At 39.7% G+C, this 144,179-nt stretch overlaps 1 protein-coding gene and 1 long non-coding RNA gene across 2 annotated transcripts; both read right to left on the reverse strand.

The window, feature by feature from the left end:
• Positions 1 to 17,338: 17,338 nt before the first annotated feature.
• SNX7 (sorting nexin 7) lies at positions 17,339 to 74,339 on the reverse strand. Its single transcript, XM_074961281.1, has 9 exons — positions 74,145 to 74,339; positions 59,390 to 59,572; positions 55,857 to 55,967; positions 55,283 to 55,447; positions 54,045 to 54,246; positions 50,359 to 50,558; positions 47,998 to 48,084; positions 25,032 to 25,184; positions 17,339 to 17,541 (listed from the first exon to the last, which is right to left on the reverse strand). Exons 1-9 carry the CDS (start codon positions 74,337 to 74,339, stop codon positions 17,461 to 17,463), a joined length of 1,377 nt encoding a protein of 458 aa, XP_074817382.1. The 3' UTR covers positions 17,339 to 17,460.
• Positions 74,340 to 120,886: 46,547 nt separating this feature from the next.
• LOC141992889 (uncharacterized) lies at positions 120,887 to 123,630 on the reverse strand. Its single transcript, XR_012640684.1, has 3 exons — positions 123,515 to 123,630; positions 122,264 to 122,390; positions 120,887 to 120,959 (listed from the first exon to the last, which is right to left on the reverse strand). It is a non-coding gene; the product is annotated as an uncharacterized LOC141992889 (long non-coding RNA).
• Positions 123,631 to 144,179: the final 20,549 nt, after the last annotated feature.

Raw genomic sequence — 144,179 nt, forward strand, 5'->3', positions numbered from 1 at the left:
AAGCAACCATCAGATGTATGGGAGAAATGTTACTGAGACCTAAGCCTACATCAGACAGTGTTTTGCAAGCAGATTTAAAAAAATATACAGATCAAAATTTCAGTGGGCCAGCCTTGCATTTGTGAAACCAGTCTGCACCTGATACAATGAACCTGCATTTCTTTTTTGCAAGTACAGTTCATTGCAGAGACAAATCTTCTTGTTGTTTTTTCCGTCCATTTGTCAATCTGCTTTACGTATGAATGAGTCTAAGTCAGTGTTATTGATAAGATGGCCAGTCAGAAGGAAGTGTAACATACACTCCCCTAAGTATTATCTCTGAATTTGGTGTAATGGAATATTTATGAAAAGGGTGACTTAATAATGTTTTGAAATAGTTCCTCTAATCTGAAGAATGATAAATAAAAAACAAAGTTAAATAAGTTTATGATGTTTGTTAGCTCAATAAACGTCTCATTTACAAAAGCTGTCATAGACTCACCCATCTCCTCTTCATTGGACAGTTCCCAGTGTTGGCATGCAAATTCTTCTTTTGCATGTCTGCTCAGAAAAGCAATTAGTTATACCCTTATGTTACAGAAGCACATGCTACATCTAAAGAACCAGAAGAGACTATTAGGCTCAACAAATTTGCCCCTTTCCCCTCTTGCACATTTTGTAGGAGCCACACAACATGGGGAGTGTGTGCCTTCTCATCATCCACGTCTGCTCTAAATTACGTCTTGGTTTGATGGCCTCCAAGGGGCTATTCTTCAACCAGCAATTATTGGTGTGCACCCTTCCCATTGGCCAAGGTCCTCCAGCAGGACCAGGAAGGGCCTGGCATGGGCTAGTTATTCTGATTATACAGTACCTGGATATTTCCCTACACTGGAGGTATGCTCAGTTATGCTAACTTTTAAGGCTGCTTTGTGTTGCTAAAGTGTTGCAAGGAAGCATCATCAAAACTAAAGATCTGACTCTAAGAATTTAGACCCAGTCATTTAAAAGTTAATATTTTACAAAGAGAGAAAGAAGTCTGTATTTCAAAATCCTGTAAGTCAGAATGACTTGCTCAATTTCCCTCAAACTATCCAGTACTTTCTGGGAGCAAGAACATCATGTAGTGCACTGCATGTAAGAATCCATCACTGTCCACAGAGAAAGACTCCGGGAAGGGAATCTGGGACTAAACGACTGAGATTGGCTTTCCAATAGAGTTAGAGTCCCATTAAGCATCTGGGATTTATTTTCATTATGCTCACATTAACTGTTCCTGTCAGCGACATTGTAGTTCTGTGATGAAGGTGTTGGAATAGGTCTGTGCACTGGAGTGATTCCTGGAAGAATTCCAACTTTCCCAAAGGTTGTAGTGTGTTCTCCGCTTAAAGGCAATGGGCAGGAATTTGGAACAACTTTCAATGGGAAAGCTAGCAGAAAACTAGCAAGTGAAGAAGGAGCAGCTAAAACTGGATTTACTAGGGGAATTTGTTCCCAACCTCAACTATAGTCGCAGTCATAGCAGCATAATACACAACCATACAACTGTTACCACCACCACCTCAAAAAAGAACAATTTGAGTCCCCAATTTTGCAACGTGTTGCAACATGTGGCCGTGGAACAAGTGGTAGGACTGGAACCTATACCTCTTGCTATATGGTCTGCAATTTTGTTGCTATGCAGTCAAGTGTTCAGACATGGACAGTGCAAAGCAAAAGATAGTGAATGAATTTGTTTGAAGACATGGCAGACAGCAGACATTTCTGGCCATGTCCACACCATCTACAGCATAACAACAGAAGCATAACATTGTGTGGACTGAGCGGGAGTACCGTGGCCATGGAGTAGCCATTCAACACTTTTAAGAAGTGTGCTGTCCAAAGTGAATTCTGCAAATGCTGAATATGAACTTCATGGGTTTTGTTTTCCTGTTTCCTCATTGAATTCCAAAACAATAAGTGCCAGTGATCACTATCCAAACTAATTACAGGGGGATTCAGTATTAAAGAAACACCATCTCTGACACATTGCATTTAGTTGTTGCTGTTGTTTAATAACTGTATTCTTCTTTTCTAAAAAAAAATTTCAAATTATTAACATTCTCTTCTTTCACTACGGGTTCATAATCAAAGCTGCTGTACCTTCACCCTCCCCCTTTTCCTTTTTAGGGTTAATTTTGAAAAAAAAATCCTCCTAATTATAGGAATTTAGCTTTCTTTATAAAATAGATATTTAAAGATCTGTTTACAAGACCACAATCTGAAACATCATTCAAAAAGAGGGTGAATTGATTACATCCTTCTGGAGAACATCTAGCAGCAGAACATGCATTTGTAGCTGTTGAGCTGCCCTATAATTGAAACTTCTTTGCTTCCCCAATTCAACACATGTTGCTACTGAAGGAAAACAGCTGAGATACAATGGAAAATGCTACACAGAAATCACCTTCCCAAACTTTTAGAAATTAACCCCAGAAATATTCTGATCAATACTGAATTATCTGGAGTCTTGACTCCTTTAATGAACAATTTTCCCTACACAATGCATTAATTAGAATGCATGACCTGTTTAAAACACTGCTTATTAAGAGATATGATACAAATCCAACTGAAGTCAAGGGACTTTTAGAGCCAGATTCAAACAAATACATATTTTATAACCATTTTTTGATGGCCTTTGATGGAAAGTTGAAAATTCAACTTTGGGATTTCCATGCATCCCAAAATGAATGGGTGTGAAAATGAATATCAAAATTCTAGATTAAAAAGAAATTTCGGCAGTTAATATCCCATAAGAAATTGGGACTTTTAGGTGATTGATTGCTGATAGAATGGTCAAAGTTCAAATCTGGAATGTTTCATGCTCTGAGCAGCTCAAAATAGATAGGGGTATCAAATGTCAAGAGTTAGGTGAGTGGGAACACAGAAATGAAATATTCAGATGCCAATTTTACACATACACATGCCACAAATATATGTGCCATACATGCTGAGTTGGAAATCCATGTGATAAATAGCAGAGTCATGCGGTGAACTGCATTTATAAAACACTTTTGACCATCTCGCCTGCACTCTGACCACTAATCCACCCCCAGAGGACTTATTCTAACATTTAAAACCTCTCAGCAGTTTCAGACAACCATTTAACAATTCTAAGATAAATGTGAGCCACAAATATTTCCTCCCCCCCCCACCAACAAATCTGGAATTTCCGCAGAAAAAAATGCCCAGAGCAGCACAATTAACTCTTAGGCCAATGATTGGCTTTGGCTTGGCTATCTTGATTATTGATTATTATTTGTATTACTGTAGGACCTTCAAGCCCTAATCATGGAGCAGGACCCATTGTGCTACGTGCTGTACAAATATGAACAAAAAGATGGTCCCTGTCCCAAGGAGCTTACAATCTAAGTATAAGATAAGGGACAACAGATGGATACAGACAGATGGGGAAGTAATACAAAGAAACAATGAGAAAATATTCCTAGGCAGGGATCTCAGCACTCCATCAGAACTAGCTGTTCTCAAGACACATGCAGGTAGAAATGGAACCAATGAAAAGGGGAAAATCCCAGTTTTCCAGTGGGTTACACAACATTTGTTTCTAACCCTCTGCAAATGTTAGTGTTTTTTTCCTTTGTTTAGTTATAATTTTCCCTCTCCTCTTGAGTTCTCAAAGTTGGTGTTAATATAGATATGGGATACTTGTTTATATGTGGAGGGATCCAAATCCAATTTTTGAAAATGCTTGGAGATTGTTTATGTACTATATTGTGCTATACACAGAATACATTATAGAGTGATTTAAAAATCTTTATTGATACTCATTTGTGGTGACCTACAAAACTCATTCATGATTTTGCCACTCATGACTAAGGCAGCCGTTTCAGAGAAGCGTCTATAAAGACTTTATTCTATACTACCTCATATTTATTCATACACAACACAAGAGGAGAGTGCACATTCTTTTACTTTCCCACGCCTACCTGTATACTCAGAACTATATTATTTATTTAAAACTGCACCCATCTGAAGCTCTGGGCACCAAGTAAATGACACAATAATACCACATCCAAATACAATATCCTCCCAAACAAGCCTATCTTAGAACTCTCTTATTACAACATACAGCCAATTCAGCTCACATTCTCAAAAATAGCTTGAGAGAAAAGATGAGCTTTTATATGACCTATATTCAGGCTCTGGAAAACCTACAGGGTAAGATAAGATCCACAGTTGAGGGCCCATCTCTGAAAACCTCTCCTCTCCCTATTAAACCTCGGGATGGTTAGGACAAATGTTTTGTGTGTTCTCAACTACTAAAGTAGCACATTGGGAGAGAGTCAATTTCTGAGTAGCCAGAACTTAATTTAAATATTAAATACTCACTGCTCCCTGAAATATAGGTAGAGTTTGTACATAGAGATAATGCAAATGAAACACACTGGATAAAAGTTCCCACCAAAAAAGCTAGCACAGCTCTTCATAGCTTAGCTAGAGGGAATCTTTGTTTTTCTTCTCCTATTGGAGTTGCTTGCTATCCAACACTAATTTTTCATGAAACAATACAACTGTGCAGTGCTAATTATTTATATTATTTTGGTCTATTTTGCTGTAGAGAGATTTACAAGGAAAATATGCACAATCTCGCAATGTACACATTCTAAATAAACAGTATAACTAAATCAAAATGCAAATACATATTTCAAGGGCTTGACATAAAATAAGGAAAACACTTCTTCTGATTTCTGTGCCCTTGTTTTCCAAAAAGGTCAGCATAGTAAATAAATGCTACTAAGGGCGAATGAATATATATACAGCAATCATTTTGATCATCCTTGCCAACTTGCAAAATATGGCTGAGTAATGGAAAGAGGAATTCCCATAGCAACCCTTACATTATATGACCCAAATGCAACCTCTGAGATACAAACTTGTGAAGTAATGTTAATGTTCAGTTTCTCCATTTTGAATTATATGATATATATGCAATTAATGCTGAAAAATTATGGCATGCCTTTTGGTGGGTGGTGTAGCTTCTAAAACAAGTCCATTATTTTTATAACATTGTGTGTTCTATTGTTTATCAACTAGATTGGAATTATTTCTTTAAAATAGTTTAAAAAGTCAATTAAAGTTTAAACATTATAAATACAACTACATGTTTAAATGTTTATTTTTTTCCAACTTAAAAATTGTCTCAAAAATCCAAAGAAGAATACAAACATTAAATGTTAAATTATATACCAGAAAAAATTCCCCAGAGGTCATCAGCTGAATATGTACTGATCTGTGAGTAGACATATTCTGGACGATGTGGTTTTGGAGAACATTAAGGGTCAGCTGTATTTAGACAGGTTTCAGAGTGGTAGCCGTGTTAGTCTGTATCAGCAAAAACAACAAGGAGTCCTTGTGGCACCTTAGAGACTATTCAAGAGACACCATCATAGTACCTAACCATATCAGCCAAACCATCAGAGGCTCGTTCACCTGCACATCTACCAATGTGATATATACCATCATGTGCCAGCAATGTCCCTCTGCCATGTACATTGGCCAAACTGGACAGTCTCTACGCAAAAGAATAAATGGACACAAATCTGATATCAGGAATTAACATTCAAAAACCAGTAGAACAACACTTCAGTCTCTCTGGTCAATCAATAACAGACTTAAAAGTGGCAATTCTTCAACAACAAAAAACTTCAAAAACAGACTCCAATGAGAAACTGCAGAACTGGAATTAATTTGCAAACTGGGCACCATCAAATTACGCCTGAATAAAGACTGGGAGTGGATTGGTCACTACAAAAACTAATTTCCCCCTACTGATACTCATACCTTCTTGTCAATTGTTTGAAATGGGACACCTTGTTTACATTGGCCTCATTAGCACTACAAAAGTGATTTCCACCCCTTCTTGTCAACTGTTGAGAATAGCCTACTTCCACCTTAACTGAATAGGCTCGTTAGCACTGACCCTCACTTGGTAAGGCAACTCCCATCTTTTCATATTCTGTGTATTTATACCTCCCTACTGTATGTTCCACTCAATGCATCTGATGAAGTGGGTTTTAGCCCATGAAAGCTTATGCCTAAATAAATTTGTTAGTCTCTAAGGTGCCACAAGGACTCCTCCTTTGTATTTAAACAATGACACTCACCCAGCCAATTTCATGGATTCTTCCTTGCTCTTCTCAGAAGTAGATCAGAGATGCATACACTCCCAGATATCTAGTAATACCTACAGCCATGTATGCTGATATATTTCATACAGATGCATATATTTTCCTGTGGATAATTTCCATCTCTGCATCAAGCTACAGACATCCCTTGCCCCCTCAGCCCATACAAAGATATATGCACTGCCACAATGAAGAGATTCAGGATGGCTGGACATTCCAATTTAATCTCAGGACTATACCCGCCACTTTTCACAATGCTATAGCACTTCTGATCATAACTCCCATCTCACACTGTATCTGCATCTGTCTTCAGCACCCTCCTAAAGATGCTAGGAACTTCTGCTAATACAGTGCATGGTCCTTGCGTCTACGTCTCCAGAACCTGCTGGCTTAGAGTCATTACTAAAGCTGGGTCCCTTTTGTAGTAATATAAGGCCCACCCAACACATTCCTTTGTCATCCATAGTTGCCTACTCTGGGCAGGGATAGACAACATGGGTGTTTAAAACACCAGTTGCTGCACCAAGGGTAGTGCAACAGTGCAGTGGAGAAAAATGCTAGTGAAGAGACCTTAGTGGTCACCTTTGGTATAAGTGTAATTCTGTATCTTGTTGTGCTCTTATGTAACAAAATACATTGTTACAGATAGGTTTCTGTATTGTATTTTTTTAATCTTCTAGCAACTGTGTTGTCAGATATCGTTGAGCACACCAACCCACACATAAGATTGTATGTTGGTTGCTTTACCTATTTTTATTAAAGATTTAGGATGCTAAACAGGAACATATTTAGTACATCAAATTTATAATAATGGTTATGCTACTATCTGATTGCTACTGATATCCTGGTTGGATTATACAGTGAATTTTTTGACAGGGGAGAGGGAACCCCCATTTTCTATAAGAGAAGAAAACAAGGGAGATACAGTATATTATTTCTGAAGGGCATAAAAAAAATCTTAGCAAAACTGAGACACAAAAATATGCAAGCCAGCAGATTGCCAATAAATAGCCTTAAGTTAAACACTGTAGTAATACAAAATTTCCTATATACCTGTATGAGGGACATCTTAGAAACTCCCATCAATTTTTATTCATTTCATCTTTCACATTTCATCTTTCAGCCTTCCTTCTCAAGAAGTGCCTCAGAAGTTTCTTTGTTCTCTTCTCATTCAATGTTAAGGTACTGACTGTTAACTAAGGACTCAAGGTGAATGCTTTCTTCTTTGAAAATAGGCAATTAAAATATGTAAACAGCATCACGTATACACGTTCTGCAATAACAGCCTCCTGGTTCAGAAGGAATCAGCCATGTACCTGTCCTACCTAGAGTCCACATACACTATAAGTGGTGGTAAACACCATAGCATCAATTGAGGGCATTTGCCCTCGGACTGCAAACACAAGAAAAAAAGGTTTCAGAGTAGCAGCCATGTTAGTCTATATTCGCAAAAAGAAAAGGAGGACCAATTGGTTAGTCTCTAAGGTGCCACAAGTCCTCCTTTTCTTTTTACAAGAAAAAAAAGGGTTCATGAGCAGGCTGGACTACTTGCTGCTGATAGAAGCCCAAATAGCAACAGCTCTTAGGAAAGCTTTTTCCTTCCATGACTGGCCAGATGGCGATAGTGAATCCTGTGGAGCACATATTTAGCACATACTTCAAACACTAATGCCCTCCAGGCTCAAATCCCACCTTGGGAACCAAAAAAGGGCCCTTTGACAGGATACAAGGACATTCGCTAGCCCAGGCCCTAAAGGCTTAATGCAGCAGCCGATTACCCTCACCTACCAGAGGGAGCAGGGGAAATATAAAGGGCTACTTGGGAGACAGGGAGAGGGGAAACAGCTGGGTGTAAACTGGAACCCTGCCCACAGGTCTGTATGATTATGGTTACTGACTGCGTTTGCTGTCTGTGTTTTGCTACTGATGTTTTTGTTCTGTTCGGACTCTTTATAAGTTCCCATAAAGGCATCCCTGGAAAAAAGGAACCACAACTGACTGACAGTTATCTGACTGGTTATTGGGGGGCTAGGAAATCAGTATACCAGCCCACATGCCCATTACAGATTTTATCCTGTTCTCATTGAAGTCAATGGCAAAAACACTCAGACTACAATGGTGCAGGATCAAGCCCCAAATTCCAGAGACCTTTGGGAATAAAAACAAGAGCTTTCTGGGTGCCTAGAAAAACAGCAAATATACTAACAAATATTGTTGGAGGAGAAGACTAGGAAGAGAAAATGAGGCAAGGAGGAGTAGAGAAAAAAGGTGAAAGAGGAAGATGAAAGGAAGATGAAAAATAACCTTTACAAGACAAATCTCACCAGCACAAAATATGACTGCAGAAATGAGGCCTACACATCTTCCTAACAGATGAGTCTGCTACAGAATGCCTAGGGCAGTAGAAAAGATGTATAGGAATTTACAAAAAAACCCTTGGGATATTGTACTATTTAACATTAGTGAGTCACAGTGTAGTCTATTAAAAGGTACTGTATTATGATATTAAACATATCTATTTGCAACATATGTGTTTGAAAAAGGTCCCTGTTCACTGGAAGCAGTAAAGTGGTTGCCTTGTAAAATCCCTGACTGAGATGCCAGTTAAAGCCTTTTGATCCTCTATGACAATCATGAAGAACACACACCTACCAAGCAACATAGAGATCTCATTCTCTGCAGAAACAGGGGACAAAGGTGGATACTGTGAATTTAAAACATCAGGATAGGGTAGCAGATATCAGCAGCAAAGAAAACTCTACAATGAAATAGTAAAGAGAACATGAACCAAAAAATACCTCAAAGCTTCAATGTTAATCTAATAAACATGAGCCTTTCTGTAACTGCCCCATTATATTTCTTTTCTGAAGTTTTTTTTTTATTCTTCCACTCCATGAGATGGTAACAAAACATCTGCAGCTCAAGGCAATAAACTAACATTCTGGGAGTCACCAATATATATTGAACAGCTTACTTTAATAGGACAAGCTGCCACAATTAATTTGGCTTATAAAGTTGAGTTTTCTCCCAGTGGGCTGTCACTGAACCTAACCCATAGTCTGTTAAGAGCTATTCCCAATTAACTATTTCCTTTCAGCCCCAGTTTGCTATCGCTTTACAAGTTAACCCCCTTTTAATCTTTCTTTAGCCCCCCTCAAAATAAAGGAAAAAAAAGATTTCCTTACGCTCTCAAATAGAATATCTATTTCAAATACACTGATGATGTTTTTCCTTTTATGCAAATGAGAATTCTATCACCCATGCGAAAGGTATGACATTCATCAGAGATTTTTAAGACCATGTTAGACAAATGCCTGGCAGGAATGATCTAGATAATACTTAGTCCTGCCATGAGTGCAGGGGACTGGTCTAGATGACCTCTTGAGGTCCCTTACAGTCCTATGATTCTATGACCTGTGGACAAAACTTGGAGAGGGATAGGTGGTGAAACACAGCAAGTTTTTATATAAATTTTTCATCTTCAAAGATTAACTAATTAGCCCACAGCTCACCCCTTAGATTTGTATTGTTCCATTTTGCAAATGGAGAAACTGAACTGGAAGATGTAGGCCCAAATTAATCAAAAGTAATTTCCAATTTTAGGTACCCAAATTTAGAGCACCATTCTAAACAAGCTGGTTCCAATTTACTCTTTCTTTGCATTCCTGTAGTTGTCTGCCCTTGTCATTTTCATAGGGACTTCCAGAAATAAAGAGAGATGATTTCTGTTTAAAAAAAAACTGAATGCTTTATCTGATGTAAAGTTGATTTAAGATTTGTTCTCCTTTGTTTCTCTAATAGAATTATGTATGTCAAGGCTGCTTCCAGAGATGCTGAGACCCAATCTACAGAATCTGGGTGCATAATTTTTCTTATTAAGAAAGAAAGTATGACAAAGTGGATTTTCTGTTTAGATCCTGATTTACAAATTTCCTCCTTCACTTAACACTTTGAAAAATAGACTTACTGAAGCTTGCAGACTTATAATTTCTACTGCAATGGCTCCTTAAGCTGATTGAGTTGGAAGCACAGCGTAGCACTAGAAAAAAAAATTAAGAAATAAAAGGAGCTGAAAAAAATTGCATCTGTGAATGTTAAGAGCATAATACGCTTTCAAAATGGAAAATTCTGGGAGTATCTCTAACAAATGTCCCTTAACGTCCCTTGTCCTTTTTAAGGGTCATATCCAAAGGTGTGCTAGGCACATGCAACTTCTGTGGGCTTTTGTGCAAGATCAGATGCTCAGCACTTGTCAGGATGTGGCTGGATTTCAACTTTCTGACCCAGCCTCCAAATAATGTAAAACATTAATTTAATATACAATTTTCCTTGCAAGAGTAACATGCTCTGTGGTAGTTCAGTGCATATGGAGCTCCTGCTCAGGTATAGATGGTTATTCTCACTATTAAAAAATCTTAATTTACAATTTAAATAAACATGCTCTCAGAGACTAAAAAATAAGTAATCAAGTCATTTCTTTCCAATTACAAAAGTAATATGCGTATTATTTTACTGATATTAAAATTGACCTTAGGACTCAAACATACATTACACTTAGAAAACATAGCAGTTTCAATATGTTTAACTTTTAATTCAATAAGCTTACCTATATTCCCTACAAAACTATTATATCTGCCTAAAAATGGTTTGCTGGTTGAACAGTGAACATGATATATTGCATAATCAGAATGACGACTGTTTTTGTTGAATGCAAACAATAGATTCAAGGTTCTAAGCCTGGAATCTGACACGTGGTAGTTTACTTGACACTCTTTGTTTAAGAATTAAGCTTTACTATGTTTGCATTAATATTTAACCATCTACTAGAGGTGATAGAATTATTAAAGAAAATGACTCCGGTCAAAGATTTAATACCTGAGTTTAACACACTGTGGACGAGATCAAAACTTTTAAAATAGAATCATATCTTTTTGCCTGAGCACAGAATAAGAGAAAGTGGAGAAAGTTATTTCCATTCATTTTTAAATAAAGGTGGTTTTTCAGTTGTGCATTTCCTTAGCTGTACATATTCTATCACCCTGCATTTGAAACAGAATACAGTTGCAAGACTTTCCAGTCTTCTAAGATTTTGGTACCTCCTGACTAGTGAATTGAAGGAGAAATAAAGTAAGAATGGCTATACTGGGACAGGTCCATCTAGCCCAGTATCCTTTCCTCTGACCAGATGCTTCAGAGAAAATAAATAGAACAGGACAATTTTGAGTGATCCATCCGTCCAGTCTCACCATCTGATGATTGGAGATTAGGGATACCTGAAGCATGGGGTTCCGTCCCTGACCATCTTGGCTAATAGCCATTGATGGACCTACCCTCCATGAACTTCTCTAATTCTTTTTTGAACCCAGGTATACACTTGGCCTTCACAACATCCCCGGGCAATGAGGTCCACAGGTTGACTGTGCATCGTGTGAAGAAATACTTTCCTAAATTGACTCACTGAAAGTTTGTGGCCATCTCTCTTTCAGGTTCAGGTGATGTGTTGTATATCTTTTGGTGATGTAAAAGCACTGCCACCATACCTTTGTTCCCTCGAACGGACAACAAGGCTCAGCCAAGGGAGTGTGATGCTCTGTTTGGAAAAGCATTCTAGCAGGCTGCCAGGGCTGAGTTTAAACTTAGGCCAGAATTTCTACGACTGAAACAATAATAAATCATTAATACCTATTTGTCACTTTCTCCTGCACTCCCTGAACTACCTCTGTGGCTCCTGCACTGATAAGGCCTCCCTTCCAGGGATATAATGCTACAGTTAAAGTCTAGGCAAATGTGGTCAAATGGACAGTTCATAACTTGTTCACACAATCAAAACTAGAAAGCTGAGCAGTGCTTTATATACGCTTGGCTTACTAGTTGCTTCCCACCACCAGTGCTGCACATGCTCTATTACAGCTATTAGAGCATCACCCTTGCCAGTTATAGGCACTCTGCTGTTTGACAGGAAAGTTTGTGTTTTGTTTAAAGATAAGGATCCTCAAACATGACCTTAAGTTATTACATTGAATTTTACTCTCATCAGTCCTTCAATAATCATCAACGTGCTGATACTACACAGTAGAATATAATTTTTTAAAATACAAGTGAGGGGTATTAACGATAAAAATTAGTAATCCACTGGCCAGAACATGCAATGATAAATGTTACTTTTATGCTTAGATATGCTGTACTAGCTATGCTGTACTATCTTTATTTAGTGATATTCTTTCTGAAATTCTGCCACTAAAATCAGGTAATAACATTTATAATAAATTGTCTTCTCCAATAATGCCATGGGTAGTTTGGAAAAAAAGGCGGGGGGGACCTGATTTTGATGTTATATTTCACAATTTCTAAACTGGCTAGGCTGCATTTTAGCCCATTATCCTGCTGATTCACAACCCACTTTGAACTAAGGCAAGATGAATGTGCTGATTATTAAGGCAGAGATACATCTGGATTCTCAGATAGCAGCAGTGGTCAAAAGCCCGATAAACATATTTTTTTCTCTAGACATGCATCTCACCATAGGCATCCATGTCTTTGTCACCTCTAAGATTGGACTGTTGCAACACACTCTGCCCTGGGCTATTGTTAAAGACCAATCAGTAACTACAGCTACTACTGACATACTTAGTGTTGCCTTATACAGGGAGCATGTTATATCTGTTCCCTGAAAACTACGTTTTGATAGAGTGGAAGCATCAGTGGGAAAGGGAGAATCTAACACACTAGGAAAATTCAGGTGTCCATTGCTGCTCCTGCATTTGTCCATGTGATTGTACATACTGGACCAGGCTCAACAGACTACTGCTCATCCAGAATTGATGCAACTAAGCACCCGTTTGGGCTTGTTTCCTCTCCTTTTTGTGATTGTGGAGCAGCATTACAGACGATAACTCAGGTGGTGGAAGAGTCCTCAACTTGACATTTGCAGAGAGTGGTTTACAATCCTAGTCTCCCTTCAGAGACTGTCCTCTGATTACAGAACCGGGATATTGAGCTCTGATGTCTGCATAGAAGAGGATAATTGTTCCCTAAAATCTGCCATGGCTATGATTTTTTTGGGGGTGGGAGTGGGAGAATTAGCTACCTGAGAAACAGCTGGTTTCCATATGGACTTTCAGAACAGCTCAGAGCACAGGACAGTGCTTTTGTTTATAGGTCCTAGATATAAACCACGAAGGAATGGAGGCAGGGCACTGTTGACAAAGGACCATTGGCTTTTGGCTTTGGCTTTGGTATTCCCCTGTTGGTCTAAAAGTCTGTCTGTTGATCTCCCATCCTGTAAAGCTCCTCTATTTAATCAGAATATTGCCCGAGGGGATTGAAGATAGTTAAGATTTCCAAGCTGACCTCTCGGAAGTGGAAGGCTTTTGCTGTCATATGGACTTGTGTTTTTGAAGCATTTGTCCATATACTCACAGTGGCTTAATGGGCACTATTTATTAGTGAATAACTGGTCTGGCACTCACATGCTAACACCATGTCAAAGATCACTTATTCCCCATTCTTAGGTTGGCAGGAAATGGCATTGCTGTGATGAAAGCAACTCCTGTGCTGAGAGGAGCCAATCCTAAAAATGTAGCTGGCACATCTTGGATGGATGACCGACCTACATTTTACATAGTATACTCTCTTTTACGTGCCAACATAGAGAAAAGAAAATCACAAAAGGCAAAATGATCCCGGCAAAAATGAATAGGAACCATTTGTCTTGATCCATACCCAAATCATCAATTTACGTAGATGGCAGAAGACACAATGATGAAAAAGTATGAAACCGGAAGTTTTTAACATAGTTGTCAGAAATATCACTGGCACTATAGTCAGATGTCAGGCGAAGCTCACTATTGTGGAAGCGAGGTAGGGGATAGCTGAGATTTGGTACCAGGAAGATTGTGCTATGAACACATTAGCTGGTTATTTATGTTAAAAATCAGCAATAAAATAGTTAATATTGATATAAACTTCTCATTTAACTTTCAGAGTTGAACTCTCAGAGATGAGAGCTTTATACCACTCAGAGCTATCATTTAAGGTTCTTCTCAGACTCAGTTATACAAAATTGCATCTGTCTGTTCTCTGTTCATGAAGTGTAGTTGTATCCTCAGACTGACACAGCTACTAGAGAGAGACAAGGAAGGTGAGGTAATATCTTTTACTGAACCAATTTCTGTTGGTGAGAGACAGAGACTTACCAACGAAGTTGGTCCAATAAAAAGCTACCACCTCACTCACCTTGTCTCTCTAGACTCTGTTTAGATTTTCAGGGTTATGATAAGGCTAGAAACCAATTTTTGTTTAAAATGACCACTTAGATTCTGCAATACAATTCTATGGCAAGGAGTGCAGAATCCCCCAAAATAGAGGGTGCTAGCTATAAGCATCTACAAGTTTGGGGTTTTGCTCAGGCACACCCTGTGTACCTTAGAAAGATGACCACACACTAAATTGTTGGACTCTATGCAAAGCCAGCAGACAGCAAGGAAAATCTGAAAATATAAGGGAATAAGCCAGCGTGTTAATAGAGTAGTTGAAACACTTTGTATGTTATAGACTAAGAAAAACAAGAGAGAGCTAAAAGTGTCCAGAAATAGGGCCAAACACCCAATAAGTTGTCTGAAAAGTCACTTGAGAAGGATTTCAAATTGTATTCAAAATAGTGTTACATCCTACAACAATGGTAGTGATATTTTAATAATGAATAGATCTTGTCTACTTTACAATAATGCTATTAACAAATCATAAAAACCAATTCTGCTATAAATTATTCAACTGTTAAAAAAAACTTTTAGAATAAGCAATATATTGCTATGAAGATGCATCATGTAACTGATGACTTTCCTATCACAATTCACAGCTTTGTTAAATATCAATAATAAAGTGAAAAGTAAATTATGAAAATATACCAAAGCCAAAAATCTGTTAACGTACTAAGTGTCTCTGATGTCTTTCTTGATGTACAGCTGCCAATGTCCTCTCTGTATTATGAAGGCAGAGACACAAATAGCTACAGATCTTCACGTTTCAGATGTAGTGATCTTCATCCTTCATCTGGGCTTGTGGCTGTGCAATGCCCAATAAAGAAGCTTCCTGAATGTTATTCTAACAGAACTTGCAGAATTCATTGCTGAAAACACAAAAAGGTTCTGTACCTTCATCCACTTCTGTCAATCAGAGATCACACATCTTACCTCTTTCGAGCTTAAATTACTGACATTCTATTTAATTGTTTGCTTACATGTTCATTTATTTGAATCTTTCATCGGTGTTATATAGGGCCAAGATGTGTTAAAGACCTCTTTCTTGAGCTGTGCTCTGACTGGCATATTGAGCACTGATATAGTTTATCTTTTAGGAATCCCACTATTGTGTGTGTGTTTGAGGTCAGACAATGCTCATGCCTTTCCCAAAAGATGCCTAAAAACAACACCACTGTTGGTCCTCATAATATTTTATAAAGCACTTAAATCAACAGCTTAAGCAGTTGACTAGCAATAATTAGCCTAATGTGGGCTGCTCCACGAGGCATACCTTGAGTCAGTCCAGAAACTGAAGCTAGTGCAGAATGCAGTTGACCTTTTATTAGTGCGACAGCACATACCAGTGCTCCTTCGACTTCTGGAAACTCACTGCTTGTCTGCAAGTTTTCAGCTGAACTCAAGGGACTTAAGAACAGGCATCCTGACAGTGGTAATCAGAGAGCTGTTTGCCCTAGAAATCCCTTAGTTGGGGCTGGGGGGAAGGGGCAAGAGGAAAGAGGAGAGGAAGACAGTCTGCTGGCATTTTATTCTCCATTAGGAGCCCTCATTTGTAGTGCTCACTGTCTACCTCTTGATCACCAGAGCCTGGTATTTGTTAATCTTTCATGTTTCCCCTCAGGTGTTCTTGGAGGGAGTGGGTTAAGGACTACAGGATGGGCAAATATGGGATTATAAATATACATCATGATGGGCCCTGATCCTGCAGTCTCACCAAGTTCATTATGTCTGCAGGATTGGGTAACGTGGTGAGCAAGTGCTATAATATTGTATGGTTAGTTCATTACATATGCAGTGAGTTTTTCATTTTGTATTATATTTTTTAATCTTGTAAAATCACCTAGGGCCACAGAGAGGTGCTTAACAAACACGTAAATACTGAGAATGACAGACAGTAAGTAAAATTGTTATGCAGGTTTATAAACTCATCAAGTTTACTCCTTAGTAAATTTCAAGTGCATCTAAATTCTTTAAATGTTGTATTCATTTAATAGAGCATCTGTTTAACTTTTCACACTACATGTTGATGTGAATTGCTCCTCTGTCCCACACAAAGCATTGTGGAATGCAATTGCACTGGGTCATGTACTATTTCATTGCCCTCAGATCTTATTTTTGGTGGACATCAGACAATAGGTCTCAAATTAATCTGGAGTGTCAAAAGATGATATTTGACAAGCCATTCACACCTCTCTACTTACTGAAAGGTCTACGCAGATTTTAATGTCAAGACAGATCCAACTTATACTTTAAGAAGTTCACATCCAGCTGGTATAGACTAAATTCTGTATACACCAAAATCCCTAACATATGCATAAACTGCTCTTAATAACCAAATTCACTACTTTCACCTCTAAAAATGGTCAGTCACCAGTTTTTTGAGGCTACCAGAAATCACCACCACTCCATATTAAAATAAAAAATATTTCTAAATCAAGTAGTTTTTGATGTACTGTCAACTTGGCTCAAAACTTCCATAAAAATTCTACCCCAGCATAAGATCATAATGGAAAATTTCAGGGAGACTGATCTACATTTTGTAGAGAATTAGGGAAGTCAAAACCAGACTTGTGGTAAAAGTTAGCTACCACTTCACCATCGACTGACACCAGCATAATCAATTTAAAAAATTAATGATCAACTACCTGAAAATTGTTATGTAGTTTTACAAAATGTGGGAAATTTATCTTACAAATAAAATGTAACAAAGCAAGCTAAAATGGAAAATTTAATTCTTAATGACTAGGAAAGAGGATTAAAACCAATTTTGTATTAAACTTTTTATTAAAATTGAGTTTTTACATATTTAAAATATTTTTATCCAAATTACACAATATTTAAGAAAACAATTATATGGAAGCACTTGCATAAAATCTGTAAAATCATAACTGAGCAATATATAGCAATATATACCATGATCCAAAAATGTAGGTCAGGATTCTTACAGTTTTATTTCATAATGTATCTGATCTCATATAAAGAACACTTCTTTGGTTGGCAGAAACTGCACTGAAGAGGAAGATCAATCAGAAATATATTCAAGGTTTATCTTCAGAATCTTCTCCCAAATGAAGATCCACTGTTTGAGATGTCAGGAAGGACTCCCAGGTAGCAAGGCACTTAAAGAAAACAGATACTTATGAATAAGGAATATGGGATTTTGGTAAAACTGGTAGCTAAGGAGAAAACAAGAAAAGCCCTATATCTATCTATAGCTACCACAAACTGCTTCTTGACGAGTTACAGTGAGTAATAAATATGGTTTCTTAGATAGATCAAGGATGTACTGTTAGCCAACATGCTGAGCTACAAATAAATATCACTCTTAGATAATGTGATAATGACAAACATACACTGCAAGCATCATAAGCGTACATATTAGCATAAGGGATAACACGGTAAGGAGTCTACCATTAATTATGCTCTTCTTTAATCTCTCCCTTTACATACAGGCAAAGATATCTTCCAAATAGACTGCATCAAATTAAAAGGAATGCAACATCAAACTGTAAGTTATAGTTCCTTATCAATCTCTAAGGATTCATACTTGGAGATCTAATATCCTTTCTCAGTTAAATTAAATCAAATCCATTTGTTTCTAAACACTCGAAGTCACAGATTTTTCTGTGTACTAAGGAATAGAATCAAAGGGAGGAGGGAAAATGTAGCTTTTCTAGGACAAACATATATTCCTCATGATGGCAAAACATATTTTTAATGTTGCAAACAGTTTTTCATTTTAGGAACCAATGTTATACATATTCGTATCAAACTACTTTGATAAACCTTTTTTGGCTCAAGTTGATTTGTATGAATGTCTGTAGCTCAGAACACAAAGTTGCTTGGCAAACCATTTGAAACTACAGGTGAATGTTAAGATGTCAGTTCTCAGAGAAAACCCATGATTAATGATTGTTGTGTGCACCGTCAGTTACTTCCCAAAGCTTTCAAACTTTTCAAGTTTCTGTCACCTGGAGTGAGCCATTACAAAGGTGCAAAACATTCAGTGCTGCCACTATATTGTGGTAGCTTTACCACTTTTGATGCTACAGGAAAACATGAAATTGTGAGTGCTTTAATGAAATGTAGTTTTCTTACTCTTCTGTATTAACAGATATTTGGGTAACACACCTTAATTACTACTTCCTGTACACAATCTTTTCAAGAAGAATCTGCAAAACTGATATTAAATAAGTCTTCTGAACATCTATAGGGAAAAGCACTTATATTAAATACCGGAGCATGCTCCATTTATTCAAACTTTGTGTTAATTCCAATTGCCCTGAAAATGACATTGTTCCTTGTGTGAAAAACTTTTGGAATAAGCTATTTAAGCTACAGTAGTTTACTATACCTGAATAAAATAAAATACATAGCATTCATCATTGCTTGGCAGAAGTAAAAAGATCAACAATAAGCTTTTGTCTTATCTGACATATGTATCGGAAAAAACTTAAAAATTCAGCCATGAAATCTCTATTTATTAATAGTGATAGATGTGTCTTTGTCACAAAAGCCCTGGATTCCATGATTTTCAGGGTTGTTTTTTTTTTTCTTTTAAAGTGACCAAATCTTGGTATTCCTCGACAGACGCTCCCGGACTTACGCAATCGTTCCAGTCTGGAACGCCTTGCGTAACTCGAATTTTGCGTAAGTTGGAAACATATACCCGACCATTATGCAACCCCCCTTCCCCTCCCCACTGTTTCTAGCTTACGGAACTTTTTCCGTAAGTGCAGATTTGCCTAACTCGGGTCTTGCATAACCCGGGGAGCGTCTGTAGGTGGGAGGGTGAAAAGATCACAAGTAATCTTGATAGAAGATCCCAAAGGTCAGGACAAAGGGAAGCACAGGAGGACAAAGAGCAGGAGATGAATGACAACACAAGGGACCAGAACCATGGATTCAAGAAAAATGAAGGAAAGCTTGGCTCAAAAGAATGACACTGTAAGATATAAAGGCTTAGTATCGAAATGCCCAAGAGAGCAACAAAAGAAAACATTTAGAAGCCTTATTCTGTATGGATCCTTGGTTACTACAGAACATGTCAGTGACTCTATGGTTTGTATTTATTCACAAGGTGGCTTAGATCATCCCTTGTGCTAAAGAACCCCTGTGTTCAGAGACCCTCTGACCCTTTCTTGGTCATTCCCTGCTGACAAAATCCCTTACTGATTCCCATTTTCTCTGCTGCAAGCGGTAACCCTGTATCTCCATTCAGGAGATAGGCACCTCAGTTTCAAAGGAGGGAGGGGAATGAAACCATAAAATAGGATCCATGTGAAGAGCTGCATTTCTGTACTGAATGACTAGATTGGGGAAAAGGTTACTTTGAGATGGCGAAAGAGTGCTGAATACGAGGAGAGAAGCAGCAGCACTGTGCTAAAGGGAAGCAGAGGGTGCCAGTTGGTTTATGGGTGGAAATTAAGGTTGGTTTTGACATTCTGTATAGAGTCCCAAATAAACAGAGTTTTTATTGATTTTCTCTCTCCCCTATATATAATATCACAGCAGCTGAGAATATTTGAGATAAAACTTGAGTTGGAGGCTTCCTCTTGGTGTAAAGTGACCAAGGGGTGGCTACTTGCCGGGTGCTTTCCAATGATGATCCTAGATTCTGGGATTTGTTTCCCCACCTTGGTTCACCAGTGCCAAGACTGGCTTATCTTCATGGAATGTTGCAAGGCACATCTATTTTCCTAAACTTTTTCTGGGGATTGAGAAGGGTGCTCAGTCAGGATGTGTGCTGAATGCTGTTTGCTGAAGAGTTTTTTTTTTTTTAATACTAGATAACTGCTTTTTGAATTGTTTTAGATTTTGTCCATGTGACTAAAGACTTCACAGTTCATACATTTGAATAATTTAAATAAAAATAGCAGCGCTGGTTGGAAGATGAGTGACATCGTATTACCACTGCAAACTGAGACAAAACAGGTTTTTAAACTAATTCACACTACATTTGCTCATCATTTTTACAGAACCAGTTCACTGAAGTCTTTTCAAGCAAAGATATAAAGATCTTTTGTATGTTGTTCAATTTTTAATTTATTCTCATTTATATAACAAATTCATTTCCCAAAATATAGGAATTACTGAGGCTCATTTTGTTGTCAGACATCACTGTGGTGCTACAGCTGACAAGATTTATAATTAACCAACACAAAGCTAGGTCTCTGTGCCTTAGGCTCGTGCTTTTTATACTGTGAAACATGAACTACATAAAATCACATTACTTTAAAAATATGTACTTTAATCATTCTTCTAGACTTATTTAGTTCTTCTGGTAGAGAGAAAAAGGAGATTCTAAATAAAGGATCATCAACAGGCTTCAACCAGTAAGACAGAAAAAAATGTTAATAGGAAATTTAATTTGTACATATAGGCTTGTCATTTCGAGTGCAATTATTCATAAAACTACTGTAGATCACAGCAAAAAGCTAAATATGCAAAAATGAAGCAACAAGATCTTAAGTAATGCTACTTTATCTAAAGCTAAAATGAATGTGTATTTCATTAGAGCACTGCCGAGTTACATATTTATATTGAATTATTTTTAGCAATAACACTGAAAAGGTCTCCACACTGCACAGTTGCATGTCTAATTCACGATAAAATATAAAAAACAGATTGCACAATAATAATGGCAGAAGCAGCATGAAGTATTTAAAGATGCATAATTGTTTCCATTCCCATCCCCTCTATTTTCAGTGTCTAATGATGTTCTTAAAAAATCATTTTTGGGAAGTGATGTTCTCTAGGCGGAGTTTCTATTTCTTTATATAGAGGATTGAGCGTGTACAGTTCAGCAGTTCTTGAGCACAAAAAAAAACAGTGAGGGAGACAGAGGGGTAGGAAAAAGCCACTTCCCATTATAAACAAAAGAGATTTGCTTTTAATTCCTATAGCTGAAATGACTGGAGGTTGGAAGGTGAAATCTGGCATCCAAATTGCCCTCTTAGAGGAGAGTACCCTGTCTTCTGGAGGAAAACAGATTTTGATTTAACCAACTTTGGAAATTAAAAAAAAAACCCACCACACACAATGCATTTGTTACGCTTATAAAGTGGAGCTCCTAAGGTAGGATGTGAAGCACGTGCGTGTGCCGCTAACATAGCTGTGCAAGGATATGACTAGCCAAATGTGTCACTATGAAGACATTCAGGGTGCACTACAAATCAATCCATTTTTCAAAGGTTTTTCCTAGGAAGAGGAGGTTGAATAAAGTTTTGGAGCTGGAGAGAAGAAGTTATTTTGTTAGGTATGTGGCTTTTTTGGCCCATTTTTGCACGTGTTTGACTGTACAGCACCTTGGGTTGTGGACAGGAACTTTTTTATAAATTTGAATCAATAAATAAGACGCTAGCTTAGAAAACTACTTAAATTCTCTGAGAACAGCAAGCAATGTTTGCACTGGTAAGGATCTCACTATCCTATCAAGGATAAACTAGCTCTCCTTCTGACTAATCTGCAAAGGCTGAACAGGACTACAGTAGTCTGACACATGAAAAAGGTGAAATTAGAAGCTATTTTTTAAAAGAGAGGCTCATTCGTGCAGAAGAAAAAATATTTTTTGCTTAGTGCCAAAAATTAATTAAATATCACTTGTCACTGTACATTATGAACGGAATTCTACCTCTACTCAATGGAGTGTTTAACACACACTGGAAAACACAAGCTCTAGGACGTACAGTCATTTGGCTCCACAAAGCCCAAATTTTTCTGGCCTTCAGGTTTTATTGCAAAGCCCAGCCATTTTACTCAGGCTTTTCTAGAAGGAATGGGTTACCAAGGCTCTTTTTCTTTTGATGGTGGCAGTTTTGTTAATGTGTTTTTAATTTTGTTGGTACTAGCAGAGATTGTGAGAAAAAGCATGTGAGGAAAACAAATAGGAGCAATCACAGTAGTTCTCTGAAGCCAGCGTTCAGTACTTCCAGTTATCTGCTTTGCTTTCACTAAATTGTATCATGTGATCTTTGAATTTTAGATGTACTAGTAACATAAAATAAAATGTTGTGTAGTGACTTTTTGTATCTTGTTTTATTTTACTAAATATTAGTTTTTTTCGAGCATGGCTATGAAGAACTTTACACGCCAGAATGAGAAAATATTTAACTGACACTTCAATTGGCCATAATCAGTTCTAAGCTATAGGTGACTTGCCGAGCTGTAAACTCAACCTTTTGGACACGTTCGTTAACAACTTTATGTTTCCAGTATTTTGCAACTAGTCTGCAATCTAATACATGATACCTAGGTGGATCCTGTGCCCAAGTCAATGGAGATACATATCGGTGCAACAAGTCTGCCTACATTGCTCCAAATGCAGGATCAGGGCTCTGTCCACTGATCCCACCTATATAATTTCTTAAAAGAAAAACAGTGATTTGTTACAATTCAGGAATAAAACTACTGTAACAAAAGATTTTTTTAAAATATCTGTTATAGTTTCAGTATCTCCATCAAATGGAGAAAAATCTCTCTACATTAGACCTGCCATTTTAGTGATGAAAATTTGTAAGTAGTTTACATTTTGTAATTAGATAGAATGATCTGAGTATTTCATTGCACCACACTTTTCCACAACTAGTAACATCAAAAAACTCAGGCACTTCTGCTTTGCAACTATAAACGTGCTTAAAAATTAAAGTTTTGCACTCTTCACTTCTCTTTAATGATATACTAGGCGGCTGTACGGGTAATTTTATTTTTAAGTTCTTTGTTGGTTTATGACATTAGAAAATACCCGGCTCTGACTTTCCTGTTTTTGATGAAAGAACTAGGTTCAATATTTTGAGGACCTGGATGCTGATTGGATTTGGACTTGCTATAAATGTTGTATATAACCCTCACCCCCCCTCATCCATCTCTCTAAATAAATTCTTTCAGGCATTATAATGAGGCAGAAAAGGGTACACAAACCATTTCAAAAAAATAATTTGCAGGTCACCAACAGTGGTGCATTCCTAGGACATCTTCACAGGAGAGGAAAAGTGGCTTACAGATTCCTGTATGCTTCAGATAGCCACATGCTCCTCATCCCACCCAAACTTCTCAAACAAATCAGAAAATTTCTGTATAAAAAGAGCTTTGTGAGAAATTACCTAAAAAAGCCCTATTTGTTCAGTTGTAGCAGTTTGATAGTACTTGATAGAGGCCTTTACAAAAACTGTCTGTGATACTTAAATATTTAAATTAAAGTCCTAACTAAACCGAGACCATTTCTTTTCATAAGAGAGACTCCAGGGACTGTACCTGTGTCTCAATTTATCCAGAAGTTAACCAGATATTCATTTATGGTTAACATTTGAACATATTCTTGATGTAGTCAGAAGTCACAAGATGACTGAAAAAGAAGAGGATACCAAAAAACTTTAATGTCTGATTTCAGCAAATACTTTGGTCTTAATATATAATGGCAGATCGTCAATGTCCAGGCCTCCCACGGACAATATGTTAATTAAGTGGACCTGATTATCATGAGTTCTGTCTTTTCAATTACATTCTATTGCGACGATTTGTAAAATCAGGACACAGCCATCCATTCAGAGTAAGCCACAAAAAGGAGACGGCAAAGTATCAAAATTGTATTAATAAAGGATACAAATGATTTCTTTCCCAATTAACAAATGGTTTATTGGACTGCACTACATTTTTCAAAGTAAAGAGACGCTTTTAAACAAAAACCAAAAACCAAAAGATGAAAAAAAGCACTCAAATTTCTAGCCTACCAGGATTCTTACAAAATGTATACTAACAATACCATTTTTGATCATGAAGAAGCTTCACAGAACACGCTGCAAACCCTGTCAAATATTTTCTAGTTCCCCTTATAAATAAGTATATACACTCTGTTTAATCAGGAAGTGTATACACTTGTCAAAGGCATCATATTACAAAGACTATTAGAAACCATACATTTGCTGATAAAAGTCTTGGGATGACACTGTTTGCTCTCTTTCTAGATTAAGGGAGACTTCAGTTATGCGAAGTCCCAAAGTATCTATTTGTTGTACACCATTATATAAAAGGACACAGCTTTAGTAGACTTTAAAAAAAATTAAGTGTATAATACATTCTCCCTGTAATTTTCCCAAAACTTTATCATCACTATTTTGTGTTGATTTTGTTACTTGTTTGCAATTTGAAGGATATAAGAGATCTTTCCTAGTTCATCAAGTACTGGGAATACAGTTTTAATTTTAAAAGATAAAAGAAAAAAATTAATAGTTTTCTTTTATACAAAATCATTTACATGAGTGAGTTTTCAGGGAAGCATCCTCATGCAGCCCCAGTAAAAGGTTTTCCCAACTGAAACACTATAGCTCACATTGAACAGAAAAAAATATATGTTCAAATTTTTGTGCTTAGTAAAACAAGACTGCCCTCTGTTGATGATGAATTTAGGATCAGCATGCCTGGGCTCAGGTAAAATACAGACCGTGTATACTGGCCAATTAAAGACCAATTTGACAAAAATAAATATTGAATCTGAACTTGACACGTTCAAATGAGGATACAGACAATTATTTTTAAAAACAATGCACTGACTTCTAAGAGGAATTGAAATAAATAAAAAGTAATAAAAATAAAACAAAAAGGTGTGTTTTACCTGTTCATAATAGTGGATATTATTTTCGGTCACATTAAGAAATGCTGTTTTCATATCATGTTGCATGTTTTGTTTCCATCTATCCCAGTCAGCTTTCAGAGCGTTATTGGCACATTCCACTTTATCTTCAAGATTTCCAATCTCTTCTGTAAGCTAAGTAAGTTATTTAGAGACAGTCATTATTTAAAACGTGCTTGAAACCTACTGGTCACAGTATAGTAAGATGAACAGAATAGAAGAACATAGCATAATATTAAACTCAGGGTGAAGAAAGTCCTGTGCTTTGTTGTTAATCTTAGATTTTATACAAATTTAGTACCTCAATACAATTTCTAAACTACTACTATGACACAAAATCCAGAAAAGAATTAAACGCTACCAAAAATAATCTTGTCAATTGTAAAGTTAGTCTTTGGTACCACATTATTTGCATGTAAGAACAGAAATGCATTTCCTCCTTGCCAAAAAATAAAAAACACAAAACCACACCCACCACCACACCTCTGCGGGATGCAGAATGCAATTATCCAAACTGGAGTTTTGGCCAGGCCATCTGAGAAAATTGTGCTGGGGTCTTTAATGATCTATATTTTCTGAAAGACCATTCAGAGGGAAGGCAATGGAACTTTTATGCAGGAACTTCCCCTTTCCTGTATTGCACTTTACAATCTGACCGAGGAACTAATCAGTGTGGGAGAAAAAAAAAATTAAAACAAGGGTCTTTGCTGCAGGCTAACTTTTCATTTCTGCAGAAGTCTTCTCAGGGAGCCTGGATCTGCAGCCTTCAGGCTGGCGAGCCGATAGTTTTGGCATCTATAGTAATTAGAAGAAAACTGAGTGTTGAGCCTGGTGAAATATGAGACATTTAATGGGGTAAAGTCCTCTACCTAATGAGCCATCTAGCCCTTCCAATAACTGCTCTTACCTTTGTACCTATTGCAATTTCTGAATCAAGCATGATAAATCTGGCTGGCAGCAAATATGGAAACTGATAAATCTTCTACAGTCATGGAGCAAATTACTGTTCTGGGATTGCACAATGACCATTGGTAATATAGACTCTTTTCTGAAGAAAGGATTTGTTGTTGTTGGTTTGTTTTTGTCTAAGAGATTAGGTGCAAGTTCTTATCTTGATAGAATTTTTTTCTGCCAATTCTTCAATGCGCGAAGTGACAAGAATGAGAAAACTGAACACAGTAACCGGAACTTACTGAAGGAAAACAAATATACAAGTTACCTCAGTAGACCCCAATGAGCTAATGTTCTGTATTTAGCAGGAGCACAGATGAAGAGCAGCTCTATAGTGACTTAGCTGCAATTCTGCAAGACTGAAACTCAGCTGTGCCCTATGGACCTGGGAAAGTCAGGCTGAAATATTGCCAGTAATGCAGCTGGTAGTTTCACCAGTACTGGGGGAAACTCCACCTCCTTCTGTTCCCTTTACAAGGGCCTAGACGCCATTTATCAGGCATCCTGCGTCTCAAACACTCTGCTCTGTTCTCAGGTCAAGAGCGCCATTGGTGTAAAGTTGAATAATTCCCCTGAAGCTAAACAGCTCAAAGGGCATAAGCTCTTGTTAATCTGAACCTCCAAAAGTTTGCAATAACCAGTGAGGCCTTTAGATAATTAGGGTTCAACTGTAATTTAACATGCAAAGAATGCGTATGAATCAAAATTCAGACCACACCACAGAGTATGGAGAGCTTAAGGTGTGCACCCACTGCTCTAAACAAGCCATGAAGGACACTGTTCCGATATAAGTGATGCCTGCAGCACAACATACTTCTTTAGAACCTCAGAAAGCGTCCCTGTTTAATACCCTCACAGACCAAGAGACTGCATCTGCCATCCTAAGACTCTGTGCTGTGTCCATTGGTGCAAGTAGCACATGAAAATCCTTTGCTATAAGAAAAATACTGCCTCTGTAACCAAGCGGAGACAACCTGAATTAGTCAAGCAGCCCACTACCTGGAACATTTCCATTACAAAAGACTATGTGGAAATTTCTCTTTGCTTCCCATGTATTTTCAGCATGCACTTCACCAGTCCTTTATGATACAAATGGTTGGGCACATTATGAGACTGCTACCATCAATGCTCTCATGATTTCGCCGCTTGCTTCAACCACCTCAAATAAATCAGTAAAACCAAGATGACCTATGAGGCAATGCCATAAAGAGGACATTTAGAGCTGTTGTATCAATAGTCATGGACATGATTCTAAAGCCAATCAATCCATCATTTTGCTGGGAAGACAGCACACTCCCTAACATTATCTGGAATCTATCAAGTTCTGTCTCGGAGACCAGACCATCAAAACAGGTCCTTCTTCCTGATGGATAAGAGCCCCCCAGGACCAAACTGTAGAACATAAAGGTTGATGTGTATTAAAGTATAATCCTCACCTTTCTGACCTTCAATCTCAACTCAAAAGTAGATCCACAGTGGGGCAAGCTATAGGAGTAGAACCATATCACCGCTCATAGCAGCCATAAACACCTGGAAGGAACATCTTCCGAGAGGACATTGACATCACTAAGCCTTACCAGCCATTTCCCCTTGCATATCACCTTTAAGCCTATCCTTTCCCCATTCCAAGATTTATACCTGGGATGAATGTACTTAATTATATCCAATTTCCTATGCTGGAGATTGGATCCTTCTCCCCAGGCTCCTCTTGGTTCATGACTCACTAAATACCCAGCCAACACCAAGTACATAAATAATAGTTTTACAGGACTGAACATCCACCCTGTTCAAATAATGAACAGCAGTAAGAATGAACAGTAATTCTATAGACCACCAGCCTTGTATTCAGCAGCATGAAGCAAAACAAGACCACAGTCAGTTAATAGCCTAGCTTCCAAAACTTCAATATGTGGTGAAGCTCAAGGAACCAAAATTACTCTTTTAGCCATATCCTGTATGATCCAATTGTGTTTTTCAAAAACACTAAAGTAGACTGTCTTAGAAATTAAAATATAGGTAGAAGGCCAAAAGCCCTTGGGGTTTTTTTTCTTCAAAATACCACACATTTTTAATTGGTGGTTGTGTTACAGGAAGACAGTTTAATGAACTGGGCAACATACCTGCAAAATGAATTTTCTATCTCATAAGTAGGCTGGGCAGAATTCAGTTAATTTTATTTGTTTGTTTGTAATTTCAAGAGTTAAATATCTATTTTTATTTTTAAGCTTTTTTATTTTTATCTTTTAAATTTTCTCAGTTGTATGATATTATGGGTTTTAGGCATTTTTTTTATTTTTATCAGTCTGAATTTTCACAGTTGAAAGAGGAGGTGTCAGATAGTAACTGTTTAATGACAGCAGAAGCTGTATGCAGCGATCTCAAAACGTAAAGCCACAAAGCAGGGAATGCAGAACTGCGGCTTCATCTCCAGTCCTAGGCATCACAGAACAGACTGGTCCAAACTCATTGTCCCACAGACATCAGCTGGAGTTTTGTTGATGGAAGGAGCAACTAACTGCTGCAAGATAGAGGCTGTTTATCACACATTGTTCTGAGACATCCTGGTTTCACCGCGGCTGCACTGGGACTGGTAGCACGAATCAGCAAATCTTTACAATCAGGATTGGTAATAGGAGTATGCTGGGGGATGTGACTCTAGGATACAAAATAGGGTGCTAAGAGGCCACCCCACCACTGAGTGGCTCTGGCCCGGCATGGCAGATGGCCCCCTGCACTCCCAAGCCAGTGAATGAGTGGGGCTCTGACCACAGGGCAGCGTGAGACTCCTTGGGTGGCCAAGGGGCCTGAGGTACCACATCCCTGTGGGAGGCTGCAGTTCTGGCTGGGTAGAGTAGAGACCCTAGCCACAGGGAGGCCAATCCACTGCTGAATGGTTCCAGCCCAGGGGTGGTGGATGGCCCCTGCAACTCCCAGCTGGAGCATGAGTGAGGGGGGCCATGACAGGAGCATTGCAGGGGGCTTCCCGCCCAGCCTAGGCTCCAGGATACCACATCCCTGCAGGCACTGGGTGATGGGGGGAACTGCACTCGCCAACTCTATTGATGAGTATTTTTTTTCTTCAACTTGTGTGTCAGTTGAAAAACATGGTTTACTGACAACTAACAATTTAAACAGAATCCTTCCAAAACTAGAAGTTTTAGGTGCAGCAGCTTAGGCTGTCCTGGCTATCTGTGGCTGATGATATACCTTCACTTGTGTGGCACTTTCTAGGAAAGCATGTTGAATATTCTTGCAGTAATACATTTGCATTCTTCACTGCAAATAAAAGTTGTGTTCTTAAATCAGGTTTGCTAACTTGCATTAGCTAACTTGGGTTAAATCAACAGTGAAAACACAGAAATTCAGCTTTTAACTCAGGGTTAGTACCTCAAGTTCGACCCCAGGCCTCCACTAGGCTTTAACTTGAGCTGCTAACCCAAGTTAAAAGCAGAGTTGCCATATCTTCACTTTAACCTGAGCCAGCTGAACACTGGTTAAGAACACACCCTTTTTTTGCAGCGAGGACATACCCTTAGACCTATATTCTGCCTCCAGATATGCAGTATACCCATCTTCCAGTGACGTCCATGGAAGAGACGGAGCTGCAAGTGTGTCGAGGCCAGAATTTAGACCTTAAGGCAGTATGTTCCATTTTATCATTTTGCTTACGAAGCTTAGAATCTATTTGAAACATACCAGAAAGTAAACCAAGAACACCACTCACTTTAGCAGACAAATTCTGAAGCCAAACAAGCCAGCCATTACAGTAGAAATCAGGGAATAAAGGCCTGGTCTCTAAACAGTAACATGCACATAGTATGGTGCTGATCTACAGGTTACTTTCTTGCTGTTACAATTTATCCCCACAATAAAACTTGCCTATGAACATATTTCGTTTTGCCAGCCTTACTGAAGCAAGTAGTTTGATAGCTTAAGTCTCTTACAGAGTGATCCCAGCAGAAAAACAGAGTTAAACAGACGTTGCATTATTCACCAAGAACTCATATTCCAGACTATGGCCAGGGGAGAAAGCAATGGTTACTCCCAACAACAAAGCAATGGTTACTCCCAACAACAAAAAGTCTTTATTTGAACTACAAGTTTCCACAGCAAAACCACAACACACTGAAGAATACATTATGCACACTCAGCTAACCCAATTATAAACACACAATATAGCTTTCTTCTGACCCAGCATTTCTCAATAAAATTCATTTATTTCATTCAAGAGTTACATGAATTTCTATTTAGCTTTAAGGGTAGCATGTAAATTAGAGAAAATGGTTTATATTGCATACTAATATTAAACCCTTCCAGCCTGGTATTAAAGTAAAACATACAGCCCAAATACAAAAAAAAGGAATGTCAGGGAGCTATAAAGCCTCACTTCTGTGTTACTAGTTCAAATCCAGACCTGAACAGTAGAACCACAAAGCTATCATTTAATGGTTATTTGATGGTCTAGGTTAAGTAAATTTCTGGTGTCAGTTCAGGCCAAACTAACTCCTCACGAAGTAACAAGGTATACTAATTAGCACATTTGTTGGCAATTCCAGGAAAGAGGCCAGGAATTACATAGGTATGAAGACTGAGGTCATCTCTCCAGAACAAGGCTGAGTTACGTTAGAGGGCATGACAGGGACAACTGCCAACATCTGTAAATTCTACAAATAAACTTGGATTCTGGAGGACACCAAGTTCCCAACCAACAGTGGGGTTACATGCCCTCTCTTGTGAATTAGAGGTTTTTTAAAATAATGCAAGTCTTTAGCTTCCAGGGCCTAAAATCTTAACATATTTTTCAGACTGTTCCTAAAGCTCTGTTCTCCTATCAGAACAGTACCCCCCTGAATCCTATATTTTGTTGCAATGCAATGTTGCATCAATGTGTTTTTTCATCATGCAATAAAAAAATTCAAAACACCAACGAAGGTACATGTGGTGCAACTGAGCACAGAATGGGACCCAGTCATATTATGCTATTCCTGTAGGGTTCCTCGTTCCCTTTGCCCAATATTGTCCCAACAGGTTTCACATTTTTCTATCCCTACTTCCTCATTTGGTCAGGCGCGGTGGTGCACGCCTGTAATCCGAGCTACCTGGGAGGCTCAGGCTGGCGGATCGCTCAGGGGTTCTGGGCTGCCATGCCCTATGCCAATCAGGTGTCTGGTGCCACTGACATTCTGGCCAGCGGGTGGCTGAAGGACTGGCTAAAACACCACAAATGACGTGTTGGGATCGGCGCTCTCTCCGTGAGGGCTGATGAGCAAGGTGATCAAGGTGACTTCCGCATCTAGTGCCTCAGTTCCACCTCTTAGTGAAAGAGAGAACTAAACCTGTTGTGGCTGGTAACTGCCTACTTGCCAGTGCAACACAGTTGCCAACTTTCACGCAGTAAATAAGCACCCTGGCTTTCACAATAAGCCAAAAATCAAGCTAATCCCATTTCAAAAGAAGGCCAAAACAAGCCAATCCCTAAGAACCACAACACTATGTGACGAGATCCCCCCGGCATCCAATCTGGGACTGTGGTGGGCCTGGTGTGCACCCCTGACTCTCTCTCCTGCTTGCTTTCACAACCATGTAAAAGAAGCAGTGAGAGATTAAAAAGGCATCTTTTAAAAAGTGGAAGTCAAATCCTAGTGAGGTAAATAGAAAGAAGCATAAACACTGCCAAATTAAATGTAAAAATGTAATTGGAAAAGCCAAAAAGGAGTTTGAAGAACAGCTAGCCAAAAACTCAAAAGGTAACAACAAAATGTTTAAGTACATCAGAAGCAGGAAGCCTACTAAACAACAAGTGGGGCCCCCAGATGATCGAGATACAAAAAGGAGCACTTAAAGATGATAAAGTCATTGCAGAGAAACTAAATGAATTCTTTGCTTCAGTCTTCACGGCTAAGGATGTTAGGGAGATTCCCAAACCTGAGCCGGCTTTTGTAGGTGACAAATCTGAGGAATTGTCACAGATTGAAGCGTCACTAGAGGAGGTTTTGGAATTCATTGAGAAACTTAACAGTAACAAGTCACCGGGACGAGATGATATTCACCCAAGGGTTCTGAAAGAACTCAAATGTGAAATTGCAGAACTATTAACTATGGTTTGTAACCTGTCCTTTAAAATCAGCTACTGTACCCAGTGACTGGAAGATAGCTAATGTAACGCCAATATTTAAGAAGGGCTCTAGAGGTGATCCTGGCAATTACAGACTGGTAAGTCTAACGTCAGTACCGGACAAATTAGTTGAAACAAGAGTAAAGAATAAAATTGTCAGACACATAGAAGAATATAAATTGTTGCGCAAAAGTCAACATGGTTTCTGTACAGGGAGCTCATGTCTCACTAATCTATTAGAGTTCTTTGAGGGGGTCAACAAACATGTGGACAAGGGGGATCCAGTGGACATAATGTACTTAGATTTCCAGAAAGCCTTTGACAAGTTCCCTCACCAAAGGTTCTTATGTAAATCAAGTGGTCATGGGATAAGAGGGAAGATCCTTTCATGGATTGAGAACTGGTTAAAAGACAGGGAACAAAGAGTAGGAATAAATGGTAAATTTTCAGAATGGAGAGGGGTGTTCCCCAAGGGTCAGTCCTAGGACCAATCCTATTCACCTTATTCATAAATGATCTGGAGAAAGGGGTAAACAGTGAAGTGGCAAAGTTTGCAGATGATACTAAACTGCTCAAGATAGTTAAGACCAAAGCAGACTGTGAAGAACTTCAAAAAGATCTTACAAAACTAAGTGACTGGGCAACAAAATGGCAAATGAAATTTAATGTGGATAAATGTAAAGTAATGCACGATGGAAAAAAACAACCCCAACTATACATACAATATGATGGGGGCTAATTTAGCTACGACTAATCAGGAGAAAGATCTTGGAGTCATCATGGATAGTTCTCTGAAGACGTCCACGCAGTGTGCAGTGGCAGTCAGAAAAGCAAACGGGATGTTAGGAATCATTAAAAAAGGGATAGAGAATAAGATGGACAATATCTTATTGCCCTTATATAAATCCATGGTATGGATCTTGAATACTGCGTACAGATGTGGTCCCCTCATCTCAAAAAAGATATACTGGCATTAGAAAAGGTTCAGAAAAGGGCAACTAAAATGAGTAGGGGTCTGGAACGGGTCCCATATGAGGAAAGATTGAAGAGGCTAGGACTTTTCAGCTTGGAAAAGAGGAAACTAAGGGGGGATATGCTCGAGGTATGGAGAAAGTGAGTAAGGAAAAGTTATTTACTTGTTCCCATAATATTAAGAACTAGGGGCCACCAAATGAAATTAATGGGTAGCAGGTTTAAAATTAATAAAAGGAAGTTCTTCTTCACTCAGCTCACAGTCAACCTGTGGAACTCCTTGCCTGAGTCCTTGTGAAGGCTAGTACTATAACAGGGTTTAAAAAGAGAACTAGATAAATTCATGGATGTTAAGTCCATTAATGGCTATTAGCCAGGATGGGCAAGGAATGGTGGCCCTAGCCTCTGTTTGTCAGCGAGTGGAGATGGATGGCAAGAGAGAGATCATTTGATCATTACCTGTTAGGTTCACTCCCTCTGGGGCACCTGGCTTTGGCCACTGTCGGTAGACAGGATACTGGGCTGGATGGACCTTTGGTCTGACCCAGTATGGCCATTCTTATGTTCTTATGTATAGCTGACTCAAATACCACAGTAGTAAACTGAAACAAATACAGACATTATACAACAAAGTGAAAAAGTGAAGTGAGAGAATGATGGAACACTTAAAACAATTCACTTACCACAATTAAAATTATAAAAGACTTATGTACTTCCTAAAAATGGTTCTCTGTAAAGCTGAATGTAAAAATTACATCCACAAAAAGAAAAAAGAACAGACACGTCAGGAGTTCTCTAAACATACACATAAGACCCAAAAGCCTACCAATATTTAGGCACTGAAGTAGTAGACCTGTCAGGGTTCCCTCCCCACTCTGAACTCTAGGGTACAGATGTGGGGACCCACATGAAAGACCCCCTAAGCTTATTTCTAGCAGCTTAGGTTAAAACTTCTCCAAGGCACAAATTCTTTGCCCTTGGAGGGTACGCTGCCACCACCAAGTGATTTAACAAAGAATCAGGGAAAAGACCATTTGGAGTTCCTATTCCCCCAAAATATCCCCCCCAAGCCCTTACACCCCCTTTCCTGAGGAGGCTTGAGAATATCATCCTAACCAGTTGGTTACAAAGTGATCACAGATCCAAACCCTTGGGTCTTAGGACAATAGAAAAATCAGTCAGGTTCTTAAAAGAAGGATTTTATTTTTAAAAAAAGGTAAAAATCACCTCTGTAAAATCAGGATGGAAAATAACTTTACAGGGTAACAAAAGATTCAAAAACACAGCAGAACTTCCTCTAGGCTTAGTTTCAAACTTACAAAAAACAGGAATAAACCTCCCTCCAGCAAAGGAAAATTCACAAGCAAAACAAAAGAACCTAACACGCCTTGCCTGGCTTTTACCTACATTTTTTGTCATATGAGACACTTTTAGGATGGTTTATAGGAGAAGGAGTTTTCTGACCTGATGCTTCTCTGCTTCCCAAGAGAACACACCAAAACAAAGCCTCCCCCCCTTGCAAGATTTGAAAGTATCTTTTTTCCCCGATTGGTCCTTTTGGTCAGGTGCCAACCAGGTTATTTGAGCTTCTTAACACGTGACAGGTAAAGAGGAATTCTAGGCTACCCTTAGCTGTATGGTTATGACAAGACTTAACAGTGGTACTCATGTACTCAAGGACTTGATCCTGTAAACACTTACACACATGAGCAATCAATGAGACTCAGAATGAGATTGCTTTAACACATCCATAAGAATCAGGGCTTTAAACAAGACATAACGTATAGCTATAGCACTCTTTTCCCCCTTCAGTGACTACTGCAAGAGATTTCTGGGGAGGGGTGCAGGGTGAGAGAGGAGAGTACTATAGCATTTGTCATATTGCAATATTAGAAAGATGTGAGAGTATAAACTGAAACTCTACTCATAATTTATCAAATTAAAAACAAAACCTACATTAATGCAAACAGAAAGACAGCACAATTACATTTACAAAAAACAAACCGAAATACTCGGTGCTAGAAGTGCTAAAATTAGCGTTGCTACAGCAAGGTTCACAGGCACACTGCACATATGAAACAATTTTCTCCCCATTTTTGTAAGCACATGATTATATTATTGTTTGTATATTTAACTATATGGCTGCCAAATAAGTAAGATGTATCGTGCAATTTGGGGAACATTGTAGGAACCTTAGCTTTCACATGTCATGGGTGAAATCCTGGACCCATGACTTAATTTGAACTGTGCATCCTTAAATGTTGTATTCATAGTTTTGCTTTCAAATTTTTTTTTTAAAGGTATACCCCTACAATATTGTCTGTGGTTAACATTAGCATTTAAATGGTCCAAATTAATTACCTCAGTGGAACTGAACAGGGTGGAGGTATGTTCATGACTTTGCCACTGCTATTTGGCTGAAGACAATTTTTTGTAAAGCTATGTTTGGAAAACAGCAGCACAGGATCACGTTGTGATACCTGAATCTCTGTAGCAGAATGGCAGAAAATTAATACTTTTAAAATGAAAGCTGAGAATCTGCAAAATATTGTAAAATACAGCAAAGGTTAGAAGAGGCATACTACTGAAGGATTTCTGATTTCCCCCTTATTTCCCACCTCAAAACTAAGCATGCAGAGTTAACTACTAAATAACTTAAACCTGGGATAGGTGATGTATTGCTATGTTCTCTACAAAGTACAATTCACTAATTATGAACTGAAATATAAGGAAGTATACCAGAGCAATACCTTTTTTCTACCTTATGAAACTTTGATTTCAGTAAATTGTATCATGTTTGGTAATGTGTGACACTAAAATCTAGTTTGTGAGGGAGGAATAATCCACTTGACAAAAGCATTGCAAGAGACGGGACTGTCCTTCAAAAAATAAATAAATAATGCAATGTTTCTGGTTTTAAAAAATACAGTATTTTGAAGGTGCTGAATCAGTTGCTAAGCAAAAGGGATGAGGACAAGACAAAGCTGGTCTAAAACTACAGACTATCATGAAGATACCACAGAACCAATCAACCAATGAACAAATAAAAGGGGAGCTGGAGTGCAAAAATCTGAATCTCACACATTACAGAGGAAAAGAAATGGACAATAAAATCCAAATAGCTCCTGTTGAAAGATATAAAAAGTTGAGTCTAGAAACCCTGTAGGGCCCAGCTACCTTTAGTATATTACTGTTAATGGGAAACAAAATATTCTACTGTAACTCTGAATTCTAAGCTAAGAAACACAAAGTTAAAAGTAGCCGCCACCAGAATATTTCTGCTTTAAAACAATTGTCTTTTAAATGAGTTACCTTAAGGGTTACATGCATTCTTAGCTTTAAAATGTATTCATTTAAAGAAGTTTAATATGTTTAGAAAAGATTACAGATAAAGAGATCTTTATTCGGTGTATTGAACGAAATATAGATGCTTGAAAATTAGGCCTTAGAAATCTAGAACATTTACTGGCTAATTAAAAAAAAATATAATAAATACTATACTTTACCTGCAGTACTTTTAATAAGCATATTTACATAACATACTAAACTCAAATAGCGAAGACTCCATAACATAAAAGTGATAAAATTAAGAAATTATGATTATTTAAGTGGAACTGTCAAAAACATCTGATGCACTTCCTCAGCTGGCTTCATAACATCACTGAGAGGTCTGTCATCTGACTTAACTCTTTCTAGCCTCTTTAGATTTCAGGCCATGTCTTTTTGGCATCAGTCCATCAGTGGATATAAACCACAGAATAGTGGCAGCAAAAGCTAATTCATTTGTTCCAACAAGATTTATAACCGCAATTTCAGCATTTTAGATTTATTTTCCAGATTTTTTTAAACAGTTATCTCACAATAAACCTTGTGTTAAATCCCACACTTAAGCTGAATTCAGTTCTCTCTTGTATGAAAACACAGCTGGGGCAGCAATAGTCTACACTATTGGCTTTCTTTAGCTATATGTCAAATCCCATATTGTTATGCAGAGAGACAGGGTTAAATACAATGAGTTTGTGTTCTTGATTTACTCAGAGAACCTTAATGTCATGAAGTTCACTTTGTCACTCAACCCTATTTGAATGAAATCAGAAAGCCTCAGCAGTAACAGCTGTATTGACCTCAAAATATTTTGTACCCTTTATAACCTCTTATTTTTTAAATCATTCAGTGACAAAGAACAATTTAACAACTCATATAAAGATTTTGCACTAGCCTTTTATCAGCACTAACGGCAGTTTGTGATTCAACATGTATGGCAGAAATGCTTTTCTAATTGGATTAGAGTTCATGCCACTCATTGTCAGCAGAATTTTTGACCACTAGATTGCACTGACAAATTCAATCTGACATCCGAGTTGAGATCATCAAAAGCTATATAATATCTGCTTAAAAATAAATTTTAAAAACCATACAAAATGGAGCCAAGCTCAGTGGTGAATATTAATTATAATGAAAGCAGCAGGGTAAGGTGCCTTCTCAATCATAAGCTTCTGCTTTCAGGCACTTCTTTTTAACAAAACAAACAAACTATTTTATGCTGAAGTCCCTGTTAAAAACTTCAACATATTTTTAAACATAGTAAAAGTCTTAACCATTTAAAATTCATCTGCATATGAAAAATGTTTCATATATTTTACAAAAAGAAAACCGTTCCAAAAAGTGTTATGCCTCAAGTATGCTAAATCAGTTTAATTTTAAAACTTCAAACTTGTCATTGACTTAGTTTTCATTGACAGGCTGAATGATTTATGTTTGTTTTATTTATAAGTAAGGCAAAGAGTTAATCATGGGTATTTTTAGTAAAAGTCATGGACAGGTCACGGGCTGTGAATTTTTGTTTATTGCCCGTGACCTGATCTTGACTTTTATTATATAAATACGCCTGACTAAAACTTAGCAGCTCCTAGGGCCTGGGGTGCTGCTGCTCTGGGGGGCCCCAGGACACCACTGCTGTGGGGGGCCGGAGGCTGATTGCTTCCAGTCATCCCTGCTCCGAGGCCCTGGGGACTGCTGCTCGGGTGCTTCTCCCACGCCAGCCGCCTGAGCAGCGGCTGGTGCGGCTGACCCTCAGCCTGCTGCTTGAGCGTTCCCTGGGGTTGCCCCCGGGCTAGCTGCCCCAGACTGCCCAAGCAGCGGTCAGTGTGGCTGCTGTGGGGCGCCAGAGCAGCTGGCCCCGGGATCAGCTGCACTGGCCCTTGCACCTGTGAAAGTCATGGAGGTCGCGGAAGTGACTTCCACGACCTCCATGACAGAATTGCAGCCTTATTTATAAGGGTCCAGCTCAAGTCCAAACGCCTGTACCACAATTTCACAGCCCAAGCCTTGTGAGCCCGAGGCAGCTGAAACAGGCCAGAGCGGGTGTTTTATTGCAGTGTAGACAAACCCATACTGTACCACTGAAGTCAGTGAGAATATTACTGTTGACTTCACGGAGAACAAAATCAAGCCCTGTGTGTGTTTAATTTTCCTGTGAAAGGAAATTTAGTGGAAAACACATTTATACAGACCCTGAAACGTGGTAGGTGCTCAACAGATAAATAAGATTAGGTCCCTGACCCAAGGGATGGGAGAAAAGGGATGCAACTAAAAGCAAAACTGGTGGAGTAGTGAAGGTTAGCACACATCTTGTTCGTTTTACTACTATGCTTATTTATTACAGAATGGTTGGGCACAGAACATATATACACCTTATCAGAAAGTACGAAGTTGTGGTTCTCACAGTAGTCATAACTTGGTAAAGTTGCATGTATATTACAGTAGAACCTCAGAGTTACGAACAGCTCAGGAATGATGGTTGTTTGTAACTCTGAACTGTTCGTAACTGAACAAAAAACTTTATGGTTTTTGTTCAAAAGTTTGCAGCTGAACATTGACTTAATACAGCTTTGAAACTTTACTACGCAGAAGAAAAATGCTGCTTTCCCTTTATTTTTTTAGTAGTTTATGTTTAACACAATACTGTACTTGCTCTTTTTTGGGGAGGGTGGGGGGGTCCTCTGCTACTGCCTAATTGTGTATTTCCGGTTCCAGATGAGGTGTGTGGTCAGTTCATAACTCTGAGGTTCTACTGTATATGTCCTAAATTTAAATAGCATAAGCCATATTGTAAGTTATTACACATAATCTTAGCTGAGGAAAAGAACCTATTTATGACTGTTTCAAGAATCATAATATTGAATATTTTGATTTGTACATAGAAATTCAACAATAATGTTCTAATACTACCTCTGCTAATGGCATGTTGCTGCTATTATTTTACGTTTGACTCTAGGGTCAACAAAACAACAGTGCACCAATTTTTGTATCCAAAGACTACCTTCAAGAAAAAGGCGTTTAAGTTCTAATTAAGAAAAGTTCTTGAAAATACAATTGCCACTCAATTAAATAACATGGAATTTCAAGATCAGATTAGATCTGAAGGACATCTGTGCTAAAGCTATAATGAAACTGCAAAGCAGAAATAAGAGCTCAGCAACATGATCTTCTAAAATGTGTGAGAAATAAGAGGATTCAAAGAAAGAATCAGAGGCCTGAACGCTGATTATCACACTGCTCGAGGCATTTATCCGAATTAAAATTAGGAAACAGAAATAGAGGAAAACAACAGACTGTACGCAGGATTATCTTGAAAAATTTATTTTAAGCAGCATAGAAATGATCACCGCTATGATGCAACATTTTAACTACAAAAAATTACCCCAGTATAATCAATATTGTGATACAGAAAAATCTTTCCTTTTTATTTATAAATAGCTCTAATGCTCACAAATTCAACAAAATTGAGTTTGTTCGGCTACACGTACCATTTTAGTATGTTAGAATACTTAATCAGGCTTTAAGAAAAATGCAATCTTGAAAGAAAAAACTGCATGCATGGTTAGCCAAAGCAGCATGAATTTATGTATGGCTATACAGGGAGTTGTTCTTAAACACAGAAAATACAATAAGCATTTGAGCATAATTCTGAGTAATATGACAATCATGAAGCTGACAGGTATGTCTACACTATAAAATCGACCTAATTTCATAGAAGTCGATTTTTAGAAGTCGATTTTACAATTGATTGCATATGTCCACACTAAGCACATTAAGTCAGCGGAGTGCATCCTCACTACCGTGGCTAGCATCGACTTACAGAGTGGTGCACTGTGGGTAGCTATCCCACAGTTCTCGCAGTCTCTGCCACCCATTGGAATTCTGGGTTAAGCTCCCAATGCCTGATGGGGCAAAAACATTGTCATGGGTGGTTTTGGGTACATGTCATCAGTCACCCCTCCCTCCATGAAAGCAACAGCAGACAATTGTTTCGTGCCTTTTTTCCTGGGTTACCCATGCAGACACCATACCACGGCAAGCATGGAGCCTGCTCAGCTCACTGTAACTGCTGCTGTTGTGGGCAAGTCTACTGTGGGGGCTGCTGTGATCCAAGTAGCCAATGCAATCATTGATGTTATGTTATCAAGGGTAGTGACTCTGGGAAATGCGCGGGGCCCCTTTAGATTTTAGGTGCATCATATTCCTGTCCTTTGTCGCTGGTGAAGAAGTCTTGCAGCCGTACATTCCAGTCCTGTCGGCACTGTAACACCCCGTAGCACTTCTGTGGTTGACACATGTAACAGCTCCAGGGCTCTTGCTCTTTTGCCTTGGCCGAGGTACCTTGCTCTACCAGGACCTCCAAGCATTCGACACAGAAGCACCTGCAGCAGCTGGCATTGCTGCACAGCAGCAGCTCCTGGGTGCCTTCGCAGCAGACGGTGCAGTAGGACTGCTAGCCGTCCTCATCCATGGTGTACAGCTCCACTGCTTCCGCTGCAACTCTGCTCTCCTGCAACTCTGCAGCAGACAGTGCAGGAGGACTGGTAGATGTCCTCATCAGACATGTAGCTTGGCCGGGGGTTCTGGGAACATCTTCCCTGCCCGGCTCCTAGCAACCTCCAGGCTGCTCTCCCAGGCGGCAGCACCATGCAGTCGCGCCTACCCCAGCTTACCCCTTGCTCCCATGGCTCATGAAGCCTGGATAGTAGTAAGGAGCAGTTCAACTATAGGCTGAGCAAGTGCAGAATGGTGGTAGAATGTGCCTTTGGACGTTTAAAAGCTCGCTGGCGCTGTTGGTCAGACCCCAGCACAACCAACGTTCCCACTGTTATTGCTGCTTGCTCTGTGCTCCATAATATCTGTGAGAGTAAAGGGGAGACATTTATGGCAGGGTGGGAGGTTGAGGCAAATGGCCTGGCGTCCAGTTTTGAGCAGCCAGACACCAGGGTGATCAGAAGAGCACAGCAAGGCACGCTGTGCATCAGAGGCTTTGAAAACCAGTTTCATGACTGACCAGGCTTCGGTGTGACAGCTGGTGTGTGTTTCTCTTTGATGCGAACCCACCCCCTTTGTTCATTTTAATTCCCTGTAAGCCAATCATCCGCCCCCCTTCAAAATAAAGTAATTATTGTTTTGAAACTATGCATTCTTTCTTTATTAATGAAAAAGAAAATGAGATAACGGACAAGGTAGCCCGGGTGGGGGAGGAGGGAAGGACAAGGCCACATTGCTTATTGTGGCCACACTAAAAATCAAACTGTTTGAATGACAGCCTTCTGTTGCTTGGGCCATCCTCTGGAGCGGAGTGGCTGGGTGCCCAGAGCCTCCCTCCTCGCATTCTTGGGCACCTGGGCAAGGAGGCTATGGAACATGGGGAGGAGGGCAGGCAGTTATACAGTAGATGCAGCAGGGGTCTGTGCTCTTGTTGGCTTTCCTGCAGCTCCAACAGATGCTTCATCATGTCCGTTTGCTCCCCCATCAGTCTCAGCATCGCGTCCTGCCTCCGCTCTTTGCTCACTTAATTCTCTCCTGGCCTCTGCCACTGAATGCCTCCATGCATTAAGCTGTGCCCTATCAGTGCAGGACGACTGCATGAGCTCGGAAAACAGGTCATTGCGAGTGCATTTTTTTTGCCTTCTAATCTGCGATAACCTCAGGGATGGAGATGATAGGGAGAGCGTAGAAACATCCTACGCTCTACGATTCCGGGGGGACTGCATGGTCACCTGTGCTGCCCAGTTCACCAAGCTGACCAAACAGGAAATGAAATTCAAAAAGTTCCTACGACTTTTCCTGTGTACCTGGCTAGTGCATCAGAGTTCAAAGTGCTGTCCAGAGCGGTCACAATGGAGCACTCTGGGATAGCTCCCGGAGGCCAATACCATCAATTTGTGTCCGCACTACCCCAAATTCGACCCAGCAAGGTCGATTTTAGCGCTACTCCCCTCATCGGGGAGGAGTATAGAAATAGATTAAGAGCCCTTTAGGTCGACGGAACGGGGTTGGTTGTGTGGATACAGTCATTTTTAAATCGACCTAATGCGGCTAAATTTGACCTAACCCCATAGTGTAGACCAGAGTGAAGTGAGAAACCAGTTTCTAACCAGCTTTAGTTACTCATCAGTGTTAAAAAAAAAAAAAAAAGTGGCATTTAAACTTTACATTTTAAATATTCTATTTTAGGATTTTGCACAGTTGTCCATCAAATTTTAATCATCATCGGTTTCTCCTGACTGTTAGAGCAAGTTAGCAACTGGCTTGTGACCCTCTGAATGGGCATGCACATTGCTAACATCACAAATGGCATCCATTTGGCTGAAAATCAATGCATTTGTTCAGAAATACAATTTTAATTAAAAACTTTTTTAAAAAATTCCATCAGGGAATTTATTTGCATAACAGCTAATTATATAAGCTCCTACAACAGGGTTGAGGGAAAAAAAGGTGCAGTTTTCCTTTATTTTTTCCTCTTTTGAATATGGCTCTTTCCTCACTCTTCCCTTTTGCATACTATTTTTCTCTATACTTCCTACTGGCAATTCCACTATAGCACAGAGCAACTCGGGAAGGAATTGAAATTTCATACAACTTATAAAGGAGAGGCAGACAATATTTCTGTGCAAGAAGGTTATATGTATTTAGGCCCCAATTCAGGACTTCAGTAGTCTCACTGATTTCAAGATGTGCATTGACTTCAAAGGCACAATTCATATACGTGAATAGCTTTAAATACGTAAGTACCAGACAGCGGCGTATGAACCCCTAGGCCGACAAATTTGCAGGGGTGGCAAATTTATAATAGCAGCCAGAGGCTGCTTCCCCCAGTGCCAGTTCGCGTCCTCTGCCCGCCCCCACCCCAACTCCACCCTGCCCCCCCGCCCCTATTGGTCTCCTTCCCCAAATCCCCACCCCCCTCTCCTGAGCTTGCCACATTCCCCCCCCTTCGCAAAGCTGTTTTGTGCACAAGCACTGGCAGGGAGCCGGGAGAAGCAGGACCTGGCAGCGCGCTCAGGGGAGGAGGTGGAGTTGAAGCAGAGGTGGGCTGGGGCAGGGGTGTGTGTGTGTGTGTGTGTGTGCGCGCGCGCGCGCCAGCGCTGTCCCATGACTACACGCCCTCAGGCAGGTTTCGGTTAGATCACCTGCCCAGCTCCTCAGCAGCCTGGGCTTTCAGGCTCCCACCTCCTCAGACTAACAGGGAACCAAGAACCTGGAAGCCCTGGCTCCCAAGTTCCCATTTCGGCAGCCCAGGCTCACAGGGCTTCCAAGATCCATGGCTCTGAAGCAGCCTGCTAGGTGGACTGCTTAGAGTCTGGGCACCCAGGGCTTCCCACCATTCATTTTCGCAAATAATTTCTAAAGGTGGGGGGTTTGCTGCAAATCAGAATGAAACCAAATTTCAAAATAGTGAAGTCTTCCACAAAATGAACTTAGCTTTCGCCATACAGCTCTAATAAACAGCTTCCTAAAACTTAGGCCTTAAGGCCTGATCCAAAGTTCACTAAACCAGCAAGTCTTTCCATTTACTTTAATGATCCTGGACTAGGTTCTTAATCAGCAGCGCCTCTAGTTTCGAAGTAGTTTTCATCCGGGTTTGTTTGTTCAAATGTAGTAAGGATCATGTAACAGTCTAGAAATTGTAGACTTTGCTGTGTCCAAGCAATTGCAGTAAGCTGAAGTTCATGCAACTACTCCAGTCACTGAGCATGCTAGGATCTTTTTTTGTTTACATTCATCTATATTTTTAATGGCATACAAATTTGCTATGTATACTAAGGAGAGAAGACAAGAGAAAGGAAGTACAGAGCAGATCAAAGACAGATGAATAGACACAGTGGCAGCAAAAGGAGGACAGGAAAAGATACAAGTAAAATAAATTCTTCATGAAAACCAAATATATGTGTTGTCTCAAAAGCCTCCAGAGAGACTAGAGTTCAATTACAAACTCCATAATAAAAAACATATGTACCTCATTTCAGAATATAGATATCGTAGGTATCAAACGACACCAGATAGCAATATTTCATTATGTTTAGTTCACTGACAAGAAATCAAATGGGGAATACAAAAAATACACATTTCAAATGTCAGAATAGTTTGAACATGAGACTTCTCCCAGTTCGTCTTTACATTAAACATATTATGAGACCTCTAACAGAAACAACTTGTGTCAAATCTTTGCTGTGTAGACACAAATGTTGTAACTTTTTAGTATTTTTTATATACTGTTTATACTGTACAGTATTTCACGCAAAAAACTACATGAAAACATTATTTAGGTTGCAAAGTCAAGCACTCAAAAGGTTAGGAAATGCCAGAATTACAGTTTCCAGTGCAACCTTAATTTTGCCCCCTTGCATGTCCATCCTGTGCACTGATTGAGGCATGGGTCCTGTAGGAAAAATCATGTAAGCAAACAGTATCATAATGCAGCCATACACTGGGGCAGAATTAAAGTAGCACTGGCAACTATAAATCTGGCATCTCCTCACTTTCAATTGCTTTCACATGTCCCCAGTGGCCCATGTCCCCTCTCAGGGCACCACAAGGGGTAGGGGCTGGCCCCCCCAACCATGCTTCTGCCTCCAGAAGCCTAACTCCCCTGCATTGCATCACATGGGGCTGAAGATCCCTCAACTCTGAGGTGAGGGGTGGGTGAGACACACCGTACCAGAGGTAGGCTTTTTCTTTTCCAGCAACCATCCCCACATTCAGCATCCAGCCCTCCAGTTTGGAATAACAGCCTTGTCCTGCTGCCAGTTACTGCGCTTAGCCATGTAGCCCAACTAGTACCAGTCTGATATAGGTCCTAGGTAAGGAACCCAGTTCAGCTCTCTTCCTCCACCTGCTTCAGGTGCTCTGGCAGCTCCCAAGTCTTCCCAGTGCCGTGTCTGCTGATGCTCCACTTAGGTGCACTTGCAGAACAAGCTCCACTTGGAGAAGGGGAGCTTAAAAAGATGGAAGAGGAAGTTTGCCCAGGTGCCGGAGACGCTGCTAGGGACTGCTAATGTAATCCAGTAGCAAGGGGAGCCCTGCCTGGGATTGTAGCTAGCTTCCCCTTTTCCTTCTGTCATGTTTTTTTTTTTTTTTTTTTTGGGGGGGGGGGGCAAGGGCAAACAGACACTGGAAGCCTCATATAGGCAAGAGGCTAGGGAGCACCACCAGGGACTACACTAGAGGGAATTGAACTCAAAAGTGACCCTGTGAGTTAGCTGAACTCCTGCTGGGAACAGTGAGATTGCTCAGGAGTCGGGGCCTCCTGTTGGGGACCCAGGCAGAGCTGGCTAGCAGGATAATTTTCTAGGCCCCACACCACAGGAGGCCCTCTGAAGCTATGTTGCTTGGGCTTTGGCTTCAGCCTTGGGCAGTGGGGCTCGGGCTTCAGCCCGAGTCACTTAGTCTCACTGTGCCTTGGTTCCCCATATGTCAAACTGGAAAGGGCACCATATAAGTACTTCAGATAGGCGTCTGTTTATCACATCATTCTTCCTTTCAGTAAGACATAATAAGCTCCAGTACATCCCCCTTCTGCACTAGCTTGTTTTTGCTAGTCACCCTTCATTGCAAAGAACAAACTGTGCTACCCTTTTATTGCAATCCTTCAACCTTTTCTACCTACTATTTGCTCATATAAATTAGCAATACTTATATCTTTTACACAACAGTAATTTCTATCAGGATCACTGGTTGATCATTTGGACATTAAAAATAGTTTGGCTTGCCTGCTAATTTCCTGGCAACTCTAAAAACCTGGGTTATGTAGAGGGAGGCGGCACAGAGCTGTCAGTCAATAAGCAATTTAACACTTACTCCCCCATCTTCTTGACTGCACATAGCCTAAGCAAGGTCTCCGTAGCTGCAGAGTCTACTAGAAAAGCAACTACCAAAACAAACAGAGCCATAACAAGAACCATTTAGAAAACCCATGGAGACAGATTGCTAGACGTGTCCTCAGTGAAGAAATAAGCTAAATCTGTGTCAGCCATCTTGTCTGCCCGGCAATGCAGCTGCTCACATATTCTGAGGCAATGCAGCAAAAGGAGCAAGATCTCAAAGTACACCAGAAATTAGATTAAAAATATAAAACCTGAAGTTCATTGCTGGAACCAAAATTAAGTTATTTATATTAAAGAACAAGCCTGAGAAGTGGCAAAACAGTAGCAGGAGCTTGGACATTGTTCTTCCCCTTGTTTGACAGCTATCTACTACCCACTGTCACTACCCTGCAGGAGGAGCAACCCAATCATTCAGTCTTGATACTCATAGAAGAAATGCTCATGTCATCTGACTGACTGTTTTGAAACCAAATATTAGGATTTTATGCAGAATACAAGAGTGGCTTGAAAATAAAATTTCTAGACTAACTTGTACTTTTTGCACTACAATTAAATAGCTGTCTGGGTTGGTAAATGATTCTTGAATTGAAAGTAATTAAGTTTTCAATCACAATTCTCTCTCGAAGCATAAATCTATCAGCTGATTTTTACATTATAGGATTGTTCTTGTTTGCAATATGCAAAATGGCACTGCATCAGTTTAGTATATGACACAGTGGGCCTGGTTTTCAGTCTAGGCCTTAAACAGGCCTCTGGTTTGCACCTACAATTTTGCACAAGCTGTTATTTACACACCTAGGTATTTGACTGTCTCCCCAAATCAGGTACTTAAGATTTCCAAGTAACATCAATTGCACCCTCAAATTTATTACCAACTGCAAACATAAGAAAGCTGATCAAGCTTTCACAATCTTATGCAGCGTCAAAGGAGGAGATCTTACAGTCATTTTGTTAGAAACTATTTAAGACAGACATTTTCCCATTAAAGTCATAGGATGGGCTTTTCAAAAGCACTCAGTATTGGCCTAACTCTGCTCCCACTGAAGTCAACAGGGACTCTTACCAATTATTTCAATGGGAGCAGTTAGGCTGATGTCAAGTGCTTTTGAAATGCCCACAAATATTGTCTAAAACAAAATGAAAACCTATCAAGGAAATAAGACCAAAAGTACATTTTTAAGGTCATTCCTTAAAAGTGATAAACACGAACTATTGTAACACTGATGCTGCTGCAAACAAAGGTAGCTAGAAGCTGCTGGGTGACACTTGGCCAGGCTCACAAGGTAAACAGATGGACACTAAAATATGGATGTCTAAAGGAATAAATGGCAGTCTTACAATGATAAAGTCACTAACTTACAGCTTTATTGCCAAATGTCAAACTCTGGCTCCTTGTTAGGGAGAAGCAACAAGCATGGAGATGCCCCACCAGTTCTGGTGACAAGAGCTCAATTAGCTTCACCAGAAGGGCACGATCCCTCCAAAACAAAAACAAACAATGCACATTTTAAAAAAAATGCATAAACAAGGACAAGTTTGGCCATCCTAACTACCTCTTCTAGGGCACTTCCACAGCTGTATCAATTCTTATTTCCTGTGCAGTGCATGAACAAACTTTTTTAGAATCGGTCAGGAAGTGTGCAGCCCCAAACCATGGCTTTTCAGGGCTTATTTTTGTCAGGGGAACTCCTAATTTTTAGTCAGAATAGGGTCCTTAGTGATATAATTTAACATTCAGGAAGATTTACATACTTACCAGATCCTTTTCTGCCTTTTTATTGGATAAAGCATCAACTTTGGAATCAAGCTCTGCCTGAATTTGGTCTCTTCTTTTCAAGACACCCTTTAAAACATTAGGATGAAATAGATTGTATTTAATTGTAATAATCTGTTTACAAAGACATCTTGCAATCAAGAGTACTTAACACTTTAGAGATTATGCCTTCAATAGAATTCTCAGATTTAAAAGGTTTTACTTAGATAACTTTAAAGCATCTATTGTAGATGTTTTTATTACCTCCATTTTTTTTTTTTACTGAAAAATTTTAGGAATCCTACGAAACCCAATGCTACGATAATCTGTCAGGCTATGTAGCTATAGATTATAAAGAATTATACAGTAAGTCAGTCTATGAAATAGTCATATTATTTTAATCCATTACAAGAATCATGATTTAGAGAAGTCCCAATACTGGAAGTATTTTATTTGAATAAAAGCAATAGCATAAGAGATAGGACTCAACTAAAATTATATACCAGATACTATAGGAAATATCAATGTAGTGTGCTATTTATGTATGTATGTACCACAGTTTGGTGGCAAAGGAAGAGGAAGATTATTTTCAGATAAAAAATTTTGATAATCAACTAAGTCTATCAATGTTAGCAAGCCCACTTTTATTTACAGTTAAGGCTAATTCAATAGATTTGATTCTTAGTAGAATGGCAAAAACTAACATAAAAAAGGCAGGGAACATTGTCAGACTACAGGACCAGTAATTATGACAAGTTATATTCCAAACTGCTGTGGATTTGCTGTGTGACATCAAGTCAGTCAGTGAAAAGGTCTGTGTCTGAGTTTCCCCATCTGTAAAACTGAAATTAAACTTCTCTCACAGAACTATTGTGAAGCTTATGTCTTTTTAAGACGACTCAGAAAAAAAGAAAGATAGTATGTAAATATAAATTCAAAAAACTCTCTCTTTGATAATCTTGTATTTTACCTTGTCCCAACAACTTCTACTCTTTAATTTAGGTATGCTTAGAGATTTACAGTATTCATATTTAGTACAGTTCATGTTGAACAGTATAGGGCATAACCAGTCCTAGTTAGAAGTTTATTTTACATTATGCTAGTTGCCAAAACGTTAATATTGAAGAGGAAATACACTTCCACCCTGACTGGTACACATTGATAAATCATTTTCAATAAGATACCTTTTTAAAGACTATCTTTTCAAACAGACATTACACAGAATTTTTAGTAATAGTTTTTGGTCAATTATAAGTAATACACCTATAGTACATACTTATAACAAAACTTACCATTCGGTACCTTAAAGTATGTCCTGTCTGATTACAAATATAAAATATAAGGTTATAAGAGTAAAATTGAAACAAGAAATGGGTTAATATTCTTTTGTGTATTTTTTTTCCCTTTTACTTCCTCTTTTATCCTATATAGAACTACAGGAGAAACTATTAGAAATTCTCTGTTTGTCCGCCATTATAACAAATATCTATTCTAATTCCAAGGTAAAACTAATAATTTCAGTACTAATATGTGTATGTGTTCTTATTCACCAAGACAAAGTAAAGGTTTTCCTAGTTGTCTCCCACCAATGGGAGAATCTGTAAGAGAAACTCTTAGAAGGGCCTTGAATGGAACAGAATGCACAGTACTAGGCCCTGGCATAACATCTGCATGTCCATATGGCAGATGTGCATCTATTAAAGAGGTTCATTGCTATTCTGGAAAAGTGAAGTCAGGATCTTAAGGTTTAGAAAGATCTCAAAGGAGGGAAAAACCTTGCCTTACTTTGTGTATCAGTCTCCTTTCCTAGATGAGTCAATATTTTGACAGAGTGAAGACAGTTCTTCTGTATTAATCTGCATCATGAGTTGTAGTTCCTTGAACCCTTCTACAGTAAGGACAACTATTCTCTCCACTAGCATGTAAACCTTTCCTAAGGTGCGACAATTTCCAGGGAAAGGGACACACAACCCCTCAACCATTAATGTTGCTGTTATGGGGAGCTAGCTGCAGGAGGAAACTAGAGAGGAGTCGCCACAGCAAAAGAAATCATCTTTTTGAGACTGGACACATCTTACCTGATTAATAGGGGAGCCAGGAAGGGGGGGGGGGAGGGGAGATTTGTTGCAAGAGGGCAACCATCCTAAGGAAAATTATTCTTGCTTTTTAAAAAAAAAAATAAAAAAATAAAATGCTTTTTTCACTCTAACTAACTCATTTGTTATGTTCTCAATTAGCAGCAGAAAGACAAACTGTAGCCCTCAAAGAGTTAATGCAGTGACTGCAAAATCAATTACATATAAAGCAGATTCTCTCTTCAAAGGTCACTCAATACACTGGTGTAAGCAACCTTTATGGTCTTACCGTTAATATTTCACTGTAGAGAACATATTCATGTAGAACAGGCAGCAAGTTTTCTGATAGTCCTGCCATCCGATTCTCAGTAGCTTTGCAGCACTTGTCAATGCAGCTGGCAACACCTTTTAATGAATCTACTAGATCTTCTTCTGATGCACACCAAAGAGTATGGATTGGACCATATTCCTTCATTTCACAATAATACCCTTAATAAGAAGATTAGTGCATATTAGTACTCAAGTCAATGATAGATGCAAAGCACAGAAACTGAGGCTAGTTTCAAAATCTGGCCAAATGATCCTCAAAAAGAAGATGTTACAGGAAAAAAGTTCTCTTTTTTGTTGTTGTTATTTTTGGTCAATGGAAACATCTCAAACTTGTACTCGTTAAGCTATTACCAACATATTGCTAAAAAAAAAAATCAATCAGTGAAAAATGATCTTTTTGAAATAACTGTATATGCACAATAGGTTCAGTGTGTGCGCTTAAGTTCATTCCAGTTCTGGAATACTGCTTTATTACTACCACTCTGGAAATATTTCTTTTTTTAAGTACAGGAAATCTCTTCAGAAAACAATCATTAGCTCTGTAGCTCAATAAAACTTTGTAATTGTGGCCACGGTATTCTCTCAGAAAAAGTAAGGTCCAGATACTGCCACTTTTATAGACCTTTACTCTGGAGTAGTCTCATTAATTTCACTAAGGCCCTAAAGATGAGCGAGGCAGAATATGGCCCTATACTGTGTGTTCACATTAGCAATGTTCATGTGTTATAGGCCAAGGTAAATTGAAGTGGCTATGATGTTGGATCAAGTCCACACTGCTCTAATGTGTCTTTCTAATTTAATTCTGACTGTTGAGGTTTTCACAGTCCCTCTGCTTTTTCTGCCCTCTACAGCTTGGTCACAGTTGACTTTATACTGAAGAAACATCCAACAAAAAGACACATGAAGTAGTGTATGCAGAGAGAGATGCTTGTTTTGAGTTTAGTTGGTCTAAAAAGCCTCTGGAAACTTAATGGAAAATCCCAGATTGGGTTACAACTAGCAGGAAGCATCACTGCTTGACAAATGGTTCACTGCTGAGACAAAATCAACTTTGCACATGACAAGTGTTCTGCAGGTTACTGTTGGGATAGGCTAGATGTAAACAACATCTGGCAGCACTTGAGAGTGAATAAAACTCTATGAGGCTTTACCACCAGTATTTTGGTGCTGGTGCTTTAAGTGTACACCCAGGAACTTCTCCTCACTATATACCAACTACTCCTAGTGGAATGAACTGCTAAGACAAAAAAAAAATCCCTTTGATCAATATGTATTTCTTTTATGCAAGGAATACCCAATTTAGTCAGGACATGCAGAGATCTGGACTGACAGAGTAAGCTAAAGGAAACAAAGCCTTGGTTATTAGGGAACACAGTGCAGCATTTCAAAGTATTTTTACATGCAAGAGAAAACCCTAAAGTACTGACCAGTGGGATTTTTAAAACACAGGATCAGCGTCAGATCAGATTCAAGCTCAGAAAAAAGTAAGTATATAATTTAAAGATTCAAGTAAGTACGTTCCATTCGGAACAAACTTTTTTTCTTGAAAATCAAGGAAAATTCTAACAAGAGCATGAAGTTCAAACAAACCCATCTGACAGATGTTATGACCAACAAGAAAGGTAATATTTTTTTAAAATTCTCTTTCATGTGACACCGAATAAAGATGTACAATCAACCAAAAGAACGGATGTGATAGTGTTACATGTTCAGATTTAAGAAGACATGTCAAATAAATAAAACTTCAACTGGGTTGGCTAAGACAGACAATCAATCAGTACTTACAACAACACTTCACAGAATACAGAAAGAAAAGTATACTTTACCAAACCTTCTAACTGGTGAAGAGTTGGCAGCTTGTTCACTTCCAATTAACTTCCCAATATTCATTACTTACATACTGGTTTAGGGCAAACAAAATTCCTTTGTGGGGGGAAGGAAAAGCAACTTTCCCACAACTTATTCCACTGTGTTCAGTTTTTGATATTTTTATTTGCCTAATTATTTACTACTATGTCACGTTACATGACTAATAAGCTAAAGGAATTTCTAACCCAATCATATTACTAACACCTGGTGACAATAACCAATTCCTAATGAGTTACAAAATATACTTCAATGGATCATTCATAAATCACATAAAAATCTGCAGCAAATATTCCTTATTAATCACAGAACATATTTAGATTGTAAGCACCCTTCATCAATTACACCATATTGTTAATCACAACACATATCTACAGTAACAGACATCCTTCGATAGCCATCAGGGATCCCTTCCTTAACATCTCAACATTTCTTTGTTGATTCTATACCGGGGTCGGCAACCTTTCAGAAGTGGTGTGCCGAGTCTTCATTTATTCACTTTAATTTAAGGTTTTGCGTGCCAGTAATACATTTTAACATTTTTTAGAAGGTCTCTCTCTATAAGTCTATATATTATGTAACTAAACTATTGTCGTATGTAAAGTAAACAAGGTTTTCAAAATGTTTAAGACGCTTCATTTAAAATTAAATTAAAATGCTGATCTTACACCACCGGCCCGCTCAGCCCACTGCCAGCCTGGGGTTCCGTTCACCTAGGCCGGCAGCAGGCTGAGCGGGGCCTGCAGCCGGGACCCCAGCTGGGAAGGGGCCAGCAGCCAGAACCCCAGATCGGCAGCGGGGGGTAGGGCGGAGAAGAGAAGGCTGGGGCGGGTAGGATTTTTAATGGCACACTGCTACCTCCTGGGGTCCCGGCCACCGGCCCCACTCAGCCCGCTGCCGGCCTGGGTTTGGCAGCGGGCTGAGCAGCGCCGGCATCTGCGACCTGGCAGGCAGCAGGGGGCCATTAAAGATCGGCTCCCGTGCCGTCTTTGGCACAGGTGCCATTGGTTGCCGACCGCTGTTCTATACTCTCCAGTATTTGGCTACACACACACAGACTGAGGTTCAAAATAAGTACAAAGAACTTCTCAGTTTGACAGGTACAGAACACTATATTTGTAGATACAAAAAACTTTATATACAAAAGGGATTCTGGTTAACAGATATAAGAATTTGTAGGGGTTTGAATATCTACAAACAACTGGAATTCATATTGTGATTGTCATTAGGAAATAAGTGTTTATATTTCCCTTTAAGTAGTAGTCATCTGTACACAACAAAAAGCATTCACAGTGTTCTTCTAATTAGTATGGTGAAAAACCAGCCAAACTTCTAGGTTTTCTTAGTTTTCAGTTTCTTGTCAGCATAGTTAAACTACCGTCCCTATTAATACATTATTTATGCTGATTCTGTCCGAGGAAGTTCCAGGTATGACTCAGTAACAAGGAAGAGAAAGGTGAGGTTATCAGCAAATTATTTTCCTTCTCTCGAGAGATAAGCATGCTACCTCTGCAGTCACCCTAACTTCAAACCAATGAAGAAGGCTGCCAGATGTGGATCTCTAATCCCCACATAGTTGCACACTGATCTGCCAATACGCCGAGGATTAGCCGTTGAAGGAAAAGAAGTAAAAGTTTCTTGTTCTCCATTTCTCTTGCTAGAAAGCAGCATTTTGTGCAGAACAGTGAAAGCAAACTAACTTTTCACAGTAATTTACTTGTTCAATATATTACTTTCTGAAGTCAATAAAACAAGCTTGTGTTCATTATTTCTACTTACCCCTTTCTTCCTTGTAAATTCTTTGGGATATTCTGTCTATCAAGTTTATTTTCTGATTAAATGTTTCCATATAGTCATTTATATCTGTAAACGTATGAGGACGATTTTTAACTCCTCCTCTTACTGAGGATGCTACAGCTCTTACAGTTTGTCCCATTCTGCTAAACAAGCCAGGGCCCTGCTTCTTGTGAGATGAAAGTTCCTGCAAGAAGAACATACCCTTGTAAATATTTTAATGTTTTCTACCCATGGTTTAGAATTAAAGCAAAACAAGTAAACAATAAAACTACACAGGCATTTATAAAACAAACTACTTTAGGTTTTCACTTGCTGCCTAGATCTTATTGTAAAGTTATTAAATATGTAGCAATTAGACTCTCTTTCCCCACCATCCCTTTACTAATTTTCCTTTTTATATTTTGATTGAGGGCTGTATGGTCAAGGACAACCATTCTGTGTCATAGGCTAGGCATGCTCTACTGAAGCAGGGAGCATGCAGGGGGATTAGGAAGGGAAGGATTAAGACAGTACAAACCTCTTCCCCTTTCAGTCTTAAAGCAGAGTCAGCCAGTATGCAGACTTTTGGGAAAGAAAACAGAGGGAAGCATGTGCAGAGAGAAGTCATCCATTGGGGAAAATTATGTTCTTACTGTGGAAAGCAGCCTCTCCCCTCCCCGCCTCCGTTTCCTTTCCCTCCACTTCTATAAACTGCTAGTGAAACATTTGGTTAAGTTCAGAACTATGCTCTTTGGAAGACAAAATTCTTGCTTTCTTTTCCAGTGAATACATTCTGCACAGCTACAGTGGGAAATTAAATGGTGGTTTATTGGCTGCATTGTCAATGAACAGATTATTACTATTATTTTTAAAGAATAAGGGCAAAAAGAGAAATATCAAAACAAAATAATTTAAAAATCACATGCATTATATAATCTTGGGCATTTACATGGATAGCAAGAACAGCCAGGATTAGAAGAGTGAGAATAGGAGTTTTGGAAGGGATACTAACCCTCATGCTTCAGAGCATAAGACAAACTCTGATGGGTATCAGAAAGAAATTTTTCCTATGGGCAAGTTATTCAATAGCTGCCTACTGCAGGATTCCTTGCACCTTCCTATGGTGCTTCTATAACTAGCCATGGTTGGTAGGAAGATATTGAACTATGCAGGCCCCTAGTAAGGCAGTTCATAATTTCTTATAACTATAAATCAGGAGTTTTTTTTTTTTTTTTTTTTACCCAGGCTTGTGCAGTAAGAAATATTTTGAAGTCTTCATTAAAAGTCAAAGTTGGATGCTCAGCAATTCGGTTCAAAAATTTATGCAATGCTTTCCTTCGAGTCTCAATGAATTCATCACTAAATCGTTCCACCATTCCTTTCATTATAAATTTTTCAGGCAATGGCTGAGGGGGAAAATAAATAAAACATTGTATAACTTTGCATATTACATATATTACAAATAGTCCTACTACCCAGGAGACGGTAGACACATTCTTGTACAATTCACTACACAGAAAAACTATAAAATTAACACAGTATACACAGTGTTTCAATCTGATTCTAGCAATAGATAATGCATCAGAATAGATATAAAATCAAGAGAAAGGAAATGAATGGAGAATAGGTTAAGAAAAAGCGAAATGCCCTTATTTTTCTCTGAATTTTGCACATACACATAAAAGATTAATCAAACTACATTAGCTTCTTAATGGTTGGTAGAACCCAGAACCCTGAAAGAGACTTCACCAAAGCTCAGTACAAATAAATTTAAAACAAAAAACCAAATGCAACACAAAAATCTAGCAAGCCTACAGGAATAATCAGTGTTGGATGTGCTTCCTCAAGTCTGCTCTTCAACCAAAGGAAATCTTGATATCGTCTTCGAACTTCATATTCACTGGAGTCAAACTCACCACGAGATGTCTGAAAATCATAACCACAAAATTAAGATGGAAAAATCTAAAAGTATGTCTGCACTGCAGGTGGAAGGTGAGATTCCCAGCTTAGGTAGACAGATATACACTGACGCTGCTCGAGCCAGCATGCCAAAAACAGCAGTGTAGTGGGGATAGCACAGGAGCTGGAGCTAGCCTGAGTACCAACCCACCCAGGCTCCCTAGATACATACTTTGGGAGCTAGCTTGAGCCACCACTTGTGCTACCCCAACTACCTGGCTATTTTTAGCACACTTGCTCAAGCAGCACTATGCATGACTGTCTACCTCCCAGCTGCAACAGACATATACCCTAAGAGGAGTACTAAACATATATAATAGTGTAGATTGACCATTTTGGAATAAAAATGAGATCTGAGGGAAAACATTTAATGTCATTCAGAACTTACCAATTACAATTTTTAGTAAAGTGATCTAACCTAGTAAGAGATGAAACAAAGTGAACTTCTACTGTGAGAAAAAAAGCAAGTGCCCAACTGTGCATAAGAAGTGTCTTATAAGAATCGATCTAGTACAATTTTTTCCAAAGGGTTCCAATCATGACTTTAATGTGAGATTTTCCTTCCAGTTAAGATGGACGTGTTCTAAATTTAGGCTGGTCTCTTTAAAGCGATGACAAATCTGAGTTTAAGGAATGCCCATGTTGTAGTATTTGAATAAACTGAAAATAATTGAAACGTGTCCCTGATATCAGCTGCTATCAATCACCTAGCCACATATTTCAGCCATGAAAACCCTGTCATTTCATACAGGCCATGGGTGCCCTGCCATTTCATATAGACTATGGCCCGCAGTCAGCCCACCAGAGCATTTCATATATACCACAATATACTAACGGCCGATGATAAAACACTAATGAATCATGTTTACACCATTTGAGTTTACACAGGTGTGTAAACAGACAATACTGTACATACGAAACAAGCTGAACTTAAAATATAAATCAATACAGGTGACTTTAAATCTTATTAAAATATGTAGAATCTGTTTGGTCCACACAAGGTTGTTCTTAGATTTATGTGGCCCTCCTGCGTAATAAGTTTCGGCAGCACTGAAACTACATATACATCAGGATTTAATGGTTTACACTACCAGTCACCAACTTTAGTTTTGTACCCACCAGTAGAACCTTAAACTTTAGCAAACGACAGTGCTGCCAACTCTAATGATTTAATCCAGTCTCATGATATTGGTAAAAAGAAAAGGAGGACTTGTGGCACCTTAGAGACTAACAAATTTATTTGAGCATAAGCTTTCGTGAGCTACAGCTCACTTCTCACGAAAGCTTATGCTCAAATAAATTTGTTAGTCTCTAAGGTGCCACAAGTACTCCTTTTCTTTTTGTGAATACAGACTAACATGGCTGCTACTCTGAAACACAATATTGGTGTGGTTTTTGTTTGTTTGGGTTTTTAGTGGGAGGAGACTAAAACAAGCCCCAGCTCCTGGAGCCAAGTAATTACAAGCATATATGAGTTTCCATTAAAAAAAAGTTCCTAGTCATTGTGGTTGCAAAGAAAAGCTTTAGAACATGATTCAACTGAATTTTAAAGGCTCAGAAACTAGAATGCAATTAAAAAGAACCTCCCCACCCAATTTTACTTAATCTTGTAATTTTTGAGCAAACCTCTGATTAATTGAGACCTGATTCATGATTTCTGAATGCTTAGGGTTGACAGAGCTGTTGTATCATCATGAATTTATACTTCAAATTAATCATGGATAGGAGAGAAGGCAGAAAACATCCCTCCCCTTCCCCACCATTCTCCCCTCTTCCTACAAAAACCCTATCCCTCCTGCATAAACAAAGGGAACATTTGCATTTGAAAATTTGTTGTAAGTGAACCTTCAGCAAAAAAAAGTCAGAGTAAAATAAATGAATATAGCAGGTCTCAAAACGTAGGCTGTGAAGTTAAGGTTGCCAGACGTCTGGTTTTCGACCAGAACGCCCAGTCAGAAAGGGATCCTGGCAGCTCCGGTCAGCACCGCTGACCTGGCTGTTTGAAGTCTGGTCAGCAGCGCAGCAGGGCTAAGGCAGGCTCCCTGTCTGCCCTGGCTCCGCGCGACTCCCAGAAGCGGCCGGCATTTCCCTCCAGCTCCCAGGCAGAGGTTCGGCCACAGGGGCTCTGCACGTTGCCCCTGCCCCTACTGCCGGCTCCACTCATTCCACTGGCCGCGCTTCTGCCTAGGACTCAGAGAAATGATGGCCACATCCGGGAGCCACCTGAGGTAAGTGCCACCCAGAGCCTGCACCCTGAGCCCCCTCCAGCACCCAAACTCCCTCCCAGAGCCTGCAACCCTCTTGTACTCCGAACTCTTCATCCCCAGCCCCACACCCTCAGCTGGAGCCCTCACCCCCCCACACACACTCCAACCTCACTGCCTAGCCCAGAGGCCCTCCTGCACCCTGAACCCTCATTTCTGGCCCCATGCAGGAGCCTGCACACCCCACCCAGATACAGTACCCCCTCCCCTAGCCCAGAGCCCCCTCCCACACACTGTAACCCTCATTTCTGGTCCCACCCCAGAGCCCATACCCCCAGCCAGAGCCCTCCTGCACCCCAACCCTCTGCCCAGCCCAGTGAAAATGAGTGAGGGTGGGGGAGAGCAAGTGACGGAGGGAGAGGGGATTGAGTGAGTGGAGGCAGGGCCTCAGGCAAGGGTGTTCGGCTTTCTGCAATCGGAAAGTCGGCAACCCTACGTGCAATACTTGCTGATAATTCCCAGGGAACTGGCTGGTCTCATAATACTGGCTTTCCTCCACTCCAGCTGAGAAACTGAATTCAAAGACAGCTGAAAACACATTAAATAAATACTTTCCTAATATTACCTTTTCATTTAAGAAATTGCTGTAGCCGTAACAAAAATGTTATTAACTGTGAATGGAAGGAGAACTTTTCTTTGTGCTAGCAAACAATCCAATTACAGGAAAGCAGAATTGAGAGGGGGTGTGGTGAGCAAGGTACCACATATTGACAGCCAAGCATAACCCCACTTCTCTATGGCCTACCCATGCTCAACAAATACTTATGCCAATATAGTACTTTCCAACTGCATCAGCCTTCCTCTTGTTTCATGTTCTTGTCAAGGGACACAACAGCAAATGCCAATTTCACACAAAAGACTGCTTTTGCAATCATTAAAATAACTTCAGCTATTCCTTAAATGATCTCTACAGCACTCAATCATGCAAATATACACGAGTAACCTTAAAAGTGTTTTTTAGAATCTAACCCTGAGTTGGAAATAATTTGACTAAGCTGTTAACTCGCTGCAAAATCAGGATATAAAATTTTGAAATGTTAGAAAGGTTATTTGAAATCCTTTAAAACTCTAACACTTGTATAGTTTTACTTTACACTTAAACTATCAGGACTATTAAACACTTACCTTTGTAACAACTCTATAGGTAACAAAAGTCTCAATGGCAGTAATGTGACTTTCAGGATCATCAACAGTAATTAAGAGATCCCTTAATTCTGGCTCATCTTCAAACTTGTACTGGTTTATCATAGAAGAGGGGGATGTTGGTATCAAAGGACTGAATGAATTTGCCTCAGTCAGTGATGTATCCTATAGATAAATAAGACATTTGAAGAAATTCTTATTAACATAAGGGTGCAGGTTTCAGACATCAAAAACAATAGCTCTGAAGCAGTGGTGGGCAACCGGTGGCCCGCACACAGCCCATCAGGGTAATCCGCTGGCGGGCCGTGAGATGGTTTGTTTACTTTGCCCATTAGCAGACACAGCCACCCACAGCTCCCAGTGGCCTCAGTTTGCCGTTCCTGGCCCATGTGGTTGCCCAGCACTGCTCTGAAGTGAACAGTTAAGATGGTAAAAGAGAGAGCTGATAAAACTGCAAAAATATACCACAAACACCCATGTCATCCTCTTCTCCTTTTCAGTGCTCAATTCAATGAGTGGTTAAAAAAGAAAAAAAGAACAAGACCGATGAGAGAAAAGCAGAACACTACACTTGACAACATCATGGATGGCTGAAAACAGAAGTCACCTACAAATGCCCAAACTAGTTAAACCAAGCACCCACTGTACTGTACAGGACACTTACCAACCTAATTAAAGTTGTTAGAGGCCAGTCACCCAGGATTTGAAATCTAAATTCTCTCTTGCAAACTGACCAAGATAGCTACCCTCTTTTCCTTTCAGATGTTTTATGAAATTATATCCCCTTGTAATTTAAAGATGTTTATTATTAAAGACCTTCAGTATAGTTTATAATTGAAGAATCCTTGACGATGAAGAATCAGCAGTATAAGAACTAAGTGTGGTTTTTTTTTAATCCAGTGGTAGTAAGGTTTATGAATTACAATTATATATACACACACCACCAGGACAGAAAAAACAGCTCTCTCTGGAATGATGATAGTAGTTATTAAAAACCAGCATGCAGCTATGCTATGGTAAATAACAGTTTAGGACAAAGATGGAAGGACACTATGCCCTAATAAAAAAAAAATTCTCTCCAATTTTAGTTAGAAAAAGTTTTATTATTCAGAAAGATTTAAGGCAGAAAGTCAGGACTGATTTGTCTTATCCTTGCCAAAAGAAAAAAAAAAGTGCTATGTGTGTTTACAAGGTCACAGGTTGTCCGCTGGGACCTTAGTTTTAAGCCTCATCTGAAAGACAGCACCTCCAGTCACAAAATGACCTCCAACACAATACTAGGGCATCAGTTTAATAACGATTCAGAGAAAGGAGCACATCTACTAAATATCCCTTCCATCAAAATACAAGCCACACATGAGACCACGCTTATGTTAAGAGATCAGACAAGACTGATACAACAAACCTCACATTCATTCAATGCTCAATCAAACCATCAAGGTTTATGAGGTTCTTATAGCAAAAGGGAAGCATCAAGTCCATATTTCTGAAGTTAGATGTACACTGAGCACCTTTCTTCAGGAAGTGAGAAGGGTATAAAAATCACATTTACCACTTCTGTTTGTCTTCCTGCATAGCTGGACAACGGGAGACAAGATGTGGTTTAATTGGGCCACAACTTCATTCCTAAATGCTAGGGAGTAACCAGCAGATAAAAGCACACAGTGCAGGTAATTCTAAAATCAACCTACCTACATCAGGGGGTGGGGATGCGCTGCCAGCCCTCCTCCTTTACTCATCCTAATCCCCAGCCCACCCACTACTGGGACCTCGCCACTCCCACCCCGCAAATGAGGTTAAGGGGGGCTATAAAGAAGGGGATTAGCTCTCTGCTGTACCAGTCATAGGAGTCCTGAACCTGCATTTCCATTCTTTTAAAGAATGCCTCCCTTAAATCCTTTCCCAATTCATTCTATCTGATCACTTTATCCCTTCCCTATGGAAAACCTGCACTGGACACCCACCACAAGGAGGCATCAGCAATTAGCTTGGCTGCCTCCCCGCATGCAACAATTATACCCTCTTTGATATCAGCCAAAAAGTGTCAGCTCCCAAGTCTGACAGGTGGACCCCATCCTCCTGCTGCAGCAAGTCATTCTGGCCATCCAACCCTTAGGTTCCTGGGTTACTGTTTTTGTTGTGTGGTTGCTGGTGATTATTTGCTTCAGGGTGGGGGGCTGTCTGTAAGCAAGGACTGGCCTGTCTCCCAAGACCTGTGAGAGTGATGGCTTCAGGATAGGTTGTAGATCCTAGATGATGCATTGGAGAGGTTTTAGTTGGGGGCTGAAGGTGATGGCTAGTGGCGTTCTGTTATTTTCTTTGTTGGGCTTGTCCTGTAGTAGGTAACTTCTGGGTACCCTTCTGGCTCTGTCAATCTGTTTCTTCACTTCAGCAAGTCACTCTCACAGATCTTGGGAGACAGGCCAGTCCTTGCTTACAGACAGCCCCCCAACCTGAAGCAAATACTCACCAGCAACCACACACCACACAACAAAAACACTAACCCAGGAACCTATCTTTGCAACAAAGCCCGTTGCCAATTGTGTCCACATATCTATTCAGGGGACATCATCATAGGGCCTAATCACATCAGCCACAACATAAGAGGCTCATTCACCTGCACGTCTACCAATGTGATATATGCCATCATGTGCCAGCAATGCCCCTCTGCCATGTACATTGGCCAAACCGGACAGTCTATACGTAAAAGAACAAATGGACACAAATCAGACATCAAGAATTATAACATTCAAAAACCAGTTGGAGAACACTTCAATATTTCTGGTCACTCGATTACAGACCTAAAAGTGGCAATTCTTCAACAAAAAAACTTCAAAAACAGACTCCAACGAGAGACTGCTGAATTGGAATTAATTTGCAAACTGGACACCATTAACTTAGGCTTCAATAAAAACTGGGAGTGGATGTGTCATTACACAAAGTAAAACTATTTCCCCATGTTTCTTTCCCCCCCACTACTGTTCCTCACATGTTCTTGTCAACTGCTGGAAATGGCCCACTTTGATTATCACTACAAAAGGTTTTTGTTGTTGTTGTTTTTCCTTCTCTCCTGCTGGTAACAGCTCACCTTACCTGATCACTCTCGTTACAGTGTGTATGGTAACACCCATTGTTTCATGTTCACAGTGTATATAAAATCTCCCCACGGTATTTTCCACTGCATGAATCCAATGAAGTGAGCTGTAGCTCACGAAAGCTTATGCTCAAATAAATTTGTTAGTCTCGAAGGTGCCACAAGTACTCCTTTTCTTTTTGTGGATACAGACTAACACGGCTGCTACTCTGAAACCTGAGTTTAACTGTGGGTCTCGTATAGTGATTTTACTGACCTTACCTAGTCTCTTTCCAGACAATTCTACTTCATTGAAGAGCATACTGCCTTCAAAAGCATTCTATTTACTCTGGCACCTAATCAGCATTGGTTGGAAGTGTGGGGGAAGAAATAAGAGTTGTGTTTTTATAGTTGCATAACTCCATTTGGCTATGTATGGTAACTTACATTCAGAACGAAAGCCATTTCAAAATATGCTAGATCAGGACACTTGCACAAAATGGCCACGTGCTGACATAATTCAAGCCTTTTGGGGAGGAGAGAAGAGCACATCACCACAGAAAGGATTTGAGTAACCATGTAGTTGAAAGGGATGTTCAGTTTGTGGACCTAAAATTAGACCAGCCAGCTGTGTTTTGGTTGGCAAGTTATGTTGTCATCACTCAGCCTACTTATAAAAGAACACAGGCAGACTATTCAAGTATGCAACAATTCTGCTGTAGGAATACAGAAGGAATATTACACGTGAAAACTCTGACTCACAGGAAAATAGGAAGGGTGAAGGGACGACAAAGTTATCCATGATTATGAAACAAACAGCAACTTAGAGTTATTATTGTAGGGTAGTTTTAATGTTAAAGGCATCGCCAATTTTGGTAGGCAAAGATATCCTCCTTCAAAATCTGTAGTTTTCTTATTTCATCCTCCTAATGCTTTTTATTTTAGTTGACTCCCTAAAGTCTCTTTAAAGTCAGGTAGTACGATCACCCAAATATTACAACATATTGGAAATTGCACAGCAGATGTGCTTACAACAGGAGTGCAATCAGAGCCAAGCATCTGGAGCTTGCAGTCTGCCTCATACTACATGCCTGCGGATGTGGAGGGAAAAGAAGCTGCCATTAGAGGCCTCTGCAGATTAAGTGTTTGGGACTAGAGAAGCAAGAAAAAAACCATCATCAGTGGCCTGACCAACTGTTCTACTAAAAAGGAGTGCTGGTGACAGGCTACTTAAATACCTGGCTTTGTCCATATCAGATGTTTTGGAGATTTGGAAGTTTTCAGTAGCCAGGTATAGGATTTGTATAGAGCCTATGGGAAACAAGTTCAGGAAGATATTGGCAATATGGAGGAAAATGTATGTAAACCAGTACTGGGGAGGTTAGGAGCAGGATTCACAAGGAAAAGTAAACATTGGCCTGGGCCTTTATGGTTTTACAGGTGTGACGTTATCTGATTAAAATATGACCATATAGATCATTATTGCAACCACTGTTCTATATTTACAACAAATCTTGTACAAAATGTGGAACGTAAGATGTCTGTGGAAAGGTTATGATTTGCTGAATATAATTATGCTATTTGTATACATGTATTATTTTTGCATTTGAAGTTATCAGTATTGGCTCTATTCCTGTATTTCAAATGTTTGCTCCTGGGGTAATGCCCAGAAGGCAGTTAGCCAGCACATCTTGGAGGGACTATTCAAATTGAGTGGCCCATCAAAAGGACCCAACTCACAATGGACTATGGGAGACACCCATCTACACTGAGTAGACATTGCATCTGAAATATAGGTAATGACTTCCTACAATGACTAAGTGAAATCAGGCATGCACAGGTGACTTGCCCATGTGACTCCAAACTCCCATCTTGTCATCTGTAATTTTCCACTAGATGTGCTGAGGGCTTTGTTCGAAACAATGGGTTTCTCTCCACATGGCAGAAGATGTAAAAGTTCCTGGAAACTCCTCCATTTTGCCTCTTTTCTGCTCTTTAACCAATTTAAACTCTCGCCTTTTTATAAATAAACCTTTAGATTTTAGATACTAAAGGATTGGGATCAGTGTGATTTTGGGGGTAAGATCTAAGTTATATGTTGACTTGGATGTGTGGCTGGTCCTTTGGGATCAGAACCACCTTTTATTTGAAGAGATTGGTTTTAAAGAACCACTCATCTCTAAGTCTAGTGTTTCTGGTGATAATACAAGGACTGGAATGAAAGGAAACTGCTTTTTGGACTTTTTGTTAGCCAGTGTGGCAAAACAGAAGTTTACTTTTGTTGCTGGCTTGATATAGGCTATGGGGCATCTGCTCTACTTCTCAGAAGTTTGTCCTGAATTTGACATCCTCAGTTGTGACCCACTGAGGCACAGTTGCAAAGGGAAATTACTGAAGCCATAATTTTTGGGAAGCAGCACAGAACACTAGGTTTTTTCATGATGTATGGGTAAGGGGCTGGTGCTTCTGGCCTTTAGGGGTGAAGAAAGAAGCAGGTTCTGATCCTGAAAGGGAGGGGGAAAAAAAATCAGTTCCTGTGCACTAAGTATATAAAAATAGAGCGTGAGAGAAGAGCATTTTAACGCCCACATCGATGAAGATACAGCTATAAATGAAATACTGTTCTTTGTAGAGGAGTAAGAGAGCATACAGGTTTTTCAAGATGCATGTGAATTAGTGATCATACCACATTTTGCCTCTGATCCACCCCAAGTAATCAAGGACAAACTGGAGAAGCAAGCTGTATAAACAGAAAATGAATTTACTTTGTATGTCAGTTTGAAGCTTAGTCAACTTCAGAAACGAGGTGAACGTTGCCAATTTGTGACTTTGCAGTACTTTCTCTTTTTAATGTTTTCTTCCTTGTTACTGTACAAACAGAGGAATACTGATTAAAGCCCTGATCTGACACACGTCCCAATAAATAGGTGCATCCACTTGTAGGAGCAGGGCGTAAATGCTATCTAAAATACTAGTCACACCATGACTTGTTAGTTTCACTGATTATTCAGGTTAACTGATGATGTGAGGCTTGATATTCTTATTATTTGTAAAGTTAACCTATATCTAACTTAAAGATGCATTTTCTCGCTAAAGGCCCTGTCATTTCTTTGCCATATTTTCCTCAAGGCTTATCTCACTATTCAGATTGTTAAAGTAGCACAATGACTACTGGTATTTTTTCAAGAATATAAATGTTTGTAGGTTATAGACATGGTGGTCTCTATGTGGCAATCCATCAAGATTTTATTTGTTCACAGCTTTCTGCAGGACAGGACACTTAGAAGAATACGGTTTCAAGTCGGTCCCTTTAAAAAGCCACCAAATTAACAAGCAATTTATGTTAAGAAAGAATTGAATGTCAGTAAGGAGAAATATTATGCATACATAAAACGGATTAACATCACAGCTAAACATATGCCTATTGACAAATGCAATGTCTATGCTAGTTAACTGCTCAGAGATGTCTTGCTTTATTATTTCCTTAGATTACAGTGTGTAACATTTGAAAAACTATATTTTTGTAAATAATTTTTACCAAGACATCCAATTCTAAAGACTCATTGCTGTTTTTTACTACAGCCATTTAACTTGATAGTTGTCACTGATAAAAGTTTTGCAAAAATTTTCAGAGGTAGACGTTTTTCTGAATTCCAAATAAGAATCCTTAATTTCTTTGCATTTCCATCATATACCTTTCACAAAATCACCTCAAATAGACAAGGCTACTCTGTTCCACATTGTGTATTTACATGAAGAGTATCAAACTCCTACAGAAAAATCTTGAATATGTACATAGGGGTAGATCTTCAGCAGCTTTAAATTGTCAGAGATTCTTGATTTACTTCAGCAAATTTATGGCAGTTTATGCCAGTTGAGGATCTGCTAAGAACTCAGGTGGAAAATTAACCGGTTGGGTTCAGTTTATAGATGACTGTTCCAACAACTGGTGAAGTGTAGTGCAAGTTTCAATACATAAGAGTATTTCCTGTCTTAATGTAAATTTCAGACTATTTGATAAAATAGATCACTCCCCAGAACAGACAGTCGGAACTGAATAGATTTTCCAAGCTCTCACAGAGTCTGTGGCTGACAGAGAAGATTTCTCCGAAGGGGTAGACCTGGCCAGGCTTAGTGAAGTTGTGAGAGGAGAACTTGGTCAAGAACCTGAGTTGGTCAATAATCAAAGTCCTGGCGGCTCTGGTGAAAACTATGTCATCCCATTATAACGTGGAACACAACTGACAGTATGGAGTATCACGTGTATCATGAAATTCAAGAAAGCAGAGGATGAAGGGAAACTGAAGACAACACTTTGATTTGACTTTACCTGACAAGTTGCCCTCTCTGGAACAAGTTTCAGCACTCTTTTTAAACATTGTAACAGAGGTTAATGTAAAAAAGAACAGGTCCTGCACCTTGAATATTACACAATGCCCAATCAGGCTGACAACACTGAGTGCTGGCCTTTGATATTCTCTCTCCAGATAGTGGTCAAGGTTTCTATATTAAAGGGACATGGCATGATTAGTAGCACGCTGTTCACTAATGCTCTCCAGCATGAAGAAGGCCACAAGCTCAGCTATGAGCAATTATACACTTTCTGTTGGGAATTATGAGCACCAGGGTAGTAATTACTGGGCTAATGATGTAATTGAAAGGATGTAAGCAGAAGCAAGGGGAATCTCAGAAGGAAAGCTCAGAGGGTGAGCCTGGGCTGAGGAGTGAGGACTGTGGGGAAGCCTCATCTTGCTGTAAGCCTGCATTATACTGTGATATTTTGCAAGGAAAGAATAAATACACAACTGGTGAAAAGGTAACAGCCTGGTGTTTGTGAGAAACCACATGAACTGGTTATGCAGTCAAACACTGGGTAGTGACAGAGACGCCCTGTGACATGGACACTGTCAAGCTAAACATCCATGTGGTTTTTTACAAAAGAAATGCTTTGTGTTTATATTCTGAGTAATATCTTTAGATTCTTAATTGTCAACTTTAATCTTTTTTCACCATTTAGCTATTTGGCCTATTTTCATTGCCTAAACTGAATTAAATGAAAAATGAAATCAATTTCACTTTTAGATACTCATTTACCAACACAACATTATTTAGGCTACAAACTCCACAGACTATATGTAAAGGAAAAAAATCACAGCTACTTTGCAGCTAGTTATTTTTATTGGGAACATTTTATAGATTTTGGAACAGTAAGTTTTCCATAAGTTAAATCTGAAACCAAAATCTGCCTCATACTTACCCCTTTAACAGTAGGTATAGAACAAGTACAAGGTATAATTCAGGACCAGCCAGTTAACAACACAGGTAGCCTGAGAGACTGGAAACAAGCAGCAAGTTGATTTGAGAATCAAGTAAAAGGGCCTGATCCTGCAAAGATCTGTGTGTGCACAACACCCATTGGCTACAGTAGAAGTTGAGAGTATTAAAAACCTTGCAGGAAACTTTCACTACCACAGAAAAATCAGATCCCAAATCTGCATCTTAATTAAACGGTCTTCCTCACCTATAAACAAAAGCAGTAAGTGTAAATGTTCAAGACAGAAAAGGGATGCCATGCTTCCAAACATAGTGTGAAATGTTTTGTTCATAGAAATAAGTTACCACTTTGCATACCTTTTAACAGCTGTTACGTTTTCTCTTTGATATAATTAGGGAATACATTTCTGCCACTTAGATTCTTAATTATAAAGTTTTTATTGCAATCTATATTTAAGGATAGCTATCCATGTTTTATATCAAGTTTTTGATATAAGGTACCTTATCTCTTTGATAAACAAGCAGCAGTATAACTGAACTAATTACAATGGACCAGCAGGTATAGGGTATATCTACCCAGGGATAAAAGCTCTACGGCATGTCTGTGGCTAGCCAGGGCCAGCTGACTCAGGCTCGCAAAGCTCAGGCTGCAGGGCTAATAATTGCAATATTCGGGCTTGGGCTGGAGCCCGAGCTCTGGGACTCTCCACCCTTGCAGGGTCTTAGAGCTCGGACATCTACACAGCAATTTTTCAGCTCCAGAGCCCGAACGCCACGAGCCTGGGTCAGACATGGGGTTTTTTTTAATCCCTGGGTAGACATACTCAGAGACAAATGAGTATTACTTCCTGAATAAATTTCCTAGCTTAGACCAGTAAAGCCAAAAGCCAAGATCACACAAATAAAAGTCAAATAACTCTTTATGTTTTTGCACTCTTTTGCACTAAATTGTTCAAATGGATTCTCCATTTCTTGATGTCCTCAAATCAGGATTGGACATCTTTCTGGAAGATACGTGGTAGTATAACTATTGGGCTCACTACAGAGGTAAACAGTATGGTGTGGCATACAGGAGGTCAGACTAGATGATTTAATGGTCCCTTCTGGCCTTACTTTATTAATATCAAGATTTTGCTTCAGTACTATCAAACACATAACTGTTTCATAGTAAATGTGAAGTCTCTACAGCAGTGGTTCCCAAACTTGTTCCGCCGCTTGTGCAGGGAAAGCTCCTGGCGGGCTGGGTTGGTTTGTTTACCTGCTGAGTCCGCAGGTTCGGCCGATCGCAGCTCCCAGCCAATGGGAGCTGCTGGAAGTGGTGACCAGTACGTCCCTTGGCCCGCGCCGCTTCCAGCAGCTCCCATTGGCCTGGGGCAGCAAACCGCGGCCACTGGGAGCCGCGATTGCCCGAACCTGCGGATGTACAAGCGCAGAACAAGTTTGGGAACCACTGCTCTACAGTTACCCTTCTAATATATTAATTTCTTCCCAGTCCTCTGTGCCCAGTGCCTATTTACAGAAACACTGGAAATGTGTGCTCAAGTAAATAAAAGTTGAATTACAATCCAAGTGCTATAGAAGTACATGCAACATCAATGCCAAATGAGTTTGCACTTAATTAGAGAGACAAGGTGGGTTAAGTAATCTCTTTTATTGGACCAGCTTCTGAAAGAGAAGCTTTTGAGCCACACCGAGCTCTTCTTCAGGACGAAATATTTGCTGCTCCTACCACTGTACTCTTAGACATTCCATTGTTTCATTTCAGAGAGTTAGCAATCTATTGGGTTTACTTAAGAAGCCTCAGAGGGTAGGTGGTTTTCACCCCACATGCTATTTTTTGGAACCTGTTTGCCTTATCAAGACTGGCTCAGTGCATGCTCTATTCTTTACCAAGTTTGAGGGTTTGCTTGAAAAGGAAGATAATAACAGACCTTGCTTTTACCAAATCAGACATAAAACAAACAATTACCATAACTGAGTCATATTTAGTGCACCAATACACAGATCTTCATATAGCAGTTGCAATCTTGGAAGAATTAAAGAATACCAGGTTAAAAAAAAATTACTTAATGAGATGGAGGGGTAGCCTATTTGTACTTCAACACATATGTCCGCACATACTTCGATTATTTCCTCTAGATTTATGTATTAGTCTACACTTTAGAACAAGCACTGGATATCTTTGAAAAACTATAATAAAATATACCAGTCAAGGCAAAAATAAATTAATCCATTCTTTATCGTTGATATTCAGAATGGATTAAGATGATTTAAATCACCAAGTGGAAAAGCCTCAATTTAAAATCACTGATTTTAAATCAACTTTTCCTTTGTATTTCAGTTATTTTCTAAAGAAAGGTGCATTCTCATTGATTGATATAACCATTCAGATTTGTTGATTTACAACAACAGAGAGCCTTTACACTAGATTTGGTCAATCTTTTTGCTACCTAGGAGGATACACTATAACTTTATACATTTATTTAAGAAATTATAAGGCCTAATATCGTCATATTCTTATTAACTGTACATTTTAGTATGTTAAGAAACAGTGAATGATAGATTGCTTATTTACTAGATAAATTTACTTTGTGCTCATATTTGGATCAAACTGCATAAGGATGGTAACTGGAATTTAAGGAAACACACAAAACAGTATATAAAATTTATTTGTATTAAACAAAACAAACGTTTTATTAAGAGAAGATTATGTATCAAAACATCTTGCACTTACAGTTAAACGATTTATAAACAGAGGGATTAACTGTAGTCAGTGAAGTAAACTGATTAGTTCAGGTCAGTCTGGGAAAGTTTTCAAACATGTCTAAGTGAAAGTGACAAGAGCTTAAGTTCCTGGTTTTGCCTAAATCTTGAAAATGGCAATCTCCTAAATTACTCAGGCAGATTTATTGTGCCATATTTATAAAGCTTGTCCTCAAAAGTTAGAAGCAGGGGATAAACATCTAAGTTTTTGACAGAGGCTCATGGATTCAGCATATTTCTATTTTATGTAAATGTTTTTAAGAAAAATTTAGGCCTTAACATATTTTGTATTAAATTCAGATTTTATTTTAAACGGGTTTATTTTAAAAAAGAAAAATATAATTTAATCAACAAAGTCTAAATAAAAACAATCCAATTTTTAATTTTTTTAAAAAACACAATCATTGCTTTTTAAATCCACCTTGGTGATATTTTAGTCATCTGTTTTAAAAAGAAAAAAAAAGTTATCTACCCAATGTAAGGCGTCAAAGATTTTTACAAAGCCCTAGTCTTACAACTGGAGCCATGTGAGTGGGCACCAAGAGGATACAGAGGTCAACTAACGGATCGCCATATTTGGAGTCAGAAAGGAATTTCCCCTCAGATATTAGCAGAGGCCAGGAAGGGGAGGGGGGAGACTTGCCTTCCTCTTCAGCACAGGGCATGGGTCACTTGCGAGTTTAAACTCGTGTAAATGGTGGATTCTCTGTAACTTTAAGTTTTGAAATTATGATTTGAGGACTTCAGTAACTCATCCAGAGGCTATGGGTCTATTATAGGAGTGGGTGAGACTAGATGATCATGATAGTCCCCACTGGTCTTAGGCTATGAATATAACTCATATGAATCCAAATCCAAGATCAGGGCCCAAAAGCCAAGAAATTAGGCCCTGAGCCCACAAACACTTAAATGCATGCTTAACTCTATCACTATTGCCAACATCAAGAGTTCAAAAATTGTGAGTCAGACCTCAAAAATGGCTTAAAAATTTCTGTTTTTAACAGAGTTCATTTTATTTTCTGGCTTCTAAGCTTCCACCATAGAATCATAGAAGATTAGGGTTGGAAGAGACCTCAAGAGGTCATCTAGTCCAGTGGTTTTCAAACTTTTCTTCAACTGGGTTGCCAGAAAAAAACTGTTGATGCCCGTGACTCAATGAAGCTGGGGATGAGGGGTTTGGGGTGCAGGAGGGGGTCAGGGCTCTGGGTGGGGCTGGAGTGCAGGAGGGGGCTCTGGGCTGAGGGTTGGCGTGTGGGAGGGGGTCAAGGCTCTGGGCTGAGGCCAGGGATGAGGGGTTTGGGGTGCACAATGGGGCTCCAGGTTTGGGGGGGCCCAGAGCTGGGACAGGGGATTGGGGTGCAGGCTTATCTCGGGCGGCTCCTGATCAGTAGCGCAGCAGGGGCACTAAGGCAGGCTTCCTGCCTGTCCTGACACTGCAAACAGTGTGCACCCCAGAAGCGGCCAGCAGAAGGTCTGGCTTCTGGCCGCCTCCGGGGCACAGCACGGTGTCAGAACAACTAGCACCGCCAATGGGACTTTTAATGGGCCAGTTGGCAGTGCTGACCAGAGCCACCATGACCCAGTACTGGGTCACAACCAGCAGTTTGAAAACCACTGATCTAGTCCAACCCCCTGCTCAAAGCAGGACCAATCCCAACTAAATCATCCCAGCCAGGGCTTTTTCAAGTCATGACTCAAGTCATGTTTCCACATTTTTTCCCCCACAACCATGAGGGCTAGAAACTTGTTTTAAATAAACACCTGTGAGAATCTCACTGTTGGACTTCAGAAGCTGTGGTGTTAAGAAAAACAATCACAAAATTCATGATAGTTCAGAGACTTCTTCCATGCATGTAGTTAATCATGTGTGATAATGTTTGCCCAATCTAGGTCCTATACCAAGTTTCAGATACTAATCATTTTATTCCCTCCTCTATCAAAATAGATGTAAATTTAAATAAAAGAAGTACTTGTGGCACCATAGTACTGCGTGCATCCAATGAAGTGAGCTGTAGCTCATGATAGCTTATGCTCAAATAAATTTGTTAGTCTCTAAGGTGCCACAAGTACTCCTTTTCTTTTTGCAGATACAGACTAACACAGCTGCTACTCTGAAACCTGTAAATTTAAATGATACCTATTCTCCATTTGATTTTCATACACAACAATGGTACACACTCTCAAACTGTTTTGAATAAACTCAAGCTTGAAACGTATACACTGGTGAGTATTTTTCAATATATTACTGTATATAAACCATGCCTGTAGATTAACTATTTAGATATTATATTTTTTCTGTATTTTATTGGTACACATGACATATTACTGTAAATTTCAAGGGCTGTGCTTAAAGATAATAACTAGCGCTTTGATAATGCAATAAGATCTATACAGACAGGCCTCTACCCCCACTTTCAGGCTGTGCATGGGAACTTGCACTGACCCATGCACATCAGACTGCAAGACTGGGGTTCTAGGTCAGTTGCCTGTACAATAATAGATTGGTGTTTGTCCCCACAGACAAATTTACCAAACGTTTTTACCTATTTGCTTAATAATAATGACAAATGCCAATCATTGGTTACTGAGGAAAAACTGCTGAGAGAGGGTCAGAACACAGATTTCCAATATCCAAAATTACCATAATAGTTCCCTATTACAAAAAGTGTAACAGCTGAGGATACTTTGATCATACAGCTGTCCAACCCTATTACTGGCACAAACTGATTAGAAACTTAAAAGTTAGCAACTTTTCTCTGAAAACTCATCCTAAAACTAGTACAGTACTTAATGGATGGTGAATCCCCATCGGGGAAAAAACAAACACCTCTATGCATGCCAGAGAACCATTAAATGCAAATTCCTGGGTAGGGGGCACCTTTCTCCTTGTTTTTAAGTGGTTGTTTGAAACATGAGTGGAAAACGACAGCTGCCTACAAGAATTAGAACACTACGTGCACTTTAACTTTTTATCTTCCCTTTATCTACTTAATTTACAATCCCTATTTTCTGCTCTTTAACATAAACTAGATGGTGACGACTCAGGTTAACGTGCATGCAACGCTTTGAAGAGGAACCGTGCTATTTCTCTGCCAAGCTTTTATTGCCATTAACAACCTACAGGACCGTGCCCAGGTAGTAGAGGTCACTGTACCAGGATTGTTGCTCCTACTACCCGTCCACAGGAACCTGCAGATAAGTGCAACGCTCCCCCTCTCCCGGGCACCTGACTCCCCCCCGCGCAGCAGGGTGATGGGGGAAATCCCGTTAGGGCAGGGCAGGGCCGGGCCGCCCCCGCGCGGGGTGTCTGCCCCGTGCAGGCTGCCCTGACCGCTTCGCCCACCCCGAAGTGCAGGGGGCGATAAGACGCGCCGGGGGCAGCTCCAGGGCGCTGGGCGGGGGAGCCCCGCTTGCCCGTCACATCCCCGCCGCTCTGCAGACAAGCCCTGGCAGCGGCACCCCAGACTGGGCAGCGCCCGAGGCAAAGTGCAGCGGGCGGGGGGCGGGGGGGAGAAGGGCGCGGGGCGGGTACCTCTCCCTCCCCCACTGCTCCGGCCCTTCGGAGCCTGGCCGCGGCGGGCAGGGGGCTCGGGGCTGCTCCGCGGGGAGCGGGGCCCCGGGCCGTACCTTGCTGAACACCTCCAGGTCTTCCTCGTCGTCGTCAAAGGCCAGCTCCTCCGGGGCGGCGCGGGGCGGCGGGGCCCGCGCTGCGCCGGGGGGGCTCGGCCGGGGCGCAGCAGCAGTAGCTCCACCCTCGCTGCCAGCGGGGGAGCCGCAGAGCGGCTGCGGCGGCGGCCCCGGTACCCTGCTCTCAGCCTCCATCCCTCTGCGGCAGCCCGGCCGGCGGCCTGTGCGATTGGCTGCCGGAGCCTGCCCCGCCCCGCCCCGCCGGCCGCCGGCACAGTGCGCAGGACTGGAAGCGGCTGCAGCCGGGGCCGGGGCCGGGGCCGGGGAGCGGCGCGGGCGGGAGGAAGGGACCCGCCCCGCGGAGTGGTGAAGCTTCTGCGTGTGCGCGTTACACTCTGGCGGCTCCCCGCGCTGCCGCCGGGGGCTGGTGGAGGCGGCGGGAAGTAGCTCCCCCCCTTCTGGGCTGGGCTGCAATCCGGGAGCCCGCGGGCGGCAGGGCTCCCCGAGGGGTGCGGTGCAGACCGCCGCCCTAGCCGCAGGCTACTCCCAGCCTCTGGCGTCCGGGCGCTCCAGGCGTCCCGAGCCTGACGCGTCGTCTCTGCAAGGGCTGGCGGGGTGAATGCACCAAGCCAACCGGCGAAAGACCAGCGCGAAAGCTGCTATAAAGCCTTATTGAAGAAGAGCGCAGCGCAAATGCGAAAGCTCGTCTCTCACCGGCAGAATTTGGGCCAATGAAGATGTTGCCTTCCCACTCCTTGTTTCGCTAATAAAGCCTTGCAGGCAGAACTGCCTCTCCTTCACTAGCGCCAGCCATTTCTCACGTGCTCTCCTGTGCAAAGTTTACTTAACGAGCAAACAGGCTGAAAACACAACGTTCGTAGTTTATTGATAAATACAGCTAACGTTGCATGTTTGGTCCAAGCAGTTAGCTAATATTTGGGGTCTTGTTAGGGCTGTTTCAATTAGGAGGAAAAATTGATGCAAGTGAGGGGGGGAGGGAGGTTGGTATAATTTTATTTACGAAAAATGTGAACGCCAAGTCATGTTTACCAAATCACCAGTAGAAACAAACATCAGGAGGCATCTTCTTTGCTCAGAAATCCCCAAGTGTGCTTCCCGGAGCTCTGTGTCTACGAAGCCCTATTTCTTTTTCATCTCAGCGTCACAGTCACATCTGTTTCTCTGGCTTTCTGCCACGAACACAAACTGGTTGGAAAACCATTGCCAATATTCTTGTCCCTGTGTTTGCAATTTTAAAAAATACCCTTGTCCCACATGGTTGAGCTCTGACCTGCCATGTGCTTTGGGCAATCCCTGTACTGTTTGAAGCTGTCTCCATTGTGTGAAGGGCTTCCCTATGAGCCCAGAGAGTACTTGGCACGATCACTGACTTTAGGAGGTCAGGTGTTCTTTGGATCAAAGACTCACTGGATAACTGCCAGCCATCACCACCTTTCAGTATAATAATGTATTACACCCAAAGAAGGATGTTAACATGAAGGTTACAAAGTCCAGCACTCCAAAATTAGAAAATGCCAGTATTAAGTTTACTCATGCAACCTTAATTCAGGCACCTTTTGTGCATGCATTATGATATAGTCTAATTATATGCTGCTTTTCCACAGGTCCCCTGCCTCATTCAATGCACAGGTTTTATGGTGCTTTGGGAATGAATCAGGATTGTATTGAGGAGGAGGCCATTGCCTATAAAACCCCTGCCTCATATGTTGCAGGTGTTAGACGGTCTGAAATGAATAAGACAGAGGACCACAGGAAAAGAAAGGGTGGTCTCAAGGTTAATGAAGTTAAATGCTGCCCTGTAGAATTGGATTCTCTCTCTCTTTGCCACAGGGTTCCTATACGATGCTATAAGGAAAAGCACTTAAACCAAATTTCACTGCTGGCCACAGGCCCTAATTGCATATGACTCATTTTCTGGATGCCCAGACACTTGGGCCAGATTTGTAGAAGTCCTGAGCACTAACAACTGCAACTGAAAAGTGGAGTGGATTGGGGCTGTGTTTTGAACACATGAAGGGCTAGAAAAAGATGAAGTACCCTAAATAATTGGGCCCTAGATATCGCAAGTTGCGCACCCAAAATTAGTAAACATTTTTCACCGTTTTTGCCTTAACACTCTTGTGCCTCAGCTATAAAATGGGAATAATAATAATAGCACCTGAGCTGATGGGTGTTGTGAAGATAATTTATTCATATGTGATGCACTCAGTTATTATCGGGAGAGTACCATAGGAAAGACGTGAGGAAATTAATAATTCTGTATTCAGTACTGTGTATTAAATATTATCTTGATCCACACAGTGAATGAAAAGAATAAAAATAAACATTGAATAAAACTCAGTGAGGTGGGGGTCTGTGGAAAAAATAGTGTGACATCATGTAATTGGAGACTGTATCATAATGCAGACTCACCCTTAATTCTGGCATTTCCTGATTTTTGATTGCTTGACATTGCAGTCTTAACCGTGTCATTTTAATGTAGTTTTTAATGTAATTTCCTATTTAAAATAAACACACAAATGGACAAAAAACCCTCAGAAATTCTACCATGTAGAAATATATTGACCCTCAACTTGGGTCATGAACAAAGTTCAAACTTTTATACCCACAGCATAGACCCTTTGAGCTAGACAGAGGAATAACTGCTAGTAGTAGTAGTAGGTGGTTGTCCTCTATGGAACAACCACTAGAAGGGGATGAGACACATTTTTTTCAGGGGGTTTCACAACTGATTGCTGACAGCAGAGAAATGTAGAGTCTCAGGACTCCTGGGTTCAGTTCCAGGTTCTGGAGGGGAGTATAGCTGCCCCAGGTCTGCTTCCCTTCCAGTCTGCTCCTCATCCTGTGGTTCTTGCCCCTCTGCTCCTGCCCAGATCCCAAGAGCTCCTTCCCTTATGTTATTAGCCAACATCTCCCAACCCAGCTACTGATTAAAGCTGGCTAATGCGAGCAAGATGTTTGAATATTCCGTCTTATTATTCTCAACCTTATCCTTCCTGCATCAATGATAAGACAAGTTATAGCTAGTCTATCATCTGTTCATTTCTCTTTAATATGAGTGGTAGATGAGTTTTGTTTCTTCTTCAGTTTTCTTTTCATTGGTGTAGAATACATTATACTGTGCCACATGCCCGTATGTCTTCTGTACAGAGAAAGTACCTACATGCTGTGTTATGCTATAATTACTAATTTGTTTATATTCAGAGATTATGCTGTGAGACAATATAAAAAATAATAAAAATAAAGAATTCCAGGCACAACACATCAGCAGTTGAGAAGCCTAATAAACTAGGGGACAGTCAATCAGTGAGAGTATAAAACTGATATAAAGTAGTCTCAAATACTAAAGCTATCATGTGTATCATTCCAATTTTTCAAAGTTTTACCAGTCTCTTTGGTTCTTTATTTCTGTTTGACAGAAATTTCACAAGATATTTTAATTGGATTTTTTTGTATTATAGTTTTTTTTATTATCTCATTAATCAAGTTTAGCAAGACATTATATTTTAAAATTCCTGACTGGTAGCAACCACACACCGCACAACAGAACCACGTCAAGAATTATAACATTCAAAAACCAGTCGGAGAACACTTCAGTCTCTCTGGTCACTCGATTAGAGATATAAAAGTGACAATTCTTCAACAAAAAAACTTCAGAAACAGACTCCAACGAGAGACTGCTGAATTTGAATTAATTTGCAAACTGGATACAATTAACTTAGGCTTGAATAGAGACTGGGAGTGGATGGGTCATTACACAAAGTAAAACTATTTCCCCATGTTTATTTCTACCCCACCCCAACCCCCACTGTTCCTCAGAGGTTCTTGTCAACTGCTGGAAATGGCCCACCTTGATTATCACTACAAAAGGTTTTCTCCCCCCTCCACCCCCCACCCCCCCCGTTCTCCTGCTGATATTAGCTCATCTTAAGTGATCACTCTCCTTACAGTGTGTATGGTAACACCCATTGTTTCATGTTCTCTGTGTATATAAATCTCCCCACTGTATTTTCCACTGAAAGCATCCAATGAAGTGAGCTGTAGCTCACGGAAGCTTATGCTCAAATAAATTTGTTAGTCTCTAAGGTGCCACAAGTACTTCTTTTCTTTTTGTGAATACAGACAAACACGGCTGCTACTCTGAAACCTGACTGGTAGTGTTTATCTTTCTAGATTTTATCTGTATTTGAAGTACATTCCGTGAGGAAAAGGTATTCATTGTACTTCACTTGAAGAAATTGTACTTTCCCTGTACTTAAAACAGTTGTTTGAATTTTAATTATCATTTTAATCACTGATAAAAATCCAGAAGCCATGCTACCATTGCTGGCTCCATGCCTGCTGTGATCCCTCAAAAAAGGGGTCACAGAATGAGGAGTAAACATGAATTTAGAGCCATATCAACTTCACAGATGTTACCATTGGTATTTCCTCTGGAGTCAGATGGGAGCCTGTTACACAGAGCAGCAGTTCCCTGGCTCCGTCCCAACCCATGCAGGCCCAGCCAGGGTTTGTGGGAACGAGCTTCTACAGACTCCAGAGGAGGGAGGAGTATGCTGCAAGTTTGCTATCCTTCTGTACCAGGATGACAGACTTCTAACTTTGTATGGCAGAATGATTGTGTTATTCAGATATACTGTAGATAACATAAACAGAGAACTGCATTCAGCAGAAAGGATTTATGAGTTTCTGATGCATTGTTATTCAAAAAACACATAATTTTGGATCTTCACTCTTCATCAACCAAACTGTTCAGTTTGTTTGCACAGACTTTCAGTAGGCTCCTTGTGTTCCTCAAGTACCTGGGACCTTCATGATTAATTTAAAATCACAAATTCCTGCTGTGAACATCATGGAATCAGTTTTAGAAACATTTTCAGCAAGATGGTATCATAGCTGCCAGGAAGAATTCAGAATGCCAGAATTACGCCCCATATTCTTCATAGAGATATGCTTATGATATTAATATGGCATAATTAAGATATGTTTTATGCAAGGTGGCTCATGTGAGGTTTTATTGGAAAGGTTATGAATTTCTGAATGTGATTATCCAATTTGTATGCATGTATCATTTCTGTATCTGGAGTTAGAAATATTGACTGTGTAATAATTACAACTGTGCTTTCACCTGGGCAATGCCCACCAGACAGTATGCAAACAGCCTGGATAGGCCATTAGGAAGGACAATAGGACTTTGAAGATATTAATCTCCCTCCTTCCTGAGAAGTTTTCTGGGATGCTGCTTTGACACTGCAGGGTCATGTGATCATGTCGCATGGTACCGGATACCATCTTGAAATGCTGGTATTTTTCCATTGGAAGAGGGTGGGGGTCAAACTAGGAAACAAAGAATTCCCGCCATATGTAAATCCTATTTAAGGCTGGGGAGTGAGTTAATCTTGATTATTCTCCACTGCCTCCCCTCCCAAGAAGGAAGACTGCTGAAAACACCTGAAGAAATAAAGGAACTAAGCTGGGGTAGGGCAGGGCTGAGCCCGGGCTGGGAATGGTGTCTGGCCCGTGAAGGATGTACCTGGAGTTTTAAGCTGCAAGCAAGAACTGCCTGTCCACAAAGAAATTCTGCAACCTGCTTAAAACAACATTTAGGGTGAGAAATTATTATTTGTAGCCAGTATTCTGTAGTTTATTAAGCTTAGTTTGCGTGTTTTGTTTTATTTACTCAGTGATCTGCTTTGCTCTGTTTGCTGTCCCGTCTAATCACTTAAAATTTACCTTTTGTAGTTAATAAACTTGTTTTTTGTTTATTCTAAAACCCAGTTTGTGGAAATCATAACTGCAAGGGGGGAAGCTGTTCATATCTTCCTCCACATTGAGGGAGGGAGTGAATTTCATGAGCTTACACTATATAGATCTCTATATAGCACAAGGCAATATAATTTTGGGTTTACGCTCCAGATGGTGTGTGCACCAGAGTGCTGGGCAATTCCCCAAGCTGCGTCTTCACACCCAGAGTTGATTGCGGACTCTGTGTGATTCTACGGGGGGGGTGTGTGTGTGTGTGGGTGGGTGGGTGGCAGCAGGACAGGGTGAGGGAGCCCAGGCTCGTGGAACAGGCAGGCTCAGTGGGACTCCAATACATTAGGTGGCACCCCAGAACGGGGGTCCAACCCATCACGCTTGTATTTTAAATTAAAGTTCTGAATAATTTGTGTCAAATATGTACTTTGTTCAATGCAAATTTTGTATCTGTAGCATTTTGCAAGTTAAATGCATTTTCCCTTATATCACCAAAGTGATTTTAGATATGCTGCTGAAAGGGCCAATCTTATATAAATAGTAAACCATAATTAATAACATTACTGATTCTATATTCAATTGTCTAAATCTATATCTGTGTAGTTTCTGTATAGGTTTTCTTTGTCAACCTGGAGTCTTGTTTTTCTCCTATTAAGTATGCATCCTACCTCAGGTGATTAATAAATGCATCGAACATTCCCCCTCAATTGCTTGAAAATTAAAAAATGTTCTCCCTTTGCAGGGGGAGGGAATCACAGCCCCCTTCCTAGGCCTAGAGATAGTGAAAAAGAGATGGAGTCTTAGGAAGCAATAAGAGGTGGCTATGTAGAGGGGAATGGCCAAGGAATATTAATAGAAGACCTAAAAGATGTTCATCCAACAAAAGGACAATAAATCAGACTTATTTTCATGTCATGAACAGTATTATTTCTCTGTGTATTTAGAAATATATATTTATGCGTTGAGAAAAGATACTCAACAGTATTTTTAAAATCAATGTTAATATTTTGTAATATATATAGGTTTCTTAATTGCTGTAATGGCACTGTGAAATGTCCAATATCTTTAGGTCCTCCTATCCCTGAACACAGAGTAGAATGCAATTGTGATTACTGAACCAGCAGTGCCTACCCCTTTTATTTGTTCACCAGCAAAACTATTTTGTATAGCAATATTGTCAATATCACTCCTACTTGCATTTTCCCTCCCAGCTGAAATGGAGTTCATGCCAGCTAGTAATCCCTTCCAGAGTTTTTGAACAAATTAAATTCACAAACATCCAAGCAGAACCAAACTATTCCTTCTTTCTCATGTGCAGGCTGCATGTGATCCCTTTAGGCCACAATACCACTTTGAATACTTAATGTTGACTTATCAGGTTTCACTGACTGTTCAGGTATATGGGCAGGGTTAAATCTTGTTTTATTTTATCTGCTTTCTAACCAGGAATAGGAGGCTATAGCAGGATCAAATTGTTTCACTCTCTTCCACTGTTGAAGTGCAAATAATAAGCATATTCTTAAATCTGTTGACATTCAGCACCTTTTGGATGAGAAAATGTCCCTAGATTTGAAATACATTCAGAAGTGGAATTCTTGTCAGGGATCTGTACAGTTCAAACAGAAGTCATTATGTTTTCACCAACAGCTATTGCAGTGGATTAAGACCTGACCTTTATATTATGACATTTATTATGGCCAATTCCATCTGAGGTTTCAAAACAAAGTTAGTTATTTGTGCTCAGCCCTCAAACTAAAACTGGAATGGGATAGCTGAAGCTCTCTAGCAAGTTGTCAGCATGCTCAGAGTTTGAACTACCAATTATGTTTGAGTAGAAGGATAACCATTCAACCCTTTATTATTATTATTAAAATTGGTTTAAGATTGGAAGGTTCTTTAACTGGGACACTATAAAACAGTTAATCTGTCAGGCAATGGGTAACTTCAAGGTTTGTTTGTTTTTCATATTTTATTTTTCATTTTTCAATTTATACAAGAAAAAACATTAACAGACAGCCTGCATTTTTCTTACTGCCTGAGGGACATTTTAATGCATTGTAGCATAATCATGTTATCTGTTTTATAGCTGCAGATAATTTTTATGACACTGTAGATGTTTAAAGCCTTTGTTGAATCAATATCTTGAAGCTTACCATCCTTTTAAGTTATGTGACGCTGCCAAATTTTAGACATGAAAGTATTCCAGGTAAAACATTTTTGGGTTCTATAATTTTAACAAGATCTAAAAACAGTTTCCAAGCTCATTGGAACTGAAAACATTGATTTTTGTAATGGTTGACACTTTTGTCAAATGGAGTCCATCCATTTAAATCCAACATCTGCTCTGCTGCTGAAGGAACAGTTTCTTGTGTCCACGTAATTGCAATTCTCCTAATTTTTTGATGAATACTATGTTTTGTAATCTATACATTCGATCATGAAATATAATGTTGTCCTCCAGTCCAGAAGGTACAAAGATATAGGATAACAATATTAATACTTAATGTGTTTTAAATGGTTTATACAATTTACTTGATTCAGATTACAATATGTATACAGACACACATGAAAGAGTTCCTTCCTGCTTTTTTACATGTTAGAGACATCACTGTTTATGTTATAAACTGTTGTAGTTGGATGTAGATATGTCCTGTGATAGCATCCTACAATCTAATATTTGAGTAATTTCAAACACCTGATTCATGAGCTTAAGCATTATGTTCTTGCAGTAGAACTGTAGTAGGTGTCAGGGCATTTTTAGTCTGCACACAATGTAGCTCAACCATTTAAGTAAAATAAAAGAGCTTTGAACACTGTAGCTCAATTTAACACATCTAATTAGGCTCTAGTTAGTCCAGTTTGCTACAGCATGAAAAAGAAGACCCCAAAAGAGATTAATATTATTTATTTAGACATGTTTATTGATATTAATCACCAAGAACGTGAGTGCCTTGCATCTGTAATGAAATTATGGAACAGCAAAATACAAGACTTTGTACCTCAGTTCCAGTAAAGCACCCCACACCTTGCAGCCACACTCATTCCATAACAAAATCCTCCAGCCAAACTAAAAGCTACGAACAGATTACAAATTAAGTCTTATACTGGGCCCTTAGTTCCAGGGAAACACTGGAGAAAACAGGTTCTGGAGGTGTAGGCCCTGCACCAAGAATGCTCTGCCATCAGCTAAGGGGAGTTTGACAAGAGATACTGACAGTGAGAGCAACCTGCTGTTCCTACAATAAGAAAATAGGCAGTTTCTGAAATAACCGGTTTCCAGGCCATTTAGTGCTTTTCAGAGCATAACCACCACCTTGAATTGCACTCTGAAATGAAAATGTAGGCAGAGTATGAGAGTAGAGAACAGGTGTTATGTGCTTACAATGTCTCACCCCTCACTCAAAAGTGAGGCTGCTGTATTCTACTAGCTGAAGTCTTCAGGAATTTTTCAAAAGGAGACGTGCATTGCAGATATAGCTTGTTTGGAACAGTAGAGAGAATGGATGGCCTGTGGGTAAGGCACTGGAGAGGGGCTGCATTCAGTTCCTATCTCTGCTACAGACTCCCTGTATGACCTTGCACAAATCACTTAGGGCTTGGCTACACAAGAAAGTTTTACCAGTTTTAAATGGTGTAATTATACCTGTATAACTCCTTTGTGGACACTCTTATTCCAGTATGAGTTGCATTTTTTCAATTTAGTTTAAATCCCTTTCCCACTCAACATAAGCTGAACCAAAAAAAACCCCCCCAATACCCTCTTTTATACTAGAATTTAGTTCTTCTTCTGTTTGTAAGGTTTTTGCAATCTTATGGTTTATGCAAATTTGTTTATTTGAAGTTGGTCAACATATAGTTTTAATGAGTATATCTGAGCTATTGATTAGGCCTGTATATCAGTTGCTAATTCAGTGCTCAAAAATCCTTATGCAAACTCTTTGACCAACCATCTTTGACTGGATGACCCAACCTACTTTTACGCAGAAACTGAATTTCAAATTTCTCTTGGTTAAAATAATATTGCCTACTGACCCAAAATATGCTGTAGGAATATTTATACAAATAAAATGTTAGTCATACAAGACCACTCACAAACAGCAAATAAAAAAGGAAGAATAGGCTGAATTGAAATCTAGTTTCTCTCATGAACTATTGACAGACATGATTTTACATTATTCATCCAGTTCTGATTGCAGTATTGCAGTAAAGTAACTTTGAAGTTACAAAGGTCAGGATCACTACGGTAAGGTCTATAGTAGATGGAAATGGTCACAGCTTCTGCCAGAAATACATAAAAAAGGCATTATGTCAGTGGTTCTCAAACTAGGGGCGCCACTTTTTCAGGGAAAGCCCCTGTTTGTTTAACTGCTGCGCCTGCAGGTTCGGCCAATCGCAGCTCCCTCTGGCCGCGGCTTGCTGCTCCAGGCCAATGGGGGCTGCGGGAAGGGTGGCCAGCACATCCCTCAGCCTGCACCACTTCCCGCAGCCCCCATTGGCCTGGAGCGGCGAACCGCAGCCAGTGGGAGCCGCGACAGGCTGAACCTGCGGATGCGGCAGGTAAAGAAATCAGCCCGCCCCGCCAGGGGCTTTCCCTGAACAAGCAGCGGCCCTAGTTTGAGAACCACTGATCTACATGCTACATTTATGGCTGAAAACAGAGTGGTAGGATTCAAGGACACCCATGAGATCAAGATGTAACCAGCTATTCCAACACTACCTTATTATGGTAGGCTAGGGACTGACTGAGTGATAATTTGCACTGAGTGATCATTAGAACAGAGGGTTACCACTGGTTGTTTTAGGGTCACTGGCAAGCTGTCTTTACAAAATTCTCTTACAAAGATTTAACAGTTTGCTATATTACTGTTCACACCCATATTTAATTGTCCTAACAGATTTTACCAAAGAGGTGTAGGTGTTGGTCGATAAGCTTTGTAAACCAATCTGAAAGCCACAATAATGGTCCAATTAAAACCCCAGAAGTTATGATTTTTAAAAAAATAGTTTTTCAAACAGAATCACTATATGCCCCTTTTCAGGCTCTAGATTCCTGGAGGTTAGCTCTTTAGAATCCATGACCTTTTTGCACTCAAATTCCAACTTTGTACTTTAACAGTCAACGTAAAATTGGGGTACTACGAGTGACCTAATTAATGTTTTAAGCTTCACTTATAATAATGGAAAAATACGAGTGGAGATATTGGTATCAAATAATAGATGCTTTATCTCCTATAAAATGTGTAAAGAGCATATCTCACAAGACTACACTGCCCTGAAATCTCTCATTTTTAGCCTCAGCCTCAGTAAAATTTCCTCTTCCCACCCAAACATAAACAGTATCAATTGTAAACGAAAGTAGTTAGAGGTCACACTTGCTAAAAATTTAACCTTTTTTTCTATAAGACCTGATTTTTTTTAAGTCAGTTCTAGATAATAAGTTGTGAACTAGAGACTAGAATGTGAGCTCTTCAACTGATGAATGGAATTTCAATGTAGTATAAATGAAACTGCCAAAATGAAAATTCCAGTTGAAGGAAGTGAGCCAGCAGTTGAGCTATAATCAATACCCAGTTTAAGTAAACAATTGTCATCTCCCACAGTTAGAACAAGATCCACATAGTCTGACAGAAGTAAAATTTCTTGATATATAAATTCTGAATATACCTCATGGACTCCTCTGAGGCCATTTGCAACAAATAACTCTCATTTTCATATCTTCCAGGCAATGTCTTGTGTAAGTTTATGCTGAGACAATATCCAGTCCTTCCAAACAAGCTGAGCATTTTGGAAACACTGGAAGCTATGGAACAATGTTCACATGAAGTGAAAAGCGCTGAGGTTCAGAAGTGACCAAAAGGAGCTGCTTATATTACCAAATACACAACATATCACAGGTAACCCTAACTGTAAAGGCAAATCAGTGGTGTCTGCAATGTTTCAGTAAGTAGTACCTTAATTAATATATAAAGTATTAAAAATGTTTCTCATGGAGTGAACTACATGAGAAAATTACAAACTCCTACATTATAAAAATACCACTTCAGCAAAACAGAATGTTACATGATCTAAACTAAACTAAAACTTTGAAGGTATTTTTGAATACCTATTTCCCCCCCCCCCCACTGTTCCTCAGATGTTCTTGTTAACTGCTGGAAATGGCCCACCTTGATTATCGCTACAAAGGGTTTTCTCTCCCCCCCCCCCACCACTCTCCTGCTGGTAATAGCTCATCTTAAGTGATCACTCTCCTTACAGTGTGCATGATAAACACCCATTTTTTCATGTTCTGTGTGTATATAAATCTCCTCACTGTATTTTCCACTGAATGCATCCGATGAAGTGAGCTGTAGCTCACGAAAGCTTATACTCAAATAAATTGGTTAGTCTCTAAGGTGCCACAAGTCCTCCTTTTCTTTTTGAAATTATGGTTTTGTAGAAAAATATTTCTGGATTTCACATGGTCCACATTTTGCAGAAAGGCATTTTTTTTTAGTAAATTAACTGTGTTTAAATCAAATTTCTAAAATGTGATTCAATTCTGCTGTTTTATTATGAGATTTGCTAAAATTGTATAAAATATTACCAATACAATTTAAAGAAATGCTGCCATGTTGATATGCTAATGGGAAGCTTATTAGCTTTAGGCTTGATCTTACATTCCTTACTTGGGCAAAAGTATCATGAAGCTTCCAACTGCTTCCAGTTCTCCTCTCTGTGGATCAATATATGTGTAAAACAGAAAGTGTTTGTGCGCAGCTAGTTTTCCAGCTCTTATCCTGTTCTAACCCAGCAAAACAGCTTCATACTATAAAAATGGCAGTTGATCCTGACTGCATTTTTCTCCTCTCCACTGGCAATGGAGTGCATTCCAGCCAATAATGCTTTCCAGATTTTTTGAACAAATGAAATGTATATGTGTCTAATGCAGAACCAAACTGTTCCCTGTTTCTTATGGGTCATGCTGAATGCAATTTCTTTGGACCACAGTTCTCTGACTATTAATATTGACGATCAGATTTCAGTGACCATAGTTATATGGATTATGTGGACACAAATAATTCTTATTTGATTCTATTTGCCATGTAGCCAGGTAATAGCAAGAGACAGTGTGGTCTTATGGCATTGCTCTCTATTTCATTTCTGAAATGCAAGAGATCAGTACATTAGTAAAGCAGCTGACATTCTGGTAAGAATTCTCCCGAGATTGTCTAAACAGACACAAGTCATCAGGGGCAGGTATTTCTAAATACAAAATATTTCATCTGAGTAGATTAAAAATGGAACATTTGTTGTTCCTCTTACTAAAGTTAAGTGAGTTTGGTGATTTTAAGTCCATTCTCAAAACCTGCACTAAGAAACAGTGTAACATATACAAGATTCAAACTGCATAGTAAGTACAGTAAGTAATCAATATGTTGAGAAACTAACAACATTGTATCTCTAAGGGTCTGATCCTGCAGTCTGTAGGCAAAATTCCCACTAAAACAAGTTTTTACTCTTAATGCATCAGCTTTTAAAAATTTGGGATGTTTTCAGTCTAACATCAGGAACAAGTATTACCAAATCCCAGGAAAGAAAAGTTGCCAAAACTTATTATATTTAAGGGCTTTATACTAAGACAGAACCAAAGCCACAGTGCAGGTTGGGACAGGCCTATGAGTCGGCAGCTGCAAGAGCTCTAGGTCAGATTGGAAACGGTGTATTCCAAAAGGTGGATCTAATTTATTTTAAAGGTGGAAGCACTTGCACCCAACCCCAGAACAAGTACCAGCAGTTCTGCTGCCAGGGGTAAGCGGAAACTGGAAAGACCACAGAGATGCAGCTGACTGGGAGCCCATGTAACTAGGCCCCGTTTTTTTTCTTGAATCCCCCACCCTATGAGATTTTTGTAGGCTCTACCCCACTGAGGATGCCATCCATGTCTCTGAGGGGTTATGTAGTAGAGAAGCACCTAAGAGGCCTTTCACACAATGTGATTGCTGGAGAATTGACTCTGAATGAGAAGTCCATAGACCAGTCTTGATCTCTGAAGCACTTTCTTGTGATGTACAGCCCCATAGTACTGTCTCTCCTTGTTTGCAGCTGGGAGGGGGAATGAAATGAAAAGCCACGGTGGCTAGTGTAAAAAGTATTTTTCCCAAAAGGACAAAACAGATAGATAAAAATACATATATGCTTTCTTTCCCTTTATTACTTTTTCTAGTAAGCAATTGCTGTGGTGGCCACAGGGATGTTACACCACTGTGAATGTGGAAAGGGATCCAAGGGAACCTGAATGGTCCAAAAAAGCAGAACCTATACTACAATGTATAGTGTTCCACACTGAAATGGTTTGGGAAGCAGACAGGTCAGTTCCTTCCATTTTTAACTTATAATTCTGCTTTCCTTATCTGTAAAGAAGAGCCACACACTTTTCTGCTTGACTGATCTTCTGAAACCTAGCAGTACATTTCTTCCATGTCATATCACTTCAGACAACAAATGACTATCTACCATGTTGCATTTTCTTCAGCCTGTAGCCATCTTTGCTACAGTAGTCGATTTTAAGTTGGGAAGGAATCCTCTTTAAGTGGATTTAACAATCTACACTGGAGAATTATTCACATTTTTTTAAGTTTTATATTAAACTGCAGAAATAGGCGATAATGTTAGATCAATGTTCTGTATAAGATATCTGAGGAAAACAGCCATTTATTAAACACAACAATGAACAGAGAGCAGCTGGTGTAAAGTGTTCATTTTCAAATGCAACATCTTTGAGAACAACTTCTGGTTTGCCTAACAAGACAGTCTGATTTATATTTCCTAAAGTTTCTTAAGTTTAGGGGGCCTGAATTTTGGTGGTAGGCCAACTCTGCTGGATGCCGTGCCCAAGGAGATGGAGCAAAGGTAGCTATAATGCCACCTTTGTACCCTCTCCTATCTTGCAGTCAGCTGGGAGTCATTTCAGCCTGTGGTAGTGTTAGAACAGCATTAGCAATGCCTTACTTTGTGCTCAGTTGTCTGTGCCCCAAGGAGCCTGTCTAGCAGCCAGCAAGGATTGTCCAGTGGTTAGAATGTTAGTTTGAGCTCTGGGAGACCCAAATACAACTCCCCTTAGCATGAACATCTGGTGTAATTGTGGACAAATCACCCTGCCTCTGTTTCCTATCTGTAAACTGTACCCTACTTCACAGGGACCATGTGAGGATAAATACATTACAAATTGTGAGGTGGTCAGATACTTTGGAGAATGGGGCAGCAATGAACTGGGTCTATTGTTTTCACAGGAGTGTACCACTGCAATGGCTGTCCCTTAAACCTGCAAGTCTGATAATATCAAACATTGTTCTACTTACTGGGGTTGAATGCAAAACAACAGACAAGAAAAGCAAACATGTCAGCCATGAACCAAAATGCTTTGGGAGAAAAATGACTATTATTTAGTGTATTGAAAAAGATACAGACTTTGTAGCTAATAGAAAAGAGTTTCTCTTTATTATTTTTATAGTACAAAAAGCAGATAATATATTTATGACTTCAAAGAAGATGCTGAAGGAATAGGTCTGAAATATAGGAAGGACCTGCACTCTTAAAACCAACTATGCCAGCTTACAATCAAGCTTTATAGGCAACCAATCTGTCACTTTATAGGCAAGCAATGTAAAGGGTGGAATGTGGGCACTTTATACTCACAGTTGATCAAATCAGTGACTAAGAAAATGTGTGATTGCATCCTGAACAAGCTGAAAATGAGGAACTGAGAACTCTGTGAAGACAGAATTATAATAACCAAGCTTTGTGGTCATAAAGTGACTTTCTGACATTGTCAGAAGGTAAGAGCAAATTATACAACTGGAAAAAAGACTTTCATACCATGTTCAGCATGTAGGAGCTTGTCTTGAAAAGGCTTAATGCAGGGGTGGCCAACCTGAGCCTGAAAAGGAGCCAGAATTTACCAATGAACATTGCCAAAGAGCCTCAGTAATACGTCAGCAGCCCCCCATCCGCTACCCCCCTTCAGCCCCCAGCTCCTCCTGCCCACTGGCAGCCCTGCCAATCAATGCCTCCCCTTCCCTCCTGCCCACTGCAATCAGCTGTTTTGCAGTGCGCAGGAGACTCTGGTGGGGAGGGGGGAGGAGCAAGGGCATGGCAGGCTCGGGAGAAGGGGTAGGGGCCTTGGGAGAAGGAGTGGAGTGGTGGCAGGACCTGGGGCAGAGCAGGGGATTGAGCAGTGAGCACCCCACAGCACATTGGAAAGTTAGCATCTGTAGCTCCAGCCTCGGAGTCAGTGCCTAGGCAAGGAGCCGCATATTAACCTCTGAAGAGCCGCATGCAGCTCCGGAGCCACAGGTTGGCCACCTCTGGCTTAATGTGACAGTGAGATTCTTAATCCGATCCATTACCTCCAAGTAAATTAACAAAGAGGGGTACTGGACTAGACAGACCTCTGGGCTGTCTCAGTAGGGCAGTTCTTATATGCCTAATGTAATCCTCAGAGCTAGGAGGGTTAAAGCTCTCTGCTCCCTCTATAGGAGAAACATGAAAAAATAACTCTGGGGCTATGTCTGAACTGCAATTAAACACTCCTAGCTGGCCCGTGTCAGCTGACAAAGGCTCTCGGTGTTCTGGCTAAGGGGCTGTTTTAATTGGGGTGTAGATGCTCGAGCTTGGGCTGGAGCTTGGACTCTGGGACCCTGTGAGTGGCGAGGGTCCCAGAGCTTAAGCTTCAGCCCAAGCCTGAACAGCTGCATTGCAGTTAAACAGCTCCTTAGCCTGAGCCCTGTGAGCTTGAGTCAACTGACTCGGGTCAGCCATAGGTTTTTAATTGCCCTGTAGACATACTAATAGGCTTAACTTACATAATTATAATTTTGCCCCAGTGCATTTCTGTGCGATCTTCTTTAAGTATTAGTTGGAGCTTGTTTGTGTTATGTTTTCAAAATGATGATCTCCTGCACATAAATGTATTTATATAAGGGGCAAAATTATGAAAGGCATCGCCTGAGATAAGTGAGTCACCTGAGGTGACCGATAGTGAACTCTGATTAGCTAGGCAGCCCAGATTCAACAAGGGGAGTGGATGGGTGCTGTCTGAGGGGCTTGGGACTCTGTTGGAAAGATTGGGAATCTATCCAGGGAATCTATCTATCAATTTCCTCTTGGTTTCCTGCCTACAGACTCTCAGACAGCCCTACATAGAGCTAACTTTGTGGGGCAGGGCTGGGCAACAGTAGAGCTGATTTTGTGGGACTGAACCAAGCAGTAGCAGAGCTGAAGAGAAATGCATCTTGACATCTACTTGGTCATCACTGAGTCTAATGGGATTCAGGAGTGCATCTTGTTTTGTAAATCAAATTTCTCTGGGCCTCAGCAAACTGGCAATTACTTACTGGGACTGTGGGGTTGTCGGATTCCTCACACAATTTGGGTTTGCTAATTTTATTTTATGTAAATATATGGTTATTGTAAGTTTTTTTTCCAAATAAGAGGTAAATATGGTTTCGTGTTCCCAAGGACAACTAAGTACTTAAGAGTGAGGAAGAAACACTGGTAAACATCATGGTTGTTTGTTTTGGGTTTTTTTTGCGGTGGGGGGGAGGGGGGAAGAGGGGTAAATTTTAAGTTCCTAAAATCTGGGAGTGGATGAGTATATGGGTGAGGCTTGAGTCAATCATTTTATTTATTTAGAAGAGATCCTTAGAAAGCATTAGAATCATAGAATCATAGAATATCAGGGTTGGAAGGGACATCAGGAGGGCATCTAGTTCATCCCCCTGCTCAAAGCAGGACCAATCCCCAACTAAATCATCCCAGCCAGGGCTTTGTCAGGCCTGACCTTAAAAACTTCTAAGGAAGGAGATTCCACTACCTCCCTAGGTAACGCATTCCAGTGTTTCACCACCCTCCTAGTGAAAAAGTTTTTCCTAATATCCAACCTAAACCTCCCCCACTTTGAAACTTGAGACCATTACTCCTTGTTCTGTCATCTGCTACCACTGAGAACAGTCTAGATCCATCCTCTTTGGAACCCCCTTTCAGGTAGTTGAAAGCAGCTATCAAATCCCCCCTCATTCTTCTCTTCCGCAGACTAAACAATCTCAGTTTCCTCAGCCTCTCCTCATAAGTCATGTGTTCCAATCCCCTAATCGTTGTTGCCCTCGGCTGGACGCTTTCCAATTTTTCCATATCCTTCTTGTAGTGTGGGGCCCCAAACTGGACACAGTACTCCAGATGAGGCCTCACCAATGTCGAATAGAGGGGAACGATCACGTCCCTCAGTCTGCTGGCAATGCCCCTACTTATACATCCCAAAATGCCATTGGCCTTCTTGGCAACAAGGGCACACTGTTGACTCATATCCAGCTTCTCATCCACTGTAACCCGTAGGTCTTTTTCTGCAGAACTGCTGCTTAGCCATTCGGTCCCTAGTCTGTAGCGGTGCATGGGATTCTTCCGTCCTAAGTGCAGGACTCTGCACTTGGCCTTGTTGAATCTCATCAGATTTCTTTTGGCCCAATCCTCTAATTTGTCTAGGGCCCTCTGTATCCTATCCCTACCCTCCAGCATATCTACCTCTCCTCACAGTTTAGTGTCATCTGCAAACTTGCTGAGGGTGCAATCCACACCATCCTCCAGATCATTTAGGAAGATATTGAACAAAACTGGCCCCAGGACCAACCCTTGGGGCACTCCACTTGATACCGGCTGCCAACTAGACATGGAGCCATTGATCACTACCCGTTGAGCCCGACAATCTAGCCAACTTTCTATCCACCTTATACTTCTTTAACTTGCTGGCAAGAATACTGTGGGATACCGTGTCAAAAGCTTTGCTAAAGTCAAGGAACAACACGTCCACTGCTTTCCCCTCATCCACAGACTCAGTTATCTCGTCATAGAAGGCAATTAGATTGGTCAGGCATGACTTGCCCTTGGTGAATCCATGCTGACTGTTCCTGATCACTTTCCTCTCCTCTAAGTGCTTCAGAATTGATTCCTTGAGGACCTGCTCCATGATTTTTCCAGGGACTGAGGTGAGGCTGACTGGCCTGTAGGTCCCAGGATCCTCCTTCTTCCCTTTTTTAAAGATGGGCACTACATTAGTCTTTTTCCAGTCGTCCGGGACTTCCCTTTACTACTTTCCCATTGGCCCTTTACTACTTCTAATGGCACCTGGTAGAAGGACTATACTTATATGGACTACCTTTACCCATCATCCAGCCTTCTGTGTCGCTAGGGTTGAGAATGCAAGCACTGTGCCAGAAAAAAGACTGAAACTGCAGGGGCTATGGTGCAAGAGAAATACAGCTACATGCCTTCTGCAAATTGGTGATACTCCTTTTTAATTACGCCAGCATCAACAAAATAGACTCCAGGCTGTATGAGGAAGTGAACACGTTTGGAGCAGTATGTTCCAACCCTTTAGCACATGCACACAGCTTACCTTTTTGATACAGTAAGTAGTTTTACATCAGAAATCCTTATACTGTTGAAAAAGTGCTCAAAAATGGACTCTAGAATAATCTCCTAATCTTTGCAATTGGTGACAAGTTTTTATGTAGTATATAACATAATTTTAATAAATTAAAAAATAAAACACTGATTTAGAATTTGTTCATTAAAGCTGGTTTAATTTTTCAGTTTTCCTGAAATTAAACATGCAGTTTTTGACAGTCTGTAAAGAAATGTTGTAAGAGTTTCAAATATACTCCTCAAAGGAGTGGTTTCATCAGCGTTATCAACTGAGGGGGTGAATGTATCATCTCCAGAAGAATTATTCCACATCATTGACGTCTCTTGGCAGGCTGACATGTTTTCACTTGACATTGCTATAACCCCTGGGAAAATAAACAAGACCTGCTTTGGCATGAATAATTAATCACTGGGACTTCACATTGACTAAGAGTACGTCCCTTTTTGGGGGGGGGAATCAAATCCCTGCAGTCAATTCTACTATTGTCTTGTCTATCCCTTTGAGCATTCTTCCATTTAGGGAGTGCACAGGGAGGGACTTTCAGCAAAGAGCTAACTCCTGCATCGGTGGTCTATAAATTAATCCTCATTATTTTTCACTGGGTTCTGGGGCAGCCCAGTGGAAAGATGCTGACTTATTGAGGCCCTTCTGAGAACAATGGATTGTCTGGAGTTGGAGCAATGTCTGGAAAATGGACTCATTCTCAGAAACCCAGCTAAGATGCAGAATTTTTCTGATTTGTAAAATGTGCAAAAATATCTGTTAATCGTATGGTAGACTCATTGTTTTACCACCAGTGACCACAGGGACTGCATGATACACAGCTGGCAGATGTAGATAAAACACTGTTAGGACTATGGCAGGGATGGTCAAACTTACTGACCCTCCAAGCCACATACAACAATCTTCAGAAGTCTGAGAGCTGGGGCACACCTGCTGGAGCTCAGGGCTTCAGCCTCTTGGGAGGTGCCTGCCAAGGCTTGGGGCTTCAGCCATGCTCCTGCTGAAACCCCAAGCCCCCACAGGCATGCCCCATGGGGCTGAAGCCCCGAGACCCCCCACACACACGCACACTGGGAAGAAGCTCTTACTCCACCACCCCGCTGCAAGGCAGAGGTCCTGAGCTCTTGCCCCCTTCCCCCAGTCTGGTAGGTGGAGAATGGGTAGGGGGTGTAGGGGTCTCCGCAAGCTACACTTTAACTGTAAAAGAGCCTCATGTGGCTCGCGAGCCATGCTTAGGCCACCCTGATCTATGGACTTCTTTATTCTAGAGAACTTGGATCTACTTATTCAGTCATACATTAAAAAGGGGACATTTAAATTGATGACCAACATGGTGACACCCAATCAGTCTGGCTGATTTCAAGTTTTCCCTACCTGTCTAACTTCTGCAGGTCTTCCAGTGTGAAAAATCTGTATTTTCCATGTAACTGGCTAACATCCCTGTAAACTCTAATGAGTTTATGAATTCTAAATTTCAGCATTAGACCAACTTGTATTTTTCTTATTTTAGCTCATTCTTTTTTAATGTGGCCATTTTGAAGGTATCACATATTTTCTACCACTGGCAGATTTTCTAATGCTTTTTGTTTTGTGTCAACAGGAGATATTTGACTCTTTACTGTTTCTTCTAATACTTTGTCTTGTCTGCTAAAAAAGTCAAGCTATCTTTTAAAGAATTTACTCGATAACAGGCAGCTGTGAGCTTTTTCCCTTATTCTTATGTATAGCATCTCGTATTCTAGGGTCCTTTAGTGACCTCTTCCTCTAAGAAGCTCAAAGAATTTCTGGTATTTTTTTAATCTGTCAGAGCAGAGGTTGCTTCTGAATTTATCTTAGTATTTCTGCCTGAAACAGCTGTGCAGTCTATGTTTCAAATTGCCAGCGTTAAATCAACATTGTTTTCCTAGTCACTCTTCATCAATTTGTCATATAGATAAGCCCACTACCTGCACTAGCAATCTTCCATTATCCACAGTTCTTGCTGTTTTTCCACATTCTTTTATCAACACCCACAGAGGTTCTTTACCCCCAGATATGTTCTGTCTCTTTTCTTGTTGCTTTTTCACTGAGCTACCTAGGGAGACATCATCAAATACCTAATAATTCTAAAAATGGAGCCTGTCATGTGACTTATTTTGCTGGTGAAACAAGTACTTGGGAGCAAAAAATAAATAACAAAATTAAAATAACACAGAATAGGAAAAAACCCTAGACAATTTAAAAATAAAACAAGAGGGACCCAGACCCAGTTTTAACTATGGCTATAGCTGTGTGAGGTGTTTGCAAGCACACACTTTAAAAGAATGATTTTTTTCCTTCTTCAGATAGACAGGAGATGCTGGTTCCCTCTGCTTCCCTATGGCTGTTTCTGCCCCAAGCCATTTTGCTCTGTTGCAGCTGTGCTCCCCTGAAGTAAATAGCGCTTCCTGGAGACCACATCTTTAGTTACTGGTACAAGAATCATTGTAATGTGCAAGGAAATATTTTAAGAATAATTTCAAATGACTATTAAAACACAACACTGCATAATAAAATCACAATTGCACCATGCAGAAATAGTTCCTGAAGACACAGGATCCTAAACTGCTATTCCCTTCAAGGGAATGCTGCTACAATACAGAAAAAATCTCAGTGCAGCAAAGAAATGGGGCAAAAAAGAGACACAGTGGTATGGCCTATCCCTTGTCTCCCCCCTGCCCACCACGCCTTCCATTTATCTATTTTGGGCCACTATCTCTCAGCACTAAGCTTCCACAATTCAACACAATATGTTGTCTCATATCACATAGGATGGTCATTCCTGGTAGAGGCAACATATGTTATCAAGAAATCTGCTGTCTGGACATCAGGGAAAGTATGTTCCAAAACCAATCTGGGTCTTCAAGGACACCTTTTTTTCTTGATAAAATATGCCGGGGGGTGGAGCGGGGCAAGAAACCATGTTCTAAAACTCCTTTCATCTTTTTTTTTAAAATGTATCCATTAAACAGTAATTAAATAATAAAATAAAGGTCTTTCACAAAAATTGACTATTTTATAATAAAGCCAAAGGAATTTCATTATATAATTAAAATCAATATGATAAAGGAAACAGCTAAAGCAATTGCAGTATAGAAATCTGGCAGAAATTCCCCCTTTCTATTCCCGAATGCTTCACTGCATTAACACGGACAGAATTAACCAAAGGTAGGTAGTACATCCTAATCAAACATACCTTGGCTACTCAGGGCCTGATCTGTAACTTGCTAAACAGCTTCTGCTAAGTGCTTAGAGCCCTCAATCAAATTAACTTCAACAGGGGTTGAGGACACATAATTAGCAGAATCTGATTTTTTTTTCTGGGGTCGGGATTGCAGGGATACTTTTTGGGGGGTGTAGATTGTCAGATACCTTTAAATACAGGAAGCATTTGATGTCAAACTTGCATTTCAATTTTTATTTTAGAAACTTAGGTTGAAATCCTGGCCCCTTTGAAGTCAATGGGAGTTTTGCCCCTAATGTCAACAAAAAGGCATAGCTATTTTAAACACCAGGATTCTGGGGATATCTTTCAAGCAGATTCTATGCCCTCAAAAAGATGAGAATTCAGGCCTTTCCCAATAAGCACCTTTCTTTAACACTGCCCCATCACCAGTGACACTCCCTCATGTACAATAGACCTTCTACAGGAATTCTTCTCTCCGTGTTTTTGTGATAGCTGGCCCTTTACATTCTGGCAGACAAACATTTGCAGCTATAAAATGGACCTTTGGCAGCTGGCTGATGCTTGATGCATCTCACTCCATCTGCCAAGTATTCCCATTATGTTTCTCCTTTTTCTTATCATTGAAAATGTGATACATCCTCATGCAGATCAAGTACCTGCCTTCAAATTTGTTTTATTGCTAGGTTTCATTGCAATTTTCAAATACTCAAAAATCAAGACATTCCCAGTTTACGGTTTTTTCTAATAATTCAGCCTCATCTATAATACTTACAGAGCTGAACAAATAATTCATAATGAATAATTTTACATTCCTTATTTATTTGTTGTTGAATTGATTCAGAAATAATCATGATTATCTCAAAATTATTTGCTGACTTTTTTTGTAACTAGGTCTTGGTCTGTAGCTAGGTTGAGAGCAGCTCACCGGAGTATTTGAATTTTGAAATGTATACTGCTTTGCTTAAACACACATCATATGCCATGTTTCCGTACCCTGACTGGATGAGGGTCAGGTATCAAGCAGGAATAATCACAAATTCAGAAACGGCACTTAACTTGCATTTTGTTTCTGCTAAGTCATTCCACCAGTTTACAGAGAGTTTTGCCTGAGTAAGAACTACAAGATCAGGCCCTAAATACTCTTGCAGTCTAATAGTTCTAATATATATATGTAGAACATTCATCCTTCAAAAGAACCTAATTAGTTTTCCTAAAACTTGGCTCGATTAATAATTCTCAGTGAAATTCATGAAACAGGCAAGGTTAGAATCTACTTGCTTCAACCATTCTTTTGAGTTATTTGAAAGAAAAAATCCTGACCAGAACACATAGAAAAAGTATATTGTTTTCACTCTCCAGTAATTTAAATGTATCAATTAATTTCATTCTAACTTCCCCAAAAATAAAACCTTTTGTACTTGAAACAAAGTATGGACAACTCAGTCTAAAGGAATTTGCTTGAGAAATGTCTGAGCAACTGAGAAAGGGATTGTAGAATGTTATTCACTTTGCCCATACTAGTGACACAAACAACTGCATTAATATTGATACCTATACCTATCTCCTCCTGATGATTCATGGCAGTCTGGAAAATACCGTGGTTTTAAAGGTTAAATCCTTTTGTGGAGTTGTTGAAATCCTAGATGTTTGTGAAATAATCTGAATTATGCCTTCTATATTTAACTGGATAGACTGCTTTTCACATGCAGTACTGCACCCAGCTGAAAAACAAGTGTTAATGTGACTATCTATACAGGACCAAATTTTATCTGAAATCTAGGGTGTTACCATGGCAATTCCAATTGTTGGAAAAATTTCCCTTTTGTGTTTCATTCTGACATTACATTGTGAAGCGATGGTTATGAAGAAATACACAATCCAAAAGAGGAAGAAGCAAGTTACACTTTACATTAAATCTGATTTTTATGAAATGCTGCATGTGTGAACAGGTTCCTGTGTGCTCCTGTTCTTTGTTGCCTTCATGCCCATTTTTATTTTTCAGCTTGTCAAAATAATAAAAAATAATAAACAGTTCAGATGATAAAATCCCATTTCCTATTAAAGGGATTAATTTCCAATATACTGTACTATAATGCTAACATGGACATCAATATTACTTCCTTCAGTAAAACTACATATGTGAGGGGCAATACATTATAGTTAAAATACAAATTTGCCAGCATTATATTTATTTACATATACCATATAATCCACCATACAGTCAACATATTTCATAACACTAAGTGGAACAATCATTCCATTTCTAGTTATAGTTGTCTTTCTATTCTACCAACACATCACACTAGCAGAAAGTTCAAAGAGATCTGAGATATTCCTTACTAAACCTTACTAAATCTTTAATACACAATAAACACTATATAAAATGTGGACTTTATATGTCCAACAAAGAAAAAATTGAAAGGGCAGAGCTAAGATTTGTGTAGTATTGTGAATCAGATGGGGTGAATGATGAAGAATTTTAGTGTTTAGGACTTCAGGACAGGCACATTGGTCATCAGCTGAAAAATCACACACATGCATCATGGCGAACAAAATCACAATCTTCTTCAAAGTTATTAACAACAACCACAATCGTGCACTTACATAACACTTTTCATCTAAGGACCTCTAGGTGCTTGACAGTGGTAGGGAAGCATTATTATTCATATTTTAAAGATGGGGAAACTGAGGCACGGATCAGTTATGTGACTTGCCCAAAGTCAAAGAGCAGCACAGTGGAAGAATCTGGAATGGAAACCAGGTTCTCTTAGTTCCAGTCTGGTGCCCTAACCAGTAAAATGTTGCTTCCTATGGTCAGAAAACTATAGACCTGTCAAATTTGATCTAAAAGAAAATCTTTGTTAGCCAGGCCAGTTATTAAAAGATAAGATAATTACAAGCTGATAAACATTAGAGTACATCTGACATGCAGTACTGTGTGGTAGTGCACATAAAAAGCTGTGTGAAATATTCACAGCAAACGAACCCACTGAATTTGAGTTAATGACTTTGTGAAAGGACTTTTACATAGTGTAGATATTCATTAAAGCCATCATTTTACATTATGAGGCTCCATCCCTAGGACCATTAACAAAGACACCAGAAGGCTGCCACTCAGTTCAGGCATTATTAGCAAGGGGAAAGGCCCATTATACTCCCTTAAAGAGAACTGTGGGGGCTCTGTAGTTTACTGGTGAGTGGTCATGAAGTGTAGGTTGATGTCTCTGCCGTGGGAGAGGCGGGAGTGGGATGTGTTGCTGGAGGTTTAAGACTCACTGCCACCCCTTCACAAATGGAAATGGGGGGAGGGGTGGTTCAGTTTGCCAACAATATGATTAGAGCAGAGTAAATGATTAATATTGAAAAAATGTACTTCATGACTTTACTTTTGTCTGTTCACAAACTATCCAGGAACAGCCTACAATTTCTATGGATTTATTCATTATTTGAAATTATTCACTAGTTCATTCTTTATTTAGGTACTCAGATTTATATACAGCATGCACGACACCAGGGATCTAGGTGTAGCAAAACTACAACCAAACTAATAGAAACAAAAAAATTAGGAATACATGTAGAAGCCTCCATAAAACCAGGACAAGGAAAATAACATCAATCCAGCCCAAAGTCGCAGAGCAACACAGTGGAAAAATCTGGAATGGAAGCCAGGTTGGCAACCTGATAAACACCCAGGGAAGTAAGCAAGGTCCTTCTTTTCACATGAGCAATTAATCACTGAGCGTTCACACTGAGCACAAGTGCTTCCCCTTTGGGGGAAGACCAAAGCCAGAGAGCTAGTGTACTGCTGTTTTGCCCACCAGACTGCTCATGTGCATTCTTTCACACAGGGATTGTGGATCATTTCCAGCATAGGACTAACTCTTGCAGTGCTACATTGCTGCTCTATAAATAAATCCACATTGTTTCTTTATTGGCCACTGCAGAAAGTTGCTGACTCGGTGAGGCCCTTCCTGGAAATGCTGGATTTTCCAAAACCTGATAAAATACAGCAGCCTTCACAAATTCAAGAAAGGGGTGAAAAAAAACCTCTCTCTAATCAGAGATCAGTCCTTGATGCATAAATCTCAGCCCTCAATTTATGCTTTTCCTTCTCAATAGCTTGGGAGATAAGCTTTGCAATGGGCTCTGAAGGTCAATGAATATGGGCCATATACAACCAAGGAAGACAGGCTTCAATTTGCTGGCATAATTCACTATAATTTCCTAGTGAACTACCTGCTGTGGCTAATGCTTAGAATATTTGTTATTCATAATCCTTTTTATGCTGTTCAACTGGTCTCTTCACTGCTGTTTCTGTTTCCTGATTGGATGCGGGATCTGATATTTCTATGTGACCAACAAGATTTAGTGTATAACATTAAAAAAGGAAATCTTATCAAGATGTGCACATCCCAAAATAGGGTGACCATATAATCTTATAATAATTGTAACCTTTATTCTTCTTTAACACAAACTCCTGCTATTGCTTGTTACTCTCACTTGTTACATCACACCCAAAATTAGATTACAAACTCTTCTGGGCAGAGACCTTGTATCTTTGCTCTGTAAAGTGCATAGCAAATTATTGGGTATTAGATAAACAATAATAACTGAGGGCCTGCATTTCAGGACTCAATAACTGGCCTATTGGTTTCCTGAGTCTACTGTTCCTCCAGCAAAAAATGACAGAGACCAACAGAAACCAATGGAGTCTGATTAAATATTTCTAATGGTGTCGACAAGAATTTTCACTTTCTCTTGAAATATCTTAGACTAAGGGTCATACTAGATAGTGCTTTTAATAAGAAAACCTTAGGTATAGCCACACTGGATCGGTCAAGAAGATGATGAGGGCTAAGAGTTAACAAAAGGTGGTTTAGGGCTAGATGATCACTTTGGCAAAAGGTTTTACAAACCTACTGATGTCACAGGAATTTAACATCTGAACTGAATTTGAATCTTCTGGGTTCAAATCTTGGCAGTCTTGTGATTGACCAAGTCTTGGGATGAACATCTCAAAGCTGTTCACTGTTGGCTGCTTTCACAAATATTTTACTCTTTCCTTTTGTTATTACTTTGTCCCAGGGTCATGTCCATCGTTGGACAGGCATCACTATATGATGATGTTTACCAAATGTTGTGGCTAAGTCCTGATCTCAAATCTGTTCAGGCCAGCCAGAAGTTTCAGTTGGTGCTAGAAAACAAAGTTCTTATATTTTAAATAAATATCTATATATCTTGACCAGTAGATATACATACCTGCAGCCCCTAGAATCTAAACTGAGACCATATTGGCCATTTAAGGAAAAAATCAGCAATGAGCTCAATATTTTTCTAAAGTAGAGAAACTGACTGCTTCAGAATCACTTAGAAAAGAAATGCTCACTGACAATGTATTTTCATGTGTTCCATAGAGCACCTCGAACACTTTCAGCCACTATAAAGTAATAAGAAGAAAATACTTACAGTAGCAATCATCTAAGTGTTGAGAAATGTAAGCAAAGGTTGAGATATATTTTATAGTGGCCTGTGATGAAGTTTCTCATGCTGGATGGAAGTGGCTACAGCTCTTTGGAATACATGTGAATGTAGACTAATGAAATCCCTGAGATACATAGCAAAGACCAGGACTTTATGTGACTATGATAAGGAAACCTACTAACTGTTAACTGATTGCCTCTTTAGATTCCTAGAGACTTCAAAACTAACACACACAGATTCTGGCCAGTTCCTGGTGCATACACATGGGAGGAGAAGGGTTCAAGGACTGAGGGCTTAATAACTGTTATATACGACTACAGCTTTACTTTATTTCTCCCAAAGTCCACACTTGGTTAAGTGTCATATTGGTGTCACTACTATTTTATTTTTTCTGCTACTATGACAAAAGATCTGATGTTACAGTGATGTATAACATTAGAAGTTATTACTTTAAATTGTTTTAGTTTATGAAATTCAATAAAGCACATTTCTTTTTTTTATTGTAAAAGGACATTTTCCCCCAGTCTCCATCTTCCTGTTAAGCAACTAGTTTGAGCAGTGTCCACTAGATGACACTGTTGTATAAGGGCATGTTCAGGATAATGGCTTGAACAATTTACCTTGGGAACATATATGTATATAATTAGATATTGGCAATATCTTTTCTTTTAAAATAAAGTAAGTTTAACATATCCAACTGGTTACATCCGATAAGCTGGACTTAATTGGGTAGAGTGATGCTACCAGTTTAAAATAAGGAAAAAGCTATATTTATGTCTGCTCTCATAGTTTTCATTTTTTAGTTCTTACAATAAATTGATATGATTACAAATTTTAAACTGATGTTCTTTCAAATTGGAATCACATAAATGATTGTGTTGTCACTGTGGTTTTACGGCCATTGTTTTTATTGTGCTAGCTTTGGCAGTAATATCTCTTGCTTAATCTCTCTCTGTCTCTCCCTTATCCTAGTGATTCTGATCTTAGATCTGCACATTCTTAGCATCAAAAACTGAAGTAATCTATTTAAAGGGCCAGCAACAGCCTCTGCATAGGACTATAGCTCTGCCATGACACTGCAGTCTTTCAAATAGTCAGTGATCCCTGATTAATGCACCAGTGCTGAAAGCCACATTTGAGAAACAACTGATTTATGTTATTTTTTTACACATATTTCCCCTAACTCACATTCTAATGGAAAAGCTAAAATGTACAGATATAATTCATCACTGGCCTAAATGGACACAGCTCACATTGCTTTCCACAGGCATTTCATTTATGCCTGAATTCAGTTTATCATAGGAATTTGTGACAGAGCATAGAGAATTTTGTCTCTATAAGCCAATTAAAGGATTATGTTTACCCATTTGTATTGTTTTCACATTTGTGACAGATTAATATGGAAGATATTCCTCATTTAAGTCTTGATTCTGCAAACACTTCCAATTTTACTTTTGTGAGTATTTCCATTGGTCCATTGCTGCAGATACCTTAAACTTGAACCAGATATGATTTTCCCAGCTCAGAATTGGCCCTGAGTACTAAATATTGCCATGATCTCTCAAATACAGATTAAAGTTCCTAGAACAAGCAATTTTTGCAACACTACATTGCAAAACAATGTCAGAAGAATTTTCAAAACATGATTTACCCAATATCTCAAATGTGGCTTTTCTAAATTATCTCACATTTGTGCAACATTTTCTGGCTGTTCACATGCAAAATATGATGTGGACATTTCCCTTCTTGAGGATATTATAGCAGGATAAAATCACAATCTTAATTATGGAGAGTAGGCATATTCTGCAAAACATATCTCATTATTGAGCAGAGCTGGGTGAAATTGTTTTGAGAATTAAAAATTTTGGCAAAAAACATCAAAAAGATCTACTATTGAATGTTAATGCCTTGATATAAGGAATTCCCTATCACCTAAGTCATTAAAATACAAATTAACCTATAGAGACAGATGATTTACATGGAATATTTGTGTGAATGTAATAGCTTCTTCTTGTATGCTATCACCTGATATAACTTTCAGAACACCATGTTTGAGAGAGAAGATATGGATAGAATGAAGAAGTAGAGATAATCACAATGGAAATAACTCATACAGAATGTGAGAGAACATTGCAGAATTTTTCTGCATGAATTGAAAGATGTGTCACACTGTTTTCTTTAGCTGAGACATGCTTTAGCTAATCAGCTAGTTGAGAGGTGTGCTTCATGTCAGAAAATGCTCCAACCCTAAATGGAAATTTTCTGAATACATATGTCAGGTTACAATAGTATTTTCTGAGTTTTATGTCATTAGAGATTATTGCAACAATGGTGAATAAGATATGAGAAATGGGGACAAATGGGACATACATGACAGTCAGGCCAGATGGGATCAGATTTTCTGATCTGAAAAGGGATTGGTGTTCAACCTCTGATTAAGAGTTCTGCATCCACAAAAGACAAGAGCAGAGATTTCTTGTAGAGTTTGACCTGCTGTTCTGTAAGTGATAACGGAGAGTCCACTACAGAGTGTCTTGGCAATTCCTTTTAATAAATGAAGCTGCATTGATATAGCAGCTTGTGTAGTTTCCTCTGATCTGTACCAATTCTCTGCTGTGTTCATTCATGTGTACTTCTGTGAATTGCTGATGCACCTGGCCAATGAGTTTTCTGGGACTTCAAAACCAAATCTTCACTTTGCCTTGTATAAAACATAACCAGAGGCTGGGTACTGAAGAAAACAAACTGGAAAAGATTACTTACTTTAGATATAAGGGTAACCTGAGAAAATGCTTTCCTAAAAAGCATACCAAAGCCTTTCTTTTCTTCATGATATGTTTTACATAGCCTTTTGGCTCTGTCACCCATATCAATCAAAACAGGAGACTTTTGTGGTAAAACGATTGGCGCTATATAAATAAGTAAGGTAGCCGAGATTAAATCCATCTAAAACTGTTGGACTTCATTGATGCAGAGCTAAGGGACAAGAAGAGGTACCATTAAGAGCGAATGCTACTTGCTACTCCCTGGATAATCTAGGAAGCTAGATGAAAACCAGTTTGGGTCAGTCTTCAGAAAAAGGATAGGCAGCCATGTTGGCAACCATTGGCTTTTCCTAAAACTGTCAACTAGCCATCAATGACGCTAATGTAAGCAAGTTTGTTGGCTTTGATGATGTAAGTCACAGCGTGACTTTGTACATTGCTCTGGCAAACTAGTAAATTGGGACCTAGGGTAAAATGTTTAAGAGATCTAGGAGTCTATGGACTGGCCTGCACTACAAAGTTAGGGTAATCTAGCTATGTCACTCAGCGGCATGAAAAATTAACTCCCCGGAGAGACATAGTTAGGTCAGCTTAAGCCCGCACATAGGCACTGCTATATCGACAGAATAATTCTTCCATCAACTAACTACCTCCTGGATTTACTACAGCAATGGAAGGGATTCTTCCACTGCTTAGTAAGCATCTACACTGTAGTGTTTCTAGTGTAGACATACGCTTAGTTTTATTGACTTTCAATGACGTTTAGGCTCCTAAGTGTCTAAGTCACTTTTGAAAGTGGGACTTGGGCTCCCAGTCTCTTAGCTGATTATTTTTAAATGACCCCTAGTAAATACAGTGCAACCCCATTTATTCAAAATGATTCATGAATTATCCAAGAGCATTCAGATAAAATGGGTAATTATTGGGCAACTAATTCAAATTGGGAAAAGGAGACAATCTAGATTTGGATAAAAGGGATTTTCAGGTTAAAAGGATTCAGATAAATGGGTTTTACTGTGTAATGGCTGAAATCCAGCAAGATATTTAAGATGGTGACTAACTTTAAGCATATGAGTAATCTTATTAAAGTCAACAGGACCACTTGTGTATTTAAAGTTGACACCTGCTTAAGTACTTTGCTAAATCACAACCTTAGGAATTTGTGGTCTCCAAATTATGGTTTTGTCTATCCAAAGTGGTGAAATGGTGAATATGCAAGTGAAAGACAAAACTTTTGTCATTCTGAGGTGTTAAAAAAGCACCCCCCTGAAAGACAAAAGTTTTGCTGATGACAAGCACCGGTGTGAACAGCGCTTTGTCAGCAGGAGCGCTTTCCTGATGACAAAGTTAATGCCGCTTGTTGGGATGGAAGTTTTTTGTGGGCAGGAGAGCTCTCTCCTGCTGACAAACAGCAGCTACATTGCGCACCTTGTACTGGCACAGCCGTGTCGCTAAAAGCTAAAAGTAGACATAGCCTATCTGTACTTTTTCTCTTGTTAGCATCCAATTTTTGTCACATGACCGACTCGTTAATGATCAGCTTCCTAACTGTTTGGAACCAGCTCCTGCTTCCCTCTGCAATGGACCTTTTTCACTAATGGTTCATAAAGGTTTTTTTGTTTTTTGCAATAAGTCCAAGGAACCTAAAAAAAACCCCAATTTCTTTTTAGCTAATAAGTTATTCCTCAATTTTAATAATAAACAGGAACTTTTAGAGTTATTCCATTTTGAAGATAAGAAATGATGGACTTCCTCTCACTTACACAATTTTTAGACCAGTGTAACTATTGACTGCAGTAGATTTACTCCTCACTTACACCAGTGTAAATCAGAGGAGAATGTGACTGTATCAGAGATGAAGGAATAGTGCAAAAATTTGTCTATGAATATTCCTATTAATTCAGAAATGAATTCCAATTTGGTCACGTTTATAACCCTTTGTGTTCATTTTCTGTGAACATCCAAACACTCGAGAATTACTAGCATGCATATTTGCGAGAAGCAAATATTAAGTTTGAGCATTGAGATATATGTTGCTAGTGAACTTCAAAGTCCTGATAGTGCAAGCTGTTCCACATGGGCATGTTGCTGCACATGTGTGGAGCCCCACTGACTTCCGTATGGGTCCATTAATGCTGAACAGTTGTCCTCCAATCTGAGAACAGAAACAATACCACAAGACTCCTGTAACTAAGCAACAGATTGTGAATTTCAACTTTCTACACCAGGGGTTTCCAAAGGTTTTTATACTGTGGAACACATCTTAACACAGGGTATGTCTCCTGGCCCAACCTCCCCTCCCATTCATGGTCATGCAACCTCCTCTGGCAAGCACAACAATTGCTCATCCGGAAAATATTAGGAAAATATTTATGTCTTTAAACCATCTCAAAACACCAGGTCAAATATTCAAACTGAGTTTCTTTAAGTTAAGCAACTAAATCCATTTTTAACATATAATTGAAGTAGTCCAGTTTTCAGAGGTGCTGAGCATTTTCAGCTCATAGTGATCTGAGTGCAATTAACCAACAGAGCATGCAAACAGTGAATATTCCCAACTGTTTTCAAACAATCTGCGAACCAAAAATTATTTCACTGAAGAAATTTGGTGAATCATTAAAAATATCGAATAGATTTGAGAATTTCCCAATCTGTTTGTGGACAATTTACAATCAAGGAAAAATGGTGAAATGTATTGAATGCATAATTTGTTACAAATTATTCACTCACCTCTAGTCTCTATACTATAGGAATGAAAAAAAATGCCTTGAAGGCATATAAGGCTTGGGCTCTGATCTATGTTAAAGCTAGACAATATGATAATGCAGTTGTACTGCATATTCAGTTTTGATATGTAACCTTTGAAATAAATTGGAATATGCTTTTCTCCTATTCTGGCAAACACTGAAAGATCATAAACAATAATCTTGTAAAGGTCACTTGCTCAGTAAACACAACTCATGGCAAGAACTGTATAGGGCTATTAAAGGACTCTTTTTCTGTGGGTCTTAATTTTTTTTTAATTGCTTCAAGCTCCATCAGACACACAAGCTCTGTCTGCTTACATACTGTGGACCCAACTGTGCAAACTTTATTCACTTGGGGCCCTATTATGTCATGCTCAACATGTATTACTTTGTTCCACAAGTAGCTCTCTTCAGGTCAATGGGACTACTTGCAGAGTAAGGTACTACTCTACATGAATCTGAATGGCAGAACTGATCCCCAAGTGAGTAAGGATTGCACAATTAGACTGATAGCATGGAAGGCTATAGAGTTGGTATCACTAGAGTTTCAAAGCAGTAAGGTTCACAGGTGCTGGAACTAGGGCTGTCACACTCCCTGGCTTGAAATGGATTCCATTCCATACCATGTTTACAGTTTGGTTCAATGGCTTTCAGCAGCACCCCCACTATACAAATTGTTCCAGCACCCCAGATAATGGTCTTCTCTTTTCATTGTCTTCTATAGGCTGTGGATCAAGCCCTAAGTGCTTACCAACATATAAGTGCTCACCAACATAAGTAAGGAGTGCTCAACCAGGCCTAATTAAACCTGCAAAAGGTCCCAGATGGGGCCTCTGCACTCAGTAAAACTCCTTAGCTAAACAGCTCAGTATTTGTCTAGTGGCAGTTACTCTTGTATTCCTAGTAGATGCTAAGTTTGGCTGTGGAACCAATTTATATTGGTTTTATGGATGCCTCCCCCAAAATGCATATCGGGATGGAAAACTCCAGTGAATGTGCCCTTACTGTCATTGTGTCAAGGCCAGGTTGTAGAGAGCCAGAGTGGTCAGAGCCAGAGTCCACAGTCAGGAATCAAGAGTCAGGCAGGGTCAGGATACTAGAGATTCAGAGGTCAGGAGCCAAGCCAGATCGAGATGCTGGGCAGTCAAGCTGCAGGCGCTGGAAGCAAAAGGTACCCCAGCCAGAGCAAGGGGGATCCCAGTTGTTCAGAAAGCTTCCTGTTCCTGTTGTTGGCTTAAGCAGGGCTAGCAGGCCAATGGGCTGCTCAGGGATTCTGCCAGTAGGACATCGGGGTGGAGCCTCAACTTGGAGTGTGTTTCATGGGTCCTATGTCAGCAGTTGTCAGCAGGCTGCCAAGTGGAGGGTTGAAGCATGGCTGCTCCTATGGACCTGGGTTCAAGGCCCATGGGTCATGGCAGTTTGTATCTTGCAAAACTTTTATCCCCATACATTAGTCTCAGATAAAAGTCAAGAATACCTGTACCCTCTGGTACCCACAAACAAAGACATGTTTTGCTACAAACTAACCTTGCACAATACCTGCTGGGTCATTTTGTTTTCTGTCATAGGCAAGATAGCCTCAGTCAATACTCTTCTATTTTCAGACATCTATTACTTGAAGGAAATCTGCAGCTGTCTTGCTGAGAGACAGCACTGGGAAAAATCATTCCCCCTTGTAATGACATCAGAGGACTCCCTAAGTAGGCTAACCGGAGTCTATCTACTGCCATTAAACTGGACATATGTATATGGCATTCAAACAGTTCTGTATGAGGGGATAGCCGAGCAGAAGGCTAGAGTTGGCATGTTTTAACTGAATGAGGAGATAAAAATGCCATTTCAATCCACTGCTGTAAAGCCATCAAAATTCAACAAGCTTTAAAAAGGGACTGTACATTTATATGGATTTCAAGAATATCCCAAGTTGCCGTAATTAATGGCAGCAAAGATTTTAAAACAGATATTAAACCTCATGCTTCCTGGTTTAAGCTAATCTCTAGAGATCTGGATGAGACTCCTATGGGAGACAGATTATCCCACATCTGCCTGCTGTGAGGTTCATCAATCTTCCTCAGAAGTATCTGGACTAGATGGGCCTTGAGTCTGATTCAATATGGAAGTCCCTGTGTCCTAAAATCCTGAATCATCTCAATGAAGCCCACAAAATAATTGATATACAATTATTTCATTTCTCTTTCTGTGAGAAATCCCTTGCTGTATGATTCAAAGCCCTTGTTTTCTTTTCAGGTTAGGGTCACAATCCTGCATCAGTCTGTACACAAAATTTCCATTGACTTCAGTGAGAGTTGTATGCACCAAACAAGGGGGAAGGTGGACCTGAGCATTTAAATCAACCAGAAGATTCTTACTGCCCTAGCAAATCTCTTTGGTATCTGTGTGGGGCAAGCGATAAAGAATCAACATTTCCCATTTGTAAAACACAAATAAGAGTTTGCTGCTAGCACTTACTGTATGAGCAGAGAAAATCCTTTTAACAGATTATCCATTTTATGAGCATTTTTGTATCTCTTGTAAATGTTACCATAGTCACATGTCAGAGTTTTAAGAACAGAAAGACATAATTTAAATGGCATAATAAAAATTGGTATCTTTATGTTTGGTTTCTCTTTAAGATCATAAAAATAAAATAATCTAAGGTTATATTTGCCCCACCTCAGTCCCCAAACCATAGCAAATTGATTTCTTCTGAAACTAAATGCAGCATATTTGGTCACAGTTTTGGCACCTTAACAGAACCTGATGTTCCTTTATTGGGGCTGACCTTACAGCTTTTACACAGGCTATATGCCCTGACTCAGAGGGAGTTTTGCTTAAGTATGAAACTACGTCATCTATACCATAAAGGCAAGGACTTTGATCTCAGACAAAGGAAAAAAGTATGACAAGATACAGCTCCCATATGACTGGGAAAAAAACACAACATACAGTACATTTAAATGGATTATTCAGTGAACATTAGGACCTGTGGCTAGAAACTGTCAAAGGTGGCAGTTGAAGCAATTCAAAAAGGGGTCAGAAAATGAAAAGAATATCAAGTGCAGCCTACTGCAAGAAGAAAGTATGAAAATTCATAAATGAAGAATGCAAAAAGATTTTTTTAAAAGTCAAGTTAGCAAATTAATCTGACTGAAATTGCCTTTAGTTTTGCACAGAAGTCTTCTCTGCAAAAGATTATCAAACGTTAACATTTTCTGCAAAAGACACTAACTATGCTTTCAATATAAAGGTTAATTTTTACTGATAAGAATGATCGCTTCATGAGCATGATCTCAGGTGTATTAGGCACAAACATCATGCAAACATGTTTTATTGTTCCATCTACTTTTTAAATTACAAAAACATTGGTTTTGGAGCCAATATAGACAATATGAAATTTCTGTGAAGGCTACTATATGTCTGAGTGTGTAACTAGTATACTAGAGTATACTAGCTCTTTAAGGCAGAGCAGAAAGTCTCAGGAGCCAATTTAACCCATTCCAGGAGTTCAACTTCAGACAGAGACACAGAGAATGACAAAGGCAGATACTGGAAGTGATCCCAGGGTAACAATTGGTGTCTGAATTAAAACACTGTTCTATTTGGGGCCTGGGACCAGGGCCTGGTAGTATAGGATTGGCTTCTCTCTCTCCGAGCCAACCAGACCAGGCTCTAGGAAAGAGGGCAGTATATGATCTGCTTCTTCCTTCATTGCAAGGGAGATTCTGGTAGGAAGATGATGGGCTACTAGCTCTCCCATGGACAGGGACAATGAGAATGAGAGCTGACGGTATGGACACTGTTTTCCAAATCTCCTCAGCAGTCTGGAGGTAAACCCTGCCCCAGCAGCACAGGTTGAAAAGAATCCAATCAAAGGACACTTCTGAGGTGTGTAGTTTTCTTTCAGTTGTCTGTGCCTGTTAGATTTTGTTGCCATCCCAGGGAGCATTACGGTGGTAGAGGTTATTTAAAGTGCCCACAGTGTGAGGCTGGCTGCGGGCTGGAGCTGGCTAGAGTTCCTCTGTTTCTTTTATTCTATCAGTGGACACTGATGCACTGCAGTACCTTTTAAGTTCTGTTACTCTGATTCTTTTTGTTACATAGATAGGAGGCAGACAGGATATTCTGAACTATCAGTTACATGAGTAGGTTTCTGTATTCTTCCATTGCATGTTAGTGAGACCTACCACGTACATTCTACATGTTACACTGTGCCTTAAAGCACAGCCCTGAGCAAGGAGTGGTGTGTGAACTGCTCTACCGCAAGAGTGGCCCTGTGGGTTATTGTACTCCAATGACATCACTCTGAGCACAGTTCCCTTCCTGCTTCTCCCTTGTTCTAGGGGTTAGTAATATGTTGCTGGCCTATACCAGCAGCAAATAGGACACCCACACTCACACTGGATCAGCATGTTTTGGGGTAGAAAAGTGTCAAAGCTATGCCCATTCTCCACTCCCCCACTCTGTGGAGGAGTAAGCAGCACCCACTTACACTTGCTTGCCTGGAACGAGATCTAGGTAGGCCATGCAGCGGTGTAATGGTATTCTCACTCAACTGCTCTGGCAGTAGTTTACGTTAACAGTCTAGCTCTACATTAGCTCTTGTGCAGTTACCTTATATAGCTAAAGGAAGTAGAGCCAACTTTTTCAAACTTAGGCACAAATCTATATTTAGGCACCTAACTCATTATCACACAGATATTTAGCATGACATCTGAATGCAAAATCCATGCATCTACAAAATATTGCATATCTTGTAACCTTAAAATGTCTCATAAATATTTCTAACTAATCTCACAAGCTAAATTCTCCAGTCTACTCTCTATGTATCTTTTATATGGACCCATCTGTGAGGCCGTACCTTAGCAGTTAAACAGCTATATATATCTCTCCAGTGATCATCTTCAGTAACTAGCCCTGTAACTAGAGGAAGAACAGGACTGAGAATGAATAAGAAATACGGAAGATAGAAGAACAAGAGCATGGGTTACATATTCTCCCTTTCCCTCCCTCATGCAAAATTTGGCAGGGAATTTGGTAAGGAGCTTGTTGGCTTTTACAGGAGAGACATAAACTTGGACCACATAGTCTCAGATTCAGCCAGCTTGTCATTCAGCACATACATTCAAGATGCTGTTCATTAATAGCAATCCCGGATGGTTAGGGGATATGGGTCTTTCCACCTAGGCAAAATAAGCCTCTTGGCACTAAGAAGTGCAAAAGAGGCCCACACAGGAAGAAAATGCATTCAAGAATTGGTCTGGACAGTCTCTGCACAGATGCTGCTGTGCAGATGCATATTTCATATGTTCCTTTTACTGATTAGCATGCAGCAAACACACCTGGTTTGCTGCCTAGAGGAATCACATTAGAAATGAAGAAACACCTGCATGAGCCAATTTTTTCTCTTTATGATGCCAAGGCTATACAAATATCCACTGATATCTTTTCAGCCCTATTTCGCTGACTTGCATGGCCTTATAAACACACATCTATATTTTTAGTATACTTCATACATGCTAAGGTGAAAGGGTGAAATCTTACCAGAAGTGTGCAAAGTAGGGAAGAGTGGAGAGAGAATATGGAGTGGTCTTATGGTAGAAGTGCTATTGTGTTGGTGGGTAGGAGGATGCATTGCCAGGACCAGTGCTGAAAAGTGTGCACTCTGACTTGCAAATGCTCCATGCTGCAGTGTACGTGCTGGACAGCTTGGAGCTTAGCTATGAACACCACGTCCGGGGCCATCTCCCCTCGAAGCTGCAGTGAGCTGGCTACCAGCGATGTCTGGATCCTCATCTTTGTGCTCCCTTGCATGCTACAGAGAGATCCTGCATGAACAGGGGGAAGAGACTCCCTTTGCTCTTTCCCTCTCTACCCCACTCCAGCAGACCCCCATTGCACAGAGTAAGGTTTGGTCTCAATCATATGTTTTATAACATGATTCAGGTGGATTACCTACATATGTGTGGGTGCCTGATGTAATTCACGGGGTGAGCCAGGGTTTGCTAGATGCTTTGCTGTTCTGCACAGGGCACATGCATAGTCTGCGCTTTCAATTTTCAAAATTGAGAGGTTTTTTTCTGCTCAAGCTATTGCTTCTTCAATATGTTCCATGTCTGGAGTTTGCAAAGTGCTCCAATGAACTCTAATTATGAGTAGAAGAGATGGTACAACTAAAATAAGCAAACCCCCTGAATCTATGGCCAATACCAGCACCCAGCTGAACTCAAATGTAAACATGTTGGGAAGTTCAGTTAACCTAAAAAAAATTGCACACCTCTGCATTTCTTGATTTCTGGCAAGGCTGATGGCATGCTTCCTGAAATACTACAACAAAAAAACTGTTCCTACGATATTCCTGGCCCAGCAAATACCAGCATAAACCCGATCTTGTGAGATATACAGACTAAAAGAGTCTGGATATATTTTGATATGCATCTGGATTTTTGAATGCTCCTCTGAAATAAAACATCCGAAAAAATTGAGCTTTGCCCATCAGTACTTTTTTAAAAAAACCTCCAAATATTTTCTTGAGAAAACAATCTTCATAATTTATTAAAACTGAGAACAGTTTACAATCAGAAATCTCCAGTTTAATCCGAGATCTAAGATGGATCACACTGCAGTTAGTAGAGCCTGCTGTCTGATTGAAAACTGCTGTACGAGACATTTCTGACTCTAACACCAAGAACAGAAATGCACGGCAGATAGGCCCTCTATTTTTCCTTAATCTGTCTAAATCAATTTGGCATTTGAGTTGTGGTGGTGTATTTCCAGGAAGCTTCATGGCTTTCTATTATCCACATGACAAAAATAACCATATCCTTTTGAAATTGTAAAGGAAAATGCATCCCACTGAGCTGATGCTGTGTGTGTTATATGCAGAAACGTATGAGTAATGAAAGATGAGAAATTATGGATCAAATAATGATGTCGAAGCCACTTTCATAAACGATGAAGAACGTTTTGGATAAACTCCAAATATCATTACTATGGTTTAATTTCTACTCCAGTCCTGCATCTGCCTAGGCTAGTGTCAAAGATAATAATTTCACCAGGCAGATACAAAGTACACAACTAAAATTACATAGCTCAATTATTCTGTTTACTAGTGGTGTTAAACCACAGGTTTCTATCTGACTGATTCAAGAGAGCTATGGTTTTTACCCTTTAAATTCCTTTGAAATGCAGTAGTTTAGTATCAATACCTATTTCTTTCCAAATTATGTTGTACCAGTGAGTTTGATAGAAATCACCATGGTGAGGAAAGAATAATGGAATTTCAGGTAAGAGTTCTTCATAATGAATTCATTTCTTACATCTTGTTGACACCCACACACAGAATTATGGACCTTTGAAACACAATGCTGCAATTTACAAGAAATCACAAAACACCAATTATAGAATTGGACTGAAATTGGCTGCTAAATCATCTATCCCCAGTAAAAGAGAGAGAGACAAAAACATGCCTGTACATTTTAGCTCCTTCACTAAAACTTCATTTCTGCATGTTGTGTACTTTCCCGGTGGTATGTAGGCAGAATGCAAAGCCATGTGTATGACATGAAGGGCAAAAAAATACCCTAATATTTTATTAAGAATCTGGAATATGAACTTAAATCAGATATTACTTATTACAATTTAACATGAGTTCATTGACTTTAATGGCATTTCTCCTGATTTACACCAGTGAAAGAGAGAGGAGAAGCAGTATCTATCTGTTTATGTTTGGATTTGGTAAAGGAAGGAAAACCTTTAAAGACTCAAGTGAAAGAAACATGCACCAGAGATTATTCAACTGAAAATGTTTTTAAAACATAGTTAACATTCTATGAGGAACTCCTGAATTCTAAGGGTGAGACTTGTCTATTTTTACTGGTAGCAGAGCATCAAATGCTAAGCAGAACTGAGCGGGATCTGCTTTTCCATCACTGACAGTTAATAATTAAATCAAACATTATATTCAACAATAGAACATATGCATCAGCTTCTTTCAAATTGCATTTCCTTCCTGTTAGGTCCATTAGTGTAAACCAGACTGCCGTTAGAATACCCCTTATTGCTGCTGTCTTTCAGTGCAGTTCCTGAAATGGATAATGTGGTGCATATTATGGGCAATTACACAGAACTCCCTAGTGATAGGGTTTTAGAGTTTCAGAATAAAACAGCTGGAACCACAAGGCTGTAAACTAATCTGAAAAAGAGACAATAGTAAGACATTCAATGCACATTGTTAGAACATGGACAAAGACTAGACATGAAATACTGCATGGCCTTTAAAGATATCATACTTACCATATCATAGAAACAGCACAGACACTAACAAGTCTCATTTTTATGCTTGAAAGCGATGATAGTCCAAACCTAGGGATTTGACTATGACTGAAATAAATATACACATGCTCTATACATCTCAAGTAAATGGTGAGCATAAAGGAAACAAGGCCTGATACAAAGCTCAGTCTTTCAATTGATCTTAATGGATTTTGAATCAGACCTACACAGACCATTTCCCCATAAACGTCTCCTAAAAGGGAGAACCTACTAATTAGTGGCAATATTCCTAAGTATTCCTAGGGCTATTTCTCCAGTCCATTTTCATAAGGTTTCATAAAATGCTTGAGATCTAGGATCCTCGCCTCACATTTATGTCTGGATATTTGAAGAATGGCCCTGAAGATTCGGGGGGATTGATCCTGCCTCTGTTGAAGTCCATGGCAGAATTAAATATCTCATTGATTTCAATAACACAGGGACAGAATTTTAGAATTGTACATGCATAATTTGCAAGCACAATTACCATGATTAAATGTGTAATCATGGTAATTGTGCAAAGTGTGACTGGTTTGGTATCTGACTGCCATTCAAAAATCATTTACTTTGACTGCTGGTGCAAATTCTGAGAATGGAGTATGAAAAATCTGTGTCATTGTGTTTGCCATCAAGATAAAATAGAAATAAAATCAGTCTATACCAATATTTGCATGGGATAGGGGACATATATATTTTTGTTATTGTTGGAGCATGAAAAACCAATAAGAAAATAAGGAACTAAACTAGCTAAAGTGTTTCATGTGGAAAGTGAAAATGGCAAATTCTGACTTTTAATCTTTGAAAAACACAATTATTTTCATTGGTGCCCTTTTTTGGGGTGTTTTCTTATCTGTGGAGACCAGTGGCTGTTGGCAAAAAGTGAATCTTTTGCAACGTTATAGCAAAATGACTGAACAAATGGAAAGTGATGGCTTGGCAATAAAAGGAAACAAAACCAAGGAGAACTAAACACTATAAAAACATTCAGAAACCACTTTTTCCATTTTTTAAACTAGTCTACATTTTTTTTCTTTTTTACTGGAAATATTGCATAACCTGGAAACCAGATGTTTTGACTAGTTCTAGTTAAAATGCTATCCTTATATCTCAAAATATTGATTTTTATAGTCATAACAGTACATATAAATACATTTTTATACATAGTGATACGGTTTCAAGAGCTATCCTTTTGTTCAGCAAAATGGCAGCAGGAGAAAATTTGACATAAAATACTTTATCCAGCTGTCCCTTACAGTCATTGCTTCCTTTTGCCCTTGAAAGCAATTATTCTGTTTTCCTTTTCCAATTAAAGCTTTATTACTGTGTGTCAAATTGAAACAAGGAGATATACAAATTGGACCTGATTGTGTAACATTTACTCTCTGGAGTAGTTTCACTGAAATCAGTGGGGTTCTTCATGTATGTGTTGCAGGATCAGGCACAAAGCTAGTATAAGGAAAGAAAAAAAGATGAAAATTAACAGTGAGAACATATCCTTTCACTGTAAGGGAATAATAATCACTGAAATAAAATAAAAATGCATTTGTTTACATTATTGAAAATAGCATGATGATATTCTTTTGGGGCAAAGGGGGCAGATTTTAGTCCTTTTGCCACTTACTTGTGTCACCCTGGCAATGCAAAGAGACTATATTGGCATACGGGAATTTCTATGTCATACAGAACCAGCCTGGGCTGGTTTGTCCTGGAGAGTTCCATTTGCGCTCTCACCTTGCCATGCGGGGTCCTCTCTTCTCTGTCCATTTCGTTCAGAACTGCCATTTTGGTCTTCTGTGTCCCTCCTCAGTATATACATGCCACTGCTACCCTACCTTATGACATCTGAATTGACAGCTCAAAGAGCTGACACATGCCTCAGAAAATGTAATGCTGCTCTCAGGTAACTGCTCGGGTGTGTTCATTAGCAATGAAGCACATATGCTTCCCCAAAGGATGAGAACATGAGTTCTAGCCACTGTCTGCCAATTTGCAAGAGTCCCAAATTTAGCATGAAATGAAACTGGCTCTTACACATGGCAGAGTAATACATGGTCTACTAAACTTTTAGCTGGTACTACATTGCATAGTGCTAAAATAGTAATCCAGAGTTTTTTACTGAGTAACATACACTGTATTTTCCAGAGGGGAAAAAAGTACAAGTTGCTTGGATGGTTGTAATAATAGAAATATGTACAAGCTGCCAAGTTCAGACCGAGATGCTGACCATCCCAAATTTGGTGGGCTGGTGATGTTTGGGTGTTAAGTCCATTGCAGAGATTGGGACAAGTAGTCAATTCAGATACAGATCTGGGTTTAGACTCTAACTAATCTTCATCTCAGAGTTTAGAGTGTTTGGTTCTGGGTTTTAATTTAGGCCATTTATTGTAGACACACAAGGTTGCTAGGCAAAACACACTCAGCTTTTAAAGTGAAAACTATATGCAACAATTCTGACTTTGTTACTGAATACATGGCTGGATGAGCATTATGAAATATGTACTTTGCTGTGTGAGTTCTCTATTAGAAGCACCAGCCAGTCGTGCAAGTTGAACATTCTCAGTACCACTTTTGTGAAAAGACATGTAACCTTGTGTAACGGCATAGGAATGGAATGTGTCATTGTCACTGTTTGGAGAATTCCTGAATAGTTTTTTAAAACTTGCTAAAGTATTTGAATTATTTCTAAAAGTCTGAAAATTCTTTATTATGTATATGCTGATAATTGAAACAAATTTTTCTCTCATTTACATTAGGGTAGATGTTGAATAACTTCATTTACACCAGTCAGAGGAAATTTCAGGTAGGGACATTCAGCGAGGCTACCTTCAGTCAATTGTATTGTTAATGCAAGTTGCATCAGGTGTGGACTGAGTTCAGTGTAAAGCATTAAGTATCCCTTTATTCCTTTATTAATAGTAAAGGTCTGTCTTCAGTCTTGGACCCTTAAAATCACACCTGTTCTGTAGGGAAGGAGTGTCTTGGATACAAGATTTCAGCAGTATTCAATGGCATTCACCCTATAGGGCAGTAAATCCCCTGAGAGCAAGAGGAATTTAAAGCTGCAGGACTGCAAGTGAGTTGCAAAATTTTCTAAGAACAGTGCGTACAGATACTTCAGCATATTTGTCTGTTATTGCTATGTAATACGCCATCTCTAGAAATGTGGTGGCACCTTATCCGTTAATTCGAACATGAATGAAATGAAGCTAAAACAGAATTTTCCACGGTATTTAATTTAAATATTGTACTAAATGCTAACTAGCTCACTAATTGAATTAATGCAGCTCTCCAACTTGTTTTTTACTATAAAAAACTGTGTGGAAAATTTTAATACCCACAGATTGCTTTTGATACTGAGCCATGGATGGCATCCCACTCAATGTAAAATTATATGATAAAAGTTCTTGGAAGACCATTTTATATTAGCATTATTGAACTTCATATAGCACCATGAGAACTTTAGCTGCCATGGACATTGCAATCATAGAATCGTAGAATCATAGAATATCAGGGTTGGAAGGGACCTCAGGAGGTCATCTAGTCCAACCCCCTGCTCAAAGCAGGACCAATCCCCAATCAAATCATCCCAGCCAGGGCTTTGTCAAGCCTGACCTTAAAAACTTCTAAGGAAGGAGATTCTACCACCTCCCTAGGTAACGCATTCCAGTGTTTCACCACCCTCCTAGTGAAAAAGTTTTTCCTAATATCCAACTTAAACCTCCCCCACTGCAACTTAAGACCATTACTCCTTGTCCTGTCCTCTTCCACCACTGAGAATAGTCTAGAACCATCCTCTCTGGAACCACCTCTCAGGTAGTTGAAAGCAGCTATCAAATCCCCCCTCATTCTTCTCTTCTGCAGACTAAACAATCCCAGTTCCCTCAGCCTCTCCTCATAAGTCATGTGTTCCAGACCCCTAATCATTTTTGTTGCCCTTCGCTGGACTCTCTCCAATTTATCCACATCCTTCTTGGAGTGTGGGGCCCAAAACTGGACACAGTACTCCAGATGTGGCCTCACCAATGTCGAATAGAGGGGAACGATCACGTCCCTCGATCTGCTCGCTATGCCCCTACTTATACATCCCAAAATGCCATTGGCCTTCTTGGCAACAAGGGCACACTGTTGACTCATATCCAGCTTCTCGTCCACTGTAACCCCTTTTCCGCAGAACTGCTGCCTAGCCATTCGGTCCCTAGTCTGTAGCTGTGCATTGGGTTCTTCCGTCCTAAGTGCAGGACCCTGCATTTATCCTTACTGAACCTCATCAGATTTCTTTTGGCCCAATCCTCCAATTTGTCTAGGTCCCTCTGTATCCTATCTCTGCCCTCCAGCGTATCTACCACTCCTCCCAGTTTAGTATCATCCGCAAATTTGCTGAGAGTGCAATCCACACCATCCTCCAGATCATTTATGAAGATATTGAACAAAACTGGCCCCAGGACCGACCCCTTGACACCACTTGACACCGGCTGCCAACTAGACATGGAGCCATTGATCACTACCCGCTGAGCCCGACAATCTAGCCAACTTTCTACCCACCTTATAGTGCATTCATCCAGCCCATACTTCTTTAACTTGCTGACAAGAATACTGTGGGAGACCGTGTCAAAAGCTTTGCTAAAGTCAAGAAACAATACATCCACTGCTTTCCCTTCATCCACAGAACCAGTAATCTCATCATAGAAGGCGATTAGATTAGTCAGGCATGACCTACCCTTGGTGAATCCATGCTGACTGTTCCTGATCACTTTCCTCTCGTGTAAGTGCTTCAGGATTGATTCCTTGAGGACCTGCTCCATGATTTTTCCGGGGACTGAGGTGAGGCTGACTGGCCTGTAATTCCCAGGATCCTCCTTCTTCCCTTTTTTAAAGATTGGCACTACATTAGCCTTTTTCCAGTCGTCCGGGACTTCCCCCGTTCGCCACGAGTTTTCAAAGATAATGGCCAATGGCTCTGCAATCACATCCGCCAATTCCTTTAGCACTCTCAGATGCAACTCGTCCGGCCCCATGGACTTGTGCACGTCCATCATGGAAGATATGCTAGCGGACAAGGTATGTGGTATGCTGTAAATCAAATAAATGTTCATTCTCCAAATTGTATATGTGTGTGGGTGTTAGTTTCCATCTACTTATGTTCAAGTTTGTTTTCCACAACAATATGGGTTGAAAAAACCTCAGTCCTTCCCACTTCCTTAGTTGTGGTACTGAGAGGTGACTATTTCTTATCCGTGTGACACTTGATTACTTTCAGGGTGGTAGCTGTGTTAGTCTGTATCAGCAAAAAAACTGGGGAGTACTTGTGGCACCTTAGAGACTAACATGCAGTGGGTTTTAGCCCACGAAAGCTTATGCTCAAATACATTTGTTAGTCTCTAAGGTGCCACAAGTACTCCACATTTTTTTTGATTACTTTAGTTATTCCGCAAATACAGGGACAGATCTTCAGGCCCTCCTCTTATCTAATGAATATTGTACAATCAAAATAAGATAAAGTGAGCTACGTTTCAGTGTTTAGACTAGGCTCTAATTATAATACTGCACAAAGTGGCTCGAATTCTCCCTGAAAGAAGGCTTTTGAACTGGAGAGTATTTGCTGAGAAAGATCAAAGCTCAGCGTTCCCATCCTGGACCTGAACTAGTAAAGTCCTGAGCACCTCCTGCAACATGCTGAGCACCTTAAGTTGCCAGTGCAGTTTTATATAAACACACAGAGTCAAAATATGTCTGGGTCTGTGCAGGTGCATTATGAGGGGGAGAAATGTGAAAGGAATTTCCATTTGGAAAGTGCATGCACGGGGTAGCCATTATTTGGCTGCAGGTGCTGGGGAGCACAATAGGGTATATGACAGCTAGTACTCCCTCCAGTCCTCACGGCCTCAGAGGAAGGTCATGGCCCAACAACTTTGTACACCAGTGTGCTGGCAGAATACTTGAGGGAGAAGAGAAAGATGCACCTCTTTAAAGGTGCAGCAGATCTCGCAGTTCACTGTGCTCCCCTGCAACCATTACACCAGAGGTTCTCAACCAGAGGTCCGGGGCCCCCTGGGAGGCTGCGAGCAGGTTTCAGGGGGTCCACCAAGCAGGGCCAGACTTGCTAGGGTCCAGGGCAGAAAGCTGAACCCCCACCGCATGGGGCTGAAGCCTGGGGCCCTGAGCAATGTAGCTTCATGGGGCCTCCTGTGGCATGGGACCCCAGGCAATTGCCCTGCTTGCTACCCCCTAATGGCGGCCCCAGTTTTTATATGCAGAAAACCAGTTATTGTGGCACAAGTGGACTGTGGAGTTTTTAGAGCACGCTGGGGGGCCTCAGAAAGAAAAAGGTTGAGAATCCCTGCATTAGACAATAGAAAGAAATAGTACATTCTTACACTGCAGCTCTCCTCTGTCCTCACGGCAGCTCTGCCTCAGAAGAAATGTAAATCAATCCATTTCGGGTTCCATCTACACCGTAGTACTTTTTCCATAGTCTTTTCTTTGTGTTTATAATATATTACTCTTTAATTGAGAAAGGAGGTGAAAGATTAGGTTTGACATTGTGCTTCTGCACTATAATTTTTACTATTATAAGAATGTGGCAAAGGTATAATAAATCCAGGTAATAATAATTCATGTAGCACCACTAGCAATAGTATTTGATAAGGTAGGTATCCTTATAAATACTTGTTTGTGACCATGTGATCATGCCTGATATTTTATCGTATACTATTTGTAACTTTGTCGTTAACTGCCTAAATTTATACATTAAATACACTGCTATAATTCATTTTGTTAAGATTATCTCACGCAACATTAAACATAGTTGTGTAAATTTAGCTCAATAAGGCTATGTTTGCTCTTGTTAGTCACCAAAAGTCTGGTTATTTCAGTTAATTATCTGAATTTCTGGGCAGATAATAGATTTAGTCAGTGGTGTAGTGGTAAAAAAAAAAGAAGTGGGTAAATTAAACTCCATATTCCCCAAATGAGAAACGGTAAACTATGTTTACCCGTGTTTTCCCTTGATTACACTACTGGATTGACTAGAAACATGTCAGGCATAAAAGACCTGACTGCTTTTTAAACATAACTATTTTGGAAGCGATTTATGGATATTTTCAACTGTGTTCATTAAAGGGAAAAATATTTTGAAACTATAGGCTCTATCCTTTTATCCCTTTTTCGCCTTACAGGCTGAATTGCAACCCTTTGATGTCTTTTTCACCAAAAAATAAAAGTAGTTATGAATTTATTTCTCAAAAGCACTTTTATTTTTGTATCAGTTTGCCATTTTTACTTCCTTTCTGGCAGCCCAAATTACTGTATTTTGAGAAGAACTAGAGTCCATGGTTCTGGGTTTTCAGACCATGAGGATGGTTTTCTGGCTGCTGAGATTCTGCTGCCACTGCTTTTTCCCCCCCTTTTGTTAATAAAAGCTTAATAAAATGTATTCATACTTTGTTTAGCTGCCTTCTAAAGCAACCAACCTCATTAAAGGTTATCCAATCTAAATTATTGGAAGCCACTCAAATTGAGAAAGTTGACGTACATATTATTAATCTGCCCCAATAGGCATTAGTTATTGTAAGGACTCAGACGTGAAAATCATTTAGGAAGCCAGATTCTACTATAGATTTAGGCACCTGGTTGACTTTTCACACTGGAAATCTGCTCCTGCTCCTGTGGATGTCAGTGGTAAAGCAGGTCCTTGGTGCCACCTTCCACAAGTGAGGTCAATGGGAATCTTTCCGGTGACTTCAGTGGGCACTGGATTAAGCTGATGGAGTAGTCCCAAGTGATTGCAGGATTATTTAATTTATACGAGAAAGTGTATAAGCCATAAGGAAAATTCCAAGATTTGTGCATTTTTATCACTTCTGAAAAATATGAATCTCAACACAATCTGAAAACCAGCAGTCCTTGCTCAGCCAAAGCTCCCATGAAGTCTAGACGTTAAAGTCAATGGGAGTTTTGCCTGAATAACGACTATGGAACTAAGTATGACAGTGCTCTTCCTTTCCAAATAATAGCAAGAGATAGAGAGGGAGAGATGGAGAAGTAGGAGAATCAGACAAAGAGGAATGCAAGGCTTTTCAGTCTCATCCTTACAAGGATGCATTTAATTTTAGATCAGAATTACTTAATTATTAATTTAGGATCAAAATTACTTAATTATTTTGTGACCAGTTCAGGAGAGGAAAGACAGCTGCAAGTAACATTTTAAAGATTTTTATTGAGCTCACATTTCAAATGTTATATAATAAATTAAAAACCAGTAAGTCAAAACTAACACAAGCCGAGATATCTTTATAAACAATACAACACAGCTGAAATTAATGTAGATATCTTTATAAAGAACACAATGTAGCTTACATCATTAATTCTTTTACGTCTCTATTTTTGTTCGTATATGAACAGGTTTGCACTAGTTTGTATTAATTAAATTTAAGTAGGATTTCTGAGACCAGATCACCATTAATTCTGTAGCCCTGATTTAAATCTGCAGTAAAACATTTCTCCATTTAGTCTGGTGCTTTTTTTGTGGCATATTTCATATACTAGTTGTCTCTTAATTAAATCCATGATGGCCCACCAACACAGACTATTAAAATAACTATACTTTGCAGCTGACATATTTATGAGACAGATTCATAAGAGTATAGACTGATACTTGAACTACTCACTGAGAAATGCTAATAAGATTATGATGAAGGTAAGATTAGAACATTCGTCTCTTTTCTCTTCTCTTTTTAGAGATTTATTTTTATAACTGCAATTCACTTTTTCTATTTCAAAAACATTGATGTTGTTGTACACACCAAGAGCTCTTTGAATGTGGAATTGCTGTGGAAGTGAAAACTAGCTAACTTAATTTATAGTAGATCAGGAAAATACCTAAGTGTAAATATATTCTCTTCTCATCATGTTCCTGGAAATACAAATGTTTACAGATAGCGGTAAAATCTTCATATGGTTTGACATTTTCAAGATATTGTATATTAACAAATGAGATTACCTAAGGGGTTGGGCTGAGATAAAACATTTATTGTTACCGAGTGCCAAATTGCTTCTTGAGTAGTCCTGTTGAGTTAAGGCTCATTCTAGCCCTGAGTGAGGAAGGACCTAACAGTTATAATGAACTAAATCTTTTGCTAGATATCTAAAACCTGTACAGTGCACCTCTTTTGTTTTCAAAACAGAACACATATTGGGATTTACAGTCTATTATATGGATTTTGAATATTGTTTTAATGTTTTAAATTTTAAAACTGCCTAAATGCACCCAGAGCATGGATTGGTACTTACACAAAATAATGAGACAAATCAATAAACTTGTATGACTTTAAGGGCGGCTTGACATATTTCTTACAATCTGACTTGTGTACATGGACATCTCCAAATACCCTTCTTTGTTAGGGGCATTCAGTGATATTTCTGTTGCTATTTGTTTTAGAACTGCTGGAATACTAAGGATTTTGAGAGGGCTGAGTTCCAGACTTTGGCATTTCTGATTGGTTATTATAATTCAAGTGGGAGCAAAATAGATAGAAATAGAGATGTGGTTTAATTAAGTCATCTAAAAACAGCATGGCTATATCATAGTAGAAGTAAGACATTCACCGCAATTGTGTGCATCTCTCTCTCTCTCTCTCTCTCTCTCATATATATATATATTAGATTTATACTCACTTTAAGATCCCTTTACTCTCTATATATGGGCCTCATTCACCTTTATATTAAGGGCCCTTCACACCACACTGGCAGAGTAAAGGGATCTTAAAGTGAGTATAAATGTAATTACAGCCCTTTACGTTTGTGTCCACATTAAGACCCCTTTGCAATGTCAGAGTGATATAATGGGGCTGTAGTATAAATAAGAAACAGGCCCATGTGTCCTTAAATCGTAATACACTCTCACATCATTACTTCATACCAATTTCCACTAATAAAAATGTCAGAAGTATTGAAAGTTGGACTTTCACTTAAAAATAAAAATACTTATTATATACTTCATCAGCTAGAGTTAGGGAGCTTCACTAAACACATTAAATCTAAATAAATCAGCCACACATACTCCTGACACTAGTAGTAATTAAAATAACTTGTTTCAGAAAATTGGTCCTATACAGGAATACTTACTGGCAATTATTTTTATGTTCTTCAAACCAAAGCTAACATAATTTAATTCACATGCAATGTTCTCATAAATGTGGTTCATACTGGGTTTTATATGCAGCTTAAGACTGTTAGTTGCCATTTTGAGCCTCACAGTAAAATAGAATTCAATATGTTGCTTTTTTTTAAAAGCATTGAGAAATGTTTGAGAAATGCTTGTCTTGGTCTAATCAACTGTGAATAATTTACATTCTGAGTCCAACTTCTCAGTATAAGTGAATATGACTTTTCTCAAAGCTTATAAAGTCTAATCAACTTGTTACATTCATCTAATTAAAGAAATCAGTTGCAAACTTTCAGGCATGATTTCATACCAAAAAGCTTTTTGTTGTGCAAAAGTCACACTTTCATCATGGTTTTGTTTTGTTTATTTATAATGTCAGGCCACCTCTTCCAAAAAATTAATATATGATCTTATAATTCTATGAGTCAATGTGTCTAACTAAAAATTATTTTTGGATTCTCCTACCTCCTGATGGACACACTGTATAGCTCTCTAACTTTATACAGATGCAGCTTTCCTGGTGGTTTTTTTTAGGCTCAGAACAGCTCTCACTTCTGAAACAGATTACAAATATGTGAGAACAAATGTTCCCCTCCATTTTGAAGAGTGAAAGTATGTAATAAAAGAGTTACATACAAGAGTGTGGATAAAAGCATTACCTTATTTTCTGGCCCCAGTTCTCTGAAATAGGTAACAAAATGTTAATATCGATGTCACATGGCACAAGTCAGTATCCACTGACTCCAAAATTACAAAGAGGAGCACAAAGGTGCAAATTAAAGGGGTGGAAAGGAATTTGAGAACATGTTTGCCTATCCCACAACCCCCAGGAAGCCCTTCTGGGGACAGCAGGTTCTGCAGATGGGGAGGAACAACTGATCTCTGTGGCACTGAATGAGCATCTTGGTATAATTTAGCACTCACAATAACAGATAGGATGTGCTGGCTCCCCTGCCACACTTTCAGTTCCTTCTGATGGGGGACTGAGGGGTTGGGAGAACTGGCAAGCCGGAAATACATGTTAGCACATCCCTTGCAGCAGTCAGGCTGCCATGGAAGCTACTGAGAGCTGGGAGGTCAATGAAGACAACAGAATGTCCAGGGAAATCTCCCAAGATCCTCAGGTTTCAGGGGCCAAATCTCCTGCCAGTTCCTTATGTGAGAGACCAACCGCACTACCCAATGGACACATTAGATAGAAACTGTAGAAGTGCTCAGATCTGCCATTTCCCTACCTGTGGAAAATCCTTAATAGCAGACAATTTGGTTCATAAAGTGGACATATACCAGCTATTGCTCAGCACATGCTCAGCTACATTACTTGTTTGTTGTAGAGCACAGAGACATAAAGAATTGTGTAGCACAATATAACTGAAAACTGCTATTTGTGTCTATGAATGCTAGGATTGCACTGCCATTCTGCTTTGCACACGGTCTTATGGATGGGAAAAGAGGGACATAGACTAGGGTAACCTTGAATCGAATCATTTGCCTATTAAGCATCCTTTTATATGAGAATCATTTTAGATCCATGCATTGTTGTCCAAACAAGGAACTGTCATATGCCTATATACTCTTTTTAACTCTAATTGATGAGAGAATATTTTCATGTACATATTGGACCCACACAAGCATCGTAGGCCTGATAGAATAGAACCACTAGAAAAATTCTGTTTATATATTTGTTTTGCCCCTTCGTTTTTTGATGATGGCAGCGCTCTAAGTTAAAGCAATAACTACATAGAGGCATAAGTACCATCAAATGCTATACTAACAGTAATTGATGGGATTTACCACAGACATCTGGAAAACATCTGGAAGAAGCAGAGCAAGTGTCTTCAGCAGTATCAATAACTAGGGACATACTTAGCATTTGGAGATGACCAAGAGTATACAGAAAGACCCCCGGAAAAAAATTGCAAAAATTATATATGTATAAATAAAATTATAAATGTATAAATGTATAAATTATATATGTATATTTTACAATAAAAACCATGAATTCATTTCATTAGTCTCTGTGATTTCTTTTGTTTACTTTCTGCAAACATTTATAGAACTAAATATTTCTGAAAAGATTTTCATGAAGAGAAAAAGTGTTGACCTTGCAAATGCTCATGTGTTTGTCTCAGAATTTTTAGCAGCCATCTTGAAAGCTCTTTGTGAGTTTGGGAGATATTTACTCAGGAAGCATAAACAACACCATGTGACTTAGGTGGCCAATCAAACAGCAGAGCTAGCAAATAATCAAACCTGTAACCATGGTAAATCGTTCATAGATTGCATTATATTAACATAAACTGTTCATTGACTAATTCTAAATAATAAAATCAGAATTTCAGACAGGAATGGGGCTAAACTAGTCTAAAATATTTGCTGTAAATAATGGGTACAGCACTAAATGGGGATAATACCCTCAAGAACTGGGGCAAAGAGAAATCTAAAAGATAGGGAGGAGAGAACATAGAGCAAAAAGGCAAGAAGGCTGAGAGAAGGCAATACAAGCTGTCAGGGTTCCCTCCCCACTCTGAACTCTAGGGTACAGATGTGGGGACCTGCATGAAAGACCCCCTAAGCTTATTTCTACCAGCTTGATTAAAACTTCCCCAAGGCACAAATTCTTGAACAGTACGCTGCCACCACGAAGTGGTTTAATAAGGAATCAGGGAAAGGACCACTTGGAGTTCCTGTTCTCCCAAAATATCCCCCCAAGCCCTTACACCCCCTTTCCTGGGGGGGCTTGAGAATAATATCCTAACCAAGTGGTTACAAAGTGATCACAGACCCAAACCCCTGGGTCTTAGGACAACAGAGAAATCAGTCAGGTTCCTAAAAGAAGGATTTTATTTTTTAAAAAAAGGTGAAAATCACCTCTGTAAAATCAGGATGGAAAATAACTTTACAGGGTAACAAAAGATTCAAAAACACAGCAGAACTTCCTCTAGGCTTAGTTTCAAAGTTACAAAAAACAGGAATAAACCTCCCTCCAGCAAAGGAAAAATTCACAAGCAGAACAAAAGATAATCTACCACGCCTTGCCTTTTACTTACATTTTTTGTCATATGAGAGACTTTTAGGATGGTTTATAGGAGAAGGAGTTTTCTGACCTGATGCTTCTCTGCTTCCCAAGCGAACACACACACAAAGCTTTCCCCCACCCCAAGATTTGAAAGTATCTTCTTTCCCCATTGGTCCTTTTGGTCAGGTGCCAACCAGGTTATTTGAGCTTCTTAACCCATTACAGGTAAGGAGGAATTCTAGGCTACCCTTAGCTGTATGGTTATGACACAAGCCATGTAATTTTGTATGAAATAGAGCATTATTTTGTGTTTGTACAGCACCTTGCAAAACAAGGACCTGGTCCATGACTGGGGCTCCTAGGTCTAGCACAACACAAATAATTAATAATAATAATAATAATTAATAATTAATACATGTCAGCCTGCAGTAAGTAGAAGGGATAAAGTGTGGGGACATGTAGGAATATGCTCACTATGAAACAATGTTTTAAGGTTGTCTCATTCCTTAATAATCAAAATGTCAGTAAACATTCTATATGTAAAATCTTTTCCTGAATTCACAAGCATCCACATTATCATTCACTTCAAGCACAGACTTTAAATTTCTGCTTATTCCTGTATTATCACAAGCACTTTTTCATATTTTCTTTGTTATTAAGGAAAATTATTTGCCTCCACGTGAAACACAACATGTCTAGCAAAGCTCTTGGGCTGAATAGAGCATCTCCTTATATAGCACCTGATGGTTTTGACCTACATAATTGTACCTATTTTCTGAATTCATGCAAATATTCCTTCTATATTAAAATGAAAACTGTTAACCAGAATGAATTAAAAAAATGTAGAATTTAAGAGTAACTTGGCCTATTCTAGTCTAGTCTATATAGCTTATTCCACCCTTATCACTGTAGTATCCGAAAGCCTTCCAGTAGTACATAGTAGAACTTGGCTCATGTTCATAAAGTCACACACAGAAGCATGGGGACAATAAGAACTTGTTTGTCACTCGTTTAACGTGGCTATTGAAATTGCTAATTTTTTTTTGTATCTATAATCAGATCTTTATGCAGACAACTTTTATTTGTTCGTTCTTTAACTATCAGCATTCCTGACTTGGGAGAATACATTTAAGATTATCATCACTTGAATTTATTGCAGGGGGATCTCATGCACAGGGTGACTCTGTCTCTTCCGAATTCTCTTCAAAGGGTCAGGTTCAGATCTGAGATTCATGGCACACATCATTATGTAGCTATGTGAGGATAACTGTACTTCTACTTCATGTCCATTTCTGCTCCAGTCACAGGCTCGGTCTCCACATACTTTATGAGTGAGGTTGGTGAAAGAATGGATGCTACTTCTCTGAAGCACTGGCTAGAAGAGCCTTGTCTCTGTTCTGCAGTAGTGTCCATGGATTGTTGGATGATATCAAAATCACCAAAGCTGTCATTTGCAGGAGATTCCTTCCACTAGTTGATTAAAATGATTTATTAGTCACATAACACCATTGTTTTCCCAAAGAGCAGCTTATGCCCATTGTTTATTTCTATTTGCATGCTGTTTAATAAATATAAAATGTAAATAATTGGTGGAAAAGGTTCAGAGAAGAAGTGAGATCAGAGCAGGGGAAGGGTGAGTGACTGGCACACAGGAATGGGAACCACACAGAAAAAGGCACAAAGATGAGAATGGGAGAAGAAAACAAACAGAATGGGTAAGCAAGGAGGCCTGTGCAAAGGGAAGATAGCAAAGGGGAGAGTAAGAGGAAATGCAAGTAAACATGTGAGCAGTTAATACTTTTAGTATAAAACCACAAAACCCACTGCTATCTGACTGTCACTGTTGTTATAAAAGTTACTCTAACAATAGATAGAAATATCAGGTTTTGATTTTTCTAAACTGTCCATTGTAAGGCTTCAGTTAAAATAATGTAAGTGTACCGTATCTGATCCCAAAATGCCAGGCAATATTAGGTTAGAAATAAAATCTTGCCTCACCCTCTAGTCTTATACAGAAAACTGAAAAAGTCTGAGTACTCTAAGTTAATCTATTGCATGTACATGCACATCTGATAGTTGCATAGGTAAATTAGGCATGCATGAATGTATGGGCATACTTGCACATGACTTAAATTCAGAAATTTGGGATTCAGCCTGAGATAAAGAACCTTACACCACTAGACCACTGGAGTAGAGGGGGTTCAGGCCACTATTTGACCAGACTTTGAAAGTAGGTTCCATCATCAATAGTGATGTTCTGAGCAAGGACAAAATTGGCAGCATCAGCAAAGAACATTAGTCTTTAATCTCAGATTGTGCCACCCTTACTCAGGCTAGTCACGTGTAAATCACTATGGGCTAAATTTCAAAAGGTGTCTAAAAAGATGGGCACCTACTGTGATTTTAAAAGCGCTTATGCACCTAACTCACTTTGAACTTCTGTATCAAGGAGCACACAGCAAACTTAATTCAACTCCTTGTCATATCCATGAAATTCAGAGATGGGTCTAATCAGCAAAGTTCATATTGAAACCTATATTTTTTTAAAGTTCCATTGGGGGTTGAATCAGGAGTTTAGTTCATTCTATTAAAATAAAGCTTAGAAGCTAGCCACAGAGTTTAAATCTGGACCAACATTTCCAAAGCGTGAAGCTGTTCAGTGGTATCTCATTATAATAGGTCCTTTCATTACAGAATCAGAAAGTATTGAGCAATGTGACCTAGTATTCAGCAAATATTTATTTTGTAAACATAGGTTATTCAATAATTGCAATAGTTTCTTAGTTCTATGGACACATACAGCAATCCGAGAAAACATGGCAAAATCTGTGTAAATGTTACACAGACAAAATAGTTATTATTCTTTACTTTAAAAAAATAAATAATAGATTATTAGTAGATACAAGCCTAGGAGAGCGTGGCTTACATTTGCATGTTAATGAAAAACCATTAATTGCATATTATTTGCTATGTAGAGTAGTAGAAATATATATATATGTTAGTGGCCATAAAAGCTGTCTCTTTCCTAAGACACACATGAAATCACCCTCTGCAATACCGCGGGACGGATCCAACTCTTTAAAACAGCCTCAAAGTAAATGAGATAGATTTGTCTATGCTGCTTTGCAACATGGAAGTATGGCAGCTCATTTTAAATAAAATAGTTTTAATAATGTCACTACTAATGTCTATTTGGTCATTTCTCTGAAAAACTGAATTTTAATATGAATGTTTCATTTTAATAAATGACAGAAGAAGCAGGTTGCCCTGAGTCAGCAGGAAGTGGCTATACACCAGAGAACAGACTGATTGTGTTAGATTCATCCAGAACATTGAACAGCACACAGACAGTCCAAGAAAAAAACAACTGGCTTTATTCGAATGATTAGTCTTACTGCTGCTGTATAGTGCAGATTCACACATTCTTCTATCATTCCTTGACCTTGGGCCAAAAACTCCCACTTGAAGCAATAATTAGAATTAGTGTTTCCAGTGCATGCCTCCATCTACCAAACAAACAGTAATGAAATGTGGCTTTTATAAAATATGCAGTTAATTAAACTTTTTTTCTTTTGTTTGATTAATACAGTTCAACTGTACTAGCCCACTATTATGCCTGTCTATGTCTGCCATATGTTGTTAAATCACAACACATGCACTATTAATAATACTAGTGAGGTCTCAGAAACTTACCCTTTAAAACTACTTACGATATTTTTTTCTTTCTATTTGTCTCTTTTTTATTAATATAAAAAAACTTGGAATAAACTGGAGAGGCAGCATGATTTAAATAGTTTATTTCATATTTAAAAGACTAATATAGTACCTGTATTATATAGCTATTATGCAAATACACTTCATATGAAGATCAAGAACATACATACTAAACACTTTAAGACAAGTGGATGTCTGAGTGTGCAGTTAAGAAACTGTAATATAGTTTATATGTGGTTCAATACTATACTGCATTATAATACTGTGCAAATAGCAATTCTGCTTCCATTGTTAATTATACTATTTCATGCTTTTTTAGTGACCACTTTAATCATCCCATTGCTGAAAAAGTCTAGTTTCTGATTGATTGAGAACGCCACACCCCAGCAGATATGCAGCTTCAAACTGTTAGTAATATAAATCACTACATTTTATAACTTAACTACTGTATGATCAGAGATGACATACATTGTTAGCTTGAATATGCATTGATCCTTAGTTATGAACATGTTAGGTCTAAATTCATTCACTCTGTTTGGAGAAATATAACCCCCTTCACATTAAGAAACTAATACATTTTAAATAAGCAATTCTTTAAAGCAACTGGAAATAATCATAAAAGTCTTCTGTTTGCAATCTGCATTAGTGTGAGTTATTTCATCACTTAAGAGAAATCCTTTTAGAGAAAAACAATAAAAAAAAGCCTCTGACAGCTAAGAAACTGTGGATCAGCCATTTTAGTAATGAGCCACAGTTCGCCCGACTTGTGAATTTCCAGATGATACAACAGGAAGCAAGTTACATCTTGGAGAAATTGCCCTCAGGAGAGAGGGAAAACTATTGCCAGGTTGACAGCACAGCCTTGTACCAGCACCATTTTCTTTCCCTAGTGGTTCAAGGAGTTCCAAGCACCCTTCTGTAAATCATCATCTCCCATCTATTTATTATCTTCCAGCCCAGTGCACAACACTATCAGTTACACACGGATACCAGCAATATTACAAGGTGGGCTCCAGGGATAAGAGACAGCAAGCACTGTACACCTCTTATTTCTGAGTCACACCCAGTATAAAGATAGGTTCTGTTCATTAAGTGCTTACTATTGTCAGCAATTAAATACTACAAAATATTATGTTTCAGAGGCATTTTCTTTAGTGATTTCCAGAACTGCTTGATCCCAACTGCTGATGCCTTTGTATTCAAACACAGAGCCAAAATTTATCAGCATAGCAATAGACACCAGGGCTATAAAAGTAGTGTTGTTCATTCAGTGACTTTTGGTGTCTTTGAAGGAGGCAATGGTTACACTCTGTAACACTTGCTCTGGAATATACAGAAATAAATAAGCTTACGTTCTAAACGTTGAAAATGATTTCTTCAGTGGATGGCTCAAAGTCACAGCAAACTTTTTTTTTTAATATTAAGATCAATGCCCCAGATTATCTCTTCAGTTTATTTTGAGCAGAGGAGATTCATATTAGGCCTGGAATTTCCCTGGGCATTCAGAATGGGGGAGGTCCACACTGGGTCCCTCATCTCTGTGTCTGGGATCCCAAAGCAGCCCCTCCTACGGCTCACCACAATGACTGGGCACAGCCTTTTGGGAACTGGTGTGACCTCGAGTGACATTAACTCCCATGGAATTCCACCTAGAGCTACGGCTGTGCAGCTGCAGAGGACTCAGCCAATGGTAACATGGTTCCTGTGACAATACAATGCTCCCAGGGTGTAGGTGAAGGAGCAGTGCAAAGAGGGAGTTCCTCCATTTGACTGTTTTTCTTATCAAATGAGATTCCTCTCCGAAGGATTCCTATGATTCCTGAGATCTGGATTTCATGCCTCCTCCCTGTTCTGTGCCCATTGCCCGAACTCCATCCTCCTAGTAGGATGATTTTATGGAAATTTCACAAGGGCAAACTTATGGAATTTCCCAGCTCTGTCTCCCCCTTCAGTAGGTTCCCCCATAGTAAATGACTGAGCTCATTAGCCTGAGTGGCATGACGCATTGTAGGCTGCAAACATGAAGCCTACAAAGAAAATTGATTAAGATTAGATGCCTTTCTCAAAGACATGCTCTAGTTCAACCACAGGTTGTTGGGCTCCATACAGGAATCACTGAGTGTTATGTTAACCTGCATTTTCCAGGAGGTCAGACTAGATGATTTTAATCCTCCTGGCCTTAAACCATGAAATTAGCCAAAAGCTAAAATGCAGTACAGTCCTTTGTATTCTAATAGTACAATTGTGTTACAAGAGCTAAAATGGTAACATCATAAGTCACTCAGGTATGCCTAGTCAGAAGGCCAGAAGAACAAGCACTGCAGGTATGCAGTGCTTTGTCTGATTAGAAAACAGCATGGCACAGATGTGATTTCTGCTCCATATATCAAGTAATGGCAGGCTTTTGCTGTTTCATCATGAAAGCATCTGAAGTAAAATAGGTTTTGGAACATAAAGAATGACAAATTTGGAAACAATATCTATATGCCAGATGGGAGTAGGAAGAATCCTTGTGGCAAACGTATTATGAAGGGAATATGCATGAGGAAAGAATCTGTGCCCAGCTTCTCAGAGGATGGACAGACAAGAATGTAACATCTCTCTTGCTCTTACTCTTTCTAATGCATTCTCATCTAATTTCATTTGTTTAATTACATTTCATCAAAACACAGATTATCTAGGACCCATATACAAGAATTTTAATGTATGCAGAGTCAGGACGAGCTCCACCCTGACATCTAGTGGTGAGTTATGGCAAGTTGTGGAAAAGAACTTCAGGGGCTGATCTTATTTGCATAGGCACACCCACCCCACCTAGCATGAGCCCATAGCTGCCCAAATGGTCACTTTGGCTGCTGTGGGATCTCCAGTGTCTCTGGTTATTGGGGCAGGAAGAATAAATTGTTATTATCCTGATTATGTGAATCAAGGACAGTGGAACTGTACTCGGCCTTTTGTTATGATGGAGGGACTCTCCATCAACTAAGTAGCACTCACTAGGCAAGGGACATGGGTTCCAAAACTCAGTGAATTGAGAAAGGTTGGGGACAAGTATTAGTATCTGGTGGTGTGGGTCTTTTGTGAGGGCCTGAAACATCAGTTGCACCTCTTTCTCTCTCCACTGTGGAATATCAGAGCTAATTTTGGGTCTATTAGGAGTCTAGCTACAGGTGCTGAGCTGAATTTGCTTTAGGCTTGTGGTGCACCAGCACTGAGGCTCCCACTACTACAAGCTGAAATCACTAAAGAGCTAAAATTACTGAGCAATGTGTTAAGTAGTGGGGAGCCTGAAGATATATTGCTGGGCAGTGAGCGTAGCGGAGCAGTTTGTGGGATGGTGAGCGGAGCAGAGCAGATTGTGGGCCAGCTGGAGCGGCCCATGGACCGGCTGGTGGAGCAGTTCACGGGACGGCGGGAGCTGCTTGTGGGACGGCTGGTGGAGTGGGGCGGAGCGGAGTGGCTCGCGGGACAGCTGGCGGAGCCGAGTAGTTGGCCGAGTGGATCGGAGTGAAGCCCTATGGCGTGGCGGGGCAGTCAGCTTCAGATCATGTAAGGTGCCCCTTACCTCTTACACACACACACACACACACACACATATTTTCACCCAGACTGGGGAGTAACATTCTGAAGATGAACTTTTGAACTCTGGGGTTGGACTTTTGGGACTTTGGGTGATCTTTGGGTTGTTGGACTCAAGAACCAGAGGGAAAGGACATGGCCCAATCTGCTGGGGTGGGTCTTTGCTCATGGTTTGGTTGATGAACCCTAGTTGTGGTATTTTCCCAATTTAATACTGATGTTATTAAAGATTTTCTGCTACACCGAGACTCTGTGCTTGTGAGAGGGGAAGTATTGCCTCTTTGAGGCACCCAGGGGTGTGTGTAAGATTTTCCCAGGTCACTGGGTGGGGGCTCGAGCCGTTTTGCATTTGCTTTGTTGAGAGGGAACCCCTGTGTGCTGAACCCCGCCCTTGCTGCTATCAACTCGACCTGGCAGAAGGGTTACATTAAGATTCATCAGGGTTTTGGCAAGATCATATGATTTTCTCCACTGTTGGCAGTTTTGTTTGCTTTGGGGCTTGCAGGTCAGAGTGACCTCTCCACTGAAGAACGGCTGGTATAAACAGATGAGGCTTGTGCTATGCTACGCAGGAGGCAAACATGACGACATCCTGTTCTCCTGTGTCACATATTTCCATAAGTGGGGACTCCAAGAATGCCTTATTTGCAGGTTTTATCCCAGAGCTGCATTATACCTGTTGATTGCAGTATGCTACTCATTGCACAGAAGAATATTTTTAAATAGAATTTATTTACTCCATTAGGGGCTTTGGAAGACATCCTATAATGAATGGAGTGCTACTTTAGTTAATGAAGCACCTGTATTATGTGGGCTCGTCTACCTGTTCCACTTAGGAGACAGGCTGCTACATTCTGGATCAGTTGCAGTGTCTCTGTGTCTTCCACTCAGCCCCAGGTAGAAAGCATTACAGTAATCCAGTCTCAGAATAACAAAGGCATGGTCAATGCTTTTGCCTGGAGGATCTGATGCAGTTTTCTTGCCAGCTAGAGTTACTATAAGACATTATAGCTAGTTAAAGCGCAAAGTCAAATCCAAGGAGGTCTCGTCATTTTAATTCTTTCTAGATATGGATGAATACCAAATTTGGATTCAATATATACATGAATCCAGTGATAGCGAAGGTGTTCAAAAGCACTAAAAAAAAAGGAGGGAGATATTTAGGATGTTATGATAAGGTTCTATGTCCATGTCTGATGTGCCAAGTCCCACGATTGATTTTTCGGTATTCAAAAGCAGCCAATTGAAGAGGGTTTTCCATGCAAGCTTACTGTTTTATTTTGCTTGGCACTCATGGGATGAAAATAACTGTAGTATTATCAAAGAGATTCGTCTGTAACTCTGATCTTGCGAAAATGTGCTTTAAAGTGTTGGACTACCCCACATTATCCATAGATAAGCCTGTAGAAATTGGCATTTTAAGATTTAGGAAGATACTATGCAAAAGACGTTGGAGCAACGTGTGTTTACAATAGCCAGGCAAACCACAGCCAAGCTTCTGAGAGTTCTAAAGAGGAATGGACACTCCAGAAGAGGCTATAGAAAATAGTTCTCCAGAGGCAATGAGACCTTGCACTGGATTAGGTGACCTGATGGGATGATTTGTGTTTTGAGCCATTTGTTAAACTATTGAAACCTTGTTATCCCAGGTACAAACAGAAAAGCTCAAGAGCAAAGAAAATTCTGATAAATCTGCAAAATGCTATTTATTTTTTTGCAGATTTGAAGGCACAGAGCAACATTACACAGTGTTTTTGAGGACTAACAGCACACTGGATAGCCAAGGAGTTTGTAAGAAGAGCAGTTGATCAGCAATTAGATTTTTGACAGCAAACACACAGTGTGATCTGTCTTTTAAACACTGTTTTTTAAAAATCTCCTTGAGGGAAACGATTATCTTTAATCTATTAACAGCAGCCTGTTAGCACTAACTGTCAGTGCTAAACAGATTGCATTATTATTAATAATAACAATAATAATGTGATAACAAATGTAAGTTTGGAGGCATTTCTAAGCATACTTAAAAATGGCAGATTGCCAGAGAATCCATCCATATGGTGGCCCAAGACAACAGAACTGATATAATGAGAGGTTGCAATGACTGTAATACTTAAAAGTTTGCTGATCCTGGGGTGGACATCAGCAAGGCCAATTCCTAGGGTTTAATTAGAGCATTGCAGGAATCATTGGAGCAACATGTGTTTACAATAGTCAGGCAAACCACAGCCAAGCTTCTGAGAGTTCTAAAGAGGAATGGACATTCCAGAAGAGGCTATAGAAAATAGTTCTCCAGAGGCAATGAGACCTTGCACTGGATTAGGTGACCTGATGGGATGATTTGTGTTTTGATTACATTTGTGTAATGATCCCTCCAGGCCCACAAACATGATACAGTTCTGTGGTGACCTAGAATCCTACTTTTGATGTCTCCAACTCAAAGAATATTTTCAACACACCTCTGAACAGCATACTAACCCACAGAGACCTTCCTACCAACACTACAAAAAGAAGGATTCTGGGTGGACTCCTCCTGAAGGTTGAAACAACAGACTGGACTTCTACATAGAGTGCTTCCGCCGACGTGCACAGACTGAAATTGTGGAAAAGCAGCATCACTTGCCCCATAACCTCAGCCGTGCAGAACACAATGCCATCCACAGCCTCAGAAACAACTCTGACATCATAATCAAAAAGGCTGACAAAGGAGATGCTGTCGTCATCATGAATAGGTCAGAATATGAACAAGAGGCTGCTAGGCAGCTCTCCAACACCACATTCTACAAGCCATTATCCTCTGATCCCACTGAGGATTACCAAAAGAAACTATACCATCTGCTCAAGAAACGCCCTTTAAAAAGCACAGGAACAGATCTGTGCAGACACATGCCTAGAATCCCGACCAGGGGTATTCTATTTGTTACTCAAGATCCATAAACCTGGAAATCCTGGATGCCTCATCCTCTCAGGCATTGGCACCCTGACAGCAGGATTGTCTGACTATGTGGACTCTCTCCTCAGGCCCAAAGCTACCAGCACTTCCAGCTATCTTCGAGACACCACTGACTTCCTGAGGAACCTACAATCAATCGGTGATCTTCCTGAAAACACCATCTTGGCCACTATGGATGTAGAAGCCCTCTACACCAACATTCCACACAAAGATGGACTACAAGCTATCAGGAACAGTATCCCCGATAATGTCACGGCAAACCTGGTGGCTGACCTTTGTGACTTTGTCCTCAACCACAACTATTTCACATTTGGGGACAATATATACCTTCAAGTCAGCGGCACTGCTATGGGTACCCACATGGCCCCACAGTATGCCAACATTTTTATGGCTGACTTAGAACAACGCTTCCTCAGCTCTCATCCCCTAATGTCCCTACTCCACTTGCGCTACATTGATGACATCTTCATCACCTGGACCCATGGAAAAGAAGCCCTTGAGGAATTCCACCCGGATTTCAACAATTTCCATCCCACCATCAACCTCAGCCTAGACCAATCCACACAAGTGGTCCATTTCCTGGACACTACGGTGCTAATAAGCGATGGTCACATAAACACCACCCTATACTGGAAACCTACTTACCGCTATACTTACCTACATGCCTCTAGCTTCCATCCAGGATACACCACCAGATCCATTGTCTACAGCCAAGCTCTAAGATACAACCGCATTTGCTCCAATCCCTCAAACAGAGACAAACACCTACAAGATCTCTATCAAGCATTCTTAAAACTACAGTAACCATCTGCTGAAGAGAAAAAAACAGATTGACAGAGCCAGAAGAGTACCCAGAAGTCACCTACTACAGGACAGGTCCCACAAAGAAAATAACAGAACGCCACTAGCTGTCACCTTCAGCCCCCAACTAAAACCTCTCCAGTGCATCATCAAAGATCTACAACCTATCCTGAAAAATGATCCCTCACTCTCACAGATCTTGGGAGACAGACCAGTCCTCGCTTACAGACAGCCCCCCAACCTGAAGTGAATACTCTCCAGCAACCACACAGCACACAACAAAAACACTAACCCAGGAACTTATCCTTGCAACAAAGCCCGATGCCAACTCTGTCCACATATTTATTCAAGTGACACCATCATAGGACCTAATCACATTAGCCACACCATCAGGAGCTCGTTCACCTGCACATCTACCAATGTGATATATGCTATCATGTGCCAGCAATGACCTTCTGCCATGTACATTGGCGAAACCGGACAGTCTCCACACAAAAGAATAAATGGACACAAATCTGACATCAGGAGTCATAACATTCAAAAACTGGTAGGAGAACACTTCAGCCTCTCTGGCCACGCAGTAAAAGACTTAAGGGTGGCAATTCTGCATCAGAAAAGCTTCAAAAACAGACTCCAGTGAGAAACTGCTGAGCCTGAATTAATATGCAAAATAGATACCATTAACTTGGGTTTGAATAGAGACTGGGAGTGGCTGGGTCATTACACATATTGAATCTATTTCCACATGTTAAGTATCCTCACACCTTCTTGTCAACTATCTAAATGGGCCATCTTGATTATCACTACAAGAGTTTTTTTTCTCCTGCTGATAATAGCTCATCTTAATTAATTAGCCTCTTACAGTTTGTATGGCAAATTCCACCTTCTCTGTATGTGTATATATATATCTTCTTACTATATGTTCCATTCAATGCATTGATGAAGTGGGCTGTAGCCCATGAAAGCTTGTGCTCTAATAAATTTGTTAATCTCTAAGATGCCACAAGTACGCCTGTTTTTTTTGTAAAAGTTTGGGACCCCTTGTATCTCTGTAGCAAGGGTTCATTATTACATCAATAATCAATGGGGAATTTGATTGCAATTAGCCAAAAGTTAGAGGAAAGTATTTCAAGAACTCCTCTGTAACTGTCTTCAAGTTTCAAAGCATACAGAGGGAATTAGACTTCTCGGTTACTCAGCTACTACAAGATATCATGCCCAGATGGAAGTCCACTTGCCCGATAAAAAATAAACATGCTCTCACTAACTAGGTGAGTCCATTCGAGTGGAGTCTTCAAATGTAATTCTAGTTCTCAAGCTATTTGAGGTGCTAACCCACAAGATACCCTCTGACCAAGTCAGCATATTTGTGCTGATCAGTCAGTTCAAGCAATGAGAGCTGACCTAAACAGTCAAGCCCATGCTTCTACAAAAGCTGTCACACTGAAACTGGCTAAGGAAAACGTACTGAGACTGCTGAATTGGAGATCCCTCCAAAACAAACTACGAAGAACTGTCCAGCAACCTACAAAGGAAAGCAGAGAGGATACTACAAGTGCATGCAACTGCTAGGAAAATATATGAAATGATTCCCAAGATGACCTTCTCCTCTGATTTCCACCAGTTTTAGAGGCTATAACTCCATTAACTTCAGTGGAGTTATTCCAGATTAACAGCAGTGTAAGAGAATAGCCAAGAGCTCAGTGTCCAGTGTATGAAAATGCTATAAGCAAATGGCATTCTCCATAGCTGACAGATGACCGTAATATGTGGATCAAACTCCATAGAGAGCTGGAAACAAAACACAATCAGACTTCCAAATTTATTTGGTCATGAGCTTTCGTGAGCTAAAGCCCACTTCATCAGATGCATGCAGTGAAAAAAATCAGTAAGCAGAATATATATTATAGCACATGAAAAGATGGGAGTTGCCTTACCACGTGGGGGGTCAGTGCTAACGAGCCAATTCAGTTAAGGTGGAAGTGGCCTATTCTCAACAGTTGACAAGAAGGGGTGAATACCAAGGGAGGGAAAATTACTTTTGTAGTGCTAACGAGGCCAATGCAATCAAGGTCGCCCATTTCCAACAGTTGACAGGAAGGGGTGAATACCAAGGGAGGGAAAATTACTTTTTGTAGTGACCCATCCACTCCCAGTCTTTATTCAGGCCTAATTTGATGGTGTCCAGTTTGAAAATTAATTCCAATTCTGCAGTTTCTCATTGGAGTCTGTTTTTGAAGTTTTGTTGCTGACGAATTGCCACCTTTAAGTCTGTTGTTGAGTGTCCAGGGAGACTGAAGTGCTCTCCTACTGGTTTTTGAATGTTACAATTCTTGATGTCTAATTTGTGTCCATTTATTCTTTTGCGTAGAGACTGTCTGGTTTGGCCAATGTAGGTGTCAGAGGGGCATTGCTGGCACATGACGGCATATATCACATTAGTAGATGTGCAGGTGAATGAGCTCCTGATGGTGTGGCTGATGTGGTTAGGTCCTATGATGGTGTCCCTTGAATAGATATGCAGACAGAGTTGGCAACAGGGTTTGTCCAAGAAACTGCAGAAACTGCAGAACTGGAATTAATTTTCAAACTGGACACCATCAAATTAGGCCTGAATAAAGACTTGGAGTGGATGGGTCACTACAAAAAATAATTTTCCCTCTGCTGATACTCACACCTTCTTGTCAACTGTTGGAAATGGGTCACCTTGATTGCATTGGCCTCGTTAGCACTACAAAAGTAATTTTCCCTCCCTGGGTATTCACCCCTTCTTGTCAACTGTTGAGAATAGGCCACTTCCACCTTAATTGAATTGGCTCGTAGTACTGACCCCGCACCTGGTAAGGCAACTCCCATCTTTTCATGTGCTATAATATATATTCTGCTTAATGCTTTTTCACTCCATGCATCTGATGAAGTGGGTTTTAGCCCGAGAAAGCTTATGCCCAAATAAATTTTTTAGTCTCTAAGGTGCCACAAGGACTCCTCGTTGTTTTTGCTGATACAGACTAACACGGCTACCACTCTGAGACTTCCAAATGTTTCTTATATCGAGCTGTTTTTTAGATAGCTCTGAAAACAACATACCCTTAAACTGTGCCAAGAAAATCTATGCTGCTCACAGAAGCATATATCTCCTATACACTGCAGAAAGGTTAGTATTCTTAACATGTAATTTGCCAGTACATACATTCCAATATTAAATGCTATTATGCCTTTCACCTTTATCATTACTTATTGCATAATCAGTTGGGTTGAAATCCTGGCCCCACTGAAGTCAAAGACAAAACCCCCATTCATTTCAATGGGGTAAGGATTTCACCCTTGGTATGTAGTGTAGCTTTACTGAATTGCTCTTAGTGCACTTCTAATATGTCACTCCTGTTCAGTGCAAGTCACGGGTGTGTGTGCATGCTTGCAAAGTTGGCTTAAAGTTCACCTTTACGCTTTGCTGATCCTGGGGTGGAGATCAGCGAGGCCAACTCCTAGGGTTTAGTTACAGCATTGCAGAGTGGTGATCCCCCCCGTAACTGATTTTCTGTTCCTGCTTTGAGGGAAACGTTCACCAAAAGTGCATTCCAAAGCAACCGCAGCCCACCTGAGGCTCTGGCCCACTGAACTTACAAATTAAATGACTTCTCTGGTGGTTTATTCCTTTTTCTTCAGTGCTGATGAACTGTAGAATTCATCATTTTTGCCCTGGTAAGCTTTAAAATGTGTTAATGTCCTCAGTGATTGACATTGTTTTTTTTCCTTTCCCATTGCTATTGAGTTGTCTATAAAGCAGAAATGCTCCACAGACCTTCCACTGGTCATTTAAGCAGCACAATAGATTTTTTTCTCAGCTTCTGAAGAAAATGCAATAAAAAACATTTGGATTACCAGTTCTCTGAACTATTATGGAAGCAAATATTTTAAAGATATTCCATTCAAACACAAGAATCATCAGCAAATTCAGTGGCTTCTAAAACCATTACATTTTTGATTGACTGTTTGTTTTACATGCAGTCTTGGCATGCTTTCTAATTTTATACAGTGGCCAATTTATTCCACCTACAACACACA

The sequence above is a fragment of the Natator depressus genome, chromosome 8, assembly GCF_965152275.1.
Source record: "Natator depressus isolate rNatDep1 chromosome 8, rNatDep2.hap1, whole genome shotgun sequence".
NCBI lineage: Eukaryota > Metazoa > Chordata > Testudines > Cheloniidae > Natator > Natator depressus.

Excerpts from the sequence above, each read along its gene's own strand:
- SNX7 (XM_074961281.1), bottom strand. The coding sequence starts at position 74,339 with ATGGAGGCTGAGAGCAGGGTACCGGGGCCGCCGCCGCAGCCGCTCTGC. Across the intron at positions 54,247-55,282 it reads TTCTTACTGCACAAGCCTGG|GAACTTTCATCTCACAAGAA; the intron begins GTAAAAAAAAAA and ends TTCTTCTTGCAG. Across the intron at positions 25,185-47,997 it reads AAAAGGCAGAAAAGGATCTG|CTTACAGAAGAGATTGGAAA; the intron begins GTAAGTATGTAA and ends TAACTTACTTAG.